The sequence below is a fragment of the Centroberyx affinis genome, unplaced genomic scaffold (genome assembly GCF_046629955.1).
Source record: "Centroberyx affinis isolate AG114_WGS23_722 - 3 ecotype Tasmania unplaced genomic scaffold, CSIRO-AGI_Caff_v1 ptg001077l_1, whole genome shotgun sequence".
NCBI lineage: Eukaryota > Metazoa > Chordata > Actinopteri > Beryciformes > Berycidae > Centroberyx > Centroberyx affinis.
In genome coordinates, this window is record NW_027279624.1 from 52,895 (window position 1) to 192,500 (window position 139,606).

General features: G+C 40.4%; 4 protein-coding genes and 12 non-coding genes across 24 annotated transcripts in view; 13 read left to right on the forward strand and 3 right to left on the reverse strand.

The window, feature by feature from the left end:
* Nucleotides 1-19,586: 19,586 nt before the first annotated feature.
* On the forward strand, nt 19,587-32,254 carry gtpbp4 (GTP binding protein 4). The gene is made up of 17 exons (XM_071523208.1): nt 19,587-19,671; nt 21,050-21,220; nt 21,550-21,653; nt 21,921-22,057; nt 23,168-23,268; nt 23,720-23,812; nt 24,458-24,649; nt 25,395-25,460; nt 25,771-25,860; nt 27,372-27,482; nt 27,998-28,075; nt 28,206-28,257; nt 28,364-28,464; nt 29,277-29,474; nt 29,617-29,682; nt 29,914-30,057; nt 31,420-32,254. Exons 1-17 carry the CDS (start codon nt 19,624-19,626, stop codon nt 31,570-31,572), a joined length of 1,905 nt encoding a protein of 634 aa, XP_071379309.1. The 5' UTR covers nt 19,587-19,623; the 3' UTR covers nt 31,573-32,254.
* Nucleotides 32,255-33,276: 1,022 nt separating this feature from the next.
* Nucleotides 33,277-54,559, forward strand: LOC139647330 (WD repeat-containing protein 37). Of its 2 annotated transcripts, none has more exons than XM_071523220.1 (14): nt 33,277-33,407; nt 34,644-34,811; nt 39,461-39,557; nt 40,006-40,101; nt 40,309-40,373; nt 44,710-44,845; nt 46,619-46,690; nt 47,276-47,320; nt 47,498-47,574; nt 48,421-48,658; nt 49,935-50,076; nt 52,142-52,276; nt 53,627-53,741; nt 54,428-54,559. In XM_071523220.1, the coding sequence occupies exons 2-14, from the start codon at nt 34,674-34,676 to the stop codon at nt 54,557-54,559; spliced, it is 1,488 nt and encodes a 495-aa protein (XP_071379321.1). In that variant the 5' UTR covers nt 33,277-33,407; nt 34,644-34,673. The 2 variants fall into 2 exon arrangements, with proteins under 2 accessions (XP_071379321.1, XP_071379322.1); XM_071523221.1 differs by having other exon boundaries at nt 48,424-48,658.
* A 7,331-nt stretch (nt 54,560-61,890) lies between these two features.
* On the reverse strand, nt 61,891-83,143 carry LOC139647325 (double-stranded RNA-specific editase B2-like). Its single transcript, XM_071523207.1, has 9 exons — nt 83,068-83,143; nt 81,859-82,787; nt 77,316-77,433; nt 74,570-74,738; nt 72,588-72,739; nt 71,148-71,316; nt 68,519-68,700; nt 67,455-67,636; nt 61,891-62,067 (listed from the first exon to the last, which is right to left on the reverse strand). The coding sequence occupies exons 1-9, from the start codon at nt 83,141-83,143 to the stop codon at nt 61,891-61,893; spliced, it is 2,154 nt and encodes a 717-aa protein (XP_071379308.1).
* A 3,375-nt stretch (nt 83,144-86,518) lies between these two features.
* trnas-uga (transfer RNA serine (anticodon UGA)) lies at nt 86,519-86,600 on the reverse strand. The gene has a single exon. It is a non-coding gene; the product is annotated as a tRNA-Ser (tRNA).
* Nucleotides 86,601-89,378: 2,778 nt separating this feature from the next.
* trnas-uga (transfer RNA serine (anticodon UGA)) lies at nt 89,379-89,460 on the reverse strand. The gene has a single exon. It is a non-coding gene; the product is annotated as a tRNA-Ser (tRNA).
* A 3,852-nt stretch (nt 89,461-93,312) lies between these two features.
* On the forward strand, nt 93,313-93,394 carry trnas-cga (transfer RNA serine (anticodon CGA)). The gene has a single exon. It is a non-coding gene; the product is annotated as a tRNA-Ser (tRNA).
* A 283-nt stretch (nt 93,395-93,677) lies between these two features.
* trnas-uga (transfer RNA serine (anticodon UGA)) lies at nt 93,678-93,759 on the forward strand. The gene has a single exon. It is a non-coding gene; the product is annotated as a tRNA-Ser (tRNA).
* A 2,019-nt stretch (nt 93,760-95,778) lies between these two features.
* On the forward strand, nt 95,779-95,860 carry trnas-cga (transfer RNA serine (anticodon CGA)). The gene has a single exon. It is a non-coding gene; the product is annotated as a tRNA-Ser (tRNA).
* Nucleotides 95,861-96,153: 293 nt separating this feature from the next.
* trnas-uga (transfer RNA serine (anticodon UGA)) lies at nt 96,154-96,235 on the forward strand. The gene has a single exon. It is a non-coding gene; the product is annotated as a tRNA-Ser (tRNA).
* A 353-nt stretch (nt 96,236-96,588) lies between these two features.
* On the forward strand, nt 96,589-96,670 carry trnas-uga (transfer RNA serine (anticodon UGA)). Its single transcript has one exon. It is a non-coding gene; the product is annotated as a tRNA-Ser (tRNA).
* A 1,514-nt stretch (nt 96,671-98,184) lies between these two features.
* trnas-cga (transfer RNA serine (anticodon CGA)) lies at nt 98,185-98,266 on the forward strand. Its single transcript has one exon. It is a non-coding gene; the product is annotated as a tRNA-Ser (tRNA).
* Nucleotides 98,267-98,872: 606 nt separating this feature from the next.
* Nucleotides 98,873-98,954, forward strand: trnas-uga (transfer RNA serine (anticodon UGA)). Its single transcript has one exon. It is a non-coding gene; the product is annotated as a tRNA-Ser (tRNA).
* Nucleotides 98,955-102,563: 3,609 nt separating this feature from the next.
* trnas-uga (transfer RNA serine (anticodon UGA)) lies at nt 102,564-102,645 on the forward strand. Its single transcript has one exon. It is a non-coding gene; the product is annotated as a tRNA-Ser (tRNA).
* An 825-nt stretch (nt 102,646-103,470) lies between these two features.
* Nucleotides 103,471-103,552, forward strand: trnas-uga (transfer RNA serine (anticodon UGA)). The gene has a single exon. It is a non-coding gene; the product is annotated as a tRNA-Ser (tRNA).
* An 825-nt stretch (nt 103,553-104,377) lies between these two features.
* trnas-uga (transfer RNA serine (anticodon UGA)) lies at nt 104,378-104,459 on the forward strand. The gene has a single exon. It is a non-coding gene; the product is annotated as a tRNA-Ser (tRNA).
* Nucleotides 104,460-125,579: 21,120 nt separating this feature from the next.
* LOC139647328 (ATP-dependent 6-phosphofructokinase, platelet type-like) overlaps nt 125,580-139,606 on the forward strand; it is a 42,085-nt gene continuing 28,058 nt past the window's right edge. For 7 of the 8 annotated variants that reach the window (XM_071523216.1, XM_071523215.1, XM_071523214.1 and 4 more), the window contains exons 1-5: nt 125,580-125,741; nt 132,542-132,615; nt 136,061-136,138; nt 137,572-137,761; nt 139,181-139,346. In XM_071523216.1, the coding sequence (XP_071379317.1) occupies nt 125,633-125,741; nt 132,542-132,615; nt 136,061-136,138; nt 137,572-137,761; nt 139,181-139,346 (617 nt within the window). In that variant the 5' untranslated portion in view covers nt 125,580-125,632. Of the gene's footprint in view, nt 125,742-132,541; nt 132,616-136,060; nt 136,139-137,571; nt 137,809-139,180; nt 139,347-139,606 lie in introns of all 8 variants that reach the window. The other variant, XM_071523217.1, reaches the window with a different exon arrangement.

Here is a 139,606-nt window from a genome sequence, read left to right on the forward strand (position 1 = left end):
CCAAGCTGGAGTCATTTTCAAAAACTCCACTTTCCAGCTTTTGTGCGTTACTAATACGATTTTACACACACAGCTTTAAATAGGTCATGTGCAATTTTTGATCCGTTTCTAGACATATGTACAAGACATATGGGTGCATTGCTCTCTGTGTGTGAGGGGGGTGGGGGGGGGGCTTAATAAAGAATGAGGTGGAAAATACAAGGGTTTAATGGCACCATGGTTACCATGGGTTGGGGGTCAATTAGCTTTCAATTATGCCAATTGAAGATTGATTTCCCCACAATTATGGCTAAAATTACGATCCCTATTATTTCCCTAGACATTGTGATCATGACTGTTAATCACAATTATTAGTCTCCATCATTTCGCGAGTCACTTTATTTTACTGCACTTGTGGCATCTAATCAGCATCTTGACTATTTTCAGATCCAGCAGGTGCTCTAAGTGAAAAGAAATGATTATTAATTGTGCTAACTTGAATCATGTTGTACAGTCATACACAAGAGAGGGTGCAGCCCCAACAACAGGTTCTTCTATCTAAACTATGAGGAAAACACTGAGGACAAAAACCTTTTCATTATTATGTGGGTTGCAGTTTCAGTTCACTTCACATGGTTACCACACAACTTTCATTTTAAAAGCATTCACACCTTTCCAGACTTAAGATTTCGGTCTGTGTTCAGTATGATGTTTTCTAACAGTGGCTGGGCAATGAGTGAAATGTACTACAGAAATTGTAGTAATAAGGAAACCTGCATTGTGCAGATTTCGTATGCAATTCCTAGACTTTTCAAAACCTAGAAATTATAAATCTTCCTCCATACATGTTCAGACTTTCCAGACCTGCTCAGGAACCCTGACTCTGAATTGAATGTATTCAAAGGGCACTGACCTCGACCCTGGCAGCAGTACGGCGCATGGTATTCAGCCTAGTCAACTATGGCTCCCTGACCGGTTTCCCACCACTAAGTCCTGCTGGGAACGAGACCTACGGCCTGAAGAATTAGCCCACTGGAGTCCAGCAGAGGAGTTTGCCCCCTTCCCCTTCGCCGCCAATCTAGTTTCCAATCTTGTGCATGTGTAAATGACAGTGGAAAAAGACAGCAGGCTCTTTCCATTTCCTAAATTTGGAGCTCTCAGGAAAATACGATTTTTTTTTTCTTCGCCTGAAGGCCATCCGTTTACTTACCATTCCCCTTAATTCCACATTCTTTCCTATTCAAAGAGGCTGATTGAAAACCATCGGGGGAACATGATGAAGACGCTTCCCTGCGCTGGGCGTTTATAGCGACACAGACGCAGGCCCCGCTCTTCCTCTAACTCGATTTCCTGCATTTCCTCTGTATTCACGCAGCAGTCGTGCTCCACCACAGCGAGAAAATACCCTCACTGCTAGAGAGCACGGTGAAACTGAAGTATCGGTGTAATCTAGCCAAATTTTCTCCACTAAAACACAAAGCAGCATGGTCCTAATGCTTGCAATTCAGGTTTTTCCTATGACTACCCAGAGAACACTGTATTTGAGCACTGCAGCCTGCACCAGAAACCTTACTGGCACCACAACAGGGAAGGATGTGGAACCAGAACTAATATCACCCTCAAGCACCAGCGCTGCATAAGATTACAGAAGCAAAACTGATTTCCAATCCCAACCAAGAGCCTTGTGAGGATTCCTGCCAGGAAGCCAGCCACCCGCACGCCATGCCAGAGACGGCGGCGCAAACACAGATCAGGGAGACAGTCCTGACCGCCAGGGTAGGCTACTCATGTTTTTATCCATCTAACACAGATTCTACACCTCACCAGCCACTTTTTGTTATACCAGGCAAGACGTCTAAATGCATGGATGCAAACACATCAGGGGTGAAAAAGGTGATAGAAACCCAAAGGCACATTATAGCAAGGGGGGGTCTGGGGACGTGCTGCCAGGGAGAAAATATAAAAAAATTAGCATTCAAAAGCCTATTGCTAGTAATTTTGTACTGAAAACATATAATTACAAGCTTTTTAGGCCAAGTTAAATACCCAGTCTGTGATTTTTTAACCATTGGTATACCCATTATAACTCAAAATATAAGGGACTTTTACATCAATATCTACATACACAAACAAACAAATCTTTTACTTAAAATTCATAAAAACTGCTGTTGCATACTGCTTTTTTCAGCTCATCAGCTGGCTGAAGAACAAGCAGGCAGATTATGTTGTATATAAGAAGTGTTTTACCCATTCTGAGACAGGAACCCCCCCCCACCCCTACCCCCACTATCCCAAATTAAGTTGTCATCGAATCTGCACGATTCACATGAGCGTCCCATTTCGGGATCAAAAGTAGCTGGTAAGTAGCTGGTTGGACAGACAAGCTTACAAGCCACAGCCGAAGTTTGCCAGTATTCGGCTGGTGTAAGATCCCACCCTGGTGACCGCATTTAGCACCCGTCTCATGTGCTACCATCAATCAAGACTGTGCATGGCTCTGCTGCACCCTGGGAAGAGTCTGCGGGGATCGCACGCGGGAGTACCCTATATCTAGTCTATAAGTGGAACAACAGAGGAATAATCACCCCAGTATGAACAGTGTTTCCCCATACTCAGTTTGTGGCGGTCCTCAGGGACATCAATTCACCTTAACAAGGAAAAACTCCACCCACTTGTAGCTGGCGATGTAGCTTGCATTCCTGAGTCCATTTTGTTGTCTGGTGGCGTTTCACTTATTATCAAGGATAGGGAGCCAAACATAGACATTGTGACGCCACATTTACATATTTCCAGCACAGCTACAATGGAGTTTCATAGGAGAAAATGTTTAAACGATCCAAAACATCAACGGTTAATGTCAGGTTTGGGCGCCAGCCACTCGGAATCAAACAGAAAGGGCTTTTTTTTTCTGGATGCTCCATTTTGTACCAATGTTCAGAGTAAGGGTGTGACTCTTGCTTTTTCCCTAACTGGAAACTCTAGCTCACTTGCCGCTACTATCACTGTCGTTCTCTCTCTCCCTCTCCACCTACACATAAAACCCACAGCTGAATGCAACAAGTTCACGCCCCTTCTCCGGGGGCTGCCGAAAGGTATTCTGGGAAATGTAGGAAATCAGTAACTGAAATAAAAGTAGATGACGCAGGTTGAGGGAAAGTTAATTATCACAAATCATCACAAAATAACTCCAGAAATGTATTGAACATCACAGATTGATCGTATACAACAGTGTAAGAGTATCAGAGGCTGGATTTCCAAATTTAACACCCGCCAAATGTCAGTAAAATTTTGCCTTTGGCAGATCAATTAATAAAAGGTCACAAGCCACACTGGCTGCTAACTCTGAAACACTAACATCTGAATGTGTCGATTATATTCACTCAAACTTTGTCCCGTTGTTCACTCCCTCTGACCGTGAGCCAATCAAACCAAAGCAAAAAAAAAAAGGGCTCTGTATCAAAGAGGCTCCTGATTGGCTGCCTGTTACGCTGCTCGACACCGAGCAGCAGCCTCTAAGCTTCTGTTTCTCTGCTGTCTGGATGGTTGACTGGCCAAACGTTCGCTGAAACTTAACACTATTCCCATGTGGCGACACATAGCAGGTGTCAGGCCACTAAAAGGAAAAAACGAAGACACAAGACAAAAAAAAATAAACAAGTAAAAAAGACCTGATGTGTAAGTGAGTGAGTTTTAAATTTAAAGTCTAAATCTGCACTTGTGTCTTTCTTGAACGTTTCACACAGTACCTGATCCCAGACGGAAAATAGTACTGAAATGGGTAGGATGACAAATTTCTATTTTTTAGTTTATTATTTTAGTAATTTCGGACACTGCTCCTGCATCTCATATCCTTTGCCACCAAAACCCACTTATTACATTGACCCACTTATGTCAACTAAACTTCTGGGGACAAAGTGGAGCAATGACTGATGACTGACAAGATATTATTTGATCAATGTGAGAAATATTAGACAGAGGTCACAAAACTATCAGCTTAGAGGAAACGTTGGTCCTGAACGCTTCCCTGATGTCACTTTTTTAAAGATATGGCTTCCAAGTAAGAGTTATGGCAAGTGCTGCTTGATCTTTACTCTCCATTAGAATGATAAATATGACAAGATTAAATCAGGACTCAAGCCAAGATATGGCAGGTGCCTACTTGACACCCATGGTGACATGTCACAAATTCAGACACCCATCACAAATAGACTGCCCCGAAAAAGATAAATAATATTAAAGTGCTTGGTGCGAGAACATTTTAATGACTCACCCAACAAGCATAACATGGCATTATGTCAGACAATATCTGCCAAACTAAATAATGCATGCCTGCTATTCCAGCCACACCTTAACACTGGATTTGTCTTTGTTACAGAGGCGTAAACATATTCATCACAAACAGGAGCATTCATTATTCAATCAATTATATCTTCCATAAATCACATAACAGCAAAAGAGACAGGAACAATTAGGTAGAAATTGGTGATTATGTTTAAGCAACATAATATAAACTATGGACCATGGTTCTCACTATGCGTCGTCATTTAAATGTCTCACCTTCCCCACCTCTACCAATAAACAGAAAACACTGAAATATAAACACAAGTATGCTTTTCTCTACCTCACACCAAAGTGAGATAGCCTCAAAATATGAACTTGCCACATGCCAAGAAGTTAACTTTTGACAGTGGCTGGGAAATTCCAAAATTTTACCAGTCCAGCTAATTTTAGAAAAGAGAAGAATCTCCAAATGATGGTTTGTTGCCTGCCAAAGTGGCTAGTTGAGTAGAAAAACTAAAAATTTACCAGTACTTGTCTGATGGCTGGTGTTAATTTCCCCAACCTGTACGTCCTAAACCTTTGGGCTACGATCTCAATAAACATACAATAAGCAGAGGTGTGCCCAAGTCAACTTTTCTGGAGTCTCAAGTCAGTCAAGTCTTGAGGCACAAGTCTCAAATCAAAATGTAGATTTCCAGGTCAAGTGTAAGTCAAGTCCATGTCATTAATGTCAAGTCTCAAGTCTAAATGTAGAACAGCAAGTCAAGTCAGAACAAATCAAGAGTCCAGTATCAATTTAATATCTTAAAGAAAACTAAATATCTAGGACTTTTCAATGCAATATAGTTTTAATAGGATAAAAACTTGGTAAGAGCATCATGAGTTTGATTTCTATAATCAGTTTCAACTTCAATGAATTCAATCATTCCATACAAATTCAGAAAACAGAATTTAAATTCAGTCGTCTGCTGGAACAAATCTCATCACTTTCAATCCGAGTCATTTACACAAACACAAGATCTCAAGTCAAGACTTTAGAAACCTTTTCAAGTCATCAAAGTACAAGTCAAAGTCAAGTCCCAAGTCTCAAGTCTTCTCTTCATGCATCAAGTCTCAAGTAATTAAAATTGTGACTCAAATCCAAGTCACATGACTCGAGTCCCCACCTCTGACAACAAGGGTTTCCATTTGGTGTAGTGACATCCATCATCACTACACGAGTGTTTAAATGTTACGAAAATAAAAAAAAAAACCCGAACATTTTCTGCTCACAGCACACATGCACAGTCGAGTGACAACCTGCCATTACCTTCAGTTCAACCCATGTATTAAGAGGGAAGCACACTAATAAGGTATGGGAGCAGGCAAAGCACAGTTCTGAAGGGCTTTGCACTGTTTGGAGGTAATTCTATGTTTACATCCTCACAACAGGAGTAATTGCATTGCTTTTCTTAAAGGGGCGGTCCCCCGGCTGAGCAGCATTAACCGCCCCCTACACTTTATCCTATATTGATCCTTTTGGCTTAGCATGAGTCAACACTATAGGATTTCTCGCACATTTCCGGCACATTCCTCTAACTAACCGAGTACAAGATCTGTCGAGGCTGATTTATTTATAAAGCGCTTTCGACGAGACAGTTTTGTCAGAAATTGCTTTCAAGAGACAGGAACCGATTTTGAGGAGCAACAAAAGGACTTCAAAAACGGATAAAAACAAGAGGACACATCACACATTTTTACTGAGACACAGAGAGAGAGAGAGAGAGAGAAGGCAAGATGGAAAGACAAAGGACTGAGGGCAAAGGGATCACTGAGAAACGATCTGCCAAAAACTAGGATGCAAGATATTCACCCACAACCAAACTTAAGAGTGGGATGGTTTCACTGGGGAATAACGATGACGAATAAATGTTGTTTTTCCCCGCGCTCGCATCCCTTCAGCCCGCAGTTTAAGCCCTGGTTTGGTTAGTGGATAGTACATCAAGCTGTGAGGTCACATCCCATGAAAGCCCGGGTTCAAGCCTCGACTCGTGCCGCACTGCTGCACCTCAGATCTACCGCTCTGTTTCCAGTCTTGGCCTTCACGCTCCAACAAGGAGGAAAATGTCAAGCTCATAATCAATAAGGCCAATACAGACTCGTGAATAGAAAAAAAAATATAGAAAAAAAAAAACAAAAAACGGGTCATGGTTATTTGGTTACAAGATACAACAGTTGGCCCTTTCTCTGCCTCTTTTGGCTCTCATTTCTTTACCTAGCACGTCTCCATTATGCATAATCAGTGTGGGAAATCAAATCCGGTCAAAAGCCGGCCGCGGCTGCAGCGATGATGGTCTGCTCTACCATCCGCCTGGCAGCTAACATGCTATTATTTAGAGCAGTGGTTCTCAACCTGGGGGTCGGGACCCCCCAGTGGGTCGTAAGATAAAAAAAGCCGGCCGCGGCTGCAGCGATGATGGTCTGCTCTACCATCCGCCTGGCAGCTAACATGCTATTATTTAGAGCAGTGGTTCTCAACCTGGGGGTCGGGACCCCCCAGTGGGTCGTAAGATAAAAAAAATTTGGGGGGGGGGGGTCGTGGGGTGATTTATGGAATAGGAAAAAAACATATTTCTACTATACAAATGTTTTATCATGTCTATTTTTTCTGATTTTTCCTTAATTTTTCCTTTTTGTCTTGTAAAATACTGAATTGTTTTTAGCCTCTGTGCCTTTAAACTCTATATGCTTGTGACCTGGATTGCGAGTAGACTTCGCTTCGTTTTAAGGGGTCATGAGCCAAAAAGGTTGAGAACCACTGATTTAGAGATCCTTTTCTGAAAAATGTAGTTGGTTGGTAAAATAGCTAAAGTGGCAGGTGAATGTTGGGACTTCTCAGCTACTATGGCTGAACGACAAAAAACTTCTCCTGCTTTGAACACAATTAATAAAATCTGCTTTTGTGTGCGTTCTGTGTGCTTTTCCTGATGTTTGTCCTACATCTTTCTGTCCTATGGTAGATTGTTGATCCGTTAGATCTAGTTAGGCCCATTCTCTGTCAAGTCCTTTGAGACATGCATGTGTTAAAGTGCTATATAGAAATAAACAAACTTGAACATGAACTTACTCTGAGGCCACAGGAATATTTGTTCCATCTACTGTCTGTGCGCTGCGGCTGTGACCTTTGTACACTTTATTATTGGCTGCTGTAATGCCGGTGATCTAGGAATTGAAACTTACTCTACTGCTGCACTCATTTTACGGATCATCAGCTAAATGCCGGGGATGTAAAATGTTAAATGTAAGCGAGCCAACAAGTGAACTGGATGAGTTTCAATCCAAAAATCAGATATCCACCGTTTGAAAAAGCTGAAAACTACTCCCACAAAATGACTGCAAGCAGATTAAGCAACACTGCTGAAGTTATTGCCTGCTGTAAGACCTCCGTTTAGATAATCGTCACATATTAGAGAAAGCAATTATCTATGCTTTGGAAATATTGACCAATGAACATCAGCTGAAACCTGTGATGTGCCTACCAAATCAGACCAGATCAGAATGGGCTGCAACTGTGGTTCGCCTGCAACTTTTGAGTCCTAAATTTAAATTCTATTTCACTGCACTCATTAATTCAATCTGGGTAAGTGTCAGCTCAATGCCTAAAATATCAATGTAATGCAAATAATCCACTCTGTGTGTGTCTGTGTGTGTGTGTACACAGGGTTGTTCCTGCATAGGGAATTTTTTGGCAGCCATCAAAGCCTTTTCCTTTCGCACCAAAAGAAAGAGAAAAAAAAAAAACTTAATCCAAACTTTGTCACAACGTAGCCATCCGACCAGCAGATGGTGTGTGTGTTAATAACACAACTTGGTAATTGGCTAAGCAGAAGAAACAACAAACAATTCTCATTGGTTGTGTCGGTGGGACGTCCCACTGTGCTGCTTGTTTGGCTAAAAACAAACTTGTTGACTCTGCGACTTTCTCAGTAGATTTAGGTATTTTGAGTTTGTGCCTTTGGCAAAAGCAACTACAAAACAAATCTAGCTGCGTTTTCATACAAGAAAATGTGAACGTGTTGATTCCCCAAAACATTTAGCAACACATTCAGGCTATCTGCAGGTCCTGAAAAAGTCCCAACAGAGCTTGAATTCTTTTAAACACAGCCATCGAGTCTTTAATTCAGTTTTAGAGGTATTAAAAATGTTGTAATGTTTATCTAGTGAGAAATCCGCCCAGTCATGCAGACCTTTACTCTGATAGGATATATTTTTTTCATTTTCATGTTCATTTCAGTGGTGAAATTAGTCTTACATTTCTTGCTCACAACCATCAACTAGTACGGCTGATGCCACTAATATGCAAATTAGTATATGATGTCATTTGGCCCTCAAAAACAGGGGCACAACAGGTTCCAAACATCTTTAGAGATTCAGAATTTCGGTTTTACACTCCTGGGTTTTCCTTTTTCACAGTAAAAAAAAAAAAAAAAAAAGTGAAAATTTGTCACCTCTGAAACAGGCCAATCACAACACTGTTGATAGTGTCAACCAATCATCTTCCATGGACATGGGGATGGGGCGGAGCCTCTATTACTGCCAGCCAATCAGAGCAGTGGCTAAAAACATCCCCAAAACTGCCAGTAACTCTTTAGGCAGGAGAGGGGAACTTGAGAATTAATTTTAATTACTAAAAACATTTCTGAATTACTTTCTGATTATTTTACCTCCAAATAACTTCACAGGTGTGTTTTTTAGACTAGAGGAAGCAAAAAAATACCATCCCTTTAAGGCATGAAAAACCCTGTGTATGTATGCATGTAGGTATGTAAGCATGTAGGTATATAGGTATGTATTTAAGCATGTATGTAGTACGTACCAAATGAGAGTTCTCTTTTGCCTCTTGTACTTGCTGCACCTGTGGTTCAGCTACAACTTTCGTGTCCTGGTCAGAAGTCATGAGCCGTCTGCTTCTTGGCTCCTCAGGGAGAAGTCTCTGTGTCACCAAGTAAGCTACAGGGGGGGAGAGGGGACAAACAAGAGAGATTAAAGAACAGATACAGTAGTAACTGCAGTATAGTGTCACTTGTAAGCCGGAAAGAGTAGAAGGGTAGTGTCCGAAATTCACTTTTTGGCTCACTTGCCAAAGGCTGGTAAATAAAAAAATAAAAAAAAAAGAAGACTTGCCAAGAATATTTACTAGTGAAAATTTTCCAATGCTGTTTTGTGTTCAGAATCAGGTTCTTGCTCACTCTCTTATACAACAGATAAAGTTTTAATTCATCATCAAGTGCAAAAGAATTCAAATTACATAAATATTTTGACAAAGACTGAGGCACTCACATGTTATCACCTCAAAAAGTTAGCAGCCAGTGTGGAGCGTGTTTCTAATTGATTTATCCAGAGACTAATTTTACTGGTATTTGATGGGTGGTGATTTCGGACCCTGGTAGAAAGGATGAACACATTTTATTTGACCAGATAGATTCAAGTTTTATGTCGGATTTAACTGCAGTATAGCACCTCTTGTAGAAGTCTAGATAAATTATGCTCAAACGCGAGCGACCGATGTGAAACTGAAGTGACAAATCAACTGTCCGTGATGTTTTCAGCTAACACAGAAGTGTCTGTGTCACCAAGGAAGCTACAGCAGAGGAGACAGAAGAAGAAGAAGAAGTTAAATGATCAATATCTAGCTGCAGTCTGTTGAAATACACGTGTGAACCATGTTAGACACAAACACTAATGACAAGAATAAAACAACCAACCGACTTCTACAGATTCCTCTGCATTTATTATACGATGCAAATGTGATTCTGACAGGTCTTGGGGTTTGGTGTTATCTGATGTTTTCAGCTGTTAATGCATGCAGCAACTGTCCATATTCTTAAATATGAATCGTCAAATGACCTCCCTGTAGTGAGGGGGCAAGTGTCACAGAATCACTATCAAAATACTAAAACTAATACTAATAATAGCAGCAGCGTGGCTTCCCCTCTTGCCTCACCACTGGTTGGGTTTCTATAGTGATTTATGTGATGTAGGGCATTTCCCCCCCTGCTCCAAAATGAGTCGTGCGAGTCCACTGACTAAAAGCATGTGACAGCTGAGCAGGAGTTTAGTATGTACATTCAGGCAGTTAAAGTCTAATTTAAATTGTAAATGTTTGACAGCGAACTGAAACAATGATGTATTTTGAGTTGTGATGAATTAACAAGGTTCCAAAAAGCTCATTTTCAGTTCATTCTGACCCACAGTGTGCCAAGAGGAAGAAAATAAGATGCGTCACTTCAACGATCATATCAACCTGGGTTGGCATGGGCGTACAGTGACAAATTTCACCAGTCTGCTCGTTTTTTTGTATTAGGTAGACAAGAAATGCGGCTATGCTGGTGTAAAGCCCAGCTTGAGTCTTCCAACAATTCCCCAATCGCTTCTTTCATCTCAAACTACTGCAGTTGAAAATCAGCAGTCTGATTGGTTGATTACAACCGCCATATTTGACCTCAACGTCACATCAGCAGTTAAAAAAAAAAGGACCAAACAAGAGTCCAAACAGCATTGGAAATACCTCCTTTTCTGTCCTGTTGGGAGCCATTTGTAAAGCAGTGATAATCCCCCCAACAATCGAGTGCCTGTCTCTGACATGGGCCCTCGCTGTGTTTGCATACAAAGCAGAAAAAGAATGGCATAGCTGTAAAGCTGGTGACCTTTGATCCACATACTGATTCCCATAGACGGTGTGTGTGTGTCATGCCACTGTGATGAATGGGGCTAAACACAGACGCTTTCCGTCAAACTTAGTCAAGCTATCAAAACAGCTGTAGCAAGTGACACACTGCAAACGCTTTTAACAGTAGGCTAGAGTTAGGATGTGTGGCAATAGCTGCTGAAATGCAAATATAACTTTGTGTCTACTTTTACAGTCTTGAGAAGTCTGTACACACCGTGGCACAGCAAATAATGTGAATACCAAGGCAAAGTGATATGTTAAATAAATAGGATTATTCGCTTTGCCCCTGCATTCACGTCTGTAGGTTACAGGCTTCAGTCTGTTACCCAAGATTTTTGCAGTGTGTCAACAGCCCTGCAACTGCAGTGATGTTTTGTCAAAACCCCAAAACCTGCTTTGCTTATCGGTAAACATACATATTTACTACCTCCCATAACTCCCACAACACGACTTAATACCTTTTCTGAATTGTTAGGGTCAACAGTAAATCGGCAAACATATATTCCACCATGCAGCACAACAAAAGAAATATGTATATATATATATAAGACTTGGTCTTAGTATTTATATGTTACACTGCAGAGGAGGTTCACAAGACTACTGCCAGCCTCTGCACTGGAGTTTGACCTGATCTCTCCCATAAAAAGATCGACCCAGGTCACAGTACATGTCATGTCTTCAACAGATGCAGTGAGTCAATCATTAAGTCTGGACAAGGCCTGGACCAAAACACACACTTCGCTCTGCTCTCCTCTCCAGGTACACGCCAACTTGTTTCCACCCTGCATAATCAATAGAAGCGATTTACAACATTAGCGCGATTCTGTTGTTCAAAAACAACCCCAAGATCCAACCCCACCGGTGAAGAAGACAACAGAGGGCCAACGACAGCGTATTTTAGCCAGTCGGCTACCGCTAGAAAAGGAGGATGTTCAGCCTGCATCTTTCTGGAGTGTGGCACCGATGTTGCCTTCATCAAAACTGTCGATTACACACTTCAAATACGTTTGGTTATGTCAACTTACTAGTTAATGGGTGCAACTTCTACTAAAGACGCAATGCAGACGCATTTAGTAGCTGACACAGCCGAGGAAGACTGCAGCTCACATGCCATGCCCATGGCAAGGGCCATGCACAGCGACAAGTCGTAGTAGCCAACACTGAGCAATATGCAGGCGTTACCAGGCCGAAATACGAGCCAACTGAGAATAAAGAACAATAAAAGCAAACTGCCACTACTAACGCTGAAGAAGCAGAGCACAGTGGCGTACAGACGGTTGGACTAAAGTTGGCTCACGCTAGAAAGTAGCAGCCAAGTCTAGCTGGCTTGCAGCAGCATCCAATGAAAGATGGCGACCTCCGGCGTGATTTCGCGGATTCCCCAACCCCCCATCGTTTTGAATCAGGCTAACATTAGCCAGCAAGCTAGCCTGATTGTTTACGAAACGTCAACAAGACAGCCTCTGCACATGCATTTGTTGCAATAACGCCCATTTCGACAAACAACTAGCCTGGAAATGGTTTCTTACTCACCTGTCAACTCTCACTGCACGGCAATGCAAAGACTGTGGAGGTAGAGGCAGCTAATGGTGGTGCGGGAGTGAGGCCTTGAATTGGCTTCCAGGCTAAATACGCAGGGTATTAGCTAGCAGGCTATATCGAGCACGCTAGCTAGCGACAGCCGGTTTACCGCACTAAACCTCACCGCAAATAGTCTTCAGACGTAAGAGAAAACGACCAGAGCCGGTTGCAGTGCAATGACAAAACAACGCCCAAAATGTTTGAAAAACTGGGCTTCCCCAACTAGCCGTGCAAGCTAGTTAGCAAGTAAGCTAGCTGAGTGTTAGCTAGGTGGCTAGCTAGCTAGCTTGCTGATCAACTTTATGCAGTCGGGCTCGATAAATCTGGCTCCTGGAATTTCACCCAAAGCAAATTCCTCACGATCGAGATGAGTGGCCACGGAGGAAAAAAACAAAATCAGCCGTGAAACTCTGAAACCGAGGAATAAACGTTATTCGTCTCAAAGCTTCCGATCGATGAAAGACTCGCTACTGCTAAGATGAGAGAGAGGGGATTTTGGAATGGAGAAATCGCCGTTTCCTTTCCCTTTCGTGTGCAGCACAAAGATCGTCTATGTTTTCACAGATGAATCACTCAAAAAACTGGACAACCTTCCGGTCTGCAGCAGTGGCCTTTATGCTAACACAAACACTCAAACACTCCTCCTAAGGTCTTATTTCCAAATTCAGAGGTCATAAATAAAAAAATATCTTGCGCATTCAATTGTTTTTGACCAGAAAATGGACTGTGTAACAAAAGTCACACTGGGTAGCTGTTGTTTTATTTTAGAAATCTAGACGGCAGAGTTGGGCTGCAGTGACAGAATGAACATGAGAAAATGTGCATCAGGCATGTAATTGGTGTTTTGTAATTGATGCTCCAAACATGCAACTACAAATTGATGTTTGTAGTTGCACGCAACACTTCCACCATCAATAGTTGGGTGCGTTCAATTTCAGACAGTCAGGGCCCAATTCAGCAACATGTCAACATGAAATGGAGTGGGAGAGGCTGCACTTGTTATTAAAGCCGGGGCGTTCAGGTTTGACGTAGGCAGAGTAGGCGAACATAGCTGTAAAAAAAAAAAAAAAAAGTACAAAAAGGCACCAACAACCAGACAATAAAAATCCTTATTTCAGTAGCTAGGCATGATGTAGACATATAACATGTTTGCAGAAGGATAGACAAGCATTAAAAGTTTAATTGCATCTTGCAGGAGAAAACATAACCTCAGCCTGCTTGTGTTTTGTCTGGTTTTCTTTATTTCTTTCTGGTTTTCTGGTTGGAGCGAGTCATCCAGCGCACCCTAGTCTGTTTTTATATCAAGTGTTGACTCCGCCTACTTGGGTCAGTTTTGGTGTCGTTTTTGGCAAGAGGAAACAACAACCTTAGCAGTCAACAAAGAGAGTGTGGCACATATTTCAGATCACTAACACAGATTAATGTCCTGCATTGTTGGCGCTGTTGTCAAAGAGAAGCTCTGATTCCAGCAGCTACTTGTCGGTGGATGTATCGTGCTGTTGGGTCATTCTGTTACTAATGACCCAGTGGACATTTGCCTTGTCTCTGATGATTTTAAAATGGCGTGCAGCCTCTGCCCAAGGTTATTATAGTTTTGCATTTTTCATTAGTTTTTACTTTTATTTCGTTTTGACTTTTTGTTTTCAATTTCAGTTTAGTTTTAATTAGTTTTTAAAGCAGGTTTGCTAGTTTATTTTAGTTTACATTTTTTGAAAATGCTTAGTTTTAGCTTAGTTTTTATTAGTTTCAGTGTTAGTTTTGGTCTTTTTTTGTAATATGGGGTATTTGTCAGGGGCGAGATTCAAAAATTCTAAATACTAGGCTTATGTATGAAATAAATTGACAAAGACGAAAACTAAAGACATTTTCTCTATAATTTTTGTTTATTTCAGTTAGTTATGTAAACACACAATACAGTTTCAGTTAGTTATTGTTTTTTTGTAAAGCCTCATTTTTATTTTTATTTGAGTTAAACAAAATCTTTTTTCACACCTAGTTTTTGTTATTTCATGAGTTTTCGTTAACGATAATAACCTTGCCTCTGCCTACCCAGCATGCCGCAGGCCTACGCTACAGTGCAAACAGTGTGAACATCCTGACATGGCTTGCATCCTCTCCGTCGTTTTTCCCTCAAGAATTTCATCAAATCTCATCAAAGAACATACAAGTTAAAGGATCAATCATGTAAAAAAAAAAAATACAGAGTTTTTTTTCCCACTTTTGTTGGGTCGTACATGTGTAGCTATTTCACTCATAATTCCCAGAAGCACTGAAGACAGCAGTAGGCCACAGCAGCCGCTAATTAATATGTAACAATCTACTGTTCAGGTTTTTTTTCAGAGTGAGAGCTCTTCGCTTTCTTCCCCTCTTTGGTGCAGCACTGAACTCGGAGCTGTCACACAGCGCGCGGATCTCCCGCCCCTCCTCTCTCTCCTCCTGCCTCGCTCTCACAGCGGGCCGTCCTGATTGGCCGAAACACACAGCGGGCGCACGCGGATCCACTCGTGATCGGCGGGGTGGGTGTGTCCCGGAGACACCGACGCCCTCTGATTGGCTGGTTCTCGATCACTGCGTACCACAACAAATATGTCTCCGGCCGTTGATAGGAACGGAGTGGAGCTCCAACCCGGAAGTGAGGGGAATGGAAGGGTTTCCCACCGCTGCCAGTAACGTTAAGACGCCTAGTTTCACCTCTAATCAGTCTGTAATCACTTATTTTGAGTTTTAATGAAAGATATACGATAATACAAGTGTTTCATTGATCTATCTTTCTATTTCTGTTGTCAGACCGCTGAACAACCATAAAAAAGTGACTTGTTCCTTTGTTGTGACATCAAAATCGCTGCTTTAAAGGAAAAATCCACCTCAAAACATGTTGTTTGGTGGTGTGATTTTCCTTAATTCCCCTGATAACTGGCCAAATATAGACCATGGTGAGACATTTCCAGCAGCTACGATGGAGTTTGATATCAGAAAATGTTTCATGGATCTAAAACCTCAGCGGTAAACGTCAGGTTTTGGTGTCAGTCCCCAGAGATGTGGACTCGAGTCACTGTGACTTGGACTCGAGTCGACTCAAGTCATTGTTTTGATGACTTGCAACTTGACTTGACAGAAAATAAATGACTTGAGACTCGACATGGACGTTAAGGAAGTTAAAGACTCGTGACTTAACTTGACTTGAGACATGATGACTCCAATGACTTGTTTGTGTTCATTTCATGTTTTCAGTCTAAATATTAAATATAAAATATTAAAATGTTCAACGTTGTCGTTACCCGGTATGCGAGCGCACACTGGGAAAGGCATCGTCCTGATTGGATGACGACCCTGTCAGTCAAGCTCCTCGCTACCTGACGTTTTTTTCATCGAGAAGCACTCGTTAGTCGTTACACCCTCCCGCTCTAGACTATTTCGTATTTCTGGTGGTTACACACACACACAGTATGATCAGATCTTTATACGGTCTATGGATCAGATCAGATCATCATCATCATGGCGGCCGCGACTGTGCCAAGAGTCATCATTAATTTTGTTTGATTACATTTATTTCACTGAATATCAATAATTATAATACAAATTCAATTCACCTTGTCTTTTCTCTTTATAAAGACCGGATGCTGCAGGTAAGACTGCAGTATCTTGGGGGAAAAAAAGTGACTTAACTTGGGACTTGACTTGCCTTAACTAAGGACTCGACTTGACTTGACATAACCTGTGACTTGACTTGACTTGACTTGACTTGACTTGACTTGCCCAAGAAAAAATGACTTGGGACTTGCTTGAGACTTGGACCAAATGACTTGAGTCACATGTCTGTCAGTCCCTCAGAATCAAAGAGCGAGGGCTTCTTTCTAGAGCCGCCATTTTGCACCGAGAGACGTTCAACAATCATACAGGGAGAAATCCATCGTAGAAGAAGAAGAGAGACCAATTTCTCCACCCACAGGAGCAGGAGAGAGACCAGAATGCAAAGCGGCATCAAGACAGGTTTGGGGGTTTTGAGTAGCCTAAGAGGTGCGACTCCTGCTTTTTCTTGACTAGTAAAACTCTCGCTCTCTCGCTCTTTGTCTTTATTCCTCTTTCCGTCTACATGTAAAACCCTCAGCTGAATGCAACAAGTTCATGCTCGTTCTCTGGGGGTTGTCTAAAGGCATTCTGGGAAATGTAGGAAATCACCAATTGAAGTAGAGGTAGACGAGGCAGGTCAAGGGAATGTATTTACACCAAAAAACGTAAATTACGACACTTCGTCACAAAATAATTCCACGCATTGAACCTCACAGATTGATGATATATAACAGTGTAGAGCAGTGGTTCTCAACGTGGGGTTCGGGGACCACCAGGGGTCCTTGAGGGGGTTCCAGGGGGTCCCCAGCAAACTGATGAATTGTTAAACTTCACCATTTTTTCATTTAAAAGACGTTAACATAGTTAGACAGTGCAGAAGAATTATTATTTTGATCATAGTTATCTCTCTTCCTTCTGGACAAAATCATAACCCTAACCCTAACCCAATAAAAATATTCAGAAATTTGAGTTTGAGAGACAAAAGCTCAGTCAATGGGGGTCTGCGGCCCAAATGTGTACTAAATTAGCAGTCCTCCTTGCTATGAAAAGGGTTGAGAATCACTGGTGTAGAGGATCCATGAGCAGGCCATAAAGTCCAAGGCCTATAAGAGGAGAACCAGGTCCTCCACCAAGAAATGAATGAGAAAGAAAAAAGGCCCTGAGCTCCAGAAACAGTCCAAGACGTCGTCCATCCTGAGGAGATTCATCATCAGTGTCCTGGATCCAAAACATGGAGGACGGAGAAGACAAAGGAGAAGAAGGAGGAGAAGATGGTCATAGTCAGGATGAGGAGCCACCACCCCCTCCTCCACCTGAGACCGTCCGTCTGCTGAACCGACCGACAGACAGAAGAGCCACGCTTCCTCATTTACACACAGTCTGAAAAGTGGAAATGAAACTGCCACTGGGAATAAGTCAGATGGAAACGAGAGGCAGCAATGTGAAAAACAAAATGGTCATTTAACTTCTGTGATTTTACTTTTTCTCTCTTCTATTTCCATTTTTCATTTTCACTTTTCGTTTTACGTTTTCCATTTCTATCTTAATTTTCATGTTTCATTTCATGTTTTCTATTTTAATTTTCATCTCTACATTTTATTTTGGTATGATCATTCCTGGTGCTACAGTAAAAAGCATATAAAGCATTTATCATTTAATGATTGCATTTTAATTTTGAGTGATATAATCCTCCATAGTGAACAAGCCTCTGCATGTTGTAATTACAGTTTCACCAAAACCGATAATAAATCAGTTTCTGCCCTCTGGCTGAAACTGAAACACATAAAGTGTTCAGGAGATGACAGATTCTGTCATCTATTGTCAGCAGGTTCAGTATGAGATGCAGCAGCCATATAGAAGCAAAAAACACTAATGTACACAAACAAAACAATTACCTGTGTGTGATATGACTTGCTATAATGTTACTGTTGCTCTATGGAAAGATTTCTATTAGTTTAAAATGGTGGGGAAACTATTTCACAAATTAAAAGGTGTGTAAACAGAAGTGTGTACACCCTCCACTGTGACTCACATCTAGTAATAGAAAAACAATTTATTTATAAACCTGTTTTGTTTTGGTTTTTTGGTTGATTTTATTTGTTTGGTTTATTTGGTTTGGTTTTGCTGGTTTGGTTTATTTTTGTGATTTTTGGTCGATGCCAAATCAAGAAACCTACTATTTATCAGGAAAGAATTACTGCTATGTTAATAAAGGTATTGTACAACGGCTATGTTATTGTGAGAGAAATGTATTATAATAAAAAAAATAATAAAAACTACTACCATGTTATTGTTAGAGTGTGTATTATGACAAAAAAAAAATACTGCAATGTTGTAGGAAAATCTTAAAACTAATACCATGTTATTATTAGAGAGGCTTATTATAATGAAAATAATGCTGCTATGTTATTGTTAAAGAAGTTTAATATAACAAAAATACAAAAAAATGTCACTTGTTACTATTAGAGAAGTGTATTAAAAAAGCAATAAGAAGCTAAAATAGAAAATAAAAGATATTGCTATGTTCTTGTGAGAGAAGTATATTACAATAGAAAATAATGAACTGCTGCTGTGCTATTGTTGATCAAGTATAATAATAGTATTTTCTGTCGACTTGTTATTGACACAGTGAGTATGGAAGCGCATTTCCGCCAGTGTGATGAAAAAAACGGTCCTGTAAGTCATTATAATGAGTTAGTGTCTCAAAATAATGAGTTAGTATCTCAAAATAATGAGAAACTTTCTCAAAATAATGACTTAGTATCTCAAAATAATGAGAAACGTTCTCAAAATAATGAGAAACGTTCTCAAAATAATGAGAAACGTTCTCAAAATAATGAGTTAGTATCTCAAAATAATGAGAAACGTTCTCAAAATAATGAGAAACTTTCTCAAAATAATGACTTAGTATCTCAAAATAATGAGAAACGTTCTCAAAATAATGAGAAACGTTCTCAAAATAATGAGTTAGTATCTCAAAATAATGAGAAACGTTCTCAAAATAATGAGAAACGTTCTCAAAATAATGAGTTAGTATCTCAAAATAATGAGAAACTTTCTCAAAATAATGACTTAGTATCTCAAAATAATGAGAAACTTTCTTAAAATAATGACTTAGTATCTCAAAATAATGACTTAGTATCTCAAAATAATGAGAAACGTTCTTAAAATAATGACTTAGTATCTCAAAATAATGACTTAGTATCTCAGAATAATGAGAATACTAATTCATTATTTCGAGAGAAAGTTGATTTTGAGAACGTTTCTCATTATTTTGAGATACAAAGTCATTATTTTGAGAAGGTTTCTCATTATAATGACTTACATCATGAAGATCTTTTTTTTCCATCACACTGGCGGAAATGGGCTTCCATACAGTGTGTCAGTCTGGACGACAGGCGGCGCTGTGGGGAAAAACCGGTCCGAGTTCCTCAGCAGCTCTTCCGTCACACCGAGCTCTCCTTTCCCCGTGCCGTCAGCGGACCACAACGTGTCCCGACAAAATGGCACTTTATAATTTCAAGAAGATTATGGTGGTTCCCACCGCCAAGGTAAGTTTTACTCTCATTTTTAAACGTTTAAAACCGTTATTGATTAAACCTACTTGGTTATTTTGCTGTGGGTGACAGTTGAAGACAGAAAAACATGGTGGGAATCTGCTGCTGGGGAGGAAAACACGTGTTGTGCTGCTGTAAAGGGACAGCAGCAGGGTTCATCCAAGTATTTCCATGTTTATTGTGGTATTATCGATTTACAAAAGTACAGCGGAAACTACAAATGACTCCCTTGAGACAGACAAGTCTTTGACGATAAAGAGATTAAGCGATGGAAACGCATTTTGTCGAATAAACAGCCTACGGACATAGTTTTGACCAGCTCCTTGTACGGAGAGAATGTCCTGCCAAACTCCGTTAAAAATCTGCCACTTTAAGCCTTCCTTGCTTATGGGGAAAGCTGCATACCTGTTAGGACATGACTTATGACACTTTATGAATCGCTATAAACCTTTCTTCAATTCGGCATGCATCCTATATACCAAGTAGCACGATTTTAAATAAAATGTAATCTTGTTCGGCTGTCGTGCCTACAATCGTGGTCCACCAAAATACCCTGTTGTGGGCGGTAGTGAGCAGTGTTGATCAACTATAAAAGTTGATGTTTTATGAAATTCAGCCCTGCTGTGTGGATCACTTGTACGCCGAATTTACTAGAAGGCCCTAATGATTTGATAAGGCCATAAGTCATATTTTTTGCTTTTGCCGATATGCTAGGCAACCCTAAATTCACAGATTTTCTAATGGAGATTGGCAAGATTTTCTCTCCATACAGGAGAACTGCCAACACTAAGGATAAAGTAACCCTATTTAGCAGCCATTGTTTGACCATGGCCCTAAACATGTGTTGGTCTGTTTAATGGATTAACTTTTAATTAATTTGGTCCAGTGTATAAAATGAAGCATTGTCCAGATTTATTTCTTCACTTTGGTTGACACAGATTGCTGAATTTGTTCTGGTCAAGCTCAGCCTGTCATGTCAGTTTCCTTAGACATTAAGTTTGAATGACTACATGGAAGTAAAACGTAATATTATTGCGCTATTAAGGAATGAACAACACTGCCAAAGTTTGCTTTTCATATGTGGAACATAGAGTTTACCTGCCTTTTTCAGGATTACATAAATATTTTTGCGTTAAATTAATTGTATGCAGCATAGTAAGTAGGATCAAGTTATGAAGAAGGGGTCTGTTAAGGGGAAAAAAAGCTAAATTTAGTGCTTTTCTGTAAATATAATACAGTTTTGGTTTCTCCTGGTGTCTGGTTGCCTTATGATGATCACCGACTGGAGGCCACAGTTTATATTTGAAGGCTGTTTTGTTAAGAATCCCCTTCAAACCCTGACCATCCCACCGCTCTCTCTCCCTCCTCACAGGATTTCATCGACATCACTCTATCCAAAACACAAAGGAAGACTCCCACGGTGGTGCACAAGCATTACCAGATCCACCGCATCCGACACTTTTACATGAGAAAAGTGAAGTTCACCCAGCAGAACTACCATGACCGGCTCACCCAGATCCTCACCGACTTCCCCAAGCTGGACGTAAGCTATGAGCCTCGAAACTTAGATGGTTATATGGCTGCTGTTGGTGAAAAAACACTGTAAACTACAATTTTTAACCTTAATTTGAACCTGAACTCTAATTTTACATGGTTATTTATGTGTTGAGTGAGCTTTGTGACACTTTAAACCTGTTGAAAATAGCCTAAATGTTGTTTTCTACGCTCCTGAAAGATGTCATTTTTTGCAGATTTGTGTGGGATTTTTTTGTCTGACAACAGCAACATATATATATATTTTTTTACATGATCTTGATGATGTGCTGTATGATCAGTTTGTTGGAAACTGAGTAATGTCATATTTTCCCTCAGGATATCCATCCGTTCTACGCCGACCTGATGAACGTGCTTTACGACAAAGACCATTACAAGCTGGCTTTGGGCCAGATCAACATCGCCAAGAATCTGATCGATAAGTAAGTTTGTCGTAATCCTCGTCCTCCTTTTTTACAAAATGTGTCCAAGGCATTCTGGGAAACGTACAGAATCATTAACTGAAGTAGAAGTAGACGAGGCAGGTTGAGGGAAAGTGTGTTTACCAAGAAAGTAAATTACAACACTTCATCACAAAATAACTCCTGGAATGTGTTGAACATCACAGATTGATGATATATAACAGATGGTGGATTTTTCCTTCAGCACCTTTTTATATCTTTTATTTTTTTTATTTTTTTTCCCCCCAGTGTTGCGAAAGACTACGTCCGCCTGATGAAGTACGGAGACTCTCTGTACCGCTGTAAGCAGCTGAAGCGAGCGGCTCTGGGGCGGATGTGCACCATCCTGAAACGACAGAAGCAGAGTCTGGAGTATCTGGAGCAAGGTAACACACACCGACACCGACTCCTCCTGCATGTGTGTGTCAGCAGCGGTACAGTAGGGTTTAGATTGATATGTCGGCTCTTTTTTATTAAAAGATTTGATCTGGTCCGGTCAGTGTCGTCCACCTCTGATATGATGCAGTTTGATTTATCCCATAGTTATTGTATAATTGATCAATACTACACTGTCTGTCTATGGGAAGCCCTTAACCTGAACTGATTCTAATGCTTCTAATTTTCCTTTTCTTTTCAAAATCTTTTTATTGAGATTTTCAACAAAGGTTCCCAGGGTTGGGCAGGCATATTCCACATTGTTATAAAATATACACCAATGTAGTATCATATAAAAATAAAAACAGTGACAATAGTGACAGTAATAAAGTAAGACGTCCCTACCCCCCCACCCCCTTGATTACCTAGAATAGGTACGAGGCACAGTATCTAGAAATAAAGAAATAAAACTAAAAATTTAGCTATTTCCATGAAGTCAGATGTTATTTTCATGTCAAGGGCAGGGCTAGAATGCATGTCACACTATGTCGTTTGGGTATGTCAAAAAGGGTCCCCAGATTCTAATGCAACATTTTGATCAGATTCCATTCAAGTATGAATTCATATTTTATTAGTCTGTATTTTGTTTGCATCAGATTTTGTAGCGTCCCGTGGTGTAAATGCTGTTTCAGAGGTTTTTTCACCCAAAATTCCTGCTAACACTGAATATTCATAAAATTAAATTTGTCATTGTTTTGTCGTGAAAGTGGTCAAATTTAAAGACATTTGAGTATTGGCTATCGGCTTTCGGTCTGAATCCAAAAATATCAGTACTGGTCTTCAAAGAACCCTTACTGGTCAAACCTATTTGACACCTTTTTGTTTTCTACGAATGGTTTTAAGTGAATTTATTTCCCTTATCATTTATTCATCTTGTTCATGTTATACTGTTTTCTTCCTCTTGATGTTTTGCTTCGAGTTTGTCTCTGTTGTGCAGTTCAGTTTTTTTGTATGTTGTTTGTGAGTTGAGAGCTTTTTTTTTTCATAATCTCAACATTTGTGTCTTATTTCTGTCTTTAAATGTGAAGTTACTTTAACTGCCAGCTGTCTGTCTCTCACAGTGCGTCAGCATCTGTCCCGTTTACCGACCATCGACCCGAACACCAGGACCCTGCTGCTGTGTGGTTACCCCAACGTGGGCAAGTCCAGCTTCATCAACAAGGTAAACTGCTCTCTTGTTAGAACATGTGTTTACTTGACAGGTGTGTTTGAGTTACATGCAGTGTAGTTTGTTGTGTTTGGAATTTTTTTTTTTTTTTTAAGCTTTTCCCATGTGTTCATCCTCTGCGATAGCTTTGCAACTGGGTACAAAAAATGTCCTGAAACAAAAACCAAAGCATCCAGTGGGGCGATGGGACAATAATGTATATCCATGGAAGAGCTTAGAAACAACCTACATTTTTTTCAACAAACCCTGTAAGGTCCTGCTATTCCTACTAAAGTCCTTCTAAATCCTATGGGAAAGAGGGAAGATAGAAGATTCCTACAGACAATCTCATTCCCCTCAGCTTGCAGGTCTCACCTCAGTCTACAGAAAACTTCAATCATGACATCATGGGGCGTTGCAGCCTTCTTACAGACTGTTAACCCGGTGTGAACTGGTTCATCCTCAGGTCACCAGAGCAGACGTTGATGTCCAGCCTTATGCTTTCACCACCAAGTCTCTGTTTGTGGGTCACATGGACTACAAGTACCTCCGCTGGCAGGTAAGACGCTGCTTCTTCCACTGTTATACATCGCCCATGGTTTATTATTGGTATACTATTGGTATACATGGTATACTACTATAATCAACTAACTTGAGCCACGTGAATACATGGCGGCCTACAACACGGTTTACAAACCTTCAGTTTCTTGTTTTGGTGACTTCATTTCTTTGAATTCTTCCCATTTCCCTGTCCATCCTCTCCTCTATTTCCTTTTTTATTAATTTGTATGTTCTTCCAGTCACATCTGTTGTATCATGAGCAAACTTAGGCCATGTGAACACACATCCACCATAAATACCAAAAGAATGGTTTTTTTTTTTCACTTATTTTCTCAGGATTCTCAGGACTCTTAGGATTTGACCTTTTTACCCAATGTAGATCTCCTACGTAGATCTACTTTTGTTTCATGTTTCATTGGTCCTAAAGTCTATTCTGTCTGCCACTAAAAGGTTTTAAAACGTCTTATCTAGGTCATAAATACAGTGTCAGGGGTCTTAAAAATTATGTTTTCTTTACTCTAAATGGCAATAAAAAGCTTCAAAAACGAAATTTAATGTGCTGAAACCTGCAGAAACCCTGTTTTTTCCCCCTTTCCTGTTATTCTGGCCTTAACACTGTGTGTGTGTGTGTGTGTGTGTGCAGGTGGTGGACACCCCTGGGATCCTGGACCACCCTCTGGAGGAGAGGAACACCATCGAGATGCAGGCGATCACGGCTCTGGCCCACCTGCGCTCAGCGGTGCTGTACGTCATGGACGTGTCGGAGCAGTGCGGCCACACCCTGCAGCAGCAGCTGGAGCTCTTCAGCAGCATCAGGCCGCTCTTCGCAAACAAGGTCAGAGGTCAATAGGTCTTGTTAAAGGATCAGTTCTGTGTGTCTCTTACGTCCCTGTAGTACTTGGACCCACAGGGAATATTGACTCCAGAGTCAGCTGTCGGTTGAAACGGCGAGCTCAGCTGTCTCTTGCTGCGAACAGTGAGTCTAAACTGTTTGTCAAAATATCTCCAAAAAAGTTGTTTGTGGATCCACAGGGGAGCTGAGAGGAAACATGACTCACTTCCTCCATCTCACACACAAAGAACTATTTTTCTCTGCTGCAGCACAGACCGCTGTGGGGTGAAAGGCGGGTACTGGCGGAGTGATCTAGTTTTGGACGGTCTGGTCAGATTGTAAACAGTAGAGTTCGGTGCTGCTGCTGCTTTCCAGGCCGTGGAGAGAAATACGTCAGTCAGTCGCCTTATTGTTTTCACAGACTGGCTTTTTTGGAGATATTTTGACAAACCCTGAGCTCACTGTTTCAACCGACAGCTGACTCTGGAGCCAAGGTTGTCTGTGGGTCCAAGTATTGCAGATATGTAAGAGACAAATTATATAGAGTTCCAAAATCGCCAAAGTCATCCTTTAAAGCTGCACTAGGCAACTTTGCACAAATATGAACCAGGGTTGGCCTGAGAATCAACATGCATACTCAGCAAAACTCTCCCTGAATAAACAAAGGATTAAAGTTTGTTTGGAAGTAAAATGCTTTCAGAGTGTGAACAGCTGAAGTAACGCCGGTGTGTCTCTTCGCTCCCTGCAGCCTCTGATCGTTGTGGCCAACAAGTGTGACGTGAAGAAGATCAACGAGCTCACTGAGGAGAACCAGGTGGGTCATCTAAAGCTTGGTCTGCGGAGAACCTCTTAAAGGCTAATTCCTGTTTTTTCACCTGATAGTTGCGTGTTTGTTTGGTGTTGCCTGAGAGAAGTGAAAGGCTTGGTTCTGTTCTCTGGTAAACACCAAGAGCAAAACTTAACCACCACTAATGCTAGATAAATAGGAATTTGAACACTTTGACCCACTTTTTACTTTGAGTTAGACCTAAAATTGGCCTCATCTTAAGATCTTGGCCACCATCCTGTGTTCAAAAACTCTACAAGCTCACGACTTTAACTGTTTTTTACTTTGCCTTTGTCAGAAAATCTTTGCAGACATTTCTGCTGAGGGCATCTCTGTCATCGAGACCAGCACCCTGACGGAGGAGGGAGTCATGCAGGTGAAAACAGAGGTGAGATGCAGGACTCCATGCCCGTGTTGTATGGTGACAAACTGACTACAGTCTAACCGTCCAAACGTTTGCTGCTATTAGCCAAGCCAGTGAGCACAGCGGTGACTGGATGACATGAGTTTGGTTCTTTACTCCCACTAGTAAACACTAACCTTTATTGTATGTAGACTGATGATTCTGGCTGTGTGTTCCAGCACGTGATTTCTTGAATCTTGTGTAGTGCTGTGTGACAGTTCTTGGGTTCTTCTTTGCCTCTGCGTTTGCTTGATTTGGGTTAAGAACTATTCCCCCCTCCCGCCATCCAACTTCACCCAACTAGGTGCACAGGTGCATATTATACTATACTTATTGTGAGAACCACCGCAGTAGCTGTGCTATTGCCCCCTATTGGCATGGAGTGGAAATCACCACAGCAAAGACTAATCTCAACAAAACTTAAAACACCCAGATAGTGATGACAGAATATTCCACAGGGTTTTTCCTGCATAGAGGAATTTTTGGCGACCCCCAAAGAGGTTTTAGCCAGCGCCAAAGGAAAATCACCAGCGCCAAAATGATAAGAATTGAGAATAAAAATAGCAATTCAAATCCTCTCTGAATGTGTTAAATAGCAATTTATCAAATTACTGTTGAACAAGCAGAACATAAACTTAAATACGACGTCTTTGACTTCCAGCAGTCAACTCCCCTCTCATCCACAGCCGCAATATTTTACACATGTGGCTTAAGCTGCATTGTTTTGAATGGGCCTGAATGCTCCGCTGTGAAGCTAGCGCTAATGGGAGAGAGGACTTCCTGTGATTTCTCATAAAATAAAAGCAGTTTTATTTCTGTTGAAAATCTTAAAAACGCTGAATTACAACTGCAGCATACTTTTTGCATCATGTCCTGCCTCCTGCACCCCTCGCCTAAACCAAACAGAGTATTTCCAGTAGGTGAGAACGTGTCTGACACGGACAATCTCCTGTGTCCAATGTCCGGACCTGATTCTCCGGACATTGTCCGGAATTCATATGCTCCGCTAGCTGTCTCTAGCAGTTTCTCAGCCGTTTCTCAGCCGAGCTTTCTCGCCCCCCAAAGGCCCGTTCTGAGCCAGGAAAAACCCTGAATAAACACAATTTCAATTACACAACTACAAAATGATGTGGAATCTAATATATATTTTTAACAGCACTGTTCCAAACACAGTAAAGGCCTGACCTTTTGTGGTTGTAAAACCTGCCTATGAAGGCTTGCTCAAGTTATGCTGCATTTTTTTTCTCAGAACCGCTTGAGTTAGCTTGCTTTAATTATGCTCTAGCATTCCAAAAATTGTCCAATAAACTTTCCCATGACAGGTCATGTGTGCTTCGTGGTTTGCTTATAAATGAAGTGATAGGCATTTGGAGAAAAATCAGATCAGCCACTAACGGGCTGGTTTGTCGTCTGTGAATATGTCTAGTTGTGGTACGGTTGTGTTATTCAACATATTTTCGATGCCTCCTCATCTGATTCTTGGCTCTGTGTCTCAGGCCTGCGACCGGCTCCTCGCCCATCGTGTCGACAGCAAGATGAAGGGCAAGAAGGTCCACGATGTTCTGAACCGGCTCCACCTGGCCATTCCAGCCAAGAGAGATGAGAAGGTAAATCACACTGGCCGCTGGATGCGCTTCCTCACTGAGACGTTCGTTCTGTCTGTGTTGGACAGAGGCAGAAAGAAACTCGAGCTGAGGGAAGGGAGAGAGGGAGTTATTCATTCACTTTCCCCAGCCAGTCCAGGGATTTGAACCATCAACCTTTTTAGTCACAAGCTGGCTTCTCTAACCTCTAGGCCAGGCTTAGTGGTTTATATTCCAAAACGCTGTATGTCCATTTTGGGGTAAAAGGCATTACCTGAAGTTCATCATTCAATATCTCCAAAATATAATGGATCAAGTCAGTAAAAGTCAACATCTCACTATATTAACCGAGGAAAGTAAAGCACCAGCTAACCTTAAAAACGTACCATCATTTGTTTTAATTATGTGCCAATTACTTAATTACTCCCAACGGTGGATATCTAATTTTGGAGCCAAGCTTCTCCTTTGGTTGCATTTGGTTCAGAAGTGGATTTCCTGCTATGTTTAATTTTTTTTTGTTTTGTTTGTTTCATGACCAGGAGAGGCCGCCGTTCATCCCAGAGGGAGCCATGTTGCGCAGGAAAGCCATGGAGGTGGACGCACCCAAACGCAGACTGGTACGTCTGCTGTTACTGCAGGAGCCGAGCCACAGGGGAAAACATGACATTAGAGTTGAAGTTCACGTTTAAAATGAGACTCGTTTATAACAGCTCGTGTAAGAAAATACATTTCTTCTTCATCTTACAGGAGAGAGATCTGGAGATGGAGCTTGGAGATGACTACATTCTTGACCTTCAGAGTAAGGAAGTGTATTCATTCCCTCATTCAACCTGCCTGTGTGGAAGGTAAATGCTGATGTGTGCGGTACTGACGTTCGGTTATCGTGTTTTTTTTTTTTTTTTCAGAATACTGGGATCTGATGAACGAAGAGGAGAAGCAAGACACGATCCCCGAGATCTGGGAGGGACACAACATCGCCGACTACATCGATCCGGACATCATGAAGGTGAGTCTTGAAAACTGAATTGTTCCATTCAAAATCAACCAGCTGGTGGGTTGTAATTACAGCCTCCGTGCCTTCCAGAGGTCCAACTCAGAAAAATGAGGAACGAAACATGGAGGCCCGCAAGTTTTTCTTGTCCCATTGTAAAATACTGTTTCCCATGCAACAGCTAATATTATGTCAGTGGTATTTATTATATTGGCCTGCTAGTTGGATTAGTACGTTGGTAATGGTTACATCACACAGACCACCATGTAACACTAAAACTCTCCACTGAAACCCATAATAACAAGTTCTTTCAGATGGGTTAGCAGCTCCTTACGGCAGGGTGAGGCAGGGTTCATTGCAGGTTCAACAGACTGAAACCCCTCACTAAGAAAAATCATATTCATACCTCTGTCATATCAGCAGTGGGCAACATTGACTGGCTGATATACAATTTATTGGTTTAGCTCAAGCACTTACTTAATTTAAGCATGCAATACTGAAAATCTAACTTATAAGTATATTTTGAGGATTATAAACATGTTTAAAGTAATGCTGTGTAGCATTAACAGTGTATGCCGCCATGTTTATTCATGCCCTTCTTGAGCACTTTTTGAGTAACCTGTTTGCTAAAACGGTTTTCTAAATACTTTGGACTTTACTTAATTTTTCTTTTACATTAACATCTTAGGCATTTAGTTGATGCATTTGTACAAGCAAAGTGCTTGATACAGAAACAGAATAAGAGCAAACGAGGGAGAAGGGATTTTATTTTCCTTCTTCAAGTCAGTCCTCCACAGGTCTTAAGGTCTTTGTCCCCCCCCACACAGAAACTGGAGGATCTGGAGAAGGAGGAGGAGCTGAAGGAGCGGGCCGGGGAGTACGACGACGAGGAGGAGAGCGAGGACGAGGAGATGCAGGAGATCCGCATGCTGGCCAAACAGATCCGCGAGAAGAAGCAGCTCAAGATCGTCGCCTCCAAGGACAAAGACGTCCACGGGCCTCGGATGCCCAGGACCGCCACCAGGGTGAGGAGACCTATTAAACTACTTTTTTTTTTGCATTTTCAACATGGGCTCATGTATTACTGTGAAACGCACATCTGTAACCAGCATGAATGCATGTCAGTCCTCTTGTCTGATCAGCTGCTGTGTGTTTTAATGTTTCCAGGTTGAAAGAAAGACTCTGGAGAAGGAGATGAGTGGCCTCGGTCTGGATATGACTGACAAGGACGACGTAAGTTCCTCCTTCATATCAGGCTGTGTTTAATTTTTCATAATGGAAATAAAAAACAGTATTAAAGCTTAATTCTGGCCAATGTCATGTCTCCCCCCACCCCAAAAAAGCCAACTTTGAGTCCTTGAATTTGATGTCCAAGTCAGTGTGGGAACCCTGAGCCTTAAATAACAGTTTTTTTTTCCACTCATAAACCGATATTCATAAGCTTTTGTCTTCCTGTGCTTCCAGAGCCACTACGCACAGCAGTCCCGACGGTCTCGCAGCGTTGCCAAGAAACGTAAGCGTGAGACTTCGGTGGCGCCCCTCTCCAAAACCCGCAGCCAGAGCGCCTCCTGTCCGCCTCGGGACCAGTCCGGTGTCCGGGACGCTAAGGTACGTGACGGGGGTCTTTTCTCTAAAGGAGTGACGTTTCGGGCGAGTCACTTCTTTATTAGATTTTTCATACGGGAGCATTTTTGTGTGCGGATCTCCTGTTTTGTATTTCACTTGATTTTATTTTCTTTGATCCACCTATCTTTTGGATGTACGTGTCTTTCTTTTGAGCTTGATTTTCAGTGTTTTTTCTCTACTCTCTGCTAAGCTTTATACTTGGTTTTATTAAGACAAATAGTCAAGGGAAAGCAGTATGGACTCTGCTAGGGTTTCAAGGAATTTAATCTGCTCCGTTAGATCGTCTATCCCAGTGATTCTCAACCTTTTTCATATCAAGGACCCTAATTTTGCATACATTAAACCCACGGACCCCCATTTGATGAGATTTTGTCTCTCAGACCCAAATCTGAGAATATTTTGACTATCTGTATTGTAGGTAGAGAGATAACAGTGAAACTATGATCAAAACAGTCATTCCTCTACATTCTCTAACCGTGTTAACCTCTTGAAAATGAAATAATGGTGAAGTTTAATAATTCATCAATTTGCTGGGGACCCCCTGGAACGCCCTCAAGAACCCCTGGTGGTCCCCGGACCCCACGTTGAGAACCACTGGTCTATCCTGATGTCAGAATCGCTTCAGTTGTGAAGAACAACAAAAGTACAAGAGTTTGTCTTGGTTGCACTGGTACAAAGATATATCAACAACTTAGTTTCACAGTACTTTTCACAATTGTTTACTCAAAGTCAGCGGGTACAAAGTGATGCTAGCTACAGGCTGCTAAACAATACAAGCAGTCTCTTATGACACGGTCAGATTAGGGGCTACAAAGTAACAAGTCATTAGTTTTCAATGGAAGCCGGCGACACAAAGATACAAACGCGTGTCAGGGCGAGTTCAGCTACAGACTGAAGTTCAGCTGCTTTCAACTGTTTTCCACACTCTGATGATGCGATGAAGTACGAACCAATCAGAGTAGAGGGAAGGTAGCGTAGGGTAGTTATGTTTATTATGTACTTAATGAATTATTTCAATTAACGAGAGCAATTATTTGCCAAATAAAAACAAGACTCATGCAAAGCTGTGACACTGACATTATTAGTTGGTGCACCCGACGGGATGATGTCATCAACCGACGACATGATGGCGACAGTGTAGCTTGGTACAGCAGATCATTTTATAGCTTTTTGTAGTCCATAATCTGAACGTACCATTAGGCAGCGCAGTGACACCTTACGCCTATCAGGAAGGCCAAGAGACAGGAGCATGAAATAAATCGTTGCATAATTAATCTTTCTGTTCTGAAATTTGAGTTGAGGCCGAGACTCAGTATCTTCCTCCTGTTTATCTTTTTTCCTCAGATGGCAAAGAAGGCGAAGAAGATGATGAAGAACTCCCAGAGAGGCATGAACCGGCAGGGCAAGAAGGGCGAGGCGGACAGACACGTCTTCGACCTCAAACCCAAACACCTCCTGTCCGGGAAGAGGAAGTCTGGCACCACCGACCGCAGATAAACCTAAAACCGCCTCATCTGGACTGTTGTTATGACCTGGACACTTGTTTTCGGAGCGGGAGGCTTCAGAGAGATTTAAGCCCATCCAGATTCAGATCCGGCTTTTTGCCTTTTCATTCTGTTCCCTTTTCCACAGTAGTAAAGCAGAACATTAAATATCTGTCCTTTTTTAGCTGGGAAAATCTGGTTGTTTTAGTATTTATGCGATTATGGAAGTGTCATCCTTGAGGACGGTGGCACCAAACAACACAGTAAAGCCCCTGTGGAAGAGCATTGGCCCGTTTAAATGAAAGATAATAATGGTTAATGTTTGTTTTTGTCAGTTCACACGCTTCTGTTATGGTAAAGACGCTTGGAGAACTGTGGAGATCCCAAAAAACTTAAGAACTTATATTGAAAGACATAGAACCAGCTACATTAACAAGTGATTTGTAATGGTTAATGTCTTCTTTTTGTAAGTTACTCCAATGGCTGTTGGAGACTATGGAGATGTTATGTTAAAAATATTATGCTAATTGAACATTCATTGCCTTACAGCTCATTTGTGAATCAGGTAATGCTTGGTGTAGTTACATGATAAAGTGATGATGATGCTTCCTTTACAGTTATTTTCTCCTGAAATATCCACCAATAAGGGAGCCAAATAAATATAACTGAACTAAAATGCCCTTTGTCAGGTTGTCTCACATTTCAACTAACATTACATCTACTGTACTTATACATTTTAGATATTTCACGGACACATTTATCCAAACTTGCAATGGTTAGGCCGTGGCTGGACACACCGACTGTTGTGGGGATCAAACCTGTGACCTCTCTATGACAGTCTCCAACCACTAGGTCACCACTCAGTTTAATAATTTTGAAGAATTTCACCAAGTAATCTAAAGGCTCAAGGAACGGGTGGATGCATTTTGATCTTAATCTAAATCTTAAATCTTAACACAAATCACAAAAATGTAAGACTTGACAAATTACATGTTCAATATGATGTCCTTGTGTATTAGTGATACAAAGCAAAAATCCCACATTGAAGTACTTTTATTTTGAAAAAAATCCTGCTTGGAATATGCCTCGTCTCTTTTCTCATGGGACACGTTTATCATACTGATGTATAGAAGTTGAAAGTATATTATGTTCATTATAATGTCCCTGTGCTTCTACAAAGCTTGTCTCTTGCAGTGGGCTAGCACCGATACATTTCGTTCTCACCTGCATTGTGAGAGGGCCACACCAAGGTCTATTCAAAATCTGGTAGTTTAATATTGCCTCGCTTATCGGCAAATATACATACCTGGTAGGACATGGCATGACATGACAGAACATTTAAAAGACACTCTTCAGTTCGGCATGCATATAGTTCATCAAGCATCATTTATGTAAATAAAATTTCATCTTTTTGGATTGGTTTGCCTGTTATTTACACAAATTACGTACACTAAAATACAATAAAGGGGTCTTATTGCTGCTTGGTGGGTCATTAATACGCAGAATTTACCAGGAGACCCCAAAGATTAGTAAAGCGTCAGTTCTGTCAGTTGTTAGCGTGTTCTGATGAGGAAGGCAACATTAAACGCTCAGATTGCGAATCGAGTTTGGTGTGAAGACCTATCTACACAACAGAGAACGAATTCAGTTTAACAACGAGCTTTTATTTTGGAAAAACTCGGGCCGGAATTGGCCTCGTTATCTTTTCTCATGTAGCAGGGCTCGTCAACTGTCAACACGGATCTCGGCAAAACCAGCACGGATTTTTCGCACATTGAAGAAAATGATCGAAAGGGCAACATTTTCCACAATATCCTGGAATAGCAGCCTGTATTTGTAGACTTTCTGGTAAGTTGAATTACATGTTCGGTCAGGCTGTCTTGCCGCTAGCTTATTAGCTAGCAAGCAAGCTTGGTAGTAGCTAACTGAGATAGCTAGGGTTAGCTAATGTTAGGCAACGCAATGCAATAAGGCAATACAGCTAACATTGTCTGGTCTTACTCATGCTGGTGTTCAGTTGCAGCCAGGGAAATGTATTCATTCGCTTGTTTTCTAACCAACCTAAACGTTTTTCCTGCCAAATTATACCGTAGTTTAACACAATGTAGCCTAACGTTGTTTCATTTCCCTCACATCTTTATGTCACATCAGTGACAGCAACGGTACTCAGCAAGAGGAACTGGCAGTTTATCTGTCTGGCAGCTAAACAAGGTTGCTATCTAGTGTCTTTAATCTAATCAGTAGAGAGACAGACATAAACGGATGTCAGTAGGAGTAATTTCTCCGTTGGTTACCGGCTAGTCAGTGACATGAAGACACCTGATTTGTTGTTGTGTTAGGAGACCTTCCCATGTCAGCTCAAGGGCAAATCTGATGTTTCACTCTGACTTCACACGCCAGCTGCAGTCAGTCTCTGGGTTTCACTTCACTTGTATAATTACTGTGATATGAGCATGCATAACAATTACCCGCTCATCCTGAGAGAAACCTTCTCCTCCTTAATGTCGACACACTGTTGTAGCGTTCAGAATGATATGGCCTCGATGTGTTAATACATCTGTCACCCCACTAAATCGAAATTTTAGGTTGGGAATTTCTTAAAAACAGTTATCATGATGTATAAATGCATAGTAATGCATCACAACATAGCCAACAACGTATAGGGCTTTTGGAATCTTAAAGATGTGCCAGTAAAACTTATTTTACTTGCAATTTAAACATTTTATCATGAAAAATATTCAACATTTTTTCTTTTACATATGCTCCTTTTACCAACGAGACACTGGTGTGCAAAGACCTACTGTTGTAATTATTCTGAATGAAATGTCCCTTCATCATTCCAAATTTCCCAGTTTCTCACCCAGTAATCCCCTTTGTTTTACTGTTATGAACCCAGTGAGGATTTATTGAGCGTGTACGCGCTTTTTCAGCAACACCCTGCTTCACACTCATCCACTAACACACACTTATTCACACTTGGAAGCTGCCAAGTACAAGTGGACCCCACCCTCCCACCCCAGCTTGTCCCAACCAGGATTCAATCCAATTTCCCTTCTCTCTCTCTATCCATTTTTCCAATTTCAGACATCGGGTGAGGTGGGTCTGGAAGGAGGGATGCCGGTAGAAAGCGGGAGCAGCGCCGCCGCCCGCCAGGCCAAACAGAAGAGGAAGTCCCACAGCCTCTCCATCCGCAGGACCAACAGCACCGAGCAGGAGCGCTCCGGCCTGCAGAGAGAGATGCTGGAGGGACAGGTGACCACTCATTTATTTGCATTTTGCTAAATTAATAATTATGCTAGAGATAAAACAAAACATGAAGAAGTGATGAAAAAGGGCATAAAAAGCCAAGGCTGCTAGATGAGGATGACAAACTGCACTGTTGGCCCTCGTGTCACCGTCAGCCCACCTTCCTGCTGTTGCTGCTGGCACCTGTAAGCACTCTAGCTGTAAGCCTAAGCCAATTAGTTTTCAATGCATCCGTGTAGAGGGCACATAATGGTTTGTATTGTTGCTGGCTAAGCATGCCACACACTATTAGTGCATGACTGCCTTAAGGTTATTTTTCCACTGTGGTTAAAACAGATGGAGTTAGTAAAGACCTATCCATTTGTGCACCACTTAGTGTGGATCAATTATATTAAATAATAATATCGCATAATGCTTGTTTGTTGTTTAAGGGAAGCAAGTCAAACTTAAAGACAGTGTAGTGTGACAAGACCTAGAGTCTTTTAACAGATTTTATAAACCGTAGTTGATTTAAAACAGCGAAGTAAGCCAAAACAGGCCGAAGTAGAACTTTAGTAGGGCTGCAACTAACGATTATTTTCATTGCCGATTAATCTGTCGATTATTTTCTCGATTAATCGATTAGTTGTTTGGTCTATAAAATGTCAGAAAATGGTGAAAAATGTGGATCAGTGTTTCCCAAAGCCCAAGATGACGTCCTCAAATGTCTTGTTTTGTCCACAACCCAAAGATATTCAGTTTACTGTCATAGAGGAGTAAAGAGACCAGAAAATATTCACATTTAAGAAGCTGGAATCAGAGAATTTTTTAAAAATTACTCAAACCGATTAATCGATTATCAAAATAGTTGGCGATTAATTTAATAGTTGACAACTAATCGATTAATCAATTAATCGTTGCAGCTCTAAACTTTAGTGTTCTTCTTTAGTCCTCTTCTCAACCTATCTTCATCATGCTGTAAGGCAAGATATTGCATAGTGAATGTGATCGAAGGAAGCCTTGATGTGTTGTTCTAAATGGAGTCTTGTATTCTCCGAACCTTATTAGCTCTTAATCCGGGCCAAAATTCTGACGCTGCAGGAGAACAAGGAGATTAAACCACAGCTCTCGTTCCCTGGGCTGTTAATTAATGAGGTGCCATGTTCTTAATAACAAAGGCAAACAGCTTAGAGAGAGAAGGGACCAACCAGCTGCTGCCTTTTTCACTGTGCGTCTGACAGGTAAGACCTACAGGGAGAGTATGATTCTCACAGAGCAAAGTATGGCTGCACAAGTATGGCTAAAATGATGAGCTGAATTATTTTGCTAGATCACTATCATCATCATCATCTTGATGGTTTGAGGAACAAATAGGGCCGGGCGATATGGTTGAAATCAATATTATGATAATCGTAAGGATTTGTATATCAAGATATGGCTCCTACACATGTTAAACAATCAAATTCATGTTCATCCCATTGAACCAAATGTTAATGTTAGGTGTGATGTCAAACAAAACTTTTCAAATAATATTCCTTAAAATGTTTAAAATAAGATATACTTGTTATCATCAGTTTAGACAACAGAATTCTGTGTTATGATATCACAAAATCACCATATGATTCCACTTAAAGACGATGATATTGAATTATCGCTCAGCCCCAGGAACAAAATTATTTGTGCCAGTATTTCAGAATAACTAATTGAGGAAACTAAATTTGTGATATATGATTATACACAAATAACTGTGCAGTCCAAGTGCAAAGTAGCCTATGTTCTACCCTGTAGACCAGCGAGGAGCCATTTCTGACTGGATGTGGTGCAGTGGGTTTAATCCCTTCCTCATGACTTGTTGTTTTTTCACTCTGGTCTCTCTGGTGCTAGTCCTCTGATAATCTGGAGTCCTACTTGAGAATGGAGGTAAGTTTCAGGTGTCAGACGGTAGTGTATTTTTTAGATAGTTTAGATGTAGCTTTAGTATTGTACTGGTGTAGTTTAGGTGTGATTAGAGCTGACAGTGGGTGTGGTGTGGTGGGGGGTGTGTGTGTAGTGTTTCTAGGATGCCAGAATTGACTGTTGAGTCTTCTGGAGGCGTCGTGGGTCTAATTTAACTGTGAATCTGTGATGGGAGGAGCCCACTTGATAACTCCAGTGACAATCCTGCTCTCAACCCTCCCTCCTTCCCCTTTCCTCCAACATACACACCCGATTTCTACTTGGCACTCACCTTGGTTACATCAGTATTGTGTATTTGTATGTACATGTCTAGAATGTGATTTCTCTGTGTTCAGTAGATATATCCTTTCCCCTAATGGTGCAATCACACCTACAGTTGGTTTTCTCTTGTCTGAACCATAGTGGAAAAGTGTACTTTGTTCCATTTTTGTGTTTGGTTTGTTCAGGTTCACACTGCCCCATTACAAGTGAACCAGGACTTGTAAACAAAAGTCACATGACTCACAAGTAGCTTTTTTACTGGACAGAGTTTTGGTAACCTGTCAAAACAAACCCGATTCCAGTCCCTGTAACTTTTGCTGATTATCAAATCCGAGAATGCCAAGTCGATACTTGTGTCCTTGTGGAGAAACTTGTTCCCAAGCTGTCATGTAGAGAACCATCTTCTCATGAAAGTAAGCACAGAGAAGCTTCCTCACAGTTTGAGATGGACTGTGTGCTTCATGTCGCACACATGATTAATTAAGACACACAGCTGTTCATTTTCCCACCTGTTAACCGGCTCTTGGGGCTTTCAATTTGCTGTTGTCTAGTCTCGGTCAAGTCTCGATATTTTGAGGTTGCCAAGGAAACTTGCCCGTCCTGTCGTCCTTTTGTTTTGGCATCGTGCTTCGGCGGTTAGATATTACATAAAATGCGTCATGGAGGACACAAGAACACGCAAGAACGCATATTGATAATCAACCTTTATCTCAGCATGATGGACTTGTCTGCGCTCTTCTTCTCTGGTGTTCATACCAGTTAAGAACACATGAAGAAATAGCTGAATATGAGCATCAGTCCAGACTTCATTTTGTTCTGCTAGGCTTTCCAAGCATGAGGAACTGCTGACTATCAGATGTCAACATCCGTCTCCTTCAACCCATAATCCCTTGCGTTTTGGGATCATTACCGCACTGCAGTTCTCTTGACATTGTTCTCACCTGGACAAACAAACCGAACTAAAGGAGTAAACCCTCTAGAGTTCAAATAAACCGCTCCAAACAAGCTTGGTGTGAACAAACCCTTAGTTCTAGTCTCTTCTACATGCGTTGTCAGTGTAAGCAACACTGTATGCTACATGTTTCATAATGTACCCTGCCCCAAGCTGCAGTCCTTTTGCTGTATGGTTATCCTAATGTGTGCACTGTAGCATCCGCCTGTGAGTGCTAAGATCACACTTCACCGAGCTCCTTTAGGGAAAAATACTGGGATGGCAACCAGCGGGACATTATGTCTGTACACTGGGCTGCATCAGTATTCAAGGCCAAGTCTCTTTCCATATTTGGCTCTCATTGTCCGGGCTTTGGTGGAGTCAGTATTTCTGTGCCAGTAGCCCTTTCATTGATTCTTTCTTTCCGGTATGAAACAGGAGTTCAGTCTTATTTCCTTCCTCAAGCGTTTTATTGTGCAATAAGAGCGCTTTCTGCTGCTTCGTTCCAGTAACAAGCAAGTAACATGGTGTATTTGTAGTGTTTGAAGGCAGCAAAAGCAGGCCGGAAAATATGGTTGTACTTCCATAACAACGGCTTAGCATTTGGATTCCCTAACTCATTCCCATCTCAGTAATACCTGCTCATTTCATTCTATTTTAGACATTTAGCTGATATTTTAATCCAGTGTCTGAGCAGATAAGTGTTCAGTGTCTTGCTCAAGGCTTTGACAGGAAATAGCTGCTGTTTCAGCAATCAAACCCATGATGTTGTGGTTGCAGGACTGTCTCTCTAACCCTTTGAATAGTGGTTCCCAACTTCCCAGTCATTTTTTGTGTTGAGTACCCCTCCAAAGAGATGTGCATTAGGCCATGGGCTCCCTTTTGATAAGATTTTGTTGGTGGGACCCCCATTTGAGGTCTCTTTTTAATGACCTTTTCTGTAGATTAGAATCACACTCCCATGGTATATTGCTGTACATTTCTATGGTTTTTGTTTCAGTCTCTTTGTTCAACATTTATTTTCTTTGGCCAGTATGTATTCTCCTTTTTTCAGCCCCACCCTGCTTCACATTCACTCAGTAATACACATTAACATCTGGGAGTTGCGCAGTACAACCACAGTCTCCTACTGTTGGCCAATGGGAGCCGCCCAGTACAACCACAGTCTCCTACTGTTGGCCAGTGGGAGCTGCCCAGTACAACCACAGTCTCCTACTGTTGGCCAGTGGGAGCTGCCCAGTACAACCAGTCTTCTACTTTTGACCACTGGGTATCTGTGCCAAGGCAGTTTAGAGTTCAGTGCCTTGCTTAAGGGAACCTTGACAGTATTTGTTGTGGGAAGTAAGAGTGTTACTTAGTCAGTGTCCCTGCCCAAATTTTCCCAGTCTGGACATTCTAGCTGCTAGTCTGTTTCTCCATCCTTCAGACCACCGCCCCCCTACCCCCCCATCCTTCAGGTACTGTTCCTCTTCGCAGTGATAAACTGGTGTTTCCCTGGTGTTTGATGGTCTCTTCTTTGTCCCTGCAGGACTCCAAACTGCCCCTGTCCCTGAGGAGCAATCTGCTGGACCTGTTCGGTCAGATCGAGAGGGAGTTTGAGAACCTCTACATAGAAAATCTGGAATGTAAGTTCAGCCGAGACACAGACAGACACTTGCACCGTTCTGTATATTAAACCTTTTATTTATCCAGGGAGAGGTGGCTGAGCATATATATATCCTTTTTCAGCAGCACCCTGCTTCAAAAATGCTTCCCTTAGCACCTTTAATGGAGCCAGCAGTGCAAGTCTAGCCTTTATTATAGCTGATGATTTGTTAATATGTTTGTTTTGCATCTTTTATTTTACAGCACTTTGTAAGTTCATGAAAAGTGCTACGCTACGCTAAACTCAGCTATAATTGTTTTTTGCAATATTTCAATTATTCATACTACAGTAGTTATTCTCATGATTTTTTTATTATTGTCATACAGTTTAATGGTTTTATGGACATTATTAGACGTTTGTTGGAAAGCGCGGCGTGTCTTTGGCCTTCCTGCTCTCAGCCTTTAACACATGAGCTGTTTGACTTTCAGTGCGCAGAGAAATCGAGACGCTGAATGATCGCTTGGCTGCAGAAGGACAGACTATCGAAGGAGGCGATTTGGCCAAGGGAGCGCTCAAAACGAAAGGTGAGACACCGTCTAACCTCCATTCACCTTAGGCTATGTCATGTACATTTGTGTTTTCCAGGGATAAGAATCTACGTGATTTGGTCAGTGAAATATTTTGTATTGCTTCTTTATATTTGTTGTAATGCTTATTTTCTTCCTCTTCTTATTGTTATTATCAGTTTATAAAGTGTCCATCTTTCTTACTTTTCTGACTTTTGCTTACAGCGAGTCATAGCACAAGTCAGCTGTCACAGAAACTAAAGACGACCTACAAGGCCTCCACAAGCAAGGTAGGCATTGTCTTTTTGCCAGCTGCCATATATAATGCTCAAGAAATATGGACATTATAAACATTTTATTGTATTATGGTGTTAGAAACATTTTAGGTTGAAATCTGCTTGCAGATATTTTAGCGATGCAGTATTTTTATGAAGGCATTGTTGATGATGCAATGGTTTGAAAATATATGTTTAACTGTCCATTGGCAATTGTACCATGGAAGGTGTAATACAAGTTTTATTGGTAAGTTTGCTTATGATAATTTACTGTAATTTCACTTGAAGCAACACTTGGGTCTTATCTACCTCTTCAGCTTAAGATGACTTGACTTTTGAATATTAAAGAAAAAAAAATTGCTGTCTTTTTCACCTTGTGCTCTTAGCCGCGTTCAAATTCTTGCCATGCCAGAGTAGGTGGATCCCGCAACTTCAGCGTAACCAGCTGGGAGTTGTGGGGTGGAGACTCATGGGTAATTTGTTGATTTCTCCCCCGTGTGCCAATATGCATGAGCAGCCCAGCCAGGGGGTCGACACGCCCTCCCCAAGGCACTTGGTCATTCAAATGTAGGAGTTTAGTTTTTTATATTTAATTTTTCTTTTTTTTTTTTTTTACGTGAGATGAAACATTAATTCTTTATCTCACTAACAGGCTTTTTCAGTTGCACCTCCTTGGTTTTTTTAATTTAGCTACTTGTCGGCATTCACATAATGGTACACAATGGAGACATCTTGTCCATTCAGCGGCCGTTACTCACAAATGCTTCTTGTGCCTTGATGTGATAAGGATTCAAGGTGGAAGGGCATTTGTCGGCTGCCTTAGATCAACATCGCTCCATCATGGCAGAGTGTGCGGTCTGCTGAACTGAGCTTGGCCATATCAGATTTTGTGTCCTGTTTTGTTTTTTTTGTTTTTTTTAACATCATTGAATAATAGTGATAACAATGAGTCTGGGTTAGATTACTGAGCTTACATTAGAAAACCTGATATCTCTCGGTAATATCTGTCAACAGATATCTTAATATCTGGTTTCACTGACAGTAATAGATTCATTGTGATCCTTCAGCTCGGTGTGTAGAACATGACACTGCCAGCGTTAGTTATTTCCCTGTGTAGCTCAGTATGTAGAGCAAGACTGTAACACTGCCAGGGTCAGCGGGTCCATTCCCCGAGCAGCTGAATGACTAGAGCGCTGGTTCCCAAAACGGGGGCCAGGGACTCCCAAGGGTCCTTAACAGGGTTCCATTGGGTCCCCAGGATTAGTTTAATTTTACTATTATTTATATAGAGAAAGAAATATAATCCCGCACACTGTCTACACTTGAATAACACTTTATCGTGACCTCTCTCTCCATATTCACCTTTTTTGGTTTTCATCCTACGCACCTGTCATTCTTTTCTTTTATTTACTAGTATTTCATTCACAAGACGTTAGCATGTATAAGAGAATGTAATAACAGGAGAGAGAATGTATTCTGATCACTATTATCTGGGGGTCCATGATGCAAAATCTTGATCAAATGGGGTCTAAAGTGCCTGTAATTGGGGGTTCCTGACACCCAAAACATTGGGGAACCCCTGGATTAGAGCATGGTACTAACACTGTCCATGTGGGGCCTCCCCTGCTCAGATGTTTTGGGTAATTTGAATTATTTGGCTTCAACCTCTCCACTAATTATTCAATGATTATAAAACAAGCAAAAGTGAGATATGGCCACGGCAGACCGCACGCTGAAGCTGCGTACTATAGGCCATTAACTGCTGGGTGCGTTAGATTCAGTGCTCAGACAGTTTCTGAAAGCTTACTTTGCAATGCTTTGTGTTTCCTTAAACCTTCCTATGCCCGTTTGCTTAAATGTGTTAAATGTAGCATGTTGCACCAATGTTACATTTGAACAAGTTCTGGATTCCTAATCATCCTCTAGTATAGCAGTTGCAGGAATTACTTCTCATTCACTGCTTCAACCAAGATTCAATCTTCTGTTAATGTTGAAATCCACCTCCAGAAGCCCAAAACTTCAAATTCATGTCACATTGCATTTATATTACAGAAATATCATATTGCAAAAAAAATGCATTACATTCACATCACACAGAAAACCATGTTGCATTGTGTTCATATTACATAGAAAACCATATTACATTGCATTTATATAGCACAGAAAAAAAAACATGTTACATTGCATTCACATAGCACAGAAAACCAAGAATCCACATCTCTAACCATATGTCATGACTCACTGTGGTTCAGTGTAATTCAGAGCTGCTGTCCAGACTGGCTGTAGGTTAGCGGACCATGCTGCTTGCTAACAACCAGCAAACCCTGGTAGAACAGAGTCCCACCAGGCTTATCAAAGGCATTTTGATCAAAGCTTCAGCTATTGGTATTATAGATTTTTTTTTTATTTTGGCTACAGTGTTAATTTAGCAACTTAGGACAATTTCCACAATTTGAATGATATGCTTTGTTACATGTGTACAATGAGGTTAACTTTTCAAATGTATGATGTCGTTCTTTATGCTGTCCTGCTTCCTTTCAGTTGGAACTTGTTTTAGTGGTCTGTGCCCAAAGCGAACCCCAAGTCCAGTTTGTATCATCCCAATCTTTAATGTAAACACCTCGACCCGCCGGGCTGCTGACACGAGTGATAACAATTATTATTTGATGCCCTCTGTCTCGCCATAACTCAGTATTCTTTACCCCTCCCCTCCGCCCCCTCTTCTAGCATTTTCTTTTGCGGTTTTGCATTTACCGTAATCCACTTTTGATAAATGCAATATACAGTACTGATACATGTGTCTGCATTTGTGTTGATACCAGATCTGGGTTGAATAGTAGTTGACAGTAACTATTAGTGCTTGTTTTAATCTACTCTGAGCACCACATGGGTGGGGTTTTCTGCAATTGGACAATTGATATATGTAGCCTACTTGTACCTGTATCTCCATTTTAATTGCTTTCTTGTGTTTTGGCACACACTTTTATTTAAAGTTTCATCTTTTTTTAATTGTATCTCTGTTTGTTTGTTTGTTTGTTTTTTAGTTGTACCTGTTTATCTCTTGTATTACCTTTTATTCCTATTTTTTTATAATTTTTTTCGGCACACTTATGTAAAGTTCGATCTGTTTTTAATTGTATCTCTGTTTGTTTGTGTTTTTAGTTATACCTGTTTACCTCATATATTACCTTTTATTCCTGTTTTCTATTATATATTGTTTTTTAATTTATTTTTATTTTTCTATCATTCATTGTGGTAGTTTCACATCACTGCTTTGGGTTTTATTGTATGTAAAGCACTTTGTAAACATTGTTTTTAGAAAAGTGCTATACAAATAAAGTTATTATTATCATTATTATTATTATTATTATTATTGTTATTATTATAATTATTATTATATAGTGTCAGAGAAGTTGTGAGTTATAGAAATATAAACTGAATTGACTTTCAAAGAGTTTAAGCTTTGTGGCACTCAATGTCTTGTCCTATGTGAGGAAACCCCGCCCATCCGGTGCTCGGAGTAGATTAAAACAAACGCCAACCAACATTTCTTTGTGAATACTATTGAACCCAGGACTGATTGATACAAATAATGCCAATGTCAACCAAAGCTTCTTAGCCTTGGCGTACTGTCAGGACCTTGCTGACCAGTTCCTCAGTGATCCTCAGTTCTGCTGACCCCGCTTCCTCCCTCCGTTACACCAGGGTTCCTACACAGAAACATCCGGAAAAGTCTGGAAAATCAATCTGAGCATCTCCAGGCCTTAAAAAAGTTTCATAATTTGACTAAAAACGTGTGGAAGAGTATGACAGTTATTTGACATATTGTGATGAAGAATAAACATCAGCTGTAGTGCGATATGGCATACTGTAGTTGACAGTCATATTGCCAAGCCATAATCGGCATACCAGGGTTCCCATGGGCCTTGAAAGTCATTGAAAGTTTGTGGATTTGAAGATAAATAAAATAAGGCCTTAAAAGTTTTGGAAAATGAATGGTTGATTTTTTAAAATTAAAATATAGCACCCAAATTCATTGATTTCTTGACTTGACAAGATAATGATTAAAAAGCGAGGCCTCTATGATGTCTAAAGTCATGTCTTACCCCAAAACACGCCAATTTTGACTGCTTGAATTTCACCAAACAAGACCTTGAAAGTCAATGAAATGTCCGAGTGAGTGTGTTGTTAACCCTGGCACACATCACAAGACAAAAGAGTCTTCCGAACCACTCAAGAAAACGAGGCGAAAGTGGTGTTTTGAAAGGAGAATGTGTAGGAGCCCTGTCAGGTGCGTGTCTGTGCTGTCAGGCGCTGTGTGTTAACGCTCTGCTGCTGTCGTCGGCGTCAGATTGTGTCCAGCTTCAAGGCGACCACGTCCCGCGCCGTGTGCCAGCTGGTCCGGGAGTACGTGGGCCACCGGGACGGCATCTGGGACCTGAGCGTCACCCGCACGCAGCCGGTGGTGCTGGGCACCGCCTCCGCAGGTACACCCGCTCTTTTTTTTTTTTATTTCTTAAAGGAATAGTTCACCAAAAAAAAAATGAAAATTCAGTCATTATGTACTCACCCCCATGCCGATGGAAAGTCGGGTGGAGTTTCTTAGTCCACAAAACAGTCCTGGAGCTTCACAGCCAAACAGCATTCTCCTAAACAACCAAACGAAAAAAAACAAAATGGCTCCATACAGCTCGTCTGGCATAATCCAAGTCTCCGGAAGCCCCGAGATCCCAAGTTGATTTGAAAAGACGTCATTGACACCCTTTTTTTTTTTTTAGCCGAAATCTTCACTGTAGCCGCTGAGCTCAAAGCCGTGTTGCTGCAACTTCTAAATGACGTCTTTTCAAGTCAACTTGGGATCTCGGGGCCTCCGGAGACTTGGATTACGTCGGACGAGCTGTATGGAGCCATTTTATGTTTTTTTTTTTGTTTTTTTTTACGTTTTAAGACAAGTCCCCAGCAACTTTGGTTGTTTAGGAGAATGGGGGTGAGTAGATAATGACTGAATTTTCATTTTTGGGTGAATTATTCCTTTAACTGTTGTTCTCTCTCCCAATTTCTTTCTCTCTGTCTCTCCCTGTTTTTCTTTAAGCTTTCTCCCTCTAACCCTCACCCTCTCTCTCTTTCTGTCTCTCCTTCTCTGTCTCATTCTCTTTTTCTTTATCAATGTCTCTTTTGTTCCTTCCTATATAACGCTATCTCTTTCTGTTTTTCTTTCTTGCACTCCATCTCTCTCTCCAACTCTATCTGACCCTCTTCCCCTCTCTCATTCTTTCTCTCTTACTCTTACTTTCTCTTTCCCTCTCTATTCCTTACTTTAGGTCTTTCTCTCTCTAACTCTTTCTTTCTAAGTCTCTATAATTCTCTCTCTGTCTTTCTTTTCTATAGTCTCGGTTTCTTCCTTTCTTTTGTTCCCCATCTCTCTAACACTGTAACGCTTTCTTACTCTTTCTTTCTCCAACTCTTTCTTTTGCTCTTTTGATTTTTCTTTCTTTCCCACTGTTTTTCTTCTTTCTCTTTCTTTTCTCTCTCTCCAAGCCTCTCTCTCTCTTTTCTTTCTTAATGTCTGTCTTTCTCTTTTGTGCTTATTCTGAGTTTTTCATTTATTCTCTTTCTCCTAACTCTCTCTGTCTCTTGTCTTCCTTTCTCTTACTCTCTCAAACTCTCTACATCCCTCTGTTAAAGGATAATACCCGTGTCTTTTTTTCACATCAGTGCCAGCAGTCCAGGTTCCTCTCTGGTTTCTGCACACAGTCAGCATAGTTGCAGATATCAGGCTTGTTTTCCTCCTTCAGAAGAAGCCGTTAGCTGCCATTAATTCTTGTCCAGTATAAAAAACAACTTCCACAGAGCGAGAGAATCCATCACAGGAAACACGAAGACAAACTTTCTGTTTTCTCCTTATTTCATTGAGCTGAGTCGAGTGTTTTCATCTCAACGCTGCGTTTCGTTCCGCTCTGCTTCACTTCCTGTCAATCAGCTGACACCACAGGAAGAAATGGAAAATAATCCAGTAAATAATCCCTTAGAAACACTTTAATGTCACATCCATGGCTTTTGATTTAGGGCGTCTTTGTTAGCTGGGACAGCAGTTATTTTTAAGTTTGTATTTTAAAAACAACGAAAAACAAGTTAATGTTAAAATCCACGCGGCATTCATTGCAAAGTGTTGTAAACTATACATAGACAGAAATAAAAGGGCTATAACTCTAAATCACTTTGGTATTCTCTTTTGAATTTTCTTTAATTTGTCCCAACAGACCACACTGCCATGCTGTGGAGCATTGAGACGGGAAAATGCCTCCTCAAGTATATGGGCCACCAAGGATCAGGTATGACAAGTTAGAGACGCACATTTCTATGAATAGATATGATTAAATTCACTCACACTGGGCCAATAAAACAGTGCTTCTCAACCCTGAAAATGAAGCAGTGTCTTCTTTCCGCCTGTGTTGCTGGCATAAATGCCCAGAATGATAAACGTTGACACCAAGTGATGATTGGAAGATGCTTAGAGGCTAAATATTCATTATTTCTTTATTATATGGTATATTATAAAAAATAAAGTGGTTAATTGGAAATCAGTTTTTTCACATTCTAAATATCATCTTGCAACCCCCCCGGGGGTCCTGAACCGTAGTTTGAGAAGCACTGCTATGAAGGACATTCACTGAGCATAATTCTAGTGACCCAGTACTAATATTTGCATGCTCAGTTACTACTCGGAAGTGGAAGTTTTCTTTTTCAGAATATTTTAATTCCCTTTTAATAAAAAAGTTTCAGTTTAGCATGCAAGTGGATCTCATTAATTGGAAGCTATCAAAGCATCAAAAAATGGAAGGTAAGGGTTAGTGACGGCCATTACAGAGGAAACGTATAGAAAATGAAATTTTATGTTTGTCTCCCTCTCTCCCCAGTCAACTCCATCAAGTTCCACCCCACTGAACAGATGGCTCTAACAGGTAATGATCCAAAACTAAATCATCCTTAAAATCTCCCTGACTCATGCATTCCGACCAGTAGCAGCCACATCCAGGGATTCCTTATACTTAATTTGACTGTAAAAGTTTTGAAAGTGATGTTTGGAGGAAGGTTTGTGTTGGTCTTGATGCTCTGTTTGCCCCCCCGCTCCCTCTCAGCCTCTGGAGACCAGACGGCTCACATCTGGAGATACATGGTGCAGCTGCCGACACCACAGCCGGTCGCTGACATCAGTGTAAGCATGACCAGCGGTGGTATTACTGCAGCCCACAACCTGTGTGTGTGTGTGTGTGTGTGTGTATGAGTGTGTGTCTGTGTATGAGTGAGTTTCCCATGCTTGTGTTTCTGCGTATGTGTGTTTGTGTATCTGCTTGTGTACACTCTTGTATATCTGTGTGTACTAGAGCTGCAACGATTAGTCGATTAGTTGTCAACTATTAAATTAATCGCCAACTATTTTGATAATCGATTAATCGGTGTGAGTAATTTTTTTTAAGAAAAATAAGTCAGAATTCTCTGATTCCAGCTTCTTAAATGTGAATATTTTCTGGTTTCTTTACTCCTCTATGACAGTAAACTGAATATCTTTGGGCTGTGGACAAAACAAGACATTTGAGGACGTCATCTTGGGCTTTGGGAAACACTGATCCACATTTTTCACCATTTTCTGACATTTTATAGACCAAACAACTAATCGATTAATCGACAATGAAAATAATCGTTAGTTGCAGCCCTAGTGTGTACATATCCATCGCCTGAACCCTACTTTCGCAAACCACAGCATCAATACATACATGTTTGTTTGGACTAGGGATGGGTCATGATTTTCGAATTTTCGAATAGTCATTAAATTATAAAAAAATTGAATAGTTTATGCGACTATCGTCTTGTCTTAAAAAGTATATTTTCATAGCTTGCTAGTAGTAAATAACTATGGCTTGATTAGCCCCAAACCGGTCCTTCTTTCGTTAAAATGAGAGAAGGGCCGACAGTGCTGCCTGCCTGGCATTGCTCTTGATCTTCGAAGAATGGTCGAATAGTTCCCAGTGAATATCGAATAGTATTTTTGCTTGAAATGCAGCAGGCGCCGTGCGACGACGACGTGGATTTCTCGGACAAAGACGAGGCGGACGGCGAGGCGGAGGGTCCTAACGACTGCCCGTCGCTCCGCATGGCCGCCACCACACTGCGCAGCCACCAGGGCGTGGTCATCGCCGCCGACTGGCTGGTGGGGGGAAAGCAGGCCGTGACGGCCTCCTGGGACCGGGCCGCCAACCTGTACGACGTGGAAACCTCCGAACTGGTCCACTCCCTCACCGGTACGACAGAGGGGATAAGTGATATTCCCAATATATATATATACTTGGGTTAACTGTTTCTACATACTTCCAGCTAGAGACTCTGAACCACTTTAAAATGTTCAGGTGCTTTAGGACACTGATTCTCAACCCTTTTCATATCAAGGACCCCTAATTTAGTCCACATTAGAGCCACAGACCCCCATCTGATGAGATTTTGTCTCTCGGACCCAAATCTGAGAATATTTTTATTGTCAGATATGATTTTGTCCAGAGTCCCACGACTGTCTGTATTGTAGGTAGAGAGATAACAGAGAAACTATGATCTTCTACGTTTTCTAATTGTGTTCACTTCTTGTAAATGAAATAATGGTGAAGTTCAATTCATCAGTTTGCTGGGGACCCCCTGGAACCCCCTCAAGGACCCCTGGTGGTCCCCGGACCCCACGTTGAGAACCACTGCTTTAGGAGATGTGTGGATGTGTTCAACCTTTTGATTAATTTACCTTTTAATTAACGTTAGACTGAAATTTAGGTTTGACAATGTTAGTCTTTTATTAAAAATCATATCAGCCGGTCAGTGTCTTCCACCTCTGATATGATGGATATGATGCAGGTGGTTTGATCACATATTTATTGTAGAATTGATCAGCATTACACTGTTTGTGTTGGGACATATGCAAGTATGCATGAATATTAGTAGTAGTAGTAGTAGAAGCAGTAGTAGTATTATTATTTTCCTGGGTTAATCAGAACTGTAGGGGAAACATTGAATACCAACCTATTTTTTGACATGATACGATCAAATTTAATAATATTGAATATCTAGAAAAAAATCTTGGCAATTGGCGGCTTCAATCCAAAAATCTATTGAACCCTACTCTGTATACTTTTTAAGATATTAAACTTTTAGCCTTAATTTTTCCCATAGAAATGAATTCTAAAGAGTGAATAGTTTTCAAAAGATTAACTGTTCTAATGAACTCTTTTAGCTTTTTAACTCTTCATGCCGAGGACACATTTTTCCAGGAAATGTGCTTTTTCAGTGCAATAATGGTGATGATGATGATGATAATCACACACTGGGAGGTCAGAGGTCAGCAATAGAGAATATTCCATTCTGGAGAGCTGATATGAATGGAGAGATAAACGGAAGAAAGGAGGGAAAGGAGGGAGGGGTGAGATAGTGGAGATGTGGAGAGTGGGAGAGATTTGTTTGCTCTGGAAAATTTGTCTCTATACCTACTACAGTGTATTTTCTGTGTGTGTGTGTGTGTGTGTGTGTGTGTGTGTCCAGGTCACGACCAGGAGCTGACCCACTGCTGCACCCACCCCACCCAGCGCCTGGTGGTCACCTCGTCCAGAGACACCACCTTCAGACTGTGGGACTTCAGAGACCCGTCCATCCACTCTGTCAACGTCTTCCAGGGACACACTGAGTCAGTCCGACACACACACACACACACACACACTTTCCCTCACACACCTTGTCAATCCGTGCTTTACTTCACACTGTGTCTGTCATATGTCTGGTGTTCCTGTTTTCTACAACTTGAGCCACTTTACTCGGAAATCGCAACAAATGATACAGGGTTGATTCATTGATTTTCAGTTCCCAAGGAAATTGTTGCTTCCATAACAAAAGAAGGAGCCTTTAACTTTTGCCTTTGCAATTCAAAGTAGTCGACACTGATGTATATATAATATGACGAAATGTCTATCTAAGCGCAATCATAATATCTGGCTAAGGTTTGGCCCGTCTCCAAAGTCATAGTGACAGCCAGTTCTGAAAACCATACGTCGTCACGGAAGAGCAGATTTCACGCTGGGAAGCGTGTCGCCACCAGTAATACTGCATTAATTAGGCCTAATTAAGTCATATGTCAGTTTAGATTGGAAGTCTCGATGTGGTCTGCCACACCAGCCGCCGGCATGGCAAATGAGCCATTAAAGCTAGCAACCAGAACCAAAGGGCCGTGCTCTCTGGTCTGTGAGGCGGATGGAAAGCTAGTGATGTGAGAGGGAACAGAGAGAAGAGGGAGAGTCTGGGGAAATATATTTGATCATTAGGGCTGAGCGATATGGCCTGAAATTCATATCACTATATACTGTCTTATTTACTGCCATAACCATAAATGAAACAATATTTTGTTTATTTTTTTTAACACCGGTGCAGAAATACTTCATTCACCGTTAGTCATAAATACAAAAGTATGCTTTTATTTTGAAGGTAAACCCAACTTACTTCCTGTCTTATCCTGTCTTTCTCTGTCTGGCTTGACACAGCTGATTCTACACTCACTCTGCTACTTTGAAGTGACCTTCAGTTTAACTGCAGCAACACGAATGAAACCGTTTATGCAAAGTTGGCTACTTGACAAATGTATTTAGTCACAGACCGACATGTAGAATATTTGGTTATTTGGTAGTTTAGTAAATTTTCAGTATATTGCCCCGGCACTAATTTCTAGGTCTGGGAAAGTTTGCGAACTGGACAAAAAAATCTGGGAAAGGTATGGAAAAATATTGTTGTTCAGGTCAGACACACATATGACTACACACTCATTGTCATTTCACATATTGATATTTGTTGTTAGTTGCTGACAGATTGCTCAGACACATCAGCATATACATTATATTGAGCATCAACCAAAATCTTACATTCCACTCAAGAAATTCAGATCAGGATAAAGATTGGGACTTACTCAGTCGTTACTCCCTTGATCTGCTGTTTATCTGAGTTATTTGTTGGTTTCAATATCGTTTATGTATATGATGTCTTTACTACATGTTGTTTCATGTGTTCTTATGGGTATTTTAAACCCTGGCTGCAAACCAAATTTCCCTTGGGGCAATAAAGTTGAAAGTCTGGAGGTTTGTAATGGATAAAGTGTATGACTCCTGGAAGAACGCTGGTACATTTTGGCTATGGCTAGTAAGTTTGTCTACCTTACCAGCAGGGGCTGAGCGATTTTGAAAAAATATCTAATTGCGATTATTTTGACTGATATTGCAATTGCAATATGATTTGCGATATTAGAGGGAATGATCATTTTTACATCATTATTCTCATTTTCATTGAAAAACGTATTAAAATGATTATGGTGTGATTTTTGCGGGGATCTGTACCAAACAAAGATGTTTTCTTAAGTCTGTAGAATATGATGTGTAGGCCAGGACATCTCTGCAGCACGACAATATTTAATTTAAAATGGTATTTTGACACACATTTCACCTTTAACAAATATTGCGCCTCCTGCGATTTGAACATTGCAGTAGGCCATATTGCGATTTCGATAAAATTTTGATTAATTGTTCAGCCCTACTTACCAGCTTTTGCAGGTTGCCAATTGTTATTCGTTGTCTTATTCTATTCTTACAATGATATTTGGCTTGTTAATGGTGAAAGGTTATTCTAGAGGCTCTTCTAAGGCCTGTAAGGCTTTCAGGACGGTCAGGCTGCTGTAGCTCCAGTCTGAACCGTAGTGTTTCTCTTGCCTGCAGCACTGTGACGTCCGCTGTGTTCACGGTGGGAGACAACGTGGTGTCAGGGAGCGACGACCGAACCGTCAAAGTCTGGGACCTGAAGAACATGAGGTCGCCCATAGCAACCATCCGCACCGACTCCGCCGTCAACAGGTAGGAGAACCGTAAACCTGCTGATGCACCGCAACTCAGGAATAGATGTGTAACTTGTATTTATTTAGCCTGTGTTTAGCATGTGTTTCCATTCAGCAGCAACACTACCGCTACTGCTAGAGAACATGCAGAATGAAGCTGATTAGGTTAACTGTATGTAACAGTTAATTGTATATTATTATGTATCATGATTTTAGCTTCCACAGATAAAACTTGTAAAATGTTGGTGCATTGGCAATAATTCCTTTTCACTTTGAATGTCTGCTGTTGTTGAAAATGGTCAAGATGATGATATGAGGTGAAAAATGTGGAGTAGAATAATAAAATAATTAAGGCTGGGTATTGGCAAGGACCTCACGATACGATACGTATCACGATACATGGGTCACTATACGATACATATCACGATACATTGCAATACTCTACATAATTTACTGAAAATGTAAAAATAGAGCTGAAAATACAACTTGCTGTGTACCACCTGGGTAGTCTAATATGTACATCACATTATATTGATAACTCAGCGGACAAATTGAGTCAAAACTATTTAATTCAAAGGGATTTCAGGGAAATTTAAGGACATTTTAAATCCGTTTAAAACATGAATAACTTTTTTTATGTATTGATACGAGGGGCTGGAAAATCGATACAGTATCATGGAAAAAAATATTGCAATACTCCGCTGTATCGATTTTTTTGCACAGCCCTAAAAATAATTTAGTTCCTTAAATCATCACGATTAATGATTGTGATTAATTATCATGATCAAAACATTTTGCAAAATAATATTTTTTTTTTAATATGGCAGCCTTAAAACTAATGGTATTATTTGCCAAATTTGCTTCCAAAACAGCAGAAGTCTTGTCCTGATGTTGAGAATGAATATTTTTCTATTTTTTCGTTTTTTCATTATTTCAGCAAAGTTTCATTGCATCATAAAATCTCACATTCTGCCCATGATTCAATATGATTAATTTCAGTACTTCCAAAAAGTATAATAACTCTAGAGATATAATTTGTAAAAAAAAAAGTAACTTAATTGATTTGGTCATAAATAAATAAGAAGATATGTAAACATACACCAAGGTACTAGTTCAAAGCATTCCATTCATTTTCAAGGCAAAACTTCAAACTTCAGCTCAGTGTTTCTATAGTATATTTTCAACAACTTTATGTGATATTAATCAATCCCAAATTTTCAAATTGATGCAGTTGTCTTTCCAACTTCAAATCCCCTTGTAATAATTCATGTTGTGTCATGTTATACTTTAAAGAAGCCAGATTACCATGTATTGCAGTTGAAATCTTGCCTCCTTCATACCCGTCCTGCTGTTCCTTCATCCTGTCCAGGATCAGCGTGTCGGTGAACCAAAGAATCATCGCTCTTCCTCACGACAATCGGCAGGTCCGGCTGTTTGATATGTCCGGGGTGCGACTGGCTCGACTCCCACGAAGCAACAGACAGGTCAGAGCAGGAGCAGCTGCCTCCGATTGGCCCCTCACAGCTTCCATACACACGTCTTAGGATGCAGGATTACATCTCTGCACCTCTAGTTTAGAGAGATTGATTGATGAACTCAAGCTAATGATTTTTCTCCAAAATGGATGTAAAGCGTTTTGGAAGTGAACTCTTTAACTGCAGATGAACTCACAATACCGAAATGATCTGGTTTGTGTTGATTGGAGGCTTTACTCTGTCTGTCACTCAAAATGACACAAAAAGTAAAAATTGCTTTTGATATTTACTGTTGATTTTATTGATTTTAGCTTTTTTCTATTTTCAAATACACTGTTTTGAAAAGTAGGGATAGACTGTTATAACAAGCCAATATTGCACTTTTATTAAAATTCGGTTATCAGCCAGTCAGTCTTGTTCACCTCTGATATGATGGATATGATGCAGTTTGATTGATTACATATGCATTATAGAATTGATCAATACTACACTGGTTGCCTATGGGAGGCACTTAACCTAGATGGATTCTTAAGTGACATTTTAATGGGATGTTATTAGAATTATTATTAGCCTCTTCCGTCACAAATCGGTCTAACTTCGAGTATTATTTAAATTATAAATAAGTTTAAGTTATATAAATAAACACGATCATTTCATTTGTAAGTAAACACTCTCCTGCTTCACGTTTCCCTCAGGGTCACCGGCGCATGGTGTGCTGCTCGGCCTGGTGCGAAGACAACAACTCCTGCAACCTGTTCAGCTGCGGCTTCGACCGGCAGGCCATCGGCTGGAACATCAACATCCCCGCCCTGCTGCAGGAGAAATGACACCCTAATGCCCCACCCCCCACCCCCACCCCACCCCACCCCACCCCGCCCCAAAGGCTGGGTGACGCCGCGTGTCACACCTGATCACCCACGGGATCAGTCGGACATCTTCCCCTCCCCCCACCACCCAGCCTGAGGGAGGGACGGGAAAAGGACTCTCTCTCTCTCTCTCTCTCTCTCTCTCAATCGCATCGACCGTGTTCTCTGATTCGACGCATGAAGTCTAGCCCCGTGTGTGTGTGTGTGTGTGTGTGTGTCTTAATACCCACATTCAAGCGTGTGCAAGTATTGCGTTAGAGCACCCCCCCCCCCCTCCCCCCCCCCCAAAAAAAAAACGGCGGTGTACCACAATGTGAAAGACGCCTTTTTTGCTTTTGTACTGAGCGTGTTTATATTATTAATTTTTTCTCCCATTTAGTTTTTATGAATTTGCTGCTGATGACAAGAGCACAGGGACGAGTTAAGAGACGACTTGGGGGGCCGTTCTCCTTTCCCCCCCCCCAAAAAAAAAGCTGAACACAACTGAAGTGCTGCACATACTGTATCTGCTTGACGCCGATCTAACCAATAACAGAGCCAGACTAACCTGTGCCATCCATAGCAGAGTCATGTTTCGACAGGCCTTCGCTTTAAAGGAAAAATCCACCTTCAGATGCTCTTACACTGTTTTATATTATCAGTTTATGATGTTCAATGCATTTCAGGAGTCATTTTGTGATGCAGTTTGGTAATTTTACCCACTTTCCCTCAACCTGCCTCGTCTACTTCTACTTCAGTTAGTGATTTCTGACATTTCCCAGAATGCCTTTAGACAACCCACAGAGAACAGGCGTGAACTTGTTGCTTTGATGCCATTTTGCTCAAAGAGATGCCTATGATCGCCGCCGCATCCTTTACTCAAAATGAAACATGTTGTGCTGCATTGCATTCTGGTCCATCTCCTGCTCCTGTGGGTGGAGAAATTGGTCTCTCTTCTTCTTCTCCGATGGATTTCTCCCTGTGTGATTGTTGAACGTCTCTTGGTGCAAAATGGCGGCTCTAGAAAGAAGCCCTCGCTCTTTGATTCTGAGGGACTGACACCAAAGACGTTTACCGCTGATGTTTTACATCCTGAAACATTTTCTGCTTGAGGAGAAAATTCCCCCGAAAATATATCAACGTCATCGTCTACGTTTGGCCAGTTATCCACGGGAATAAGAAAAATATACAACAAATTGGACCCAGAAATACAAGGAACATCACCAGTTGCTGTTTTCCAACAGTGTTAAAGTGTTCTAGGGTGGGTTTTTCCTTTTAAGAGTTTAATTCCAAAATGCTATGGTTTTAGATAACGTTTCTGCCTGAAATTCATAGCTTAATATTTAAAATACACATAATCCTATCCTCATAAAATTAATCTTCAAAGCTCATAAGATAGCTAATAACTCCAGTAATATTGCATAGTGAGTTTAAAGCCAGCCATCATGGTGTCACCTTTTCAGATGAGGGATAATCTCATTTTGGAATGAAACTCTCCTCTTGTTTCCACCGCTCAGTGCTGCTCAGTGTTCAGATAGAGGGAGTCTCTGTGATCCAGTAATGCACCTTTTTAAAAAAAAAATACCAATAGCTGTTACAATTTCTTTTTGTTGCTGTTGTAGAAAAAAACGCCTTTGCAGCTCTTGTACATAGTTGACACAATCTTCATAGACAGGGTGGGAAAATTCCCACCAGCCAACAACCAACTGCTGGTAAATTTTGGCTGTAGTTTGTTAAGTTTGTCCAGTCAACCAGACACTTTGGCAGGAAACCCACCAGGATTTCTATCGCAAAAACCTAGTTGGCTGGTAAAAAAAGAGAAAATGGCCGGTGTATTTTGAGATGTACCAGAGGTCAATTTCCTGCCCTGTTGACAGACAATATACTGATGACAGTCTTCTATATGTGTGGAAATGTAGGACTCTGCATTGTGCCATCTAAAAGACCCGTGTGCCGGGGGGCGAGTGTGATTTCAGTGTTTCAATAACCACATTGTGTGTGTGTGTGTGTAAATGAAATCCTTAGTGTCAGAGAGCGAGACGTGTTGACGTGTCTGTTAGGTGGGGCTGGGTACCGAAAAGTAACCATACCGGTTGTTGGTATTGGTATCGAATTTAAAGGACTACACCGACTTTTTGGGGGGAGTTTGGCCCATTGGTCACCTTACTCAAGATGTGACGAAAAGATGGGCAGCAAAATCATCTCTGTGAGTCAGGTAGATCGCTCTGTCTGGTGCACATGCTAACGCTTTAGCATACAATAGGTGATTAGCGTTATCCTAAAAGTGAGCAGAACAAAACTTCTAGCAGCTCTAAGGCTGGATGGTTAGTTACTTTTAATGACATGCAAACTTGTCAGGCGTGTTTAGGGGATTGGTAGAATAGACATAAAATTTGACAAAAAATAAGTAACTGTTTGGATCCACTTTCAATGGCAGAAGATGAGGGAGTGAGAGAAGCTAGCCGGGCAGCTAAAGTGTTTTGCGTTGTTGATTCATAACAGACTTCACGAATGATGAAGACTTATATTTTGTTTTCAGAAGTTGTGAATCTACAGACCATAGAATGAAAACCAATTCCAACTTTGGATTACTAAAAGGTTTATTTCCATACTTTGGATAAAGCTAGTAGCCTGCGATTACTTGACATACTGTATGCTAAAGTGTTAGCATGCACACCGGATAGAGCTTTCTACTGGAGACTACTGGAGAGAATTATTTTGGTGCCAATCTTCATCACATCACATAGTGGGTAAGGAGACCAATGGGCCAAACTCCCAAAAAAGCCGGTGTAGTCCTTTTTTAAAGTATGAAAAAGTATTGAAATGTAAGTTTTGTTCTCGTTTAAGGGCATTTGTAGGGAATTTGTAGGGAATTTGTAGGGAATCAAATGAGCCTGGTCTGATTCTGTCAGACGGCTTGTACACAAGTTGCACAGAAAATAATTCATCGTATAATGAAACCTGTTTTCATTAAGCAACAAAGGGATCAATATAAGAGAAGCATTCAAGAGCCGGTACTGAATTTGAAATATGGGAAACTGGTATGAAAACATGTCCTGGGATGCCCAGCCCTACTGCTGTAACAATACAAAACGTGATTGTTAAACTGTTTTGTTTTTTTCCAGTTTTTTCGCAGTGCCCTTTAGTCATTAGTGTTGAAACACTGTTACAGGGATTATATCAGTGTCATATTTGTTATGGTACTTTAAAAACAAGTGAAATCTCTTAGGAGTGTCGTGATGCAATAGCTGTAACCTGCTTGCTTGCCCACTGCCACTAAATACCGTCGGCCAAAAATACAAACTGCATAGAAGTGAATGGGAGATGATGTCGTAACGTGTTTGTGTGTGTTAGAGAGGATGTGACCTGATGCTGCGTCACCGGAACAATGTCTCTGTCCGTCCGTCTGTCTGTGATACAACTCGATGTCTGAAAACACGTTGATTCGTACTCGTACGTGTCATCAAAACGAGACTCGCGTCCCGGCTCCGTCGCCCGGACGACCGTAGTACAACCGTAGTATCGCTGTTGTACTTTGCCGTACTGTCTGTGTATTTTTCAGAAGTCAGTACAGCGGCACAAACCTCGACAAACAAGCACAGTTTATTGCAAAGTGAGCGCTTCTGTCTGAATCTAGCGGTAGACTTGTGGTGTGTTTCGCAGATTTGTAACAAAAAAGTTGAATCATTGAAACGATTACACTGACATGACGAACATTTCTCCCTGCAGTGTGTGTAAAGAAAAGTGCACATTTTTTGTGGATATCCACAATTTCTGTATATATATTTTGGGAACACTTTATTACAGCCTTATTCCAGTATATTAACCTGTGTTTTAACCTATAGAAAGGTGTTCGTAACACAGTAACAATGTGTAAAACTTAAAGAAATGTAATGTTAATTGTGATAAATTCAGATTTTGGAGCAGTATTGGCAAAATTTTGTTGGTGGCTCAAAAATATTCAAGCTACATTATCACATCTAAGACTAAATACATGGAGATTTTCATTAAACAAAGTATTACTATGTAGTTACAATACTTTCCCACAGTGAATACACGTTAATACAGTGGAATAAGGCAACGCAAAGTGTTACCTTTTCTTTAAAACCATAACATTTGTATCATATAAATTGTAATATATGAAGAAAGTAGCCCATTTGGCTTTATAGTGTTTGCAGCGTTTTATTAGCCTTTATAACTTGATGAGGTGGTCCTGCATTTCTGTTTTTATTCATTTTGTGCAAATCCTTTTTATTGCTTCATGACGGGTGTCATTACTTCATCTGTCAGAGGTTTTTAATTCACGTAAAACTGATAGAGCTGTGTGTCGGTCGAGTTCATTTTCTCATTTACGCCAGGGATGACTAACATTTTTTTCTTTGTTTCTCAGTTGAATTGCCCAAATCGCTGTGTATCCATTTTGGGTACAAATAATATTAAAGTCGTTCTTAAATACCTATAAAATATAGAGAATACACTGTAAATATTACAAAATTTCAACTGCAGACTTTTTAAATGGAAATTGGAGCTTAAAGCATCAGTGTACTCTGGTCTCCACAGGAAACTTTTTTCCTTCAATCCATTCCTATCAAATTTGTTTGACAGAAGCACAACAAGTCGTCATCCCTGGTTTAAGTGACACAAGACTCTGACAGGAGGAAATATCAAAAGCTGTGTGTGTGTGTGTGTGTGTGTGTGTGTGTGTGTGTGTGTGTGTGTGTGTGTGTGTGTGTGTGTGTGTGTGTGTGTGAGAATGTCGATCTTTAGTTTGCTGATATTGTTTTATTCTTAGCAGACAGTTTGAAACAAGTTTCACTGCACCTGAGTGTATTTTATACGACTCTGAGCCAGTTACATGTTCAGAACTCACCTGTTCTCACTGAATGTTCACGTTGCTCACACTTTAACGTTAACGTAAATCTAGCGGAGTTCACATCGTCACCGAGCGTCGGACATCTCACCCTGAAACCCGCCGCGTCGACGCCTTGTAAAACTGTGGCTACTTGGTGTTAACAGTGTTTTGTGTGATGGAAGTGGTTTATGTAGAACAACAAGACGAACACCACAGCGCAGTTCTCCAAAAAAAAAAAAAAAAGTTGAAAATCCTGTTGTGTTGATTCGACAGCGGTTGTGTGAGAATTAGCTATGTAATGAGGAACAAGCTTCTGCTTGTCAAATCAAAATAAACCGTTTGTGCTGTTTCATTCTTTTTGGCTGCCTTTTTTTGTTGCTGTATATACTTTGTCAGTGCAAAGGATTCAGGTGGACTGGTTTGACATCATCTGTTCCACCGGTGACTAGAAGCAACATTTACAATTTGATGATGCTGACTGGTTTATTTGAAATAAAGGCACCTGGAAATGTGGGACTCAGCCCTCTTCCAAGCAAAATGCAGTGTGGCTCATTAGGAGTGAGAACATCATCTGAACCAAAAACCACCCCAAAACACAAGGGATTATGGGTAGAAGGAGACGGATGCGGTTCCTCATGCTTGGAAAGCCTAGCAGAACAAACTGCAGTCTGGACTGATGCTCATATTCAGCTCCATCATGCTGAGATATAGTTACAGGATGACAGGTTACTGTCCAATAAACGAGCTGCTTGTCAGCTGAGTCATGTGACTTTTGTTTACAAGCCCTGGTTCACTTGTAATTGGTCAGTGTGAACCTAAACAAACCAAATACAAAAATTTAACAAAGTCATCTTTTCCACTGTGGTTTGGACCAAAGAAAACAAAAACTGTAGGTGTGATCGCAACTGAAGTGGGTTTGATTCTCTTCAGTCTGACTCTCTTCCTTGTGCTGATAAGTCTTATACATATTCATGAGTCAGGTCGATATGAGCTGTGCTGTTAAGTCAGTTGTCAAAACATGATTACACATACAAACCTAGCATATGGGTAGAATAAACTATTAATTGTTGAGTTTCCTATGTATGGATAGTGAATAAAGGAGCGATTGAAACGTATCATGAACTTCCAAACTGCAACCTGGACTACAAATATTCGCAAAACATTTCAAATTCCTGTCATGACTCTTGGTTTTGTACCCTCTTTGTCTTTTTTTGCAGCAAAAAAAACTAACCAAGTGTCCAGTCCAGATTGGAAAAGCTAAATAAGTGTTTGACTGTGGGATTGACAGAGTGATTCATCTTACCAAACATATACAATCTTTGCTGAATGGTGTAGGAAGCCATTTTTAGGCCCACTGAATTGTGCGTTAGGTTTGATGTGAGGCAGAATAATACATCTTCACTCTGATTGAAGCACGTAAACACAAAGAAACACAAATTAGTAAATTTATTTCCAATGATAAAAATAGTCCAAGACCAATATAGCCTACATACATTCCGCATGTCTAATAAAAGTTCACTGTAATAAGCAATACTGTTCCAGTTGCTGTATGTTTTTTTACATGTTCTACCTCGGGAAAGTGTGTTTTCTATAAATAAACAACAAGAGACACTGGCTACAAAAGGAAGAACACACAATATAAGGTAAATAACAACCTTCAGGACTTTTGAAGTTAAACTAATCATTGAGAAATAAGACCAGAGGTGTAGAGGACAAAAACAAGGGAATACATGTCAATAAAAGTGAATATGTTTGGTGAAATTATTATATGCAGATTCCCCCTGTCAGTCAAACTTTCCATATTAAAGCATGTAATAAACTCTTTCTGTCACTAGGTGGCGGTGTGCGTTCATACTCACTCTTTTACTTTTCAATGCCGTCTAATGCATGAGGGGAAAATAACAAAATTGTGCCTAATTTACGTTAAAACACATAACTGAAGAGGTGAGACATACAGTTACATCAAATACACGTCACTGAAACAGTTCAGGGAAAGAGTGCAAACAAAAAAGCACAAAACAAGGCATAAAAAAGAAAGAATAAAATGAAAATGTTCCTTTGACATTCAGTGGGAAGCAGAACAAGAGCCTGAAGTTACTGATGAAACTCATTTTGTTGTGGTGCAGTCAACAGTTACAAGGTAGAAAGGGATGAAATGGGGTCAAATGGGGTCATCTTTGGGCGTCTATTGCTATTCACATTGGGGGCAGCGCGTGCACACACACACACACACACACACACACACACACACACACACACACACACACACACACACACACACTCCTTCAAACACTCACTAAACTTCAATCCCACCCTCCATACTTTGTCCTTTACACACACACATTCACTCACTCACTCACTAACTCCAACTCTAACCTTTCATACTCTGTCTTTAACACACACACACACTCACACACACACACACACATACACACACACACACACACACACACACACACGGTCACACGCTGGCGTGGAAGTGGCCCAGCTCTGGAGGTTTTCTGGGCCAGGCTCCCAGCCCTCTGTCCTGCAGAGCCACGGCAAACTGCTGCCTGGCCCTCTGGTAGTGTGCGGCGGCCATCTTGGAGCCAGAGTACGTCCTCACGGAGGCTTCTGCACCCGACACCTGACCGCTCAGCTGAGAGAGAGAGAGAGAGAGAGAGAGAGAGAGAGAGGGAGAGAGAGGGAGAGAGAGGGAGGAAGAGTCGGGTCAAATTTATTTGTGAAGATGTTTTGACAAAACAGAGCAACAACAACAACATAAATACGGATATAAACAAGATCACATTGTAATTTGTCTACAGATGTTTCAAGACTTGTACTTTGCAACTTGTACTTGTCCATCAGCATTTGTGAATATGTAAAAAAAAAAAAAAAAAGCAAAAATAAACCCAACATTTGTGAAAATCAGGTTTTGGCTTCATTTTTGCAATTTCGTTTGCACATTCATAAATGTTGATGGACAAGTTGCAAAGTACAAGTCTTGAAACAGTTTAGCACAAATGATAATAGATGATTATCAGCTGAAACAAACCCATCACTAAGTGTGTGTGTGTGTGTAAGTGAGAGACAAAGAGCAGGTAGAGGTTAAAGGAAAACTCCCTGACCCAGTGATTCCCAAAGTGTGGCCCACGGCCCCCTGGTGGGCCATGAAGGTACTGCAGGTGGGCCACGAGAGGTCATTTACAATAAATAAATAAAAAGTTTTTAATTTTCAATTTTGTAATTAAGTTTGAAATGACCATAAAATATTTATGATTAATTATTTGCATTAAAAAAAAGTAATCAGAACTAATAAAACAAAGCCATGGGATTTAAATTACGTGTTACTCTTCATTTATCTGACCTATTTTTGATCTGGCCGGAATGTATCTTATATCTTGTCATTGGCGGGGAATTGTAATTGAGGGAATACCTCATCATTGGCGGGGGGGGAAGAGTAAAAATGGAGCGGTGGTTATCAGGTTGCAAAAGGAAAGCTGTTAATGGAGAATCAACCTCCACAAGCGAATCATCAGAAGATCAAAATGAATCCGTGAAAACAAAAAGAAGGACTTATAAGTGATGTACTGTGGATGGATTTTTAATTTGCACTGCATTGCCGTATGCCCACGTTCACATGTTCTGTTTATGAAATAAAAAATATATAGGGAAATACTTCATCTTAGTCTGGTGTGTTGATCAGAGTTGTGATTAAAGGGTTGGGTGGGTCGTGGAGTTTGGGAATGGCTGCCCTAAACCATTTTAACACTGGTAAAAACTACTGGTGATGGATCTTCTGGGTCCATTTAGTAGTTTGGTTTGGTTATTTTTCTTCTTACTGTGGATAACTGGCCAAGCTACAATGGAGTTTGATATGAGAAAATGTTTCAGGATGTAAAACCTCAGCGGTAAACGTCAGGTTTTGGTGTCAGTCCCTCAGAATCAAAGAGCGAGGGCTTCTTCTTTCTAGAGCCGCCATTTTGCACAGAGAGACGTTCAACAATCACACAGGGAGAAATCCATCGTAGAAGAAGAAGAGAGACCAGTTTCTCCACCCACAGGAGCAGGAGAGAGACAGGTTGGGGTTTTGAGTAAGAAGCTTAACTGGAAAAACTCTCACTTTGTAACCACTATCTGTCTCTCCACCTACATGTAAAACCCACATCTGAATGCAACAAGTTCAGGCCCCTTCTCTGGGGGCTGTTGAAAGGCATTCTGGGAAATGTAGGAAATTACTGCAGCAGAAGTAGACGAGGCAGGTTGAGGAAAGCGGGTTCACCGAAAGAGTAAATTCCATCACTTCATCACAAAATAACTCCTGGAATGTATTGAACACCACAGATTGATGATATTTAATATGAGTATCAGAGGTGGGTTTCTCCTTTTTAAGTTGTGAGGTCAAAGAGTCACGAGGGAAAAAGAAAAGAAGAGGAAGGAAAGAAGGTAACAGAGAGAAAGGGAGGTGAAGGAGCGGGGGATGAAGCACAGAGGGAAAGGAGGAGGAGGAAGAGTTCAGGTTAAATTCGTCACCCAGACAGAATAAAACATAACGACCCGAAGAAAACTGCCAACTGTGAGCCGGACGAGCTTCAGCCGAGAAAATTAACACTTTCCACGTCTCTCTCTCTCTCTCTCTCTTTCTGCAGTGTGTTACAGTCTTTTATCTTGAACGACTAATATTATTTCTCTGTCTTCCTATCATCATCTCTATCTGTCTTTGTCTTTCTTTCCTTTCTTTCTCTCTCTCTCTCTCCGCTCATATTATCTTATAGTCTTTTGTTCTCAAAGATTAATATTTTTTCTTTTAGTCTCTGTATCTTTTTCTCATTTTGTCCCTCTCTCTCTCCTTCTGTCTCTCTTTTTTCTCTCTCTCCCTCATTCATAATATCTTAGTCTTTTGTTCTAAAAGTCTCTGTATCTCTTTTCTTGTGTTTTTAGAGTCCTCTCTCTCTCTCGCTCTCCTTCTCTCTCTCAATTTAGTAAATCAAAACGCATATAATAAAAATAATTTATAATAATGGTAACAATATGCAAGTCTCTCTATTCTTTCTCTTTGTCATTTGCAGTCTTTATCTCTACCTGTATCTCTCCCTCTGTCTCCCTCTCATTCACAGTCTTTGTCTCTTTCTCTGTCTCTCCTTCCTCTCTTTCTCTCTCCCTCTCTCATTCAGTCATTGTCTCTCTCTCTGCCTCTCTCTCTGTTTCTCTTTCTCTCATTTGCAGTCTTTCTCTTGTCTCTCTCTCTCCACCTTTCTTGTTCAGTCTTTCTCTCTCTCTCTCTCTCTCTCTCTCTCTCTCCTCTCTCTCTCAATTTAGTAAATCAAAACACATATAATAAAAATCATATATAATAATGGTAATAATAACAATATGCAAGTCTCTCTATTCTTTCTTTTTGTCATTTGCAGTGTTTTTACTTGTATCTCTCCGTCTGTTTCTCTCATTCACAGTCTTTCTCTCTCTCTCTCTCTGTCTCTCCTTCCTCTCTTTCTTTCTCCCTCTCTCATTCAGTCATTGTCTCTCTCTCTGCCTCTCTCACTGTTTCTCTCTCTCACTCATAGTCTTTGTTTCTCTCTCTCTCTTCCCACCTTTCTTGTTCAGTCTCTCCCTCTCTCTCTCCACCTTTCTTGTTCACAGTCTTTCTCTCTCTCTCTCTCTCTCCCCACCTTTCTTGTTCACAGTCTTTGTCTCTCCCCCTCTCCATCTCTCTTTCTCTCTCTTTTTCCTCTCTCATTTGCAGTTTCTCTCTCTCTCTCTCTCTCCACCTTACTTGTTCACAGTCTTTGTCTCTCCCTCTCTCTCCCTCTCCTCTCTTTCTTTTTCCTCTCTTGTTTTTCTCTCTCTCCCTCCCTCTCTCCCTCTCTCTCTCTCTCTCTCTCTCTCTCCACCCCCCCCCCCCCCTCTCTGAAAACATAATGAAGCAGAACCACGATGGCTTTTTCAAAATGACTGTGTCTCCTCTTGCATGTGATATGAAGCGCAGGGAGCATTTTGTCTTTTTTTGCGGGAGCGATTCCGCTGCTTTTCTAAATAATTACCGCTCTCTCCTCTGTCATCAAACTTTAAACCGCATACATATTTTAATTTCACAGTGGAAATTAAAGCGTGCTGTAAAGACATCATGGTAATGTGGAGGTTTTAGTCTAAGAAAGACGGATCGCCTCGGCATGCTGATGGAGCAGCCGCTGGACTTCAGCCACGATCTAGACTCATTTGTTCATCTTTTCCTTTATTGGGACGTTTTTACTTTGGTGGAGCAGCCAAAGTTTTTAATAACTTTACCTCGATATGAGTTTCTGAATAGTCAACCTCTGATATTACTCTGTAATCATCTCTGGGGTTCAGCTGCTTTTCCCTGCTCTTTGTGTTTAATCAGAAAAATGAATCTTGAAAAATGACTTTTTGAGAACTTGGACACGACACGGACAAGAGAATGAAATATTAGCAGAACCCTAAATTTAGCCAACAGGGATAGAAGAACTCACACCAAAAAGTTTTAGAAGAATCATATAATCTGCCCTCTATGATTTGTATATGTTTTGGGTTTGTAGATATGATACCTGTATGTTTAATAGTATGAAATTAGCCGCTTCATACAAGATTCGTAGTACTCTCGCTCACACTGAACGCACAAAAAAATGAAGGAACTCAAACTGATATTGAGTTGCAGCTCATTTTGCACAATCCACATCTCAACTGTCTCAAAGCAGAATCCTTCTCTGACTCGCCTGCTTCTCTTTATCTACAGCAGTCACCCAGAAAGTAAAAGTAGGCTCAGTCATCTCTCAGATGTACAGTGTGTAGCTACAGCAGACATGGAGCCTATACACACTTCAATCCAACTAGGGGTCTCTATCGGAGGATTTGCACAAGCGGCGTCTGGCCTCTGCCTTCCAGAGGCTGCTAACTTGTTTACAGAGGAAAAAGAGACTGACAGCAGAAAAAAAGAAGTCACAACACTTCTGCGGTGAGGCTGAAACTGTCTCCATGCTCGGGATTCAGAGGGAAATGGGTATCATCAAGTTTTCAAATAAAGTCTTAAACTGTCCGTGTCTACAGTGATTCTCCTTTGTCCTGTTAATGGGACTTTGCTCTGCAGCATGTAAACAGGTCAAAACTCCAGCAACACTTGTAGTATATAGAACAACTTTACTGTTATACCAACGCGTTTCGGCTTGTGGCCTTCATCAGGGTCATCATGAAACACATTACAAACAACATTTAAATAGGGTAACAGAAAAAATTCAAAAAGGTAAAAAAAAATAAAAGACAACCAATCATATACATCCACACACATATCAGCCAATGGGGTACCTACAAAGATGGGTTGGGTATATAGTCATGTGGCTTCAGGCCAATCGTAGTCCCAGACTGGCAGAGAGGCAAGGGGAGTATCCAATAAGGGGCATGGGTGACACCATATTGGGTCATAAACTGGAGATGTGCATCTAAGGCAGTGTTTCCCAACCCAGTCGTCAAGGACCCCCTGTCCTGCAAGTTTTTATTCCATCTTTACTCTTGCACACCTGATCCCAATGGGGCCTACACACTTTCATGCTGCTCTGTTCAGGTAGATCTGTCTCTACCAATCAGCATTAAGACCTTAACTGGATCAGGTGCGCAAGAGTAGAGCTGGAACCAATACTTGCAGGAAAAGGGGTCCTTGAGGACTGGGTTGGGAAACACTGATCTAAGGGGTGGTACTGGAGTTTGTACAGAAGAGGCCTCAACCCTCATGATGACCCTGATGAAGGCCACAAGCCGAAACGCGTTGGTCTAACAATAAAGTTATTCTATATACTACAAATGTTGCTGGGGTTTTGACCTTTTTAGACCTTTTTCCCTTCTCCATGCACCTTGGAAGTAGGTGAAGTTGTGCCAGAAACCCCTACTCTGCCTCTGCAGCATGTAAACAGGAATATGAATTGAACAGTTCTATGAGCAACACATGGAAACAGATTAATAGGAATACTGTCTTATTTAGACTAAAGCCAATACTCAGATTATTGATGTCCATGTAAACTCAGTCCGGGTCTGTCCCACCTGCTGCTGCAGGCCCTGCCAGCGGCTGAACAGGGAGCGGCTGCAGAGGCGTGACGGCGCCCCGGACTCCCTCCTCCTGCCGGTGGAGGTGCAGATCTCCTCCAGACCCGCGTCCCCGTAACTCCAGTTCAGACTCAGGTTGGGCGACTTCCCCGCCGGCCGAACCTCGCTGCTGCTCAGACCTGCAGGAGAGAGAAGACGCTGGGTGAGGATGGAGAGGAGATCCATTTGACTCCATTTGACTGTGAAATATCTGGAAAAGATAAAACATAACAGAAACATCTGTCTGTCACACTCTTCAGCACTTGGTCACTTAAAACAACACAATCTTACATTTCAGGCAATTTCAATGTGTCAATCAACAACACAATTTGGGGCCACTGTTGGTGCCACCCCAAATTTTGTTGTTGATTGACACATTGAAATTGCCTGAAATGTAAGATTGTTTCTAGCCCCCCCTTTGGCTCCGCCCATGGAAAAAGCTTTCATGACCTGGATATAGGTTGAATTACTATTGTGTTAAATCAATCAGATAGAGAGCAGCAAAACAGACATTTATTCATCTGAAAATGAGGCAGAGTATTACTTTGACTGCATAACACATGCAAATGAAAAGCATTAGCGTTAGTTTTGCTCTATGGGATGTGAAATGTGGAATGTGAAAACTTTAAAGCTGCAATAAGCGATTTTTCTGACCACTAGATGGCGACAGGAACCGCAACACATTTGTAAATAACACACAGCAAAGCCACTGCACTACGGAGGCCTACAAAGGACAAATGGAAGGATAAATACTAAGAACTAAGCTAACCGTACCTACTGAGAAGTCTCACCAGTTACCAGTCTCACTTTGCCAGACAAGCTAGTTTTAAAAAAGTGAAAAGAGGAGAAAACAGCAACACATCTGCTGCTGTGTGGATATTGGTTTATATCATTCTATCTCAATGAAATCTCCACATAGCACACATTCGTTTCTGAAATTGCTTATTGCAGGTATAAAAATGAATATCCCTGATGACCCCGGTGTCAGGATGTGTGGGTCCTGACCGGGCTTTAGCACCTACAGCCGAGCAGCAGCGGGTGTCGGCGGTAGGGGAAGGGCAGGTGGTGGATGTGTCCGAGGCGGCGGGCCAGCGCCCGGCCCAGGTGGCCCGTGTGGCTCAGCGTCCCGACCGTCAGGCTGTGCAGGTACACCGGCTCCAGCAGCTGGGACAGCAGCGCCCCCTGCAGGCCCAGGACGCTCCACCTGGTGAGCAAACCACAGTGAACAAGAACTTTACCCCCATTAAATCCAGTGGTGGAAAGAATACTAAAATATTTTACTCAAGTAGAAGTACTGTTACTAACTAAACCAAACCAAACTCAAATTTGGATCTAAACTGGCCATCTGCTATTGGCTGGTCTTTGGTGCCAGGTGATGTCACCACCTGTTGTACTCTAGAAGTGGTTCTCAACATGGGGTCCGGGGACCACCAGTGGTCCTTGAGGGGGTTCCAGGGGGTCCCCAGCAAATTGATGAATTGTTAAACTTCACCATTATTTCATTTACAAGAAGTTAACACAACTAGAGAATGTAGAAGAATGACTGTTTTGATCATAGTTTCTCTGTTATCTCTCTACCTACAATACAGATAGTCATGGGATTCTGGACAAAATCATATCTAACAATTAAAATATTCTCAGATTTGGGTCTGAGAGATAAAATCTCAACATATGGGGGTCCATGGCCTTACTTTGTACTAAATTAGGGGTCCTTGATATGAAAAAGGTTGAGAATCACTGCTCTAGAAGGTGACATTACCTGGCACCAAAGATCAGCCAATAGCAGATGGCCAGTTCAGTACCCTACTTTTCACCATTAGGTGTCAGGCTCCATCACAAGTTTGGGGTTTAGTTACTCTTTAAATAGAAGTAAAAGTACTGGTGTAAAAATCTACTTAAGTAAAAGTAAAAAGTGTCTCATTTAAACTGTCCTCAAAAGCAAAAGCAAAAGCAAAAGTTACTGAGTTATTTTTAAGAATAGAGAATGTTGTTGTGATGTGATCTTTTCCATGTGATTCTAAAAGGATGAGAGGACAGAGTTCAAACTAGATTCTTGGACCCACTGTGAAAAAAAAAAAGACTAAATAAAGTGCACAAACAAAGCCAGATCACCAATCTGAGTCACTGTGAATCACTCCACAATTTGTCAATGTACATCGGTCCAGTTTCTGTTGCTGATGGAGAAACACAAAATCTGTTGTCTGTAATGGATGGGATTAAAAATGTAGAGAAGTACAATACTTCAGTGAAAACGTACCTAAGTAAAAGTAAAATTACTGACATTAAAAAATGCTCAAAAAAGTACAAGTACACAGAAAAGCAGTAATGTGAGTAAATGGGATTAGTTTCTTCTGCCCTTGATCAAATCTGTGCAAAAAAAATAAAAGAATACGGCAATGTTCGACAGTTTGACAGCAGTTCAGAGGCGAAGGTTTCCACTCAGGGACCATTAAGGTTTGACCGGTGTTTGACTGTCTAGACAGCAGAAACTATCAGCAAGCTGTTACCCAGCATGCACCGAGGGAACATGATATGAAAACCACCTGCTCTGTCTCTCTGAAATAGACCGACTGGGTGAAGCCAGGTGAGAAATAGGATTCTCTTATTGATTTCGGCTTTTAAAATCCACTGAAATGATGAAGAGGAGATGCGGGCGAAGAGGAGGAGAGAGGGTAAAGGATGATATTTGAAGCTGTGAGACAACTGACATGGATTGTGCAAAAGAGCGTGACACTCAGAGTTAGGAAGGTGGTCCTGTGTTTTGTTTTGTTTTGTTTTGTTTTGTCGGTCAGTTCTTCTGAATTGCTGCTCATGTCTGATTTTTTTTTTTTTTTTGGATGACTGTTCATATCTATTCTTGGATGCAACCCATATCTGAACTGAATATGAACTGGCAGTAATGTCAGAAAGACACAATAACAAAAGACATCACATTTGTTTTTCTTTTAAACACATTTTGGCTAAAGTGGATTTTTTTTTTTTGCACTAGGGACCAGGAGGAATGCCATTTTGTTCCTTTATATACTGTCCTTTGTATACAGATTGGATGATAATAAAGTGGATCTTATCTCATCTCATCTTATCTTATCTTGGCTTATCTTATCTTATCTTATCTCATCTTATCTTATTGTATCTTATCTCATTTTATCGTTTCCCTCTATGAACCAGTAACCCCTTAAAATAACCTTACATTTACATTAATTATCCCCTTAATGCATGCAAAATTAGGGAGTTATTAACGGAGCAGACCCCCATCAAAACCTCCTTAAACACCCCTTAATGTTTGACAGTTTACTTTCTGATTTAATGTAAAATTCAGGGAGACAGGAACTTTCCATTAATAACTCACTAATAACCTGTAAACCTGCGTAAAAGACATGAAAAATCCAATGCAGAGGCATCGAGACACAGAATGTGATAAGGGCCTATTGAGAAAATGTGACTCCATGCAGTTTTTTGTTGTTAACACTGAGTGGAAAACATCAGATCTGTGTCACATGTGAGGGAAAAAAATCTTAATGCTGCAGTGTGAATGGAGCCACAGTTCATTTGTTCAGTGAATTCAGGTAGTGACTTTGCAGGAAACTAAAAATCTTCCAGAACAAAGATTACAGAACTAGATTCGTGTTGTATAGCTGTAGAGGAACTCACTTTGCCATTTTGTCGGTGCAGGACATGGTGACGAGACGTTTACCCGGCGACGCCCCGTCCCATTTCTGATTGGCTCTCCGCGCCGTAACAGGAAGCGTCCCCTCCCCGCCGTCCATCTTCACCCTGAGGTGACAGCGGAACCGCCGCACCCGCCGGTGGCTGCCGGGATCTGACAGGAGAAGAAGAAGAAGACTACAGGTCAGAGAGGCCGGTTTGTCACCAAGATGAAGTTTTTAGATCGCTGAAACATTTTCTTCAAGTGTTAAAAGTGTTTTAGCATGGATTTTTCCTTTAAGTTTATTTTAAACTTTAATGGGGGGATTGGGTCATTCCAGCATCTGAGAACATATATATAGATAAGAATAGAACAAATAGAGAGTATGATTTTAGTATGACTTTCACTTTTTTTTTTAACTATGAACATGAACATCCAAGAGTGTAAAACCAATGAAAAACATTAGATTATTCATTTCTAAAGTCCCCCTCTCTCTCTCTCTTTAAGCCTTGAGACATTTGAGTCACAAAATGTGCAAAAGGGGATGCAACTCAATATTAGGAGCAACACTTGAAAGTTCCTGATTTTATACTAAAATACAGCATCCAAATTCACCAGTGTGCCTCAGCTCTCTGGTCCTCTCTCCCTTCTAGGATCCACACTTCACAGCCTGAGGAAAACCCTGTGATGGAGATTTGTGTCGATACAGCAGCAGCAGCAGCAGCTTTAAAGGAATAGTTCACCCAAAAATGAAAATTCTGTCATCATCTCCTCCCCCTCATGCCAGTTGAAAAAACAGGTGAAGTTTGTCCATATAACACACAGAGAGGCTGGCAGCACAACTTCATAGCAGCCTTCTCCAAAACAACTGAAGTCAGTGGGGACCAGTTCTTCAGAGTTCCATAAAGACCTACAGTATATTTACACCATCATTTAGTGCAAATCTTAACTACAGCTGATTGACTTGCAACAAATCATGGTGTATAGGTCTTTCTATTCACAGTGTGATTGTTTGGCTGTTTTTGTTTTGGAGCTCTAAAGAACAGGTCCCCATTGACTTCAGTTGTTTTGGAGAAGGCTGCTACCAAGTTGTGCTGGCAGCCTCCCTGTGTGTTATATGGACTAACAAATTTCACCTGTGTTTCATTTGGCATGAGGGTGAGGAGATGATGACAGGATTTTCATTTTTGGGGCGAACTATTCCTTTAAAATAAACGATTTCACCAGGATTTCCTCTATGATGTTTAGTTTTGATCAAAGTCATGTCTCCTTGAATGTAACCAATCAACATGTTGAAATTAATTTGAAAGTCCTTGAATTTGGTGTCCAATTTAGTGTGGAAGGTGGTTATAATATCATGTACAATCAGCATATACCACATTATCATCCTCCTCCTCCTCCTCCTCCTCTCTGAGTGTGTGTGTGTGTGTGTGTGTGTTGCTCACATGCGGCTGTGGTCTCGTAGGGGCAGTTGAGTCGGGCGTCTCCGCACGGCGAGGAGCTGACGTACATGTGCAGCAGGACGCCGTCCCGCAGCCTGAAGCCACGCCCCTTATCTGCCACCAAGACGGACTGCTCCGACCCGGCTGCTCGCTTGCTTCAGAGAGTGAAAAAAAAAAAAAAACAGATGTGTAAAGACAAGAGAAGAGGTTCCTTCCAACATGAGATTGAAATAAATAAACACCAAATGATTGATCACACAAACTGAAAACAAATAAGATTAAACTTTATTGATCCCTGTGGGGAAATTAGCAGCTATAAATATTAACAGGATTCAGCAAAGAAAAATGAAAACTAAATAGGGTATTAAACACAACTACAACACTGGAATGTATTAGATAGAATAATATGAAAGTATGAAATTATAGGAATTACAGCAGCAGTAGAAGATACTGAGACAAAAAAGAAACTAATCTAGAATGTGAAAAACATGTATTCAGTATGAAAATAGACAAGATATAGATAATATATACCAAATGAGAAAAATTTAAAAATGTGAATTCATATATATATGCATATACACATGGTATGAAAAATGTGTTTTTCAATTGGAAAGTGTCTTGAAATTCCAGTGGGTGGAGAGTTTCTGCTCAAGTCAAGGCCAGAAAATGAGGCAGAAATCTCAGTAATCATTGATTCATCGGTATTGATCACTAACCCTATCAACCCCCTGCAGATATATTATGGTCTGTTTGTACTGTGGGGCCGTAAAAACCTCACTTACTACATATCGGCAAAAAAAAATCACAGCTATCGGTAGCGTCAGTACAAAAATGACAGTATCGGCCCTCAAACACCCATTTAAAACTCTACTCATGTTAAAAACCCCATGAAGAAACATGGAGAGCGTGATTTTCTTGTGTTGATGTATTTCTGAATGAAACAGAAAGTTAGGGCGGGAAGCCTCAGTGATGACCAACCCGGTCTCACGGCAGTTCGTGAAATAGTCACGAAATTTAATCTATTGATTCGTGTACATGGACACGATTTTTCCATTTTTTTCGTGACACTCAGCACGACTTTCAAACTAATGTATTTCAATTGGAAGTATCTTTCGTGCCTGCAACACGTTTTTTTTTTCTGTCAGTCGGGACTCAGGAAGCAGTGTGACATTGAAATAAAACAGTGGTAGATCGGTGTATATGTTTGCCTTTGATGCTGACGACCGGGGTTTGATTCCCAGTGTGTTCAAAGTACATTTCAACCGTAAGCCACATTTAAATTTTTAACAAACGTTTCTCTTATTTAACCAGGACCAAACCATTTCTCTAACCTTAACCAAGTTGTTTTAGTTGCCTAACCATAACCGTAACACAAGTAGTTTTATTTGCCTAAACGTTTTCAAATTCGTGGTGGAGGAACGTAATTCAGGTCGTGGTGGAGGCACGTTTTTTAGGTCGTGATCCAAAAAAAAAAGGTTGTTTTTAGGTCGTGCTGAGTGTCACGAAAAAAATGGAAAAATCGTGTCCATGTACATGAATCAATAGATTACATTTTCGTGACTATTTCATAAACTGCCGTGAGACCGTGTTGTGATGACTGATGATGATTTGTTATTATGTTTAATTGTACTGTTATCTGTTATCACTTTATCCTTAATTTCACTCATTTGTATATCTGCTTAGCTTGCTTGTTTTTATATCCTAAGTTGACTGTACTTTTTTATTGTATGTCTATATTGTATACAATCAGCTTGCCTGATTGTTTTTATATCTTAAGTTGACTGGACTTTCTTATTGTATGTCTGTATTGTATTTCTATGTTCAGGACCCCAGGAAGACTAGAGGCACATAAGTGCTTCTAATGGGGATCCTTAAATAAACATAAACATAAACATGACGAATGATGACAATCTGCACACAAAGGGATGGAAGTAAATGAAGAACTATGCAGACTAAAGGAGATAAGATAGATGATTGCTGTTGACCTCAGCAGCAGCTCCAGCTGAGCGTAGAGGAACCTGAGCAGCGCCCTCCTGGTGACGACCTCGGCGTGGCAGTCGCTCAGCGTCACGCCGCGCTCGCTGACCGAGTCCCAGTCCAGACACTTCGTCCCTGTGGCCAGACACACGACCTGGGCTGATCTCAGGTCAAATCCTGCAGAGAGAGAGAGAGAGAGAGAGAGAGAGGGAGAGAGAGGGACAGGGAGAGAGAGAGAGAGAGAGAGATTTAACATTGCATCACACAAAAAGCTTCAGTGCAAATCTCAACCATGAACATCAAAAAGACAAAAGAAAGGAGAGTTTTATCAATGAAAGCTCAGTGACGGAATTCTTAAAATTGAGAGAGGGAGAAATAAAAAGGAGACAGAATTACACTTCTTTGCCTAAATATAAAAAAATAACAAACAAATGCATATAAAAAGGGAATATAAAAAACATTTTCCAAACTTCTCCCTCTGTTCTAATGAAATGAAACTAGCAGTCGGACCAGAGAGGAAGAGAAGACTTTGTTTGTCTCAGCATGTTACACACTGACAAACCATGGCTGTTCTTTTGTGTGTGTTTATGTTTACATTTTATTACTATTCCCACGTACGTTTTCCTATTTACATAAACAGTATGTAACATAGTCATATATCATCCTGGCTTTTGTTGCCTGCATTTTATACGTTTGATTTGGCAACATGTAATGAACACCAGCATTTCATGCCAATAAAGATTATCTTTTAATTGAAAATTGAGAGAGAGAGAGAGATAGAGAGAGAGAGAGAGTGAGATAGAGAGAGTGATAGAGAGAGAGTGATAGAGAGAGTGATAGAGTGATAGAGGGAGAGAGTGATAGAGAGAGTGATAGAGAGAGAGAGAGTGAGTGATAGAGAGCGAGAGAGAGTCATAGAGAGAGAGAGAGACAGAGGAGAGAGTGAGTGATATAGAGCGAGAGAGTGATAGAGAGTGATAGAGAGAGAGAAACAGAGAGAGAGAGTGATAGAGAGAGAGAGAGAGTGAGTGATAGAGAGCGAGAGACAGAGAGAGAGAGAGAGTGAATGATAGAGTGATAGAGAGAGTGATAGAGAGAGAGAGACAGAGAGAGAGAGAGAGACAGAGAGAGAGAGAGAGAGTGAGTGATAGAGAGATAGGTTACTGTTATTACCATTCTGTTTCTGTCTCTCTTATTATTTCCTCCTCTGTATGCTTTGGCAACACCAACGTATTTACATAAACATATATTACAGATATCTGTAAATATTTCCTGCAGCTCCAGTTTGGTGGTTTTTCGGTGGTTTGTTCTGTCAGCGATTCACTGACATTTGATACCAAACTACTGATTTGATATTCAGAACAAGAAAACAAGAAAACAAGAAAACAGGACCTTTCCTCGTAACATTAACCGCCTCAGACGGCCTGATGAAAACTGTATGACTGAACTGAAACTGAACTGAACTGAACTGTTGGCTTGTTGTGTTGCAATCTGGCCTCATCAAAGATTCACAGGTTGGTAAAGATGGCTGCCTCCCCCTTGGATCCACGGGGTAATTTGAGGCAACTTGACTAATGTGTATTTTGTTTTGTTGGTTTGTTTGTTTCAATTGCAGTTTTTTTTTTTGCTTGGATTTTCTGTTTATTTTGCAGTTTGAGTTTCTCTTTTCTCTGTCTGTTCAGCCATGGTGGCTATCGCTGCTCATGCTAACTACCCAGTTCTTCTTCTCCTGTTTATTCCAAACAAACAAACAAACCGGAAATGGATGAAAAAAGCATCACAAAGTTATATTTGCAAAAAGTAACGCACCCTAATTTCGTATAGTATTCTACGAATGACGTGAAACAGGACTGTGGAGCTCATGTGACTGAAACAGAACGTAGTTTCACATTGAAATAGTCCAGTGGAAAGTACATTTACCTTAAACTCCAGGGTTTACAAATAAGTTTGCTACTGTGAGTGTTTCAGTTTCAGCAAGAATTTCTTTTTATCTAACTACAACCAAAACTTTAATGGAAGTTTCAGTCACATAAACCTAAACACTAACCTTAACCAAAGTTGGTTTAGCGCAGTTATCAGTTATGCAGCTGACCATGTGCAGGTATAGTACAAATCAAGGCTGCATAACTTTTCATATCATACAAACATTGGTAACACTTTACAATAAGGGTCACTAAGTTAAGGGTTAGTTGATGCTTAATAAGCATTAACTAACCCTTAATTAACATTTAACTAATATGTCTGGTAATCATTTACTAATGGTGTTCATGTTAACTAAGGTATTAATTTATACATTATTTAATAGTCATCTTTATAATCTATTAAATCATGTATAAATGAATACCTTTGTTAACATGAACACCCTTAGTAAATTACACATTAGTTAACTGTTAATTAAGGGTTAGTTAATGCTTATTAAGCATTAACTAACGCTTATTAAGCATTAACTAACCCTTAACTTAGTGACCCTTATTGTAAAGTGTTACCCAAACATTGTATGAGAACACATTGACCCAGTTCTTCTTCTTCTGTTTATTCCTAACAAACCAGGAACATAAAACAAATCACTTCCTGGCAATAGAAAACAGGAAAACAGACATTTATTTATATGAAAATGTCTCTGGTTTTTACTTTAACCAGGAAAGTTGACTAAAATCCCACTCCGGCACCATGGAGACTCAGGCTCAGTGTTTATTTCCTCATCTCTCCACACTGGACCTGTCAGGTGTTTGAGTGTTTTCTGTCAGTTCTCACCTCTGGTCATTACTATCCCTGCCAGCACTTTGTGACGGGCGAGCGAGGCGGAGCAGCAGCTGTCTGTCAGCGCTGCGTACTTCTCTCTCACCAGGTGGAAGATCGACTCTGCAAAGCACTGGAGGAGGAGGAGGAGGAGGAGGAGAAGGAGAAGAAGAAGGCAATGTTGTTAAGACCATGGAGGATGAAAATGATCCATGTGTTGATTAAGGTGACTGTTTTACAACTATGCTACTAGTTTTCTTCTCACTCTCTCTTTCTCGCTTTCTCCTCTTTTTTCTGCCTTTTTTTCTTAGATTTATTGCTTATTACGAGACGCGTTTATTGTTATTCTGTCTATAACTTAATATGCAGATTGTGTGTCTTGACCAGGTCTTCCTTGTAAAAATTGATCTGTGATCTCAGTGGGAATAACCTGGTTAAATAAAAGTTAAATTACAGGGATAACAGATTTCCTCCATGTTTTCTATTGTAACTTCAAAACTAATCCCTTCTAAAACACCTTGGGAAGTTTTTCATGAACAGATGTACTCCTATCCACATCGTCCTCCTCTATTGGCACTAAAAATGTTCCTGCCTGATAATATTATTAATACTACTACTACTGCTACTACTACTACTACTAGTACTAAACTACATAAACTATTTATAGAGCATTTTTCTTAACACAAGCTACAAAGTGCTTTACAGGAATAAATCAAATGACAATAAAAATGGAATGAAAATAAAAAGAAACACCACAATTTAAAAGAACACAGCATCAAGAAGGTTTACGAAGGAGAGGCTAGGTTTGATGCATTAATAAAAGCTTCTTACTCTTCCCCTCATTGCTATGTGTTGTTTGTAATGGAATTCAAGTAATGTGAGTTTATTCTACTGTCAATCTACTGTCTGGATAGGAGTCAGACTAAAACATCTAAATGCCAAAAATGAAAAATGGAAAAACGGTAACACTTTACAATAAGGGTCACTAAGTTAAGGGTTAGTTAATGCTTAATAAGGGTTAGTTAATGCTTAATAAGCATTAATTAACAGTTAACTAATGTGTAATTTACTAATGGTGTTCATGTTAACTAAGGTATCAATTTATACATGATTTAATAGTTTATAAAGATGACTTAAATAATGTATAAATTAATACCTTAGTTAACATGAACACCATTAGTAAATTATTACCAGACACATTAGTTAACTGTTAATTAAGGTTAGTTAATGCTTATTAAGCATTAACTAACCCTTAACTTAGTGACCCTTATTGTAAAGTGTTACCGGAAAAACTTTAAACAAAATGTTCAAGGTCATTAAGAGTCATTATTGTCATTTTAACTCAATATTAGCGAGGTAGCAAGGGGGGAAAAAAAAGTCAAATATCCTCTCTATTTATTCAAAACTCAGAGTTCCCTTGATGAACTTTCACACAAAGTTGGCCCCAGAAACTGAATGTTATATACTGTTAAACCTATATTTAGACGTAAGGGCACTGGGGCTTCTGCTGTCTTATTTTTCTCAAACAACAGCTCCAAAACACACAGAAATCTTTCACACGAGTCTACAGGGAAGCATATACAGCTGTGACATTTTCCTAGACCATAAGTATGGGCTTGCTATAAATCTGACAGTCTGTCAATGACGGCCATGAGTTTTCTCTCTCTAAACTCCCCCAGAGAATGCGGAGGAGAGGTTTCATGCTCCTCCTTGTCAAAATATCCCTAATTATATTTTTAGAGGACTGTCATTCTCTTGGCAGACGTTGCCAGGAAGTTAAAGTTCCTTGTCATGTGCACCAAGGTTCAACGAAATGCCAGGATGAGCATAAAAACAAACAACTGTGTCTTAATGATATGCACCACTAGAGGGACATTAATTCACTAGACCATGTTAAAAAATAAATAAAATCAGCCCGAGTGTTAGACATTAATATCGTATTTAACTCATCTGCTGAAGAGAATAAGATCGCTCAACCCGTCAATCTCTCTCCTCAGTGTGGAGGAAGCAGATAAAATATTTGACAATCAGAACTGGGCCCAATAGTAGCTGCAAATAATTCATGTTAAATAAAGGAGTATATGATATTAATATATATTAGTGTTTGTTTTGACCGGTTTAGAGGACCGGATGGGTGAGGTTTATCTCATCAGGACTGTCGTCAGTCACAGGAAAGTAGATGAATTGACTTCCATTGATTGTCTAAACTTTCTGCTGTTCATTACATACTGCATTGTCATACGTGACAAACCCCACCAGTAGAATAAAACAAGATTTTTCAAACTTTTCATGTCATAGACCCCCATTTCAAATGATTGACACTGATATGAAAAGATGTTTTGGTAAATTAAATTGTCTAAATATCTTAATTGTACATGTGAAATAGATTCATAGTGGTGATATTGACCCGTATTGTTAGAACTCATACATTTTTTGTATTGCAATAATTTCAAGTGAATTGAAGTACAGTGAAATTAAACCCCCTGGAACCCTCTCAAGGACCCCTGGGGGTCCCCGGACCCCACTTTGAAAACCATTGGTGTAAAACAAACCATAAAACTATTTGGCTCTAATTGTTTATGCAGGTTTGATGACTAATAAGAGAACCACTGGGATTTTTTTTTAAAGATTATTTCACAACATTTTCAACAGAATATGTTTATGTGGCCCAGTGTAGCTCAACAGGTAGATCATGGCACTAACATGTGTTTTATGTTCCCACTGGAACCATCCATAATTATAACATATTCTCCTGTGATACTGTATGATACTTAACATGCCAGCATCCACCAAATGGCATATATTCTAATCAATTTAAGGAGAAATTAACAAATTAACAGATTTCCAAAATGCTATATGATGCAAAGAAACTCAAGTTTATCATTCAACATCTCCAAAATGTAGAGGCACCAGTCTATGAAAGTGTTATCATTTTGTCGGCAAAGTGCTTAAATTATCGACTATCCTCTTAAAAGTCCTACGACGTGTTTTAGCTCATTTTATAAGAGCAGGTGTCACTTTTTATCAAACGGCGGATACCTCGTTTTGGAGCATAACTCCAGCCTGGATGACTGTGGCACAAGGTCATGTGTAATGAGTGTGTTAAACAATTATCTGTCAGATTATTATGCTCTTCACACTGCCTTCCCGCTCCGTCTCAATCTCCTTGGTCTGCTGCCGCTCCTCCTTCATCCCTAATGTGCTGTAATAATGTTCATTAAAGCGTCGCACCGCCTGACAGACAGTTCATATTGAAGGGGGGTGGTAGTGCTAAGTGATCAGTCGGGGGCTGTGAACAAATCGTCTCCCAGACAAAAACACTGTCTGGGACGGACCGGGAAGGATCCTGCAAATTGCTCCGTATTTCAATAATCGTCCTGCAGTGATGTGAAATCATCTGGTTGTTCACATTCAGAGCATCCAAGTCCAGTTATTGTCATTTTTCGTCTACAACGGTACTGCTGCATTCCTTTCCCTATGGATTCTGTATTCAACTCGGCCCTTAGGGGGTTTAATTAAGCATCTACATGTCTATCTGTCTCTCTATCTGTCAACTCTCTATATTCCTTCGCACAATTGAATGATAGAGAGGCTCTCCATTAGAAACGCCACGCTCGGCCACCCGCGTCAGCTCCGTGGGACCGAACTTCCGAGAGACGAATCCTCTTGTATTCATAAAGCATGACAACAAAAGACGTCGCGGACGATTCTCTGAGGCTTAGAGACATAATGAAGTTGTTTAGATGCTACGGACGGGCATGCAGGGCGCCGTTCAGCTCTCGGGCCTCAGGACATGATGGCCATACTGATATGCGGTACACTCCATTTGGTAGCATACGGTGCACCTCAGACCCATTTATCCAGACCATTTAGGAGACTGGTGGAAGCTGAAGAAATAAGGGGCGAATTCAGTGCGGCTGCTCAAAGCTGACATGTTGGTGGTTGTATCTGCAAGTGAGCTAAAATATATCTTTAAAGTAAGGATGACATTTACTAATACATTGGATCTGGTGTAAATTATACCCTACACACTCTATACTCACTGGTAAGACCTGATCTCAACTATACTACTTTACACATATCTACCCATACTGCACTTTGCCTTTTCATGTCTATTTTTTTTTTTTTTAGATTTTTCTCTCATTTTTGCTTTTTTTTCTTGTGAAATACCGAATAGTTTTCAGCCTCTAGGCCTCCTCTGATCAAATGAAATGACCTGTAAAGGGAAAAACATTCTTTGGTTGAACTTTGAACTCTGCATATGCAGCCGATGATGGGGGTTCGTAAGTAGGCATCGCTTCGTTTTAAGGCGTCATGAGGCAAAACGGTTGAGAACCACTGACCTGCAGTATCTCACCCAAAATATCTAACCTCACCATCAATCTCAATGCCAATAAATGAATGAATTTGTAGTGAACTTTGCATCTGCTAATGCCAACTGATACAAAAACATGAAGTGCACTTTCATTCCACAAAAGACGTCTACAAGTCCATATATTGTGATATAATTATAAAAAGAAGTAACATAGAAAAGCTCCATGAAGGGGGACATACTCACCTGAGGTAGCTGATTTTTGGCTCTGCTGGCAGTGAGGCCCAGCAGTTTCCTCTCTGGTCCCAGGCTGATGTTGTATAAAGCCTGCAGGGCAGCTGCTGCCGCCTGGGCCTTGGCCAGCCTCTTGCTGTGGCCACACCCCTCGAATACCTGCCCCTCCACCCGCACCACCATGACAAAACTCCTCATCGGCCTTCCCTGCACTCTCTCGGTCAGGCAGATGTACCTGAGTCCTGGTCGCAACTCGTTGAGCAATGCCACCGGGCTGAGTTGCTCTGAAAGTGAAGCGTTAAGAGTTTGTCTTTTTGAACAAACCCTTGAAAAAACAAGCATATGGTTGTATATGCTTGAGAGGACCTCCTTTTTCCCTGTGTTGCAATGCAGGAGGTCGCAGTTCTCGCGCAACGATGGCTCAAACTCTTTGAGGAACGCGTCAGGGATGTCCAGTTTATCCGCTGTAAAATCCATTGGGGTGCCTGTGAGATTCCCCAAGGTGGCGTGCGCCTGGGAGGCGTTGGGGAACTGGACGAAGGACCGGAGAGCCAGCTCTGCAGCCCGCATCTTCGCCTGCTTCTTCGTTGGCCCTCGGCCCTCGAAGCGGAGACCGTTTACCTCAACGCCAATGGAAAACACCGGAGCGTGCAGTGGACCCGTCTTGGACATGATCTCGTACTGCAGACCCGGTCGCAGCTCGTTCAGCTGTACCAGCGCGTTCTTCTGAGTCACAGCCCAGGCCGTTCTCTTACAAGTCAAGTGGCTTTGGTAGAGGAATCGGTCTTTCCCATCCCCCAGTGGCTGTTTCCTCTTCAGGGCTCTTGTCCCGTGTCTGGGGACGGTCTCGCAAAAGGTTGACGGGTGATATTTTCGTAGAAGGTCACAGTCCACTTGGTTTTTATGGTCCTGATTCTCTTTCACCTCCAAACTGCTGGTACCTGTTGGTAGATCAAAATCAACACAAGAAATGTGAAGAGGAACATAAAGGTGAAATTTGATGATCCTACATCATATCCATACTGTTGGGTGAAAGCACTGTTTTCTCTGAAATGCGAACTTTTAAGAACTTACGATAACAAACCCATTTTTAATTTGATTGATGACCGTACATTTTTACAGGTATACAATGGTTTTGAAAGGATTCCATGGTCCTCTACAGATAGAGAAAATGTTATTTCTTTTCACCCTTCAACAGGTGCAAAGAGGAAAGACATTTACTTGAATTGTCTGCCTCCTCAGCTGAAGTCGTTCCAGTGTCCCTGTGTCTCATGGGACTGATGAGGGCCGACAACATGTTGCTCCGTCCTGAAACAGCATCACAGATACAGTCCATTACTGAGCGTTTTCTCCACAGCATGATGCATCATCACATATCATCACACACTGGACTGATACTTCACTACCGCATACTTAGGTATAAAAAGCCAACCGATAACCCGTCTCTGACATTTTTGTGTTCGAGAAATGGGCCCAATTACAGAGTCACGATTCTGCACGCTTATGCCGCATAGTTTTATATTCACTCCCTACCATAAAAGTAATGAAATGGACTGAGGTAAACACATTTATGGCGATAGTGCAAACGTAATGTGTGAGGCTGGGAAGACCATTAGAGTTCCCCGCTCAAGGAATAGAGTGAAAACAAACAGAAAGGCGGCTTAGAGCCGGCCGGGGTAATTGAAAGGTGCAGGTGATAAGGGCCGAGGTTTTCACACAGGAAGCGTCTAGGAGCTTGAATGGAATGAGCTTTTCTTGGCAAACCTGTCACACAATTTTGTGAATCCAGTACAATTGTTTATCATTAGATTTTGTGTGATGGTTCAGAGGATTTGACGAGTGGTTTGAAGGTTTTTGGGGAAAGGTTTTGGTCTCTGTGTGATCTCTGTTTTGCTAGGCGTCATTGAAGATATCCCAACTTTTTATACTCGGAAAATGTAACATTTTGTCGCTGTCGGGTGAAAACCTTGTATCTCCAATTTTGGGGATTTTCATGTTTTCACACAGCTGAACATGCTCTTCTATGGGTTGGGAAATTCTCCAGCCTCTTGGGCTTATACCAGTTCAAAACCTGTTAGGTAATGTCAAAAATGAACTGTCGTCAAGCTAAAAACAAGGCTGTTTGTCAAAAAACATTTTGGAGATATGAGTTTTTTACCTGACAGTGACGTTTTTTTTCCGTCACAGCAGTATAATGGTGAGGATTATGATGAAAAAATTTCAAAGAATATTGTGATAGCACATCAAAAATAAATAAGTACAAATACTCTTTCTACCATTGAAAAAAATATGAGGTAACGTGTAAGTGAGCATCGTAACCTTTGGGCTCTTATTGTACATCCTGTTAAAATCCCAGTGTATAATTTCAATACAAGGGTGTCAGTGGGAAAATATACATTGTTTTCTTCATTCCTGAAAAACCTACTTCTGGTGCAAAGGCCTTTCCCTGCTCTAAGCATAACAACTTATCTTCCATGTCTTCTCTGTATTATTGATGTTAGGACTTGGCTTCAGGAAACACCCTGAGCACCGACACACCGACAACAGATTACCCTGCTGATCTGAACCAGTGACCCCATTTCCCTGGAGATTTATCTGATGCCCTGCCACCATTTAGCAGCCTGTGTTTGGTACTGGGAGAACTGGGGCAGGTTATGCTCCACACACAGCCATAAACACTGAAAAATATGAACCGCAGTGGCAATTATATTTGATATCCACCATTTGAAAATATTGATGTTTATTGTTTATTGATAAAGATCCCCATTAGCTGTGCACAAGGATGTCAGCTATTTTCCCTGGGGTCCAATGCCTGCTCTTACAGCATGATTATAAAACATCTTATGAATGAACATTAAAGTAATGAGCTATTTAGACATTTACTTACAAAATTATTCATTTTAAATGCTATAATTATCTGCATTTGAAGTACTGACTGATGAATTTTAGGTTGTAATTTTCTTCCAGAATGGATATGTAGCCTTTTGGAATGAAAACATTCATTCATATTTTACATTATAGGCATTTAGCTGACGCAAAGGGACTTACAATGAGTGCAACAGCAGGATAATCTTAAATTTCTAGATCACCAACATTAGAAGCCACCAATAGCAAGGAGGTGAAGGGTCAAAGCCACAATAAATACAGCATATTGATAGAGAGAAGAGAGGGAGTAGAGTGCAAGAGAGCAAAACACAGACTTCATATCCATAATTGGTTGTATTCTGCACTCAGAATAAATATCATGGAGGAATATACCATTATACATGAAGGAGTTTTACTGAATTTCAGTGAAAGTGATCATACAACAAAGTAATGATGGATTTGGTGTAGGATTTTCTAGCTTTACAACAGAATATAACTATGTGTGACACTTTTTTCAGAAATGTTTAGATATTACTGAAGTATGAAAAAGTTTTTGATTTCTGAAAGAATTTAGCTTTTTCTCTGGTGTTGTATAAGTATTTTTTTTTACAGCCTTTGTGGCCCATTTTTACCACCATTGACTAGTAATTCTGGAGGGCGCTGCATCTAAAATAAAAGTCATTTGAATAATGAAGAGTGCAGACTAAACTATTCCACATTAACCTTGCACCTTGCAGTTATATTAGGCGTGTGATGCCATTAAAGTGGTGGGTTGATATGAGCGAGATGGGATGTGAATGTAATGATGTGAGTCTGGAGCTTCTGAAGGCAGCGGCAGGTGGAGGTTGGAGGTGTTTTAATGACCTGCATCATCACAGCTAATGGGGCCATTTATTTTAGGATGAAAAAGATAATAACTGTGTTTGTCTTTAGGTTACACCAGCTAACCTCTCTCTCGCCTTCCCTCTCTTCCTGTCATTTTCTCGCTTTCTTTCTTTTTTTTCTTTCTCTCACACATACATATGCACACACTCCCCCACTCTCGTAGCATTTAACTCACACCCATTTGTGAATTGCAGCAGAGGCGCATTAGAATAAAGTGCACAGACGTCGCATTGAATGTAAGCAGAGGTTAATCAGGTGACATGACAAGGTGTTAGCTTGATGTACCTGTAATCTTGATCACAAACAAATCTGGAAAATTGGTTTTCCAGTGGATTTGTGGCTGCTGTTTTGCAACGCAGGTATGTGCTGCACAGTAAAAGGTACATATGTTTGTGTAGATTTGTTTCAGTCATCCAGGTAGTAAGATGTCCAAAAGAACTGAAATGCATCAAATCAAGGTAAAGATGCCTGTTTCATGGGGTCTTTAACACAGGACATTTGTAATGTTAATGTTCAATTCACATGGGGTAAGAGATATATCTGTAATCAGTCTCCAAAGCTACAGAAATGGGAATGTCTACTCCATTTACACTGTATCCTCAAACCAGAAATGGACCATTGCTGTGGCCAATAAGTTTGTTTCCCTGGTCGATCAGCTGCGTAGGAACTGAATGGACTTCTGGTGACTTGTCAATCATGTTGCTCACAGTCTGAACGCACAGTAAGTACTGACAAGCAGAAGGGTCTATCTAATTCCAGGTATAAATAGAGCAAAGTGTAGTCTGGATAGGGTTGTGATGAGAATGACTGACATGAACAGGAAGGTTTTCTCTCTATCTTGAAGTCTCAGTAGTTCAGTATGTGGAGCTGAATAGGAACAAGAGTCCCTCCTTAAAAGCTGTAAGGACAGCTCAGACTCCATCGCTGTGAGCAGGGTTTGAACCTGCGAGGGGAAACCCCATTGGATTTCAAGTCCAACGCCTTAACCACTCGGCCATCACAGCTGTGTATGAAGCACTTATATGGTTGAAAACAGAACATGTGAAGCAAAAAAACAATGTAAACAGAATCCACTGGACTTGAAATAAGGACTTGAAGACATTTCACCACTCTTTTATTTTAAGTCCAGTGGATTTTGTTTACATTTTTTTAACAGTAGTCCAGTATGTTTCAGGATTTTCCACCACACTGTCAAATTGCGTAATGATTTTTATAAAGAGCTTTCTCGTCATCGTGTGACAGTTCACCATCTGTTGTCAACCATATAAGTATTTTATACACAGCTGTGTTAGTTTGACATTCATGTTTCCTAAGAGCACCAGACACCATCTGAGGCCCATAAGACTTTCATTCCCTGCTCTTTAAAGGATAAGGCTGGTGTTTTTTAATGCACTGCTTACTGTCAACAAATCCTATGAAAATAACAAAATCAACAATGATTTTGTTTTGCTATCAAATTTCGTCCATGTAGCCGGTGCCCAATGCAGCCATGTCCCAGCAGCCATAGAACTCCATTGTATTAAAAAAACTATTAAAAACACGTCAAAGAGCCATGCCGTTGCTCTGGGCAGCATATTTCACCATCACAGCCGACTTTTTCCTCAAACAACTTAATAAGTCGTCTGTAAACACGTTTGCGATCTCAGGAAAGTAGTTCCTTAGCACTGAAAATAGTCCCCGGCGTAATGAAGAATTTGTTCCCATTTGAATTTGATTTGGTAATAACTACAACAGCCTGACTTTTCATGGTTAACGATTTTTAAAATGTAAACTATGTCTTTGTGAGCTGTATTTCAAGGTATTTAGCTTACAATTGGAGCCAATGACGTCCAGGTTGGCAACTAAAAACAGAACGTGGGAAGTCAGAAAGTAACGGGAGTAGAGCAAACACATTGTTGATTTTGTTATTTTCATAGGATTTGTTGACGGTAAGCAATGCATTAAAAAACACCGGCCTTATCCTTTAAAGCTGCACTATGCAACTTTGCACTTTGGCGGCCCCAGGTGGCATCGGGAGGTAACTGTCTGAATTTTTGAAAATTTGAAGGACTTCATTACCCAGAAATCATGTCATGCAATCTCGGTAAACTAAATGTCTTTGTCTTAGCGTCAGGTGGAGTTTCTCTGGACAGAGCGCTCACTGGCTGCGACAGTTTTGTACTTAACTCTTAAATTTTGATTTCTCACTTACTGCTCACCGAGAGTTTTTCCCGCCACCAGAACTGAATTTGGGCAAATATGGAGAATCTATGCCGTCTCGAATTAGTGGGGATGGGACGCTCTTCTCTGTTGCAGCCCCACTTTGTGATTTAGAGGATAAGACAGGTGTATTTTTTAATAAAACAGCTGCAGTGCAGCTTTAACAGGATATCTGGACCGGATAAGTTTCACAGGAGGAGGTGGGGTAATGTAATCATTACCAGAGCATGTAACTGTAACTTTAATCCTGTCCGAATATGTCATGTCAGTAGTTTTTACGGACTAGAGCACGCGCCCTTGTCAGTATCAGTTGCAACCTCTTTTACCTTCTGTAAAACGCCACAAAAAATTACCTCAGGTAAAACTAGTCCCGTCCAAATCGACATCACTGAGGTTGTTGGCAAATATTGTGTCATTTCCTTCGGGAACGGACCATCTGCTTAAACTGCGCTTGGAAGCGGCGTTCACCCCAAACTGAGGTCAGAAGCAAAGTCTCAAACTTTTCTTTGCTCTTGTAGTCATACTGTATTTTTATTGTTCGGGTACGTCAGCGTCAATTGCAGAAGTTATGTATGACACATGGTACATTTTTGGTGTGATGACAAGGCGTACATGAAGTAGACACTCCCATGTCTGTAATTTTAGAGACTGATTACTGTGTGAATTGGCTATTAACATTACAAATGTCCTGTGTTAGCAATTACTTAAAAATCCCATGAAACAGCATCTTTACTTCCTTGATTTGATGCATTTCTTGTTGAAACATAACGCAGTGAGGGCTCATTCAAAAGTGTAAAACAATGGAATATCAGTCAGGGAGAGAAAGGCAGTTTGATTTGATGGGAGTTTTATTGGGTAGAAATGTATATTTACGGCTACTAGTGCAGCATGAGGTCACAAGATAATCTGTTTTCCAGGAATTAAATGCAATGGGAGTTCATTTCATGGGGACTTGTCCTGAAAACGAATCCTTCCAGAATACAGCATAAGAGAAGAACACCATGTACAGTTCAGATTCAGATTCAGATTCAGATTTTATTTACTCTAGACCACACATCGTGGTATGGAGTACAAACATAAAACAAAACAGCAGTACAATGGTAGACAACCAGAATAGATCTTTAGCACAAATTAAGTCATTTAAAGAGAGGCAGAACATTACTCAATAATGCACCCAGTTTACATACTATCCTTGGTTTATCTGTCTGCAATAATAATATAAGTTTAAACATAGACGGATGGTTTACAAAGTATTTTGGCAGGTACTTCTTTCTATTCTCAACAATGTTTGTGTTTTTACATTCAGACAAAACGTGATATTCATCCCCCAGACAGTCATTACACAAATTACAAAACCTTTTATTCCTTTCCAGACCTTTGTATCTTCCTGTTATTCTGCTATTAGAAACTCGGAAATTACAAATAGCCTGGCCATACCTCCTGTTTTCACAAAGTACTCATACATAGATATTCATAAGGCTTCTTCTTCCTGTTCTTTGAGTGCAGAGCATTTCAAATCTCAAGCATGTCACTCATAAGGTTTCAACATACATTTACAGCTGTGAAATATATCTGATGTTCCACGCTGTGAGCAGGGTTCGAACCTGCGCGGGGAAACCCCATTGGATTTCAAGTCCAACGCCTTAACCACTCGGCCATCACAGCTTCTCTTTCTGCTTTAGAGAGACATCTTACAAATCAGAGAGGCTCTACGTTTCATGAGCTCATACTTTAACTTCAGCTTCACCATTTCTTAGCGTACCTCATTCTATATTTCCCCTCGTGCTGCAAACCGAGTAACGGCATCACTGCGTTTGATAGCAGATAGCGCAAAACCTAGAACAAATGCAGATATTAATGCTCATTGTTCATTATTTAATCTAACAGTCACTGTGAACCCGAAGACTATCACTCATTAGAGGAGGAGAGAACAGAGGAGAGCGGAGCAGAAATGAGAATAGGGAGAGATGGTATCGCTCCATATTCCACAGTGCTTGTGTTTATCAAGCCTTAGAAGCCAAGTTTCTCCATCCAGTCATTGTTAATGAAGCTTATTTAATAGAATAATGAAATTAGGCATGGCAGGGGGGAAGCGAGAAGCACACGCTCGCTGTCCGATGTGTGTGTGATGTGTGTGTGTGGTCTGACAGCTGTGGATAATCTCATTTGCTAGGCGTAATTAATGGCAAGCGGTTTCATTTGCTTGTAATGCGTACTGTCTTTCCTCAAGGGCAAAGAAGAAATGAGCAAACTTTTTTGGGAGCGGTTCGTCTATCCTCTGCCTCAGAATTAGTTAACAGTGGTTTTGATATTTGGATATCGGATATAATATGTTCTCCTACTTGTTTCCCAACTCTCTATTTCTTATTATTTTCTTAGTTCTTAGTTCATATATGAGGATTCAAAGGATCCTCTAGCAAGTTGTTCCATAGACAAATGGGTAACACTTTACAATAAGGGTCAAGTTAATGCTAGTTAATGCTTAATAATTAACAGTTAACTAATGTGTCTGGTAATCATTTACTAATGGTGTTCATGTTAACTAAGGTATTAATTTATACATTATTTAATAGTCATCTTTATAAACTATTAAATAATGTATAAATTAATACCTTAGTTAACATGAACACCATTAGTAAATTACATATTAGTTAACTGTTAATTAAGGGTTAGTTAATGCTTATTAAGCATTAACTAACCCTTAACTTAGTGACCCTTATTGTAAAGTGTTACCAACAAATGTTTTTTTTTTTTTAAATTTGGTAACACAAAAACAAAGCTTCATTATCTTTATGTAATTCTATTTCAATGTATCTTTCCAAATTATGAAGTTGCAAATCATTAGAGAGGGAACTTGACTGTCATTTCACACAAGAACATCTGGCTATAATGACGACAAACCAACTTTACCATAATACCTGATCAACGTTTGATGCAACACACACACACACACACACACACACACACACACACACACACACACACACAGAACAGGAGATCAAGCGCATTTTAACAAACTGCAAGTCCAACCATATATTCTGTTCTGGTTAAGCGTCTATTGGTATGCTTGGCCATAACTACGCCTAGTGAAGGGCGGCCTAGCTTCCAACCACACTGGATGAAGACTTGCCTGTTTCATTGGCTGGTTCAGTAATCTCCCCTAGACCCTGATTGTAGAGCGGTGTTTGGCGAGATAAGGAACGTACCAGCTGGGCTTCGTCTCCAGAGGAAACACTCACACAGCGGACTGGACAGACACCTCGCCACCCGCCCCGCAATATATCGCTCCATCTGACTCACTGGCTTCTGGGAAACGATCTTAAGTATGTAATAAAACGGGGAATATGAGGGGAAAGTAAATGAAGTAATATAAGAGGATTCAGAGTCACTTTAAATGACAAGTATAATGAAGGTTGGTGCAGAGTTTTGCCTTACATCCTGACACAGAGAATAAGAAGAGTTCATATACAGTGCAGAGGGAGAGTGCAAGACAAGACAGACTATATGTGACAGTAAACAACTATATATATATTTAAATTAGAGCTGCACAAGGCAAGATTTTTACGTTAAAATCCAGCCGTCTTATCAGTCTAAATCACAAAATGGGCCTGCAGCAGAGAAGAGCGTCCCATTCCCTCTAATTGAGTAGATTTCCAGGTCTTGTCATCTGCATGTTTAGCTTTGCTGTTCTTTCTTTTCTTCCTGCTTTCTGCCATTATTGTTGTTGCTGTGGTTTCCCTGCTCTGTGGCCGCTATAGCCACACCTTGATAGCCACAACCAGCTCACTGCTGGCCACGCCCACAGCAAATAGTTTCGCCAGTGATTCTCAACCTTTTTCATATCAATGACCCTAATTTAGTCCAAATTAGAGCCACAGACCCCCATTTGATAATATTTTGTCTCTCGGATCCAAATCTGAAAATATATTTATTGTTGATATGATTTTGTCCAGAATTCCATGACTATCTGTATTGTAGGTAGACAGATAACAGAGAAACTATGATCAAAATAGTCATTCTTCTACATTCTCTAATTGTGTAAATGAAATAAAGGTTAACGATTCATACATTTTCTGGGGACCCCTTGGAACCCTCTCAAGGACCCCTGGTGGTCCCCGGACCGCACGTTGAGAACCACTGGTTTACGCCTCAAAACGTCCCAACATCATTGAAAAGCCAATTTCAGGCAAATAGGAGATGTAGGCTGTAAGCATACAAGGTCACAGACAGACAGACAGACACAGACTGATAATGTATAATATCCTATTTATTTGTTGTTATTTTTAGTGTGTATTTAAATTCTGGTCACTGGCGGGAAATCTTCTCCGCTCACAAATAGTGATGAATCAAAACTGAAGCAAAATACAAACCAGATACAATCTAGAGAAAGCTGGGACTCACTGGAATTGGCTTGATATGTTTTTTTTTTTTAATCATATTTGAAAGAAGATGAGCATGAAATGCTTTTACATGCATGTTCAGACATTTTATTCCTACAGTTCAGTCCATTTAGTTGACCAAAGTAAGCGTTGTAGACACTATATGGCAAAACAAATTGCTTGTTTGCAGAAAGCACTATCTCAGCAGGGTGGAGTATGTTGGGATGTACATGTGTTTGTGTGTGTGTGTGTGTGTGTGTGTGTGTGTGGGGGGGGTTATAGAGAAAGAAAGGTATTGATGAAGAAATGGGCCAGAAAATAAGTCGCTGTACACATTAAAGGGACGTCTGAGTAAAAGGGGACTGTTGGGTGAAGAGATCCAAAATGCTTTCTGACTGAAAATCTAACTGACTGTGTATCCTGTCAGCTGTAATGTGCTTTAATCAGGATGAAATGCAAGCATGACACAGCAAATTGTAGCATGACGCTGCAAACTGTGAAGAAACTGTTAGCTACGCTGATTATGAAGGTCTTTGGAAAGGCAGAAGCAAACATTAACACATCACTAACTAAGGCAAATCAGGCAGTTCCCTTTGTTTTGTTTGAGTATTCAAAATACATTTTGCCTCACTGCAGTATTTCCCACATCAGGCACGTTTGTAACCTCAAACGCTCTTTCATTTCAGCATTATAAGTTTAATCCCATTCACTTTGCATGCGGTGATGTGGAGCAGCCAGTGGAGCAGGTGGCCAGGTGAAAGGTCAGGCATCTGGGTGTGGATCACCACTGTCTGATGTGGTTTTATTGCATTCATCTCCAGCTTAATGGACACCGGTTTAACTTCTCTCATTAATGTTTGTCCTGCTTGATGAATGGACCGGCAACAACTGCATCAGCTGAGCCTTTGATATCCTGAGATGTCAAATTCAGCACTTGTTGCGGGCATCGTAAAATATTCAAAACAACTAATACGAGTCTACACTCCATAGAGCATTGCCTTACATTTCCTCCTTCCACACCATCTCTCTTGATCCCTCACTCTCTCTCATGCCATTTTAAAGCTGTTTCGTCATAAATACCAACTGATCACAATAGAGAGACTCATGAGCCAAGTTACAGACAATTTTGTGGACTGAAGCTGTGATGGCCGAGAGGTTAAGGCGTTGGACTCGAAATCCAATGGGGTTTCCCCGCGCAGGTTCGAACCCTGCTCACAGCGGTTTGTTGGGAAGGCACCGGTGAGGTGTATAGCACCCTTTGCTTTATCAACAAACGGAGAGTGCTTGAACAACACAACATGGGAGTATTTTGGTTGTAACTTTATAACAAACACCACTGGCCTTACATGGTGCTCTCTGCTTCTCTAAGACAGTGGAAATACGTTTTTTTCTTATTCCATAAATAATCTTGCGAACCCCCCAAATTCCAATAATAGAGATAATTTTGAATTTAGATTCTCTTTAATTAAAGCTTCTATCTTCCGCTGATTGTGCTCAGTTCCAGCTGTGATGGCCGAGTGGTTAAGGTGTTAGACTTGAAATCCAGTGGCGTTTCCCCTCGCAGGTTCGAACCCTGCTCACAGTGATGGAGTCTGAGCTGTTCTTAGTGGTGGCAAATTGAAGCTTTCTGAGTCATCACTGTTTTCCGACACACTGGGTTGAAAATGGGTTCAGCACTCAAAGCTTCATATGAGATGAGACACGTCGCCTCTACTAGTGAACAGAGTGTAGCACAGTAAACCAGACGACTAGTAACAGCATTGTAGTCTATGAGCCCTCCTGTAGGTGACTGGTCTGTGTAGTGAGTAAGCCTTTGCCCGCTCAAAATACGTGTGCTTGGATTTGTGTTTTTCAGTGGTTCAAACTTCGTAATAAAATATTGAGTGTGAGAGTGAATATTTTTTGATAATAAACGCAAGGACAGGAGAACAAAAGGGAATAAAGACAAGAACTTCCCGATAAAGTGAAAGAATAGGGAGAAAGTGCTTAAGGACAGACTGTCATTGGGCACTTGGGCAGAGGTAATTCAGTAATACGTTTTGAAATAGCCTGTATTTTGCTATTATCTGGAATTTGCTGCACAAACACATTGATTTGGTTGGGCATTTATATGTCTGTTTCAAACAGAAATCAAGTAAAACTGTTATTTAGGCAAAGGCATTTGTGTAATATGACAACCTTGTAAATTCAAAATATTCCCACACTGGGGAACGGCAGCTCTTTCTTTGTGGCTCAATCATGATACAGAAATAAACGCAATCTAATCGACTGTCCACAACGACAACGCTATACTAATACTACAACCCATGATTTGTTCATTCTTACAGTTCATTTTAAAGGGAAAGCCGCCAATACGTTTCAAATCTGACAAACCCGGTACTCGGCAAATCGAAGCAGTCATGTGATTCACTGCGGGAATGAAGCAGTCGAGTCGCTGCTTCGAACGTCATCTTTCACGTGACATTTTCCGTAACAAAGCAAGCTCCGAAGCTGTGGTTCACTTGAAAGTACTTCCGAGTTTGAACCGTGCTTCGGAGCTTCGGAGTCAGACGTAACATTACTAGCTGTCCTTACAGCTTTTAAGGAAGGATTCTTGTTCTCACTGTATTCAGCTCCACATACTGAACTACTGAGGCTTCAAAATGTAGAGAAAACCTATCCACACTATTGTTCCCTAGAAAAAATAAACCTGTGATCACTGAGTGGTTAAGATGTTGTTAAGATGTTGAAATCCAATGTTCCTGTGCACTTTCAACCCTTTCCTCTCAGAGGTGTGTGATTCATCTTTACTGAATTGCTTTTGTGAATTCTGTTCACTTAGATGCAAAAATTGTCAGAATATAATACAGTTAAATAACAGAAGATTCAAGCTTTCCAGGCCTTGTATTACAACAAACTCTGCTCTTTGGGAAGGCTTCCCATTTCTGTTATAAAACATTGTTGTCAAACTCCAATATTTGAATATTTTAATACTACTCCATACCCGGGGATGCGCACGCCACAACTCCGTGCAGACTTGCCAAAAATGCGCTTAAACAGCGTAAATTTGGGAAAATGGAAAAATCAGCTTCATCAGTCCCTGCCTATGCCAATGCTCAATGCCCATGAGCAGTGTCAGATTGATTGGCCAACCCATTGAGGAGCAAAATGGATGCAGACAGACAGACGGACAGTTTTCCTCATTTTATAGTAGGACATTCTCTGTGGATTAAGCATTGAATTTGAATTCCCATCTGCTAAGTGCTGTAATTTCCTTGGTAACACTTCATTTAGATAGTCCAATGTTGATACTCACCTGACTATCAGGTGACAGAAAGTAGATGTTCAACAAAGTGTCACTTGCCTATTTGCTGCATCTCTACACACTATGCAACCCCAACCCAAACTTGGAATATCTATAGACTACACAATTATGAGTATCACTTGAAACTCAGTAGACTTTATAATAGACACACTATAGTCACTTGAGTCCCAAGTCACCAGAACCCAAGTCAAGTCAAGTCTCAAGCAACTAACATTGTGACATTTGCTTCTTTTTCATCAGACGATTATATCAAATCTTATTTTTATCCAGACTAAGAAACCTAAAGAGCCCTGATATGGAGCTGTGATGGCCGAGAGGTTAAGGCGTTGGACTCGAAATCCAATGGGGTTTCCCCGCGCAGGTTCGAACCCTGCTCACAGCGCTGTGTTGGGAAGGCACTGGTGAAGTGTGTAGCACCCATTGCTCTCAAGTGGAGAGTGTTTGAACACCAGAAGATGGGAGTTTATTTGTTGTAACTTTATAACAAGGTACTGGTTCTGTCACACAGTGGTTCTCAATAAATTCTCTACTAAGTTTCATTAGTGGAAATATGTGTTTTTCTTATTCCATAAATCATCTTGTGAACCCCCAAAATTCTAATAATATTTAGACATCATTTAGAATTTAGACTCTTTAATTAAAGCTCCTAACTTCCACTAAGGCTATCCAGGTGGAGCTGTGATGGCCGAGTGGTTAAGGCGTTGGACTTGAAATCCAATGGGGTTTCCTCTCGCAGGTTCAAACCCTGCTCACAGCGAACTGCTGGTTCAATGTGTGGCATCTGTGATTGTATCTAAAAATCTTATGTGGTTAAGCAACACAAGACAAAAGCTTTCCAGTGCCAATTTAATAACAAACAGTGGTCTTATATGGTGCTGTCTTGTGTGTTAAAGTCACACTGAATATACAGTATATGCCTAAAATGCAGTTTCATTGTGACTTTAAATTCAGATACTCTATGTGGACTAACATGCTCTGTCGACGAAGCAACACCTTTGAATTCCAAGCAGTTGTGTTTTCAAAGTTGTTTGGATTTAATTTTGCCTTCATGCAAAGAATGAAGAGTCTTTAATTTAAGGTCCTAACTCACAGCCAAGAGCTTCAGATCCAGTTGTGATGGCTGAGTGGTTAAGGTGTTGAACTTGAAATCCCATGGGGTTTCCCCTCGCAGGTTCAAACCCTGCTCACAGCGATGGGGTCTGAGCTGTCCTTGCAGCTTTTAACGAAGGACTCTTGTCCCCACTGTGTTCAGCTCCACATACTGAACTACTGAGACTTCAACACCTTCCTATTCATTTATCCTCATCACACACTTGTTCCCTATCCAGACTAATATTCCATAGAAAATGAAACCTTAATTATTAATAGTTATTGTCAGTTAAAGAACAGAAGATGCAAGGCCTTGTATTACAACAAACTCTGCTCTTTGGGAAGGCTTCCCATTTCTGCTATAAAACATCGTTGTCAAACTCCAATATTTGAATATTTGAATATTATTCTCTATGGATTAAGCATTGAATTTGAATTCCCAACTGGTCATTGCTTTAATTTCCTTGGTAACACTTCATTTAGATAGTCCAATGTTGATACTCACCTGACTATCAGGTGACAGAAAGTAGATGTTCAACAAAGTGTCACCTGCATCTCTATAGACTATGTAACCCCAACCCAAACTTATTTAACATTAACCCCAACCCTAAGATTAACCCTAACCCAAACAATGAATATCTATAGACTACACAATTATGAGTATCACTTGAACCTATAATGACACATTATAGAGAAAATATTTTTTTTGCACACCTAAAGGTCTTTGAGTAACAGATGCATAGGACAACAACCAAAAAGTTCAATGTCCGATGACCGAAATGTCGTAATAAATTATCAAGCAAGTGTAGACAGTGTGCTGGATTCTATTCTTTTCTCAGCAATTACACATTATAGTCACTTGATTGGAAGTTGAGACTCAACATTGGACTATCCAAATAAAGTGAGACCATATCCTTTAATTTTATTTCACTGAAGGAATATTCTGTCTCCTTTGGTTTTCTGGCTCACACTCCACTTCTCTTCTTTCAGCTATGAATGCTGAGTGGTTCAGATGTTTGACTCGATGTAGGATACAGCTCGATTTCTCACCCGTTCTTATCAAAGATCTGAATTTTTAAGACTTCAAAATTCATCAATGGCTGCTATACTCACCAGCTCCCACTTACATTTGTCACAGTCTGTCTTGACCAGAGGTGTGACCGAGTCAATACTGCTCGAGTCCCAAGTCTTGAGGCACAAGTCTCAACTCAAGTCCCAAGTCTAAATTTAGATTACCAAGTCAAGTCTGAGTCAAGTCCATGTCATTAATGTCAAGTCTCAAGTCTAAATGTAGAACAGCAAGTCAAGTCAGAACAAATCAAGAGACCAGAATCAATTTAATATCTCATAGAAAACACAAGATCTTTTGTCGAGACTTTAGAAACCTTTTCAAGTCACAGTCAAGTCCCAAGTCACCAGAACCCAAGACAAGTCAAGTCTCAAGCATTCTCTTCATGCATTGTCAAGTCTCAAGCAACTAAAATTGTGACATGAGTCTGACTCAATCCAAGTCATGTGACTCGAGTCCCCACCTCTGGTCTTGACATTTGTTTCTTTTTCATCAGACAATCATATCAAATCTTATTTTTACCCAGACTATGAAACTAGGTACATGCAGCTGTGATGGCCGAGTGGTTAAGGCGTTGGACTCGAAATCTAATGGGGTTTCCCCTTGCAGGTTCAAACCCTGCTCACAGCGGTGAAAAGCCAATGGTTAAGAGTTCCTCGTTGCTTATTATGAAATTCGACCTATAATTTCTAATGATAGAGATACTCCACACTTTGAATGCCCTGCAGTTGAACAACAGGCATTGAAACGGTGCTGTCTAACATGAATTTCAAACACCCTAATCAAATATTATTAAATACTGAACTGCAGTACTCCACTGATTAACTACATGGCAAATGCCATGAACTTGAAATCCAAAGGTCGCTGTCTCCCCTCGAAGCTCTGAACACTGCTGTTTCCTCAGACTCACATCAACGTATCTTTTATCCAGACTAGTGTTTGCAATCTGCTGCATTCCTTCAATATTATGATTGACATGCTCGAGTCTCTGCCTGATTACCCTGCAGTTAAAGAACACAGGATGGAGGCGTCGTGTTACAACACTGGCCTGTTGATGAATTACTTTTCAATTCATCCTATCCAGAATCTCACTACTTAATTTTGACTTCTTTAACATTTAGTTTCCCCCTTAATTGTAGTTGATAGATGCAACTACGCCCGGTGGTTTGATTTTAAACTGTTTCCCCATACTGTATTTTGGAGAAAACCAAAACATAAAGGGTTTTAACACAATCAGCTGTGATGGCCGAGTGGTTAAGGCGTTGGACTTGAAATCCAATGGGGTTTCCCCGCGCAGGTTCAAACCCTGCTCACAGCGAAGAAAGATTTAGCTCAAGCTCTATCAGAGATAACCAGACTAAACCAGTGGTTCCCAACTCTCGTTCTCAGAATGAGAGTTGCCCTAGTTGGGGACTTGGGCACCTACTTCATTTCATTTCACTGTTGGGGGGGACAATAAACAGAAAAATTTCTCAAGAGCATTTCCTGAAGGGGACACCAAAGGTACCGCCAAAAGTACTGTTGCATTACATGTATATAGAAGAAACCCTTATGTCTTTATATATTTCCAAAATTATGAACAAAATTACATAGTGGAAGCCATTTTACATGCAGTAAGAAAAAAAGAATATACTTAAAACCTAATTACGTAGGGTAAGTTAAAGAAATATTACTGTTACCATCTACAAAAGATAAAGTATTTTGGTATGAAAACCGGCATTTTAATTTAACCAAGTATCCTGTATCATAAATACACGTCTGGCATTTGTAACAAACCAAACCGCTTGAAAGTCGGTCGAAAATTCAGCGAGTTATGATGATTTTAATTGTGGATAGACCTCCTGCCTCCATAGACAGACATGCAGTAGGAGACGCGGCTGCCCCGTACCAATATGGCCGCCGCGTGGACGCACAAGATTCACCCGTAATTTCCGCCCATGCCTGGTGTTAGACCGTGCTGCCTGTCTTTCTTAGAAAACATGATTATCCCTCGTGACTTGACTTGAGATGTTCAACTTTGTTCAACCATTTGAACTGTGATCTGTAACTGAAGGATTTGATTTTCAAATGACTCTCCCTAAAATCCTGTTCATATTCAGTTCAGAGCCAATCTAAGGAATGTAAGGAAAGGCTTATTCGGTGGAGCCGAGTGAACACATGACCTAATTCCTTGTTACAAGAAGATTTTAAGTTATATACTGAAGTGAAAAGTTGAATCAACGCCTTTTCAGCTCACAGAGGATTTGAAAAAAAATGTGTCTACCGTTTCCTAACTCTATAAACAAAAAGCAAAACCATCCCTCTTATTACTTTTATCTTTGATCTGAGTGAAAATATGCTCTGATAATGCCATACTTAGTGCTTTGATCACTCCTCGGTAGGTATGTGGGCATGCTGAGAGCACAATTTGCTGACAGCACTCAAGTAAAAAGAATTTCTCTGAGGGTGAATAAGCAGATGCACACACACACACACACACACACACACACACACACCTCCATGAATGCACACATAAACACACGCACATACACAAACACACACACACAAACATATGCATGCACCCACACACACCCACGCATTGAAGTGAAACTTACAAAGACGGACAAAGTGATGCACTGATGAACACACACACACCAAAGAGCATTACATAAAATAAAGATAGCCCTGTCGATTTCTATAAAGAGCTGCCATGATTAAGCTCCAAACCTAAGCGGGCTTTGATGTCACCTTATTGTCTGTCTTACAGTGAATAATGCAAAAGCACTCTGTTGTGAGTTTTGTGGATTTGGGGGATTTTAGAGGGCTTTCAGGTGATGTAACACACCCTCTGGCAGCCATATTGGAGGTCCTTATACCCAGCAGACAAGCCCATGTGGGGCCACTGTGGGGTTTTTGTGGGCAATGTGGGCTGGGGCAAACCCACTCTAATCCCACAAGGGCCCACTGTGGTTTTGCCCATGCAGGGCCCACAGTCTTTTCCCACCTATAGGCCCTGTATGGGTTCTTTGTGGGCTTCCCACACTTGGCCAAGGCCACAGCTGACTCTTCTCAAGCTACAACTCAGAGTGTTTTGGAGTAGAGACTAGGGCTAAAGACAAGACAGTTTACTGTGTCATAGTAACCTACATTTGGAAACAAATCCACCTTATCACACATTTACTGAACGTTAGTGAACTGACCTACAATGACACCACAACAATGTTTCAAGTATCTCTCTCTTGTTGTATATCGTGGAGGTCCGCCCCCCCATAGGGGAGCTCTGCTCCTCTTGGTTTACCCCGCTGCCGAAGCAGCACCAATGATGGTCCGCCCCATAGGAGAGCTCTGCTCCTATTGGTTTACCTGACTGAAGATCAAATGTATGAATGTCAGCGCGAGCCAGGACAAAGAACAAAGTCCTAAAATGCCCAAAAAGAAGCGACCATCACTCTCGGATCGCGAGGCCAAGCGCAAGAAATTGGCTCAAGCTAGCAAAACTCCAGACGAGTCAGGTAAGAATTCTGAACCCCAACCGGGGCAAAATCTAAATGTAAGAACATAATGTTTTCACCTTTCTAATGTAGCCTAACATTTACACACAAGTTAGCTAGCAACGTTGTGTGTGAGTGGATGGAGGAAGGGAGAGGGAGCTCTAGAATTGCCGCAGTTATCCAAGTAACCTTAGAGCGATCAAAGGAACCATAACTGATTTAATGAGCCATTCGCAGTTTCACTGTACCGGCCGTGTGTACTTAGGCTTGCATGGCTTAATCTTTGAGACAAGCATATGCTACTGGCAGGATCAACCAGGTAGCCTCTTCCCTTTGGCCGCCGGGACGGAGCGCTCAGACACCCGCACAGGCCGCGCATCTGGGCCCCGCCGCGGACCGGGCCAATGGCTACCGGGGGTGGCGGACCGAGGCTTAGTGATAGGGGGGTCCGACGCGTTGCTTGGGTTTTCCCCGAAGACACGGCCGTGGTGAGCCCAGGGGCAGGCTCGGTAGAGGGTAAGAGAAACAACGTGTTTGCTGGGAAAGCCCGCCACAGCTATACAGGGGGGAGGCGTCCAGCACCTGGGAGGGTGAGGGACCCCGTGACGGGCTCCGTGGTACGACTACTGGGGCAGACGGGGCTCGGTCTCTCTACTGGCAGGTCGGTGACGGAGGAACGTGGAGGACGCCCTCCACGCATGCCCTCTGCGCCATAGAGGCGAACCCACAAGCCGGAGGAACCGTCTATCCGAACAACGGCGCTAGGCCGGAAGGATCAGGGGGAAGAGGTCAGGGGGGAGTTAGAGGGAAAAGTTAGAAACGGCCGAAGGGCGCTTTGTGCTAGTTTAGCCATTATTTGCGCATAGCTAATTATCCACCTAACCTCCATGATGGAGCCAGATGTGGTTGCTGGGATTTTTTATGCATCTGCAAAGAATATATGTTATATGTCATATACATATATATATATATGTGTTATTTTGCATTGTTTGTTTGTGTGTTTGTTTGTTTGTTTCTTTCTTTCTTTCTTTCTTTCTTTCTTAAAGAAAGCAGCATTGACAGGCCAGTAATGCAAAAAAAAAGCTAAATACCACACTGGCTCTCTCTTGTTATGCCATCACACACACACATCTCTAAACAGATTGATATTGCTTATGTTTAAACATATCTGTATCCCACATGGCACAATCTATATGCTGATTCAGCTGCGAGACACGAGCAGCGAGACTGAAGTGGGGCTGGATGACCTGAGGATGTGCAGCGTGAGAGAAAATCAAGGCAGATAGCGATTTGAGTGAAACAGCCTCTCAGAAACAGCAGCGGTGTTGCTGAGCTGATGCGAGGCTGATGTGAGGAAGGTGTCTGATTGTTACGGAACAGAAATTTTGTTTTATGCTGATGAGCCTTAGCATCATCTGCTCTCTCACCATACAGTCTTCCTTGATACACAGGAGGAAGCTGTGATGGCCGAGTGGTTAAGGTGTTGGACTTGAAATCCAATGGGGTTTCCCCTCGCAGGTTCAAGTCCTGCTCACAGCGGTGCACGGTTTCATGTGCTACAAAGACAACCAAACCCTGCATTAGCTATATTTGCATGACTTAACCATTCCTTACAGATTTATAAGTGGCATTTAACTATTTTTTATTTTAACGACTAAAGCGATCTCAATGATTTTGCTAAATCAAGTTTTTTGTGGACCGATCAGGAAGATGATGGGGAAGTGTTTAAAGGAATAGTTCACCCAAAAATGAAAAGTCTGTCATCATCTCCTCCCCCTCATGCCAGTTGAAACACAGGTGAAGTTTGTCCATATAACACACAGGGAGGCTGCAGCACAACTCCATAGCAGCCTTCTCCAAAGCAACTGAAGTCAGTGGGGACCAGTTCTTCAGAGTTCCAAAAAGACCTACAGTATATTTACACCATCATTTAGTGCAAATCTTAACTACAGCTGATTGATTTGCAACAAATAATGGTGTATAGGTCTTTCTATTCACAGTGTGATTGTTTGGCTGTTTTTGTTTTGGAACTCTAAAGAACAGGTCCCCATTGACTTCAGTTGTTTTGGAGAAGGCTGCTACCAAGTTGTGCTGGCAGCCTCCCTGTGTGTTATATGGACAAACTTCACCTGTTTTTTCAACTGACATGAGGGGGAGGAGATGATGACAGAATTTTCATTTTTGGGTGAACTATTCCTTTAAGGCGTTGGATTTGAAAGCAAGGGGTGTTTTCCTAGTCAAGTTCGAACCCGGCTCATTGCGGTGTGCTGTTTAGCATGTACGTATTTTATGAACATAACTGAACCTTGTTCAACCAACGCTCAACACCACAATCTGAACTTTTAGGAGCCCATGCAGAAGGAAGCTGTGATGGCCGAGTGGTTAAGGCGTTGGACTTGAAATCCAATGGGGTTTCCCCTCGCAGGTTCAAGTCCTGCTCACAGCGGTGCACGGTTTCATGTGCTACAAAGACAACCAAACCCTGCATTAGCTATATTTGCATGACTTAACCATTCCTTACAGATTTATAAGTGGCATTTAACTATTTTTTATTTTAACGACTAAAGCGATCTCAATGATTTTGCTAAATCAAGTTTTTTGTGGACCGATCAGGAAGATGATGGGGAAGTGTTTAAAGGAATAGTTCACCCAAAAATGAAAAGTCTGTCATCATCTCCTCCCCCTCATGCCAGTTGAAACACAGGTGAAGTTTGTCCATATAACACACAGGGAGGCTGCAGCACAACTCCATAGCAGCCTTCTCCAAAGCAACTGAAGTCAGTGGGGACCAGTTCTTCAGAGTTCCAAAAAGACCTACAGTATATTTACACCATCATTTAGTGCAAATCTTAACTACAGCTGATTGATTTGCAACAAATAATGGTGTATAGGTCTTTCTATTCACAGTGTGATTGTTTGGCTGTTTTTGTTTTGGAACTCTAAAGAACAGGTCCCCATTGACTTCAGTTGTTTTGGAGAAGGCTGCTACCAAGTTGTGCTGGCAGCCTCCCTGTGTGTTATATGGACAAACTTCACCTGTTTTTTCAACTGACATGAGGGGGAGGAGATGATGACAGAATTTTCATTTTTGGGTGAACTATTCCTTTAAGGCGTTGGATTTGAAAGCAAGGGGTGTTTTCCTAGTCAAGTTCGAACCCGGCTCATTGCGGTGTGCTGTTTAGCATGTACGTATTTTATGAACATAACTGAACCTTGTTCAACCAACGCTCAACACCACAATCTGAACTTTTAGGAGCCCATGCAGAAGGAAGCTGTGATGGCCGAGTGGTTAAGGCGTTGGACTTGAAATCCAATGGGGTTTCCCCTCGCAGGTTCAAGTCCTGCTCACAGCGATGGAGTTTACAGTATGTCTCCTTTATGAAGGACATGGTGTTGGATGGACAACCTCAGTATTAATCACTGTAGCAGCCTTTAATGTAGTGGATATGGATACATAGGGGATCTGTAGTATACTCACTCGATATTTTCATTTTAACTATTGGTATACAGTTATCAGCATGCATTTTAAATGTCTGCCTGGACTGCCTGGATATTTATGATGGCTGCTATAGATGATTTTGGATTATTGTGGTTTCTGTTTATTGATGTGCTTTCAATGGTTTATATGCTCAGGTATACAGTTATCGATATGCAGTTTAAATGTCTGCCTGGACTGTGATGGTATTTATGATGGCTGCTATAGATGATTTGAATTACTGTCGTTTCTGTTTATTTGATTTGATGTGCTTTAAATGTGTCTATATGTTCTGTGTTGTACCACAAATTGCCTCTTGGAGGACATTAAAGTTTTTCTAAGTTCTAAGTCCTGACTTAGACTCTTGAACAAGATGCTTGTTATGTTCACGTGCACTCAACCCGATTAAGGCAATATTCAGACTATTGAGATATTCATGTTAAAACCTTTATGTCACAATCTTAATCGGGGTAAGGTCATAATCAGAGTAAGCGTAAGCCGGTTAGCACATGGCATGGAAACATCTTACTGCTTTCATTTCTATTTTTTTTACCCTCTGTCAAACTCAGACTCACACAGGCTTATGAATATATTTATAAATGTCTAAAAGTATATGTAAATATACTATGTGAAATGTGTGCTAATAAGCCTTCAAAAGATTCAATCCACAACTTAACTGACCATTTGAATTTTGGGTATTACCATATATATGTATGTACTTCAAGAGTTTGGTTTTTAGATTTTAAAGTAAAATATGCTTTTTGGAACTCGCTTTGCCCATCATCAGACAAAACATCTGAGCAGAGTCTATGAAAGAAAGTGAAAACAGACAATAAAGCTTCTGAATCTGACTCTAAATTTAGTTCAGTACTCATCAAGTCACACTCAGCCATTCAAAACCATTCAAAACCTGAACTTTCCACTTTCAAATCAACAGGCTGTTGATCATTACTTGGAAATGAGTGATGAAATTATTGCCTGAAACATATGGTAATGTGCAATGAAATTGCAGTGAGGGATAATAACAATGACAGCAATAATCTATGGCAGACCGCTGACTGTTGACAGTGTCCTCGTTCCAACTATTAAAGCCCTCGCCTGCTGCTTTACTGTCACTTTATCTGTTTGAACGATTAGTTTTCATTTTTCTCTAATTGTAGTCTGTACTTGTTGCTGGTGAATTGCATTCTGTTGATGTTGTTTCAGTGTGAGCGGCTTTGTTTTACTTCTTTATACATAATAACAGGAGTTTTGTTGTCAAACTGGTTGCAGCAACTGGTGATAAAAGCTGCTTTTGTTGTAACACAAGCTGCTAACCAGAGCAGCTCAAGTTAAATGATAATTGTTTTTTATTTGTATTATATTCATATGGTTAATAGCCATCATAGTAGTCTAAGGTGATGGAAAAATCACTTCCAACATGTTGATCCTCTTCAGGGGGAGGGGGAGGGGGGCAGGAAGTGACGGGGTTAAAGGTTAAATTAGAAAGTTTAAAAAAAAAAAACACCTATGGCAATTTATACCAGAGCTCAGCAGGAAGAGGAGCAATTAGCATGTAGGGTCCCATTAAATTTGATATTTCCATGGCATTTCTGCTTCGTTGGGTAGTTTACAGCGCAGAGAGACAAGAAGGATGGGAGAGAGAAGAGAACAACATGCACTGAAGGTCCCAAGTCGGCTGTGAATCTGTAACACTGAGGCTACATGGTCCGCTCTTTCACCAACTGAGCCACTGAGACACTTGAGGAACTTTGATTTTGACCATTTTGTTCACTGCAAAAAATGCCAAGTTGTCAACTGATTTTATCTTGTTTCCAGACCTATCATATTGTGATATTTTTAGTCAAATTCTCTCACTGCACTGGCAGATAATCTTGCTGGTTTCAATAAATTTCACTTGATTCATGCCAATATGACTTCTTTCAAGAAATCATAAAACAATGAAGAAAATCTTGAAACGAGAAACTTTCTCCAAGACAATTTCACTTTTAGCAAGTAAATGTCCTGAAACAAATTACATTATCCTGGGGGGAAAAAAAGTCAAATTTCTTGAAACCGGTGAAATTATCTGCCAGTGCAGTAAGATGATTTCACAAAAGAAAATCTAAAATAAGCTTGATAAGTCTGGATACAAGATAAAATAACTTAACAAGTCTGTCAGTTTTTGAGTCAGGGAAGCTGTGAAGCATCTGAGTACCTTTACAAATAAAATATATTATTGCGTTATTATTAAAAGATGATTTCAGAGTGATATAATCATTTCTTCTTCTCTTAACCCTCTATAATATCTAGTACAGTGAAAAATAAAGACATCCAGGATTAACTTGGGATGGGCATCAAACCCATTTATTGATCAAACCAACTGGAAGATGAAATGATGAGATTTGAAAAGTAGAATTTTGAGTTCCTACCAATTCTAACTAACATACTGTAGTGTAAGACATGATTGTACTGCTGGTTAAGAACAGCCTGTGTTCTTAAGGGGAGAAGAAGAGGAACAGAAGTATTATATTGTTTTTTCTGGAGCGGGAGAGAAAGTGGAAAAGGTAATGAAGTGGTTATTGTGCTAAAACGGTGAAGTTAAATAATACATTTAACTTTAATATCCACAAGAAATCACTCCTGATTCTTTTACTGCAGCACTTCAGCGTTGCAATAGCATCTGTTGTTTTGTCCACAGCATCTTGCAGTACTGTGGATGTAAACTTGTTTTAGTGCGGGCAGCAGTGTTAGCTGTAGTTCTCCACAGTCTGAGCTATAGAGGAAATGGGACCCCTAACCCTCGCACAGTTAGAGCCATGCTATACCCGCTGAGCTATACAAAGCTCCCCTGCAATTAAGTTAAATGGGCACACAAACCATATTGCTAATGTTTCCATGAACCCAGAGCCCCACAGAAGTCTGGAGATTGCAGAATCCATCAGTGAAATTGCACATTGACATGCCCCACTAAGTTTGACTGCACGCTGGAACTCACTTATCCAAACTGCATCCAATACACAAATATGTCCAAACACATGACATGCCATCAGAAAAAGCCACCGACAGATGATCGCCATTGTAGACAGCAGCTGTTTAGAAAATCATAATCCTTTCTGAAACCAGGACCATCATGTCATTTCTCAAACTGGATGTTACAGCCAACAAATGGCAATTTGTTAATTTGACTGAAAAGCCAATACAGCTTCGCCACAGCAGCTACACACCAAAACAAATCGCCATAATTACAAGTAATTTAATCTCATAATCAATCTTAAAGTACTTTTTTCTCAACAAACAAGTCCAAATAATTGCTAATAGGGTGAGATCACTTTCTTTTAGACAAGTTATTTTCAAGATAGTCACTTGTTTTTTTGAAAATTCTTGAACAAAACTTTTCTCTTTTAACCTTTATTTATCCATGGAAAGATGATTGAGCATACATGCTTTTTTTTTCAGCCCTGCAGTTGCTTCACATTCACACATTTCCACAAATACAATCAGTGCCTTGCTTAAGGGCATCTTTAAAGTAATTATTTATTGAGGATTGTATTAAAAGAAATGAAATGATCTCACCTCAGGTTAGTTTTTTCACTCGTTTTAGAAAAAATACAATTTTACGGCTCAATACAAGATGAAATTATGAAGTTAAGATGTATATACTTTGCAGTGCAAGGCAGTACTGTGCAGAACTATGTGACTCCTTCCATCCCACTTCTAGTTATCATCCCCTGTGTACATAATTGCATAATTGCTTCATGGTAGTGTAATTAGAGAATCTAAGCCTCGCTCTCTGCCGCCTTCACTTGTTGGAGTGACATTTGCCGTTGGAAATACAGACGCCTAAAGATGCACAGCGTCTCGGAGCGAGATAGCCCCGAACACTTGCTGAATTGTTACCGGATGAAGATGCTGCAGGCAATCACACGACATGGAGCGCTCCCTCCTGCTGCGCGTCTGAAGAGCTCTATTGTAAACCGAGACGTGCGGCGCTTGAGAAAAAGATGCCACCTTCTGTTTCTAAAATGATAGCTGGCATTAAAGCACGGCTCATGGTGGGATACCAGCCAAAGTATTAGCTAAGTGCAAGCTTTCGCTCCTGAAATAGTGAGATTTGATGAGGATAGTACGGTAGCTATATAGAATAATAATTTTCATATTTTTCAAAGTGGACATGCTGAGCTCTGAAACGGAGGCCTTCATTTTCACTCCAGCGACAATGGACAAAAAAGGCCATTGGGTCATTAATGAAAGTGGAATAGGCTTAGGGTACTTTGAATAAGCATTGGACTTAATACAAAAGCCATCATGGAGTAATCTGCAGCATTTGCTAAGGATTAGCATGTGCAGAACAATGCCAGTTTAATCCTAAAAGGCTGACCTGTTGCCCAGAGGACTGTAATTATGATTACCAGAGCTTGCATAATGATGAGACGTTGGGTTTATATATGAGAATGAGATACAGACTACAGGAGTGAGTCTAGTGATGAAACATCCACCAACAGCAAACCTGACACCTATTCTGACAAAGACGTTGCTGGTGCGAATATTTTGCTCAGTCTGTGTGTGAAATGCTGCTGAACACAAATAATCTGCGATCACACCGGCCTCGCTTTTGGTAGCTGTGGGAGCGAATGCCAAGAGATTCGAAAATCAAACAAAGGTGGGGGGTTTATCGTTCATCTCGGGGAGCGCTGGAGATGCCCATCCAGATTCACTCTCAGCTTTTCGATTGCTATGAATGGGATTAGGAGAGCCGGCCACAGATCCCAGATCAGCTCTTGAGAAGCAGAGAGTGCGCTGAATGCAGAATCATTTTCTGTTGCCTTCATGACTTAGAGAAAGTCCTCAGCTACCTGGACTTTACACAGGTTGGAGTTTCAGTTCTACAAAGTTTCAGTTCTTAGAGGCAGAGCTGCTCTGGAGGCAGAAATGATCTGATTGGTTGAACCTCAGTGGGCGGAGCCAAAGAACCACAATTTTTCAGAGAGCAAGTTAGCTAACTGGCAAACTTTAGTGGCAAAGAAAGAACTCTGGTGAAAAAATGGTGATGACTTCTTTATTTTCATTCATTACTGACCATGGCATTCATGATGTTGGAAGGTCAGCAGCTAGCTAACTATCTTACCTAGATAGCTATAGGCTAGTATGACTGGTTTGAACTTGGAAGCTCAGCTAGCTAACTAGCTAATCTAGATAACTTAGTATGGCGAGAGTGTATTTTTTCAGCTAGTAGCAGAGCCTTCATAATATTAGCTTCCTCCTCTCTTACCTCTTGCCTTTTTCACTGGGCTTCAATCTAACTTTACTTAGCCAGAAAAACTGTGGTTCTTTGGCTCCGCCCACTGAGGTTTAACTCAACCAATTAGATTATTTCTGCCTCCAGAGCAGCTCTTCTTTGAAGAAATGTTGATAACTAAAACTCCAATCTATGCACTCTACTCATCTGATCTTGCTCATGTCATGTTTAAAAAAAATGCCTTTTCTATTTCTAAACCTGGCACTTCACCCCCTTATGATTAGTTTCTGGCAATAATTATGCTTATTCTATTTTCTGTATTGTAAGTCATTCTGCATAAGAACGTCAGCTAAATGGCTAAAATGTAAATGCAAAGTTCATTGTGTCTGAGTGAATATTGTCATCGGCCATCTGTTCATTTTTGGACTAAAAATTTAACGCTTGAAATATTTTTCCCAGTGCTGACTTTAAGCCTTTTCTCAGAAAGGAATCAAACAAAGGTGCGCTGCATTGTGTGTGTATGTGGTTACACACACACACACACACACACACACACACACAAACACACACACACACACACACAAACACACTATAATCAACTTGAGCACAGCAGAACTATAAGTCTCTATATGAATATTGTAGGAATATTATAGTGATGCCATGGAGATAAAAAACAAAACATACCATCAAGTACAATAAGATGACTGTAAACTCAGTATTGAGTAGCAAAGTGACACTATAAGTTGCTATAGGAATATTATAGGAGTATTATAGTGATACCATAAGAGATAAAAAATAAAACCATACCATCAAGTACAATAAGGTCACTGTAAACACACTTTAATCCCTATAGGAATAGGAGTATTATAGAGACTTTTCATTAGGGACATACACACATACACATGCATCCTCCATACATTCCCCCATATCAACTTCACCAAACAAGAGAACGAGAGACTACTGACCTTTGCTTTTACACCTTCTCCTCCTCTTCCTTTTGAACTTGCCTTTGGTTTCGCAGTCTGCGGTTCCCATGTTCCCGCTGCAGTTTCCACGCTCCGGTGCCATGGAGGGACAGAGAGACACACTTTTCCCACTAGTTTGTCCTCTGCTGCTCTTTTGCTCGTCAGGAGGAGCGATGCTCAGCGGGCAGATTCAGCATGCAGCTCTGCAGCGCAAAGCCGGTGTGACTGACTTTATCCCCCCTTACTGCTGGGTCTGGGAGGCAGGCTGCTATATAGTGTGACATCATGAGGAGGAGAAGGAGCTTCGCCGTGATGCTGTGATTCAGCATCACGTCTGTCTCTCTCTCATCTCTAATTCACTCACTTTATTGGCTTTCACTGTTTATCAGTAACAGTGAAAGCAGTAAATGTCACATTTTTCCAAACCCACAAGCAACAGTTTAGACATTCAAACCACACTCAGATGATAAATTATTTGGAAACATGTTCTATACAATAGTACATAATCACTTATATTGATAAATTATTTGGTTGAAAACATGTATTGTACAATTTTATATAATTACCAATATCTATAATAATGGAAAACTGTGCCAAAATTGAAAAATGTGGTTATGTAAATCATTCAAAAGCCATTAAGGGTATTTTGGACATTGTATTAACCTCTCTCTCTCTCTCTCTCTCTCTCTCTCTCTCTCTCTCTCTCTCTTCAAGTCAAGTCAATGAAGCTTTATTGGCATGACATTTTGATAAAAACATGTTGCCAAAGCAGAAATTCAATAATATAAACAATGACATAAGAAGAAAAAAATGTACTATATTGAGTAGAATAGACAAATAGTAAACACATAAAGGTAAATAACAGGTAAGGAATTAATTATTGTATATATAAGGTTCTACACAAATCAATAGGTTTCTTAAATTGAAGTGTATTTCTCTCTCTCTCAATCTATAGTATTTGTCTTTCTCTCTATCAACTTCCCTCTCTCTCTGATTGTTCCCCTCTGTCTCTCTCTTTCTTGTTCGCTCTCTTTTCTTTCAATATTTGAATTAGAATAATTTCAGCTAAAGCAAGTATTTATGAACTGATATTGTATAAACTGCCACCTGAGAACATCTCTCACTCTCTCCCTCTCTCTCTCTCTCTCTCTCTCTCTCTCTCTCTCTCTCATTGTGGCCAAAGTACATTATTATGAAATTATACTGTCACAGCCTACCTCACTTGGGTTTATTAAAGGTGATGAAGTTGTCTCAGTTGTATGGAAGCTATTGGCCATTTTGGGCGACAGGGTGACCACATGGTTGGAGAGACCGTCCCGTATCTGAAAGGTCACAGGTTCAAACCCTCTGCCTACCTGCTGCCTCACTGACCCACAGTGAGGATCAGAGCATCAGCTAAATGTAAGACAGGCAAGGTATAAAGGTTTAAAGGGGAAATACGTGAGGTTTTTTGTGTCCCAGCCTTGTCCGCAAGACAAAAAATGCAAATGTCAAAGCAGATATAGATGACTCAATAACCCTTTGTTTTTTTTGTTAAAACATTTTATTCATTTATTCAGTTCAAAAATCAAGCATGAAATTACAGTTAATAAAGAATACAACATAGAAACAAAACAATAAAGAAAATAAAGTAAAACAATAATAATAATAATACCATTTTCAAAATTTCAAAATCCTGAAATATCCTTTAATACCTCTTTAACAATAGTTTTGAATCGACATCCTCTGATCTAATTTACACTATTCACGCTCATCTGTTTTGCATTATAATACCTATTTTGCATAATCTTCGCCATCACCCACTTCACCTTTCGTTCCAATTAACATCAGGTGTTTAATCCCTGCCAATCACCGTTCTCAAGACGATAATCTGGCTGCGTTACATCCCAGTTAAGATTTAAATCGTCGCCTCTGTTTTTGCTCTGCAGCATCACTTTATTGTTGTTATCGTCACCTTATCGTCCCCCCCCCCCCCCATTGCCCCCCCCCCCTCACCCCCCCTCTAGCCTTTGTTGTGTTTTGGTCTCCTACGTTTTCAGGTTTCCAGTGACTGACTTCCTCTTCAGAGGATTAGCGAGCTGCTGGTTCCTCTTTGTGTTTATCTTTGGCTCCAGGTATGCGCCCGAAAGGTGGGAGGAGGGGTGGGGTGGGGTGGGGTGGGTTAGGGTGGGGGGGGGGGTCGACCCTCGGAGACCCACATTTCTTGGAACGTATTTCACATCGCTGCCTCCCCACCGCTCCCTGTCACGTCCCATCACTCGTCCTCACAGCAAACCTGGGCATGGTGGGCTGAGCTGAAGGCAATCATAACCTTTCCCCATTGATTTGACTTTCCTTTGGAGGATTATTCTAATCTGTTGCTGCTGGAGAAGTGTCAGGGATTTGACTTGAAAACAGATACATGAATCCACAGGACTGTGCCGCTGCAAATACAAAGTAACACAGATGTTAAAGCGGCACTAAGTAAGATTTTAAGTAAGAAGCTATGAAGGTTAAAAAGCCTCGTTCTCAAACCGAAGGGCAACTGACAAAGCAGTTTTATTATTCCAGATTTCCTCTTTCTGTTGGATCTCTGCTCTAATTAGCTAGCTCGCTCCTCTCTGTTGTGAAGAGCTAGCCTACACCCTGAAGGCTACATAAGAGCTGAGGCATACTGATGAATTTATTTTAATATAAATATAAAATCAAGGCCATCCATTCATTTTCCAAAACTTTTAAAATCCCTTTCTCAAATCCCTGAACCCTGTACAGTAGAGAAACAGCACAAAACACTGAAAGCAGAACATGTAGCCTCCCGTTTCTCTAATGTAACTAATTACATTTACTCACATTACTGTAATTGAGTAGCTGTATTTTTCTGAGTCAGTAATTTTACTTTTACTTAAGTATGTTATTGTTTAAGTATTTTACTTCACTACATGTTAAACCACATCCTGAACAGATTTTGTGTCTCTCCATCAGCAGCAGAAACTGGATCAATGTAAACTGACAAACTGTGGATCCATATGCAGTGAGAAGAGGAACCTGACTTTACTTTGTTTCTGCACTTTTTTTTATAATTTCCAAATTTTCCAATTAAAATAATCTAGTCGAGTCTATAGTCAAGAGCAGTTCACCAGATTCAATGGCAACCGGAAGAAAGAGGAATCTGCTGCAAACATGTAAATACACCAGTAAATTATGTTAAAAATCCCATATGGTGTAAAACAGGATTCTCCTTACCTCTGTGATTATAAAGGAGTTGGATGGTCTATCTAAACATGGTGAAAGTATCAAAACACACGGTCACCAACTAAATCCACACAATCCATATTAGAAAAGCGAGCCTCTAAACGAGCCGTTTGGACTTCCGTAACGCTCATTATCATTTTTGTAAGAAATAATAGACTAAGAAAGTGTTTTTTTCAAAGCAATTGTCATTGTTTATTAACCAGAGAGTTTTCCCTACCTGTAGCTGCCTGTTCTGCCCGGTCTGTGGTGTCTCGGGTTTCACTCTTGAAACGGTTAGCCAATCAGAACAGAGGGGTTGTTAATATTAATGAGCCTTAAAGACACAGCGACAGAAACAGCCTGTTCTTGGTAAGGCTCAGAGAGATGCTGGAAAATGAACGTGTAAAAATGGATTGAGAGTGTTTTTGGTGCATGACACCACACACACAGCTTTGAATGGACCTCAAGACATAAAATATAACACTGAAAAGTGGAGAATATGGGACCTGGAATTGTCGAGATATGCTTCAGAGAATTACCTGCAGAAAAGTACAGGTAATTATTACTTTCTGTGACTGTAACAGAATAGTATACCAAAACCAAAATCATTGGTTTTATGCCAAAACCAAAAGCCACAAAGTTTCTCCCTGCTGTTGCCAGATATCCAACCTCATAAGATGAGGTGAAACCGATGTGAAGCCCCACAGTGATGCAGACACAACAGAGAGGCTATTACTGCGTCTCATGGGAAACAGATAGACTGTACTGTAGTCGGGCCCGTGGCTGCATGCGGTCCCACGGGGCAGAGGAGAGGGACGCGTTCTCAAAATGAGCTCCGCGTCCCGGCAAATAGGACACAACAGCTTCTGTGTTCGCTCCTAAGGCAAAACATTATACATCAGTTGCTTTCCCCCCCCCCCCCGCTGTAATAAGAGCAGAGATGTTGGTCTGGGAGGAGCTGCAGAGCCTGGAGCCTGTTGGAGAAATGAAGGATGCATTTCCATGTTAGCATATATCTGTCTGTCTGTCTGTCTGTCTGTCTGTCTGTCTGTCTGTCTTTCTTTCTTTCTTTCTTTCTTTGGCTTTATATAGTCTTTGATCTCGTGTGTTGTTTCTTGATTTTTAATTAAGTCAAATTCTATTTTTTGTGTATTTTTATTTTGTGTTTTCCATTTTTTCTCCTTTTTATATTTTTGACCATTCTTGTTTTATGCCTCTTCTAAAGCACTTTTACATTCTCTTGCAGTCTTGTAAAGTCTGTTTTTAGATAGATAAATAAAGTTCCTTCCTTCCTCTCTTCCTTCCCTCCTTCCTTCCTTCCTTCCACCATTCCTTCCTTCGCTCCTTCTACCCTTCCCTCCTTCCTTCCTTTCTTCTTTCCCTCCCTCCTTCCTTCCTTCACTCCTTCTTCCTTCCCTCCTCCCTTCCACCCTTCCTTCCTTCACTCCTTCCACCCTTCCCTCCTTCCCACTTCCCTTCCTTCACTCCTTCCCTCCTGCCGTCCTTCCTTTCTTCTTTCCGTCCCTCCTTCCTTCCTTCCTTTCCTCCTTGCCTCCTTCCTTCTTTTGCTCCTTCTATCCTTCCCTCGTTACTCCCTTCACTCCTTCTTCCTTCCCTCCTTCCTTCATTCATTCCTTCCCTCCTTCCTTCTCCTTCCTTCCTTCCTTCTCCTTCCTTCCTTCCCTCCTTACTCCCAGTCTGTCACCTTCGTTCGTGTACTCCCTTATATTTCTGACAGTGTGTGTGTGCGTGGAAGGGGGGGTGTTGGTAGGGGAGGGGGGGTGGGGGTTATGTGGAAGGGTGCATTTGTTTTATTGTTTTTGAGAGCCGCACTGTGAAGTCAGCCACCCCCGGTCACGCTTGAGTGAAATAGTGGGGAGTTTCATTACGCTGTGAAATAACGATCACACTCTGATTAGCTTGATTAGATTTCATGAATATTTGAAAGGCGAACCAAATTGCTGATTAAATATTTACCGGTGGTTTCCATCCTGGCAGAGTGGGGATCATATCATATCTCCCAAATGACTTACTGTACTCTGAGCTGCAGGCCTGTTGTACCTTACCACACACCCAAATATCATGTAACTATGTTTTAATCATGGCCAACACACCCAAATATCATGAAACTATGTTTTAATCAGGACCAATACATTCAAATATCATATAACTTTACTGTAATCAGGTACATAGAGCTTACTGCTCTTAGTTGTTTACATGGGATCTTGTTTTTCTGTGGTTTTTAGCTGTAGTAATGAGCAATGGTGGAAGTTACTAATTATGTTTACTCACATTACTGTAATTGAGTAGCTTTTTTGTGTATTTGTACTTTTTGAAGTAAGTGTACTTTTACTTACTTTTACTTTGACTGAAGTATTATACTTCACTACATTTTAAATCACATCCATTACAGAGGACAGATTTTGTGTCTCTCCATCAGCAACAGAAACTGGACTATGGTAAATTGACAAATTCTGGAATGATTCACAGTGAGAAGAGGAATCTGACTTTACTTTACTTTTACTGACACTTTATTTTGTCATTACCTGAAACTCCGTGGAAGGGTGTAGCATGTTCCAAGAAAGAACCCGTTAAATTTTGGAGCGGATCCGGATCCGACTCACGAACAAGCAATAATAGTATGAACCTTGGCGGAGGTCTGCGTTCTCCGAGTGCCCTTCTAGTTTCTAATTTTTCCAGTGAAAAGAATCTAGTCTGAACTCTGTCCTCTCTCCTTTTAGAATCACATGGAAAAGATCACAGCTGACAACGTTCTCTGTTCTAAAAGGGAACTCAGGAACTTTTACCCTGAGGACATTTTAAATCAGACACTTTTTCCTTTTACTTAAGTAGATTTTTACACCAGTACTTTTACTTCTACTAGGTAGAAGAAGGTATGCAGTCAGGGACAACAGTGAAGGCAGGTTATAACAGGTGGAAACAGAGCCAAAATATCCTACTCAAGCAGAAGTATTGTTGCTCCTTGTAACTTTGGTGAGTCCAGCTTTCTCTGAACCTGCTGCTGTTTAGGAGACGGTTTGTATTTCATTGTCGAAAAGATTTCCCCTCAGTGTGCATACTCTTTATCAGAATTTCATTTGGACTAACAGGGCAAATCCTCAAGTCTTAGCTGATTTAGGCTAAATTGAACTACTTGTTATATCAAAATCTTGCCTTACTCAATGGCTCAAATTCCTAGATCACCAACACTAAAAACCACCAGTTTTTTCTACAGTGAGGAGGCCAAGGGTTACAGCCACAGCACCCAGACAGGAGATAATGCAAACATTATCCTGTATTCCTAAAATAATGATATATGACAGAGAAGTGCCAGGTGCAGAAATAACTTTTTAAATAAGTGAGACAGGAGAGGGGGATTTGGACATGTAGATGTGATGTGAGGCAGAAACTGACCAAACTGACAGCTTCCAACCAAATCCAGACTCACAGAAACCACCGAATGTCAGAGCCAGGGAGATAAGAACTGAAGATGAGATATTGACGATTTGAAAAGTTTAAGTACATTTTAAGACTAGTGCATACTAACAGTGTTGAGGATGGAATCATCTTTATTTTTGTTGAATTATTGAGTGATGAATTTTAAGTAACTAAGTTTTTTTGGAAAATGTAGTGGAAAAAGTACTCAAATCCTTTACTTAAGTAAAAGTAGCAGTACCACGATGGAAAAATACTTCATTAAAAGTGAAAGTCCTGCATTCAAAAGTTTACTTAGTAAAAGTATAGAAGTATTAGCAGTAAAATGTATTGAAGTAAGAAAAGTAAAAGTCCTCATTCTTTCAGAGTGTTAAATTATTGAAGCATTAACCTGTAAGAAGTATTTTAATGTTGTCGGTCTAACTGCTCCATATACTGTTGGGGAGTTTAAACTCTAACAATGCAACATATTTTTTGAGCTTATCGTATCGCTTTGCGTGTAAAACCTTATTCTGCAGAGTAACTAGTAACTCAGATAAACAGATAAATGCAGTGGAGGAAAAAGAACAAGATTTCCCTCTGAAATGTAGTGGAGGAAAAGTAGAAAGACTCACAGAATGGAAATACTCAAGTAAAGTGCCAGTACCATAAAACTGTACTTGAGTAAATGTACTTAGTTACTTTCCGCCTCTGAAAACAGATGTATAGGTTTTGGGAATTAAGCCTTTGGTTAGATTGCAGGTTTGTTATCGGCTGAATCTAAACGCTGAACCTGAGTGACTTCCTCTTTATTCGCTCGGCACTATACAGCCGATCCTAAAATTAATTTGTTCCCTATCACAACCCCGCAGACACTCTGATAAGATATCTTCCAATGAGCAACCGGTGCGTAGAATGAGGCAGATAAAATTGATCTTAATTACGTGAGAAAGCTGAACGTTATACTCTGCTTTAGATGTCAGATTTCCAGCTCATGAGGAATATCGACAGTATTGATAATCCTGCAGTGATCGACTCTTTGCTGGATTATAATATATTCACACTGGATTGCATGTGTAAACAAGCGGATGGTGTTTGTTAATGCACACCAAACCCCCCCCCCCCCCCCAAAAAAAAAAAAAAAAAAGTTAATTGAATAAGACAACAATCATAGATGGGTAGTTAAGATAATAAAAGATAAACAATAAAAGATAATACAAGCAATAAAAATAACAATACAAATAAAATTATGAAATACTACACAAAATAAATTGATTATAGTAAAACACTAAAATGTTAATAAAATAGAATAAAATAAATAATAATGATCAGCAGTGAAATGTTGATAAAACAAATAGAAAAAAATTAAAAATAATGATAATAAATAAAATAAGTATGAATACTAAAACCATAAAATTATAAAACACTACATAAAAGCCAGACTGAATAGATGGGTTTTTAGTTTACGTTTAAAATTATCAGTATTTTCAGCTATTGTTGTTCCTGAGATTGCTGTGTTGAAGTAAAACTAGTTTTATATAAATACTGATAAGTTGAGTTCAGGTTGAGTTTCCAACCCTGAGTGTTCAAAAATGGCCGCTATGTGAATAACGTCAGTATAGCGCTAAATTTGTCATTTAATAGTCAATTTTCACTCATACAAATTTGCATACTATATTGGCTGTCTTCTTCTTTCTTCTAACCGATCTGATGGGGGTGGCCACTTACATTACAGTTTAGGCACAACAATACAGTTCACAATACAGTTCACAGTACAGTTCAGTTCAGTCCAGTTCAGTCCAGTTCAGTCCAGTTCCGTGTAGTTTAGTACGGTTCAGTTCAGTAGTGTATTGAAGCAGTGGTGGAAAGTAACTAAGTACATTTACTCAAGTACTGTACTTTTTTGAGGTACTTGTACTTTACTTGAGTATTTCCATTTTATGCTACTTTGTACTTATACTCCACTACATTTTAGAGGGAAATATTGTACTTTTTATTCCATTACATTTATTTCACAGCTATAGTTACTAGTTACTTTTCAGATCAATATTTTATATTTAAAACATTTGATCATCTTTATAAAATAACTATAAAATAGCATTGTTATAGATTAGACCAAAAGTATAGCTAAATTGTTAAGATTAGCTTCATGTTGACAACTTTAAAATGCTGCTTACATGTACATGTATGTCAATAAATCAGTATTAATATTCCAATAATTTATGAAAAATATAACTCTCTAAATGGGGACAGTTTGCATAATGAGTACTTTACTTTGATACTCTAAGTACATTTTGCTGCCAATACTTAAGTACTTTTACTTCAGTAAGATTTTGAATGCAGGACCTTTTCTTGTAATGGAGTATCTTTACATTGTTGTATTGCTTTTACTTAAATAAAAGATCTCAGTACTTCTTCCACCACTGTATTGATGTCCATAGACCGTCCACTACCAGCCTGCTATCATGACAGTCCTGCAGTGCCACCTGCTGGCTGCTGTTGCCATGCAGTCAGTTGTGGCACTGAGTCTGAAAAAGATAAGTCAAGCAAAAGTACAGTTCACTAAAGACTGTCAGTTTCCTGTCATACACACTATAGAAACACAGAAATGACTAAATTCATCGCTGATCTTTATATGTAAACCTGAAGTTTGGGTCTAAATGAATTTAGACAGGAGGAGACCGTGTGGGATTCAGGATAGATTCAAACCCACAGCATCCAGAGCACATGGTGTGTTTGTACCTCAACTCACAGCCATCAGTTACCTCACTGCATGTTCTTCTCACCTATTATTATTGATTATCCACTCTAACAGGTCTGATCAGAACACAGAGTCATGCAAAAGTCTGATTAAGTACAAAATAAGACATTTTCTGGAGGCTTACAGTGGCTGTGATTGATTTCAATGTTCTAGTAGTTGTGGTGATGAGGGTTTGCGTGTGTGTGTGTGTGTGTGTGTGTGTGTGTGTGTGTGTGTGTGTGTGTGCGTGTGTGTACATTTTTATATTAGCGATAAATCAACAACCACATCATTACTGAGGGCACTTTAGTGATCGCAGAAGCAACACACACTTAAGCTACTGTACCATAAACAACACTATAAAATCCTTTAATTAAGATAATAAAAATTAAAATAAAAACGCTGTATATTTGCCCCGGTTCAATTACCTGGCCTATTAACACACCATTTAATGTCTCTGTTGTTGTGAAACCACTAAATTACAATTACCCAAACTATTAAAATACCAATATATGACAACAGTCACAATGAATGGTGTGCATACAATACAGTATTCTTACTCCCCCCTCATATTTACAGTTTATTATGATTTGTTTCATGTAAAGCACATTGATTTGTCTTTGTATAAAACATAGTGTGTAAATATAGTTGTGATTAGTGTAATAATGGAGGGACAGTTTGTTTGCAGGGTTTGTTTTGGTGTTTCGGCTCTCTCTGCTGGTGTAACAGACAGTCGACCCTTTAACAGACCTGACTCTGAAGAATAAACAATCTGTGTATCAACTTGATTGGTTTGTGGACCAATCAAGTTCAAGTTTGTTTATGCCTATAGCCCTTTATCACAAGCATGTCTCAAAGGAGAATGAGCCTAACTAGATCTAACTGATTAACAATCAACCATAGAACAGACTGATATGGGACAAACATCAGGAAGAGCACAAGACACACAAAAGCAGATTTTAGCGAGACATAACAGCCCACCTATCCTACCTGACTCCACCAGCCTTAGACCCTCCAAGCATACAAAGAACACCTCCAAGAAAAAACCTTGTTAGAAAAAAGAAATGGAAGAAACGCTGGGCGGGACGAGTCAAAGAGGGATTCCCCACTGGGACGGCTGAGTGTGCAATAGGTAATGTCCAGTATGTAAATATCTAATGTAACTTCCACTTAACTTGAAATTATAAAATTAAACTGTACTGCTCCCTGTTGGCCATTTGCAGATATTGTATTCACCACTAGAGGTCCTTCTGTACATATTTATTACATATTGATCACAGACTCAGATGGTCTTTACTGTTCACGTACAGTATTTAACTATATTTTAGCCACAAGGTAAAAAGAATGACGATTGAAAGGATTAGGTCTTATTAAAATTGTATTCCAACCGTACTCATTGTGACACACACACTCAGAGAGAGAGAGAGAGAGAGAGAGAGAGAGAGAGAGAGAGAGAGAGAGAGAGAGAGAGAGAGAGAGAGAGAGAGAGAGGCAGCTCTATATTTGGACCTTTCTGCATCACTGCTTACTTTTGGCTGAGTAGATATGGATAAATCTCTCTCTCTCTCTCTCTCTCTCTGTGTGTGTCTCTCTCTCCGTCTCACTCAATGTTTGTAGGTCTTTGTGAATGAATGGAAAGGGTCTTTTTAGGACATCAAGATCATCTTTTAATTTTTGAGTCAAACTCACACACGCGCACACAAACTGTATCTGAATTAGTATGACATGTAAGTCAAATGCATGTAAAACCATATTATATATATTTATATTATAAAAACTGTATGTATAAAACCTTGGTGCATATGATTACACACACTGTAGAGATGTTAGTCAACTTGAGTCACATGACTTGGACTTGAGTCAGACTCAAGTCCCAATTTGAATTGCTTGAGACTCGACTTGATGCATGAAGAGAAGACCTGAGACTTGACTTGGGTTCTGGTGACTTGGGACTTGACTCTGACTTGTACTCTGATGACTTGAAAAGGTTTCTAAAGTCTTGACTTGAGATCTTGTGTTTGTGTAAATGACTTCGATTGAAAGTGATGAGATTTGTTCCAGCAGACGACTGAATTTAAATTCTGTTTTCTGAATTTGTATGGAATGATTGAATTTATTGAAGTTGAAACTGATTCTAGAAATCAAACTCATGATGCTCTTACCAAGTTTTTATCCTATTAAAACCATATTGCATTGAAAAGTCCTAGATATTTAGTTCTCTTTAAGATATTAAATTGATACTGGACTTGTGATTTGTTCTGACTTGACTTGCTGTTCTACATTTAGACTTGAGACTTGACTTGAGACTTGTGCCTCAAGACTTGAGACTAACTTGGGACTCGAGTGAAGCTGACTTGGTCACACCTCTGCTTTAAATCCTATTCTTCTAATTCTAACCTTAACCCTAAACCCCAACTCCTGACCTTAAACTAACGCCTTTGAAAGAGTGAAGAACGTCAAAATGTCCCTCATCTTTCCAGCCTTGTGAGAACATTTGGTCCTCATAAGGAACAAATACAAGCACACACACACACACACACACACACACACACACACACACACACATCATTGTCTATAAGAACGAATAACAAACAGCTTCCATACCTGCTGCCCTCTGTGTGACTCCTCACTATCTAATCACACAACAATGCCCAGCAGAGTCAGCAGAGTTGGGCAACCTGTGCCAGTTTTCTCTCAAATAAAACCGTTTTGTCATGAATACAGTGTTGGGCAACCTGCCTCAGTCTGAGTTGCCGCACTGCACTCGGTCACTGAGATAAAGCTGGTAGGATGCAAACGAGTTGCTCAAGCTCAGAAGTGAATTTTTCACCTCTGACCTCGCTCATTTATCCTGTGTGAGCTGTAAGTCTGTCACTGAAGACACTGTGTCTTCATTTGTTGCTGCTTGTTGTATCATATTCAACCCTTAGAAAAATAGCAATAGTAATCCTGGAATAAATTTAAAAGGATAACATACAAATATCACTGAAAAAAAAGGTCTTTGAATTTACTTAAAAGAATTTTGTACATTGGTAAAATGTGCTTAATCAATACAAATGATTTTCTTTGGATTGACTTAATTCTAATTGATTGCATAGCGTAAAGAGTAGCAACATAATTTCTTTGAGTAAAACATTATGATTTTGTAAAACTGACAACAAATCTTTCCCTGTTTTTTCAGTGACTAAAACTAAAGTAAAAAGTAAAAATAAAATTATACCAACAAAACTTCCATATAATAATACCACAGAAGATTAAAATATAGCATAAATAACCAATCCAGTGCATGAAGTACAATAAGGTTACTGTAATCTTACTAGTGAATTGCATAGACACACTATAAATCCTTATTGGGATATTATAGTGATGCCATAGGAAATAAAATAAAAAATAGATAAATTAAGTATGATAAAGGCACTTTACACTCATTATTAAGTACCACCGAAGTGCTTTAAGTCCCCACAGGAATATTATAGGAATCTTAAAGTGATTTTTGCTCTGTATTTGTTCTATCTGTATCTTATTCTATTGAATAATATAATCTAACAGTGTTTCAACACTATTGATTTATTGGTTAGTTCTCAGTATTTCACAGAAACTTATGAATTGTTATCATAACTCTATTATTTCCTGATTAAATAACTTTAGTCCCGTCCGCTTGCAGGTACAATTGGTTGGAATATTTTTTTATAGTACGTGATGTCGACGCCTATTGAAGGATTCAGTTGTCAATCAGGAGAATCTCTGTATCCTCATTGGCTCGCTTTGACAAACCAGACTCGTGAGGGCCAAAGAAGAGAGAGAATAAAAGAGCTCTCACTCTGCCGCTATTTCCAGGTACCACAAACCGTGAATCAATGGAAAAGCTAACAAAATATGATGTACTGTTGCAAATATGTTCCGTTAAAAACATGAAGGGTTTATTTGGATCACAGTACACATGAACCAAAAGTGCTGTTAACAGGCAGAAATAAAATTAATGTTTTTGTGATGAGTAGTTTTTATTTTAGGTCTGTATCAGCTCGGTCACTATGGTAACGGCTGTTTATGCTGACTGTGCCTGAGGTTAAAAGCTAGAAGAGAGTGGTCAGTGTTGGTCTCCTTACTCAACAAATAAATACATTGCAAAAGTATAATAAGTAGAGCAGTGATTTGTTACACTACTTGTTATATAACTTTTCCAAAACTGAGTCAGTCCCCTCTCTCTCTCTGTGAATGATCAAGGACACCAAACTGCATTGACGTCCAACGTTGCTTAATAAAATGAAAGTCGAGGAGATACTCTACGTTACTTCTGACGTTACTTCTGAGGAAAACAAACAGGTGCCGGATAACATTTTGGATAATTCAACTTCAATCTTATATTTAGAGGGGATAACAAAAGGAATATTTTTTGTTTGGTAACTGTATATTATTACTGATATTGACCTTGTAATTTCAAAGGCACAGATCTCCTCTGCTTTTATGATTTGTTGAGAGCTAGCTGGGCTGATGGGTTTGTAGTAACTTAGTTGTCAAAACACTAACATCTGAGTCAGCTCAGCTAACCTGAACAAACTGTTAGCTAGATAACTAGCCAGCATGCTCATCTAGCAAAGACAATGATGTTAATGTTAACATGCAACTACTAGCCACTGCTAACACTAGCTTCTATATTAGCTAGTGTGCAAATCAGTTTACAAGAAGACAGTGGTGGTTAGACCAGATAACGTTACTATGGTTAGCTAGCTAACAGGCTGACATTAACACACAAAGTCAAAAACAGCACAGAAAAACTAGGACTGGGCGATATGGACAAAATCAAATATCACAATATTTTTGACCATATAGCTTGATATCGATATTGCAACAATATTGTAGGGATGACTATTGGTGCTTTCACAAAATATTTACACAATGAGATTTTTGATAAATAATCATCATTAATGTGGATATAATGACTAAGTGGGTAAAGGCAAATAATAGAACAGCTAGAACAGTCTGGTAAGTTCAGAAAATTACATCACTTTACTGTAATGCAGCCTTTAAAACCAGGAAAAGACAACACTTATGCCATATCACGATATTACGATATCCAAAATCTAAGACGATATCTAGTCTCATATCACGATATCGATATAATATCAATATATTGCCCAGCCCTAAAAAACACGTCTTTTCAGTACTGTTCAGACGGACAAATTGTAGGCTACATGTAAAAATGCAATAAGTTGTTCACACAGGTGAGAACTTCCACTATGGCCGCCAGAGGGTTACACCTAAGAGCCAATGCTGCGCTATTTTTTTTTAAGCTATTGAGTGATTCATCCTCTCAATTGACAATCTTTGGTGAGGACCAGAGGGGGGTGTGGAGGAGAAGGGGGCGGTAACCACTGCAGCAGTACAGTATCCCTGCTCCGAGATACCGACAGTCTGTCAGTTTCCCCGCTGCTCCTCCAGCCTCAGGACAGCCTCGCCTGTTAAACCGGACTTTGTAAACCAGGAGACGGACCGTACGGACCGGTATGGCTGGCATGGCGCCGCCGACGCGGCAGGACACCCGGAAATTCATCGAGAACCTGACCGGCACCGGTAAATCCATCGCGGTGCTGACCAGCGGAGGAGATGCCCAAGGTACCTGTGCAGTGCAGGCTGTGTAAAGATGCGAGTTCCGTTATCGGACACCACTGTGCTGGCTCTGGCTAGACGTCAGTTTTGTCAGTGCAACCGCAAAACAACTACTGATAAACAGTGTCAAAGTAGTTCTTAAACCGTGTATTTATTGTTAGTTTTCGAAACCTGCGTCTATTTTTGGACGTGGCACATAAACCACAGAGTCTAGACCTTAGTTCCATTATCGGACACACTTATTTTTTGGCCTTTCTCCAGCAAAGCTTTCCCCTTTTTCTTCCACAATTATTGTTTGACAAGATGTGATTCTGCAGAATGGCTTGAAAACACAGGTCTGGCTTCTGGCTTAATTAGGCGTTAAACAGATATCCAATTTACATTATACTCTTAAATACCTGTGTATAATTACTAGCTATGGATGTCTGTCTAGATCCCGCGGGTTGCCTGTTTGTGGAGGCTCGTCTCCCCAAATTTTGCGGGGAAAAAAACGACGTGGAGCTGTCCGATAACGGACGCATTTGCGTTACAATTACACTCTCCCTATAAGTAACAAGTGGATTAATGTGCAGGTTAAGCAGGCTAGGTTACAGTGCATCAGTGAGAAGGCAGGTCGCAGTTAACTCCCAGACTTGGATGTAGCTGTCAGACATTTTCTTCTCTCGTAAGCCAGTTTGTCATATCTAATGAATCTGAGCGGCGGTTATGCAACAGCTGACGCTCCCGTTCATCTGCCAAGCTCAAATGGATGTAGGGATATTTACTGCTCTATACATCACGAAAGCAGCATATATCATGTTTGGAATAATTCCTATATTAATAATGCGTCAATTAGAGTCCGATTTGTCCACTTTGGGAAAGATGCTTTTTGGATAGATTTGGAAACCAGGTGGGGCATCTTACCAACAAGTGACGTTATTCGTGATTATTGAATAATTCAGAAGGTACCTCCCTTTACATAAGATGCTTTTTTTTTGTATCATGCACCCAGCACCGTTGCATCCATGGACCGTGTCCCCTGCATAGATGGCGCAGACGTGTGTGTGCGTGTGCGTGTGTGTGTGTGTGTGTGTGTGCGTCCGCGTCGTAGGGCGCATCCAGGGTGCTACTGCATAATTTAATCACCTACCCAAAGGAATACTCACTATAATATTCCAAGAGGGACTTATTGTGCGTCTGTCGGTCTGAGTTTATAGTGACACTATCGTACTTAATGGTATCTTTATGATCTCCTATGGTATCGATATACTATTCTTATAATATTCCTATGTGATGTGATAGCCTACACTGTTTTAAGGTTTTTTTGTCATAGGCTATTTGTATAGTATAGTATAGTATAGTATAGTATAGTATCATTCTAAAATGATGTATGATGGGATTATTATAGTTCTTCAGGTTTGTGTGGATTGTGAATAGTCTCTGCACAGCACGATACACAGATGCACTAAAAGCCCACAAAAGCGTTTTTCATGAATAGAATTAATAAATAGAAATAATAGAGTCATCAAATGACCCCCCCCCCTTTTACAACACTAAATATGTGTGTAGAAGCACGTGTATTACAGCACGGAGGACTCCCTGTGAGTCGTGAGAAATCCAGTGTCAAGCTAGCCAGACTACAAATACAGGACTTCTGTTCAAGACTTTCAAAATAAAAGCCTTTGCGATGAGCATGTGTAGCAGCGCTTTTAGTTTGAAGGCGAAATCCGTAGACTTCCGGTATGTTTCTGTGTATTCTGGGTGGCTTGACGCAGATCGTCAGCAGAGGGATGTGCCGCCTACGTGAGGAGCAGCGAGTACGCAGTGATGTACTGTAGTAGTGAATGAAAGGTCAACTATGGCAAAAAACAGTAAATATAAACAAAAATCTGTTCTATTTTCATAAACGCATTAATTTATACTGCCCTGCCCTCTAAAAACACCATATACAATCTGTATCATTTTTTTTTTAGCTAGGCTATATAGTAAAGGTGGGAAATTTAATTTAAGTTCTGTTAATAAACTGAGATTTTAACCTCCTACATGAGCCTTCCCAAAATAAAAATCAGCATAATATTCCTATAAAAATTCTATATCTGTGGTGCTTAATAGTGAGGTTATAGTGACCTTATTACATTTTATGGTGTTTTTTCCACCTATAATATTCATTAATTATTGGGACTTGTAGTTTTATTGTGATACTTTCCTAGTATCCTTCTATAATATGTGCAGTATCTTGTATACTTTACTATACAGAAGGTTAAATGTATTGGTTTGTGCAGTGAAGCCTTACTGGCTGTTACATAACGCTGTGTGCCTGTAGGCTGTGGCTGGACTGGAGTGTGAAGGTGCAGTGATGTGGTGTTTCACAGCAGGTCAGCTCCCATTCCCCATGTTAAAACCACACTAACAGTATGTAACAGTATATAACAGAATAACCTGCAGCTGTATTTTCCTCCTGGCATCAGTGGTTTAATAAACTCCTGCCTTGGAGCTTGGAGCTGTGATGACAGTGTGTAAAGATGATGCTAATGTCCTTCCATTCATTAAGGAAGGACAAAACTGAAAATTTCAAATAATATTCCTTAAAATGTTTCATACCCCATTTTGTCAGAGTTTTTAAATAAAATGTGCTTGTTATCATCAATTTAGACGCACACAAATTCACCATATCATCACAATATGATTCCACTGAAAGACGATAAAAGATAAAATTGAATTATCACCCAGGTCTAGTCATATAAAACTTTTAGTTCCAATATACAGGATTAGTCATCATGCACAAACATCCATCCATTAATTTTTCAAAAACTTTTACAGCCTTATTTTATTTTTTCTCAAATCTATAAACTTTCCAGGATTTTCCAGACTTGCGGGAAGCCTGATCTTAACTTTATTGCCCTAAGATGAAAGGTCATTAGCGGGGTCAGGAGGAAGGAGACACACACACAGACACACAGACACAGACACACACACACACACACACACACACACACACACGTACACAGACAGTCCTCTCAAACACAACTGGAGATGTTTAGTCATTGCAGCAGGCTGGGGGGAAAGACTCACAAAGTATCACATGATTTGTGAGTGTGTTGTTCCAAGAGCTCAGCTGGAATGTCACACACACACACGCACACACACACACACACACACACACACACACACACACTGTGAGATGAGAGATGAGATTCATGTGCACAGTTCATCTCCGTTGGCCGTCACCCAGAGACTAAATCTGACGTATTCGTTCTCGTTAACCTCATTAAAACCCATTGTCCAATTCAAACCCGTTTCACGTGTTCGCCCTGCTCCCCTCCGTCCAATCGGCACCGTTCCTGGTCTCCTAGCAACACTAGTCGGCACCGTCCAGCCCATCAGTACTTGTTAGTGTACAGCAGCACTGCCTGAAACCACATGCAGCTCGCTGTGTGTTTTCCTGTGGCAGAAATCACTTCATGCTTCTATCCTGCATCTATTCTGCATCTATCCTGACAAATGAGCAAATTCTAATTCAAAACTCCAATGTCTCGCCACCAACTAGTCACCAGTCCATTCCTTGTAACTTCCCACAGCTGAAAAGAGAGCAAAAGTAAATTTTTCTGAACAATTCATCAAGTGCAGCATTATTTGAGCCGGCGTGCAGTAAAACAACGGCCTGGTTACTTCTTTATGTGATAAATAAGATCAGATAAAATAACTTTATTGATCTCTTGAGGGGAAATTTAAAACACTGTAACTCCAAATTTGGTGAATTTCATGTTTTAACTTAGGGGATTCAAGGATTTACATGTTCCTCTGTGGGTTGAGAAAGTTCTACAACCCCTTGGTCTGATGATGAAACCCTTTTAAACCTCATTGGATGAACTGGAAAATTCATGCTGGTCAAGCAGTTTTTCACCTAACAACAGAGGTGTGACCAAGTCAACTTTGTTTCGAGTCAAAAGTCTCAAGTCAAATCCCAAGTCTAATTGTAGATTACCAAGTCAAGTCCAAGTCAAGTCCATGTCATTAATGTCAAGTCTCAAGTCTAAATGTCAAGTCAGAACAAATCAAGAGTCCAGTATCAATTTAATATCTTAAAGAAAACTAAATATCTATGACTTTTCGATGCAATATGGTTTTAATAGGATAAAAACTTGGTAAGAGCATCATGAGTTTGATTTCTATAATCAGTTTCAACTTCAATAAATTCAATCATTCCATACAAATTCAGAAAACAGAATTTAAATTCAGTCGTCTGCTGGAACAAATCTCATCACTTTCAATCTGAGTCATTTACACAAACACAAGATCTCAAGTCAAGACTTTAGAAACCTTTTCAAGTCATCAGAGTACAAGTCAAAGTCAAGTCCCAAGTCACCAGAACCCAAGTCAAGTCAAGTCTCAAGCAGTTAAATTGTGACTGAACCTCTGACAGCAATATACAAATACTCCAGTCTGTTGACGGTGTCCAGAGCCTGCTGAAGCTCCTTGAGTGCGACATTGTCCTCCAAGCCGTAGCCACGTCCCTCCCACAGCATGCAGACAAGGGGCCAGTGAATGGGACGTGTTGTTTGTGTGCGGTGTGGGAGGAGACTTGGCTCGTGGCTCTTGGCTTCATACTGTGGAGGGTGAGACGGCCATGTTGGCACTGAAGTGAAGCTTATGGCTGCTGCTGCTGGGAGCCTGGCTGCTCAGCTGCAGCTTGGAAAGATTCAAGTGCCTAGTGTCTTGTTAAAGTTGTAATCCCATGACATTTTCATATAGATACATTTCCGATTTGCTGCTTTCTATTGCTGATTTATATTCCGCAATGGTTATTCAATCTGAATCCAGTTCATGAAAGCTTTTCCATTGTCTGTTCCAAACAGCCGGTGTCTGGTGGCTCTTTCCTGGGAAAAATCTGATACGATACAATTCGATACCCGAAATGAGGTTCACGATTCAATTAGAGCTGCAACGATTAATCGATTAATCGATTAGTTGTCAACTATTAAATTAATCGCCAACTATTTTGATAATCAATTAATCAGTTTGAGTAATTTTTTAATTCCACCTTCTTAAATGTGAATATTTTCTGGTTTCTTTACTCCTCTCCGCTCACATGGCTTCTCTTATCATTCATATGCTGACGATACCCAGCTCCTCCTGTCGTTCCCGCCAGACGACCCCACAGTCTCGGCGCGGACATCGGCATGCCTCGCCGACATCTCGGCTTGGATGAAGGAACGCCACCTTCAGCTTAACTTGTCAAAGACTGAGCTCCTTGTCATCCCAGCCAGTCCCTCTATACAACAACAAATCAGCATCCAGCTCGAATCAACTGAGCTCATACCCACAAAGTCTGCCAGAAACTTGGGTGTCATGATTGATGACCAGCTAACCTTCAAGGAGCATGTGACTTCTGTTACTCGGTCATGCCGATTTGCTCTATACAATATCAGGAAGATCAGACCCTACCTGTCTGAGCATGCAGCACAACTCCTGGTACAGGCTCTTGTAATATCACGCCTTGACTACTGCAACTCCTTACTGGCAGGGCTCCCGGCCTGTACTTTCAAACCTCTGCAGATGATCCAGAACGCGGCGGCGCGTCTGGTCTTCAACCAGCCCAAAAGAGCACATGTCACTCCGCTATTCATCTCCCTCCACTGGCTCCCAGTTGCTGCCCGCATCAAGTTCAAGTCCTTGATGCTCGCCTACAAAACAATAACCAAAACGGCTCCGACCTACCTGAACTCCCTCATTCAGGTCTACGCTCCCTCCCGCTCACTACGCTCTGCCATGGAGCGGCGCCTGGTGCTGCCACCTCAGCAAGGCCCGAAGTCTCTAGCCAGACTCTTCTCTTCTGTGGTTCCCCGGTGGTGGAACGAGTTGCCAAACTCCATTCGATCCGCAGAATCCCTCTCTATCCTTAAGAAAAGGCTAAAGACCCAGCTCTTTAGCGAATACCTCCTTTCATAAAAAAAAAAAAAAAAAAAAAAATTTGATGCACTCTATGCACTACCTTGTAGCACTCCCTCGTAGCACCTTTGTCCTGTTGGACCAGAACTTAGCTCTATAGCACTTACTCTCGTTGTTCTCTCCTATCTAGAAACTTGCTTGTGTTGTATGCAAATCTCATGTGTAAGTCGCTTTGGATAAAAGCGTCTGCCAAATGTGAAATTGTAATTGTAAATTGTCTATGACAGTAAACTGAATATCTTTGGGTTGTGGACAAAACAAGACATTTGAGGACGTCATCTTGGGCTTTGGGAAACACTGATCCACATTTTTCACCATTTTCTGACATTTTATAGACCAAACAACTAATCGATTAATCAAGAAAATAATCTACAGATAAATCGACAATGAAAATAATCGTTAGCTGCAGCCCTAGATTCATTACAACCACGATGCGATGTAATAAATAAAAGTTCTTGACTGTGCAGAATTCTGTTTATTTCTGAGACACAAATGTTTCTAGCGATGGCGTTGTCTTGCTAGAATGTAAACAACAATCTAAAAATGTCATTACAAAGTGCAAATAATATAATTTGCATGGAGAGCTTGTGAAACTGTGATGGTCAAGCGTCTCATTTGTGATTACTACAGCAGAATAACATGGAGCTGATATCATGAGTACTTTTTCTGCCCCACGATACGTATTGTCGCATTTTTGCATTGCGATATATTGAATTTCAATATATATATCGTCCCAGCCCTAACAGGGAGTGATGCTTTTTATGTTCAGAAGAAGAAGAACTGGGTAGTTAGCATGAGCAGCGATAGCCACAGACAAAGAAAGAAAAGAGTGTTTGTCTCCGTCTCCACCTCTAACTCTCTGCCTCTGTCTGTCTCAGGTATGAACGCGGCGGTGCGGGCCGTCGTCCGGATGGGCATCTACGTCGGAGCGAAGGTCTACTTCATCCACGAGGTGAGACACACACCACGCATGACTCAGCTGCAGACATGGCCTGGGGGGGGTGGGGTGTGTGTGTGGCGGGGTGGGGGGGGTGTCTGTAGTCTGTATTATGCTTGACAGTGAGTTAAATCAACACTGACCCGCCCTTCTCATCAGGCTGTGACTGTCTTTGAGCGAGCCAGCAGGATCCTCAAGTGCCAGAACAGATTTATGTATTCTGGCAAAGTCTGTACAGCTCCTTCAAAAGTGCTAAAATAAATTATCAAAATTGAAGACCGTAAAAAGATATGGCTGTAAAATGTCTTCAATACACTTATTATTAGAGCTCTTATATTTTCACCGTGCAATGACATGTTTCTTTTTCCACTCTCAGATCAATACAGAACAGGGTTAGTAGTGCAATATGCATCGTATCTGCTTTACTAAATGTAATTTAACCTTAACATGATATAACTTAATAGAATTTTCCCTTAACAATTCATTTAGTGTCGTTCTTGTCCATTTATAGTCTTAGGTCTTTATTTATTTATTTATTTATTTATTTATTTGGATCCCCATTAGCCACCACCAAGGTAGCAACTACTCTTCCTGGGGTCCACACAAGTAAACATTACAGCATAATGCAAAACAATAATGTATTTAAAATCCAAGGCAAAAAGAAACAGAAAATAACAAAAAAAACAAAACAAAACAAAAAACAAGCAAACTACAACAATGAAACAACAACAATAAAACTACCAATAACAACAATAACAACAATGACAACAAGTATCCACACTATATCTACATAGTAAAACATTTGATACAGCTCAGGAATGATAGTAGTACCATTAAAAACAGCATAAACATGACCAAGAAAATTCCTCATTAATGATCATATAGTCAGATATTATGTAGCAAAACATGTCCTATTTGGAGAGGGACTGGTGTCTTTCATTATATACCTTCAATTAGAAATAGAAAAAGTTTTTGCCAACTTTGTTTCTTCATTTTGTTGTTTAAAACGTCATAACTTTGGCTTTCTGAAAACTGAAGTTATCCTGCATTACTTGGTAGACAAATGACACGGTTCAGTTCAGCTGCTTTTACTTGTTTTTTTCTTTGTGGGTGAATTTGTTAAGTAGCTTACAAAATGTGTGAATTTGTCAATCACACATTTGTCCATTCACTTGTTAAGGGCTTTGAGAGCAGAATGACCTTTCCTCCACAAAGCCTAATGGACGGACTTGCATAGATATAAATAGGATGTGAATTTGATAATCACAGAAAACAATGGATGTCACGTTTGCCAGGAGGAAGGTGAGCATGCTGTGAACAAGTCAGTGTGCAGAGCAGCATGAAAACAACATTTCCAGCTGCCCGAATAGAAGCAGCAGACAAACCAAAAACAAAACAAACCACTTCATTTTGAAGCAGGAGTTCTTCTTTACTGAACCACTTTTTTTACAAATTATCTTCAGGTGAAAATAGCTGAGATATTTTGGTACTTCAAGTTAACTTTTTAACGTCCCACCCATAAGAGTTCTACTTTCTTCTGACATATTTCTTTCAATACTGATGTTACCAATATTTCAATTCAAATGAAAAAATACAAAATACAAATGAAAAGCGACAACAAATCCCTGCTTATTTTATATCTGGGAGATGATAGATATTGATTGTATGTGTAGTTCTGAATGGGCAGGATGCTGGTGATGACAGCGGCTGGAGACTCTGTGGTGTCAGTGTGAGTTTAATTGGATTAGCAGGGCCAGGCTTCATCCTTCATCCCTGTCATGAGCCGCGAATAAACACCGGGTCTGTGAGAAACGGCAGCTGAGTGCCAGGACGCTTTTATTTTGGAGGGGATGATTTGTTCTGGCTGCTGGTTTGGATAAAGCGCTGTGAAAGTGTGACAGTACAGCGCTTTAATTATGAAAACAATGGATTATGAGCATCAAACTGAAATAACAGTGCCAAGAGAGTGTATTAAAGGCCTCATATTCGGTTTTCATGATGATTTGTTTTCTAATATACTATAACACAGGATGAGAATGATGTTCTTCATGATGCTTCGAAAATAAATGTAGCTTAGTTAAAAGTTGAATTGAATAAGTTAAATGGAATAAATGTGAAGACTAAGAAGACGAAGAGGAAAATATGAATTCCTATAATTGGGGACTGTTAGTATCAGATCTGGGTCAAACAGTAGCTGCAAACATTTGTTTGTTTTAATCTACTTGGAGTACCAGATGGGTGGGGTTAGCAGCAAAGGACACTAAAGCACAATAAGTGCCACAATGTTCAGACAATGACACCAAATTATTTGAAAGTCAGTTTAGTGGATTTTCTGCCATTTTTCAAAGTGAATTATCAGAAAAATGACTACACTGTCATATATTCTGTTACTGTCAAAAACCAGTACCCCATTAGTATTCAGAGACAGCAGCCGCACTATTTCCAAAGAGAACAACTCATTTTGCTTTCAGATACACGCCGTATTTCATTATATTATCCTGTCAGACTGGCTCAGTCTGCTCAGTTCACAGTAACAGTATCTGTATCAGGACACTGTGATGATGGAGGACGTCTGGAACAAGATATTCATTAGTGTTATGTCTCACTGATTGTATTTATGTGCGCAGAGTTTTCCAGACAGACGCTCTCTATCCTGGTCAAGGTCATATTCAAGATAAACTATTCATATGTTTCCTCCTGTCCCGACTGCAAATTTCACTGTAGACTTGAATTAACAGAATATTATCGTAATAAAAACCATCAGGGAGACAGAACTTAACAGGATGAGGTGTAAGTGTCAGTGTTCTGGTTAATATTGGTATAAACTGTGAGATAAGTAAGATAATGGGGAACTTTATTGATCCTGAGGGGAAGTTTGGGTGAATCCAGCTATCATGTTTGACTCATATTTGTCTGTAAAAATCAGGTTATCAATATCAAATCATTCAATGCAAAAATGTAACACAAAGTGCTTTACAAACTTTAAAAAAAACAGTCAACGACAGAAATAAGAAACCAAAATCATAAAGGGACACAAGAACAGGAAGAGTATAAAAAGTAGAAAAACTTTTTTATACATATTGTAAGTGGAGGAACAAAACTTCTGTACACTTAAGTTTGTTTATTTGTTTATTATTTATTGGTCTACCTAAAGCTTGGTTAAATAAAGAAACTTGCATGGATCTAAGTGTGCAAACGTTTTGTTCATCCACTTTGATTTATTTTATATCTACAGATATGCAGTATATTGTTGTAAGTAATCATTGACTCATTGGTATTGATCGACAAACCTATCAACCCCCTGCAGATATATTATGGTCATTTTCTGCAATGGGGCAGTAAAAACCTTACTCATCTCCTCTTTAAGTGGTCCCAGATAACATTGGCATATTAATGTGTATTTAAACGTCCCGACTGATCGAGTGATTATGTATTGATCGCGGTGTGTTTCTGCTCTCAGGGTTACCAGGGGATGGTGGACGGAGGGGCAAACATCAAAGAGGCGACATGGGAGAGCGTCTCCAGCATGCTGCAAGTGGTGAGGAGAGATTTCCTCTGCTGTTTCAGGCTGTGTACTGTTAATGTAGTTTGCATTTTCATCACTGAAACACAGGTTGATGTTTGAAGCATTTCAGTCCAAAACGCTACAGACATTCCTCACATCAGCCAAATCCCCTCTACTCTCTCTTATTTGTTTAGTCGATATAAAAAACTCCCTTCTACCTCTTTCCATAGCTCTTTCTCCTGTTTCTCAGTTTTCCAGCACTACTCTTTTAAATGATCATTTATAGGCACTGTGGCTCTGACCTTTGACCTCCTTTATGTTGGTTGGTTGTAATGTTGGTGAGCTACGAACTGAAATTTATTCTGCTGTTGCACCCATTGGTCACTCTGGATCAGCTAAAATGCCTAAAATCTAAATTTAAATGTAATCCTGAAAATATGACAAAAATACAGATGAATTAATTCCCCAAAATATTCATTTATAAGCAAATGTTTCCAAGTCATGAACTTGGAACTTTATTGGCACTGCACAGTGTGCTTTATTTCGATGCTGTCAATCATTTGTAAGTGTAGTGTTTCACGTTTTTCCTTCAAATGCTGAATGTTATTTTAGATTAACATTGCTCTGACTCTGCCTTGTCACTGTTTTTATGCAGTTTGCATTCAACTTGGTAAACCTCACTGTATGAATGCAGTGGTTAATGCTGTATATTTTAGCACTGTATGATTTGTAAGTGCTGTGTGGCAGATGAGCTGTGGAGGCAGACGGTCTGTCAGGAGTGATGATCATGGAAATTGACTCCGCTGATAATGAGAAAGAAATAGCACAAAAGCTTTTAGCTGTGAGCTAAATGAGTCTGTAATTGAGTCAGTCCTTTTGAGTGTTTAACAGTCAATCTCTCATTATTTCCACATTTGTGGGAATGAGTGCGAGTGCAAGCTTTATTTTCTCAATCACGAACATTACAAGCAACTACTCGTAAGGAGGTCAAAGGTCAGAGCCCAGTGCCATGACAACAGATGTAACAAAAAACTCCTGGAAATCTAGAATAATCACGCATGATAAAGTGCTAGAAAGGTAGAAGCAACAGAAGAACAGAAAGAACAGAAGAACAGAAAAGAACAAAACAGAATAGAGGAGAACAGAACAAAACAGAATAGAACAGAATAGAATAGACTAGAACAGAATAGAGCAGAGCAGAATAGAATACAACAGAACAGAACAAAATAGAACAAAACAGAATAGAATAGAATAAAACAGATCTTTATTAACTGTGAGGGGGATTTGCCTGCAGAGCACAGGAGCAGACTCTGTACTGCATTAGACAGCATCAGTTCATCCATTCATGATATGAGTCACACACCTGACCGCTGAGCTGTGTGTGTGTGTGTGTGTGTGTGTGTGTGTGTGTGTGTGTGTGTGTGTGTGTGTGTGTGTGTGTGTGTGTGTGTGTGTGTGTGTGTCAGGGCGGCACGGTGATCGGCAGCGCCCGCTGTAAGGAGTTTCGGACCCACGAGGGCCGGCTGAAGGCCGCCCTCAACCTGGTGCAGCGCGGCATCACCAACCTGTGTGTGATCGGCGGAGACGGCAGCCTGACCGGAGCCAACCTGTTCAGGGAGGAGTGGAGCGGCCTGCTGGAAGAGCTGCAGCAGCAGGGTGAGCAACCGGCAGAGCTGTCAGGGGACGAAACCTCTGGCGGCCATGTTGGAGGTCCTCAGCTATTGGGCAACATTGGCTGTTAATAGCTGATTGTGTTTCTAATCGTACTACTTTATTTTTTTACTTTATTGAATTTTGGCTTCTTCTGGACATGATCTTTTCTCTGATGCCATCAGGGTGTTATGTTTTACCCGCTTGTAAAACTAACCGCCATTCAAAATCGTTTATCCCCTCTGCAATCCGACTTTTAAATGCTCCTTAGGTTTTTTTTTTTTTTAATCTGATCTTTTATTGTGTTTATCAAGTTTATCAACATTATTTATACATTTTATTCCACATTTTAGCTCCTAGGTGTGTTGTTTTTTTGTATGTTCAACTGATCCATCCAACTGATTTAGTGTTTAGATAATGCCAGCTTGTTAGCTAGCTAACATCTCGTTAGCTAACCATCATGTCTTGTTGTTAACACATCTGATTAGCACACTAGCTAACGTATCTAGTAGAAGCTAGTGTTAGTAGTGGCTAGTAGTCGCATATTAGCACTAACATCAGTGTCTTTGCTAAATGAGCTTGCTGGCTAGTTAGCTAGCTAACAGTTTGTTCAGGTTAACTGAGCTGACTCTTCTCAAGCTACAACTCAGAGTGTTTTGGAGTAGAGACTAGGGCTAAAGACAAGACAGTTTACTGTGTCACAGTAACCTACATTTGGACACAAATCAACCATATCAGACTATTCATTTTTACTTAGAACATTACTAAATCTTCCAAACTCACACAGCAACAAGCTTTTGCTGTTGTCTCTGTTTTTCTAGCCTGGTTCTTATAGACTTAGCCATTCCTTGTGCACAGCCAATTCTCTACTGGACCTGCATGATGCAGATTCCCATCCAAATCATATAGATTTTGTCAGTTTATTATCATATCACTGTCAGTGAAATGTAAAATGGTAAGCACAAATAACTTTTTAATGCAGACAGGTATTGACTGGTAGCATCAGTAGGAAGTTAGCTGTACCTTGCAATGACCTGGTCTGTGTATTTGTTGTCTGATATGAATTCTGTACTTTTAAATCCTCTTGCTGTTTTAGTCCAGAAAGCTCTGTCAGAGTTTGTGTCTGCTCACAACAAAATCCCATGAACCAGTCCATCTGAGGAACAGGCTAAGTGCATTAGTTGAGTGCTGCTGTATTGTAACAGAGAGCAGAGAAGAGACATTAGCAGGATTTTTTACTGAAAACAAAAATAAATGGATTGTGCAAAGGTAATAGAGTATGATCTTCTCTCTTTATTACTGTCTCTCTTTCTTTCTCTTTCACTACTTCTTTCTACCCCCTTCTCTATGTTTCTGTCTGTCAATGTCTTGTCTTTTCTCTCTCTCTCTCTCTCTCTCTCATTCCCTGCCTCTCTCGTCCTCCAGGTCTGATAGATGAGGTGGCGGCCAGCAGTAACTCTGAGCTGCACATCGTCGGCATGGTCGGCTCCATCGACAATGACTTCTGCGGCACCGACATGACCATCGGCACCGACTCCGCCCTGCACCGGATCATCGAGGTGGTGGACGCCATCATGACCACCGCTCAGAGGTGAACAAATACCACCTTAAAAACCAAGGCAACAGTAAACATGCTGTCCCTACGAATGGCAGAGCTGCTTTGGAGGCAGAAATAATCTCATTGGTCGAGTTAAACATCAGTGGGCGGAGCCAAAGTAACAGTTTTTCTGGCTAAGTAACGTTCGACTGAAGCCCAGTGAAAAAGGCAAGAAGTAAGAGAGGAAGAAGCTAATGAAGCCTAGCGCTTTGCTACTAACTGAGAAAATGTGATTTGTCCATACTAAGTTATCT

What these genes read in the sequence shown, in the direction of transcription:
- LOC139647325 (XM_071523207.1), bottom strand. Translation starts at nt 83,143, where the DNA reads ATGTTGTCGGCCCTCATCAGTCCCATGAGACACAGGGACACTGGAACG. An exon ending in TGAGGAGGCAGACAATTCAA is followed by an intron (nt 82,788 to 83,067) that starts GTAAATGTCTTT and finishes ATCTACCAACAG; the next exon opens with GTACCAGCAGTTTGGAGGTG. An exon ending in CCAAAAATCAGCTACCTCAG is followed by an intron (nt 77,434 to 81,858) that starts GTGAGTATGTCC and finishes CTCCTCCTCCAG; the next exon opens with TGCTTTGCAGAGTCGATCTT.
- LOC139647330 (XM_071523220.1), top strand. Translation starts at nt 34,674, where the DNA reads ATGCCGGTAGAAAGCGGGAGCAGCGCCGCCGCCCGCCAGGCCAAACAG. An exon ending in ACTGGTCCACTCCCTCACCG is followed by an intron (nt 48,659 to 49,934) that starts GTACGACAGAGG and finishes GTGTGTGTCCAG; the next exon opens with GTCACGACCAGGAGCTGACC. An exon ending in TCCCACGAAGCAACAGACAG is followed by an intron (nt 53,742 to 54,427) that starts GTCAGAGCAGGA and finishes CGTTTCCCTCAG; the next exon opens with GGTCACCGGCGCATGGTGTG.
- gtpbp4 (XM_071523208.1), top strand. Translation starts at nt 19,624, where the DNA reads ATGGCACTTTATAATTTCAAGAAGATTATGGTGGTTCCCACCGCCAAG. An exon ending in AGCTCACTGAGGAGAACCAG is followed by an intron (nt 25,461 to 25,770) that starts GTGGGTCATCTA and finishes TGCCTTTGTCAG; the next exon opens with AAAATCTTTGCAGACATTTC. An exon ending in CCGGTGTCCGGGACGCTAAG is followed by an intron (nt 30,058 to 31,419) that starts GTACGTGACGGG and finishes TTTTTTCCTCAG; the next exon opens with ATGGCAAAGAAGGCGAAGAA.